This window comes from Citrus sinensis, chromosome 4, assembly GCF_022201045.2.
Source record: "Citrus sinensis cultivar Valencia sweet orange chromosome 4, DVS_A1.0, whole genome shotgun sequence".
NCBI classification, from domain to species: domain Eukaryota; kingdom Viridiplantae; phylum Streptophyta; class Magnoliopsida; order Sapindales; family Rutaceae; genus Citrus; species Citrus sinensis.
The window spans coordinates 10,238,794-10,382,972 of NC_068559.1; the positions used below are offsets into that span (position 1 = coordinate 10,238,794).

At 33.8% G+C, this 144,179-nt stretch overlaps 7 protein-coding genes, 1 long non-coding RNA gene and 2 other non-coding genes across 14 annotated transcripts; 6 read left to right on the plus strand and 4 right to left on the minus strand.

The window, feature by feature from the left end:
- The first annotated feature begins 10,616 nt into the window (after nucleotides 1–10,616).
- LOC102608359 (laccase-4-like) lies at nucleotides 10,617–13,433 on the plus strand. Its single transcript, XM_006485420.3, has 6 exons — nucleotides 10,617–10,792; nucleotides 10,885–11,036; nucleotides 11,142–11,386; nucleotides 11,474–11,602; nucleotides 12,046–13,008; nucleotides 13,182–13,433. Exons 1-6 carry the CDS (start codon nucleotides 10,664–10,666, stop codon nucleotides 13,310–13,312), a joined length of 1,749 nt encoding a protein of 582 aa, XP_006485483.1. The 5' UTR covers nucleotides 10,617–10,663; the 3' UTR covers nucleotides 13,313–13,433.
- Nucleotides 13,434–36,799: 23,366 nt separating this feature from the next.
- On the plus strand, nucleotides 36,800–36,903 carry LOC112499073 (small nucleolar RNA R71). The gene has a single exon (XR_003066600.1). It is a non-coding gene; the product is annotated as a small nucleolar RNA R71 (small nucleolar RNA).
- A 4,683-nt stretch (nucleotides 36,904–41,586) lies between these two features.
- LOC112495905 (small nucleolar RNA R71) lies at nucleotides 41,587–41,695 on the minus strand. The gene has a single exon (XR_003062312.2). It is a non-coding gene; the product is annotated as a small nucleolar RNA R71 (small nucleolar RNA).
- Nucleotides 41,696–57,393: 15,698 nt separating this feature from the next.
- Nucleotides 57,394–60,530, plus strand: LOC102608938 (dnaJ protein homolog). Its single transcript, XM_006485422.4, has 7 exons — nucleotides 57,394–57,559; nucleotides 57,677–57,843; nucleotides 58,165–58,330; nucleotides 58,429–58,567; nucleotides 58,684–58,960; nucleotides 59,099–59,297; nucleotides 59,993–60,530. The coding sequence occupies exons 2-7, from the start codon at nucleotides 57,694–57,696 to the stop codon at nucleotides 60,310–60,312; spliced, it is 1,251 nt and encodes a 416-aa protein (XP_006485485.1). The 5' UTR covers nucleotides 57,394–57,559; nucleotides 57,677–57,693; the 3' UTR covers nucleotides 60,313–60,530.
- A 98-nt stretch (nucleotides 60,531–60,628) lies between these two features.
- LOC102608654 (umecyanin-like) lies at nucleotides 60,629–61,363 on the minus strand. 2 transcript variants are annotated; one of them, XM_052440039.1, is made up of 3 exons: nucleotides 61,183–61,363; nucleotides 60,970–61,098; nucleotides 60,629–60,858 (listed from the first exon to the last, which is right to left on the minus strand). In XM_052440039.1, the coding sequence occupies exons 1-3, from the start codon at nucleotides 61,361–61,363 to the stop codon at nucleotides 60,629–60,631; spliced, it is 540 nt and encodes a 179-aa protein (XP_052295999.1). The 2 variants fall into 2 exon arrangements, with proteins under 2 accessions (XP_052295999.1, XP_006485484.1); XM_006485421.4 differs by having other exon boundaries at nucleotides 60,629–61,098.
- Nucleotides 61,364–61,961: 598 nt separating this feature from the next.
- LOC102630568 (uncharacterized) lies at nucleotides 61,962–63,361 on the plus strand. The gene has a single exon (XM_006485496.4). The coding sequence runs from the start codon at nucleotides 62,008–62,010 to the stop codon at nucleotides 63,190–63,192; it is 1,185 nt and encodes a 394-aa protein (XP_006485559.2). The 5' UTR covers nucleotides 61,962–62,007; the 3' UTR covers nucleotides 63,193–63,361.
- A 66-nt stretch (nucleotides 63,362–63,427) lies between these two features.
- Nucleotides 63,428–69,320, minus strand: LOC102609222 (uncharacterized). 3 transcript variants are annotated; one of them, XM_006485425.4, is made up of 8 exons: nucleotides 69,156–69,320; nucleotides 66,965–68,647; nucleotides 66,664–66,814; nucleotides 66,419–66,566; nucleotides 66,282–66,309; nucleotides 66,064–66,170; nucleotides 65,409–65,715; nucleotides 64,411–64,808 (listed from the first exon to the last, which is right to left on the minus strand). In XM_006485425.4, the coding sequence occupies exons 2-7, from the start codon at nucleotides 68,631–68,633 to the stop codon at nucleotides 65,446–65,448; spliced, it is 2,373 nt and encodes a 790-aa protein (XP_006485488.2). In that variant the 5' UTR covers nucleotides 68,634–68,647; nucleotides 69,156–69,320; the 3' UTR covers nucleotides 64,411–64,808; nucleotides 65,409–65,445. The 3 variants fall into 3 exon arrangements, with proteins under 3 accessions (XP_015387955.2, XP_006485488.2, XP_006485486.2); XM_015532469.3 differs by lacking the exon at nucleotides 64,411–64,808 and adding an exon at nucleotides 63,428–64,035 and having other exon boundaries at nucleotides 66,064–66,309; XM_006485423.4 differs by having other exon boundaries at nucleotides 66,064–66,309.
- A 3,265-nt stretch (nucleotides 69,321–72,585) lies between these two features.
- LOC102609888 (uncharacterized) lies at nucleotides 72,586–77,068 on the plus strand. The gene is made up of 10 exons (XM_006485426.4): nucleotides 72,586–72,753; nucleotides 72,879–73,014; nucleotides 73,120–73,180; nucleotides 73,265–73,397; nucleotides 73,533–73,656; nucleotides 74,459–74,515; nucleotides 74,624–74,720; nucleotides 75,300–75,507; nucleotides 76,385–76,445; nucleotides 76,722–77,068. The coding sequence occupies exons 1-10, from the start codon at nucleotides 72,599–72,601 to the stop codon at nucleotides 76,785–76,787; spliced, it is 1,098 nt and encodes a 365-aa protein (XP_006485489.3). The 5' UTR covers nucleotides 72,586–72,598; the 3' UTR covers nucleotides 76,788–77,068.
- A 17-nt stretch (nucleotides 77,069–77,085) lies between these two features.
- Nucleotides 77,086–80,301, minus strand: LOC127901934 (uncharacterized). 2 transcript variants are annotated; one of them, XR_008054287.1, is made up of 3 exons: nucleotides 79,965–80,301; nucleotides 79,232–79,790; nucleotides 77,086–79,158 (listed from the first exon to the last, which is right to left on the minus strand). It is a non-coding gene; the product is annotated as an uncharacterized LOC127901934 (long non-coding RNA). The 2 variants fall into 2 exon arrangements; XR_008054288.1 differs by having other exon boundaries at nucleotides 79,232–79,801.
- A 28,054-nt stretch (nucleotides 80,302–108,355) lies between these two features.
- LOC102610194 (uncharacterized) lies at nucleotides 108,356–118,883 on the plus strand. The gene is made up of 5 exons (XM_025101332.2): nucleotides 108,356–108,531; nucleotides 109,722–109,814; nucleotides 116,064–116,451; nucleotides 116,561–116,727; nucleotides 118,474–118,883. The coding sequence occupies exons 3-5, from the start codon at nucleotides 116,136–116,138 to the stop codon at nucleotides 118,765–118,767; spliced, it is 777 nt and encodes a 258-aa protein (XP_024957100.1). The 5' UTR covers nucleotides 108,356–108,531; nucleotides 109,722–109,814; nucleotides 116,064–116,135; the 3' UTR covers nucleotides 118,768–118,883.
- Nucleotides 118,884–144,179: the final 25,296 nt, after the last annotated feature.

Sequence of the window (144,179 nt, forward strand, 5' to 3'; positions counted from 1 at the left end):
TAGAGAATGCACATGGTGCTTTGAAGCTAGTGAAACCTGAGGGGGATAGTAACCCATTTTCAAACACAGTGATAATGCTTAGCCTCATTTCTTCTTCTTTTTTTTTTAACTTAACTTAACACCCGTTGATTTAGCAATAGTAGAGGCACTTTGTGATGCACTGAGTTAACAAGTCTATGAGATCAACTATGTTTCGAATTGAATTCCAATGACAGTCGGCATCTAAACAGCTGGTGATTGAAGAGCAGAGCAAGTGTGTATTTATCTGGAAGCTTAAAACTGAAGTTGGGTTTTATTATTTTCTTGGATTTTTTTTGAATTTGCTGCTAGTTAGATACTTGACTTTTTGATATAATTAAGAAAAATGTTTAGGATTTTCACAAATTAAAGCAATGACTGAAAATGAACTGATTTTTAAGTTGATAATCATTGGATATGTTATGTAAAGTATGAAAATAGATTAATTCTTGATGATTTTGGACTGTGATCTATGAATGTTTACTGAAATTTGCTTGATATGTTCTTCAAATTGCTTTTTTTTAGAATGCATAGTTGTTGCTGAGAAAAATGCTTATGGTTTGGTTTTCTTAATTATTATTTTACAAATGTGTAGCTCATGTAAAATTCAGCCGCTTACTGGTTTTTTTTTTAATGTTTTATATAGACTGATTCCAACAACTGAATTTTGTGGGTAAATTGTTGCATTATTTGATTATAGAAGTGTAAATGTTTGTACTTCATGGTAAAACTAAGCTCATGGTAAAACTAAGATGCTTGGCTGTAGTTTTTTTAGGTTGTCATTAAGGTATAAGAGAAAGTTGGTTACAGGGCTTGTAGGAAGTGAGTTGAGAGTTAGTAACAATTAGCAATAACAATGAATTTTATTAAGTTGAGAATTTAGGGAAATATCATTAGCTAAGTGTTGTGCAAATTTTATTGAATTCGCAAGTGCACGAATCTATTGTAGAATATATCAACGATGATGAGTGTCAATCCCATGAGATGGTAGATTTTAATTGTGTGTAGAGTTAATTTTCTAAGTGAATGGTTGGATTTGTGATGAAAGTGATTTAGACTATTCTAAAATTTAGGTTAGAATGGCCGGAATAAATTAAAGTGAAAATTATTAAAATGAAGCGTTTGGATCTTTGGATCTGCACTCAACATGCACAATGAGCTTAATATTCTTTATTAGTGCTAATTAAATCATTAGGGGGGTTTCCACTCCTCATGAACCTTACTCTAATAAATATGGTGTTAAGTGTTTATCGTGTTAAATAGTAATAACCTTGCACTAGGGAGACGATTATATCAGTGCAATATCTAGACAAGATTATTACTATCTATCGACGAAAAATCAAAATATCCAAAAAAATTAGAGGAGAAGAGAAAGTAAATTTACTAAATTAAGCCCATAGAACATGTTGAGACTTCACTTTCAACTCAAGCTTGAAAGAAAATTAGCTACTCATAATTGAACTAGGGGTAAAATAAAAATTTATTAAAATACATAGAAAATACAAAATAGAGAAAAAATTACAAAAAATAGACCTAAAAAATGAATTCACGTGTGCCAAGTTAGAGGGGGAATCCCTCTATTTATAGATACAATGAGTAAATCAGGGTCATCATATTAAAACTATTTGGACGCTCAAGATTGCAACACGTGGCAAGTTCTGATTAGATAGAACACATTATCAGGGCTGTCATTCTGTGTATATGCATGTATCGTAGCTCGTTTTTTGGTCCATTAACATATTGCCACGTCACCGGTCAATGGCACATAAGCATTTTAGTCTAATAGGATCGCGACACATCATCGATCAACGCCACATCATCAGTCAACGCCACATAAACAATCAATGCCACATCATTTGTCCAATCGAATGCTGCCATGTCATCAGTTTGTGCCACATCATTGGTCAATGTTACATCATCGTACTATATATGTTAACAGTGTCGTGAACAATACTATGAACAATACCGTATATGTGAACAATGTCGTCTATCATTTTATGCTCCTCTTAAGGTTTTCGACTGTCTTGAGTTCAAAATTACTGTCTGTTTTGCTATCTGATCTCTCGTTCATTGTGAAATGACCATGATGCCCCCTAAAATATATAAAATACTTAATTATAATAAAACACATATAATTAAATCACAAGGGACTTAAATTCATAAAAGTAGGGATGTTAGTGAGACTTTGAGTGTAAAATAATGATTTCTCCTTTATAAATATACACTTTCTAGCACTCTACACGAAGAATTAGTGACAATTAGTTATAGAGCTCGTAGGCAGTAAGCTTATTCTTCAACATCGCTCTTGCAAAGGCTTTCGACATATTTGATTATAGAACCAAATTAAAGTACAAGAATGCAATCCACATTATCTTTAATATTTGTAGCAAAAAATAAATATGTTTTGATTTTAAAGTAGTACTTGTGATGTTTCTGTACAATGAATGCAAAAGAGATAAAGAAAATGCTTAACATTCAGGGTAAGTGGTGTATGTGATTAGAAATCAAAATTTACCCCATCCATACAACACTTATGATTCCAAGCATGCATTAGCTTTGCAGCCAAAATATATATTTCTAGATTCAGTGGTTATCTTTCTTCATGTATAATTTGCAATGTCAGATCTCATGGCATTGCTTATCTAATTTTGTATTGCTACATTTAATATTGTTGGTATAAAAGATGGCATTTATTGAACTGGTTAGGCTAATTATTTATGTTAAAGCTTATATAGCTTAGTGTACTTTGACATTGAGGCAGTATTTGATAGGTAAGTGTTTGTCGTTGGTTTAGCTATTCCAGAGCAATATAGCTTGCACAAGATGTGGACTGATATTAGGAATGCTTGTTGGGGTGACCTTATTAGGGATGCAAATGAGATCAATGTTCAAGTGATGTTTCCATGGCAAACTGAGCAGCAAGTAATACTATCTAATAAAGACTTGCTAAAGGCATTTAATCAACTAAAAGCAAAGGGCTACGGTTGGGCTAGATTTACAATAACTGCTGATGAAGATTTTGTTTCATCTTTCTCATCAGCTGTCCAGCCAAGCAACAAGTCTGTTGATCGGTATGTCACACCTGAAGATCAGTTCCTAGTTCACTTAAATGAAAACATAGAGTGCAATTGGATTGTTGGCAGAACTATAGATACTCTATCTGTTGATGATAAAAATCCAAGTGAGGCAGCAATAAAAGTGTTGTCAAAAGGGGATAATGATGAAAACAATAATGTAGCAACAAAAGTGCTTCCAAATTCGAATAAAAATGAAACCTCAGTAGAAGTTCACACAACAATTGAATAGCAAGGCTGACAATGGAAATGAAGAGCTACATAACAGTTATGAGTGATTTGCAGATGAACTTAATGAATTTAAAGATGATTATGAGTATGAGGCTGCTGTAAATGGTTTAGATCCAGATGATTATTATCCGAGTCATTCATTTGAAATTGAAAGTGACAGTGATAAAGATCTTGATGATTATGAATCTGGGGATGATAGTGGAGATTATTCAAAGGATGATTTTGAAGAACAAGCTTCCGTTCGCTATGAAGAAAATGCAGATGGCTTTGAGTTCAATTCTATTGATGATGAGATAGTGTTGAGGCCTAGACAATTATTTATTAGTGTGTATGAGTTTAGAAAAGTTTTAAAAGTGTTTGCCAATAGGAATTGATTCAGATTGAAGAGGCTAAAAAAGGAGAAAACAAGAGTGACATACATGTGTGCAACAGCAGAATGCACTTGGAGAATCCATGCAAGCTTTAATTGGAATAATAAGTCATTTCAGATTAAGACTCATTTTCCAAACCACACTTGTCCTAGACTTGATAATAATTATGAAGCCTCTTCAAATTTGATAGTAGACATATATATGCATTTGTTCTAAGGCAACCCTAACATTAAGATTTCTATTATTGCGATTGGTTTAATGCAGAAGTGTGGACTTTAATGCAATAATCAAAGGTTGTATAGGGCTAAAAGGAAAGCACTCAGTTACTTAGTCAAGACCATAAGACTAGTTACAGGAAACTATTTAGGTACATGCATGCTTTATTGAATTCTAACATTGGTTCTACTATATCTCTTGAAAGAGATTGGTTTGGTGGTGTTGAGTTTCCAACATTCAAGAGGTTCTTCATTTGTCTCGATAGTAATAGAAGAAGATTTTTTGAAAGGTACAGACCATTGATTGGGGTTGATGGCTATCACTTAAAGGGACCATACAGATGTGTTTTTCTGACAACTATGAGCATTGATGCAAATTATGGCATTTACCCTTTAGCAATGTGTGTGGTTAAGACTAAAAATAATTACCCATGGCAATATTTTATGGATAAACTATATGATCAAATGGGTTATAATGGTGGTGAAGGATTATGCTTTATCAGTGATAAGCATAAGGGGGTGCTCAAAGCCTTGGATAGAGTATTCCTTTATCATCGAAGAGGTATTGCTGTAGGCACATCTACGCGAATTTCAAGCAAAATTTTCCTGGGTTGTTGAGGAAAAAAGTGTTTTAGAGAGCCTGTAGAAGTTCAAATGCTGCTGACTTGAACTCCCACAAGGAAGAACTAAAGACTATAACTCCTAAAGGGTATAAATGGCTCATGAAAATTCCCACCATGTGTTGGGCAAAGCATTTATTCCCTCCACATACTAAATGCAACTATGTTATGAATAATATGACTAAATCTTTTAACAACTGGATCAACAATTTTAGAGGTTTACCAATTGTAAGATGTTTGAGGAGATACAAAGTAAAACTATGCGCTTAAATTATAGGAGGCATGAGATAACCCTTGGATGGAATAGTGAGCTTCCACTAGTTGAGAATGAAGACTATTAAGGGGAGAGAAGAGGTAAGATCACTTTCTGTCATCTTTGGGCATAATAAGACATTTGAGATCCTTGAAGATGTGACCAAGATTGTTGTTGTTGATCTGTTGAAGAAAAGTGTGATTGTGGCGAGTAGGCCATTTCTGGAATGCCTTGCAACATGCCCTCTGTTGCATAGATGCAAAGAGGTATAATGTTGAAGACTACATATGTCCATTTTTAAAAAAAAAAACAACTTATATTGACACTTACAAGCATCAAATCATACCAGTTCTTTATAAGAAGAAGTGACCACTTTTACTTCATGATAATTTACAGCCACCAACAACTATAAGGTATGTTGGCAGACATTAAAACCAAGAGAATGAGAGAATGGGTGAATCTTCAACCTTCAAGCGAAGGCCAAAGCTCAAGCGTTAGGTGCTCTCGATGTGACTAGTGGGGCCACAACAAGAGAACCTGTCTAAAAACAACTTATGATCAGATGAAAAAAAGACAAGGTACATGTTAAAAATACTTAAATGTATTCGTAATTATGATTTAACTTGTAAAATAATGACTTAATTATATGAATTTAATTTAATTTTGCAAGCACCGATTACTGACAGGAGCTCAGAACACATCGACAATCAAATAAGCCAAACACTGTTATCTGCCCAGGATAATGGTATTTCTCAAATCCATAAAATACTACCAACTAATCTAATATCCTTATTTGCATCACTTTGTTTTATTCTGAATATATGTTAAGATAATCAGAATGAAAAACATATGATTGAATCTAATTAGCAGAGTTTGTTGTTGCTGCCTAGTTCAGTTAGCTAACCAGTGCTAAGTTAGTTACATTGTTAGCTTAACAAACCCAACAAGAGTAATATGTAGAAGATTCAAAATCATTATATATAACTTGTGTAACTAAAACCAGTTCACTTAGTTTTAATTCACATGCCTTAATTCATAACTGTATATTTTTCCTTCATTTTTTTAGTTACCAAGTAAACATTCTAGAATTTGAATATAGGGAAATTATCATTTGTATACCCTTAGTTTACTCTATTATCAAAAATATTACAACACTTTGAGGGTGTATCAATCGTCCACCCTAAGTTGACAAAATGTATCAGCTGACTACCAAACCGTTAGTTACCGTTTAAGTATGATGACGTCAGAAGGGTAATTTGGTCTTTTCGTATGATATAAGTGATAATTTAAGGGTATACAAGTGATAAAAAGAGAATTTAAAGGTATACAAGTGATAATTTTTAAGGGTAAAATCGTCAATTCACTGTAACTCCGTTAACTTTCAAACGACAACTAACAGTTTGGTGGTCGGCTGATACATTTTGTCAACTAAAGGTGGACGATTGATACACCCTCAAAGTGTTGTAGTATTTTTTATAACAGAGCAAATATAGGTACATGAATGATAATTTCCCTAAATATATGCAATATGCTTATGGGGCATTTGACTCAGGAATGAAGTTTGATTTGAAGCTTAAAGCATCCATCAATTTGTAGAACATTACGCTTAAAATTCATGACAAGACAAAGCACATAGCCTAACCCCATACACTATTTTTTTGCGGGGATCAGATGTTGCAACACCTTGAAGAATCAGGACATCGATAGATGGTGTATCATCTTTTGCTCACCTAACATACATGTTTTAGTTTTTTTAATTACATTTTGTTCAAAAATATAGGCTAACGCTGTTAATGCCAAAGAATGTGTCATGTATGTTCAAATTTGGCTTAGTTATTGCAAATTGTTTTTATGATAGTTGTCTTTTTGTAAGTATGTTTGTGGTGTGCTTTATGTCTCTTGTAAGGGCTAAGTGTAAGCTAGCCAAATAATGCTTGTTCAAACTCAAATTCTGCTAGAATGCAATTTATTCATATGGTTATGCCTAATTAGTCGCTTTCAATTTATTTTTTTTCTTTGAAATATTTGATAATTTAGTTGTGATTGCCTGTTATTTCAATCCTATGATGATGTTGAGATTGCTTTGAGCTAATTTGGAGTAGAATGGAAGCTTGTCTGCACAATTTCTTTACTAAGCTATAGTTTAACAAGTCTCTGTTGTGCTTGGATCTGATTCCATTGTGATTATTTATTGTATGGTTTTTGTTCATGATTTTGATATATCATTATGATTTTATTCGTACAGTGTTATTATTATTGAAGTGGATTGGTGATACAAGTTAATTTAAAGTATATTGGCTGATGATTGTGAGATTAAGTTTAGTTAATTTTGAGTATAATGGAGGATTGACTGGGCAGTTACTGCATTGATACACAAAAATCTTGCAAAAGAGCATTTTATGCTAATGCATGTTCATTTAGCTACTTTAGGTATTACTACATGCATTTGTTGGCTAGACAGTTACTTAGCAGCTATAACTACACCCATTATTGAAACTACAATAGCACAAATGAAAGAAAAAAAAACATGTTCAGGAACAAGATTACCTTTAAACCATTGCATTTTACTCTATTTTGTTGTGCTTTTTGCATCATTGACTTCAATTCCTACATATGTTTTTGCATATTCATCAGCAGCTTATAATTTGCTTGGCATGTTCCTAAGCCACCAAATAAAGCACCTCTATTGAAATATTTGGAGATGGAATCCAGAATTTAAAACAGCCACAACCATGTTTGCTATCCATACAACAATAATATAGCTTGTTTGGGTTATTATATGATTCTGACACCTTCACAACAGCTCTTTTGTAGCATCTACATATCTTGTTTGAAAATCGTATAAGGTTGCCATTAATCTCATCCCTCCATCCTCTACTTTCTTGCCTGCTTGATCTAATTGATTGTTGTAAACTTGCTGAAGTCATGACAAGTATGAGAGCTGAGATGCTTTGCAAACAAATAATATTGTGCAAACAAAAGATCAAATGATGCCCATTTAAATAGAGTTGAGCAGCACTAATATTACCATTGGTTACCAACAATAATATTAGTGTTGTTTTTATATTAATTATTTTAAAATATTTTTTTATCTATTTGTCTTATTATTATGTAATTGTTACTATTAAATTACTTGTTTTAAAGGGCATTTTGGTCTTTTTAACACTCAATTTAGATTTATTTAATTATATGATTGTGTAATGTCAAAAAAAAATTCATAAGGGTATAATAGCCTTTTCACTACTCTAACACATTTGGCGCCAAATGTAAAGATCATCTACAATATCAAATAATCTTGTCATTCCTTGAAATGTATTGTAAAGGGTCTTTTTGAACATTCCCTCAACTGCCTAACGGGTGCCTAGCTCTTATACACGGCTAGGGAGATATTGTCAATATATGCATACATTCTCTCTAGGTATAGCAAAGGCAAACCGCAAAGGTGTTTTTAAAAACTACCCCTAAATGATAATATAAATTCAATTCAAATTTAATTAATGACTTAAAATTAATTTATAACATAAAATAACACATCATTGATTAACAAAAAAAATTCAATTATATTAAAATATTATTAGATTTAATGTTGTTCAATTCAAATTTAATTTTCAAATAGTATGTAGTAATACAATTCAAATAAAATTCAGTTATAAAACTTGAATCGTGTTTTTTTTTTGTTTTTTTTTTCATGTGCGGAGCTTTGGCCCAACTCAAATCATAATGTGCTTTAAGGTTCACGTGCTTAAAATATAGGTCCAGCTTGGCCCACATGCATGCCGTGACGCGCCACATGCCTTGATGAAGCGCGGTCATCCTGTGTCGTGCTACAAAGACGTGTGTCGTGTCCATGCCGTCCTAACTGTTGGCCATCTCTAATCTCTTCAAAGATTTGAACTGAGGTAGCCAATAGAAAAAATTACTTGAAAACCATTCAATCGAGCTAATGAGGTGACCTATGTTTCATTAATTATTTTTGAACTTATTTGTTTAATTAGATCTTGCAATCTTGGTCAAATCTCTCGTTGGAGGGAAGACCATTAGGTCTTCAATTTTAATAAATATTTTCAAGCCCTCAAAGACATGACTAAATGATTTTCAAGCAACTTTATTTTGCCAATCATCCTAATTCGAATTTTAAAAGAGATAAGAGGCTAAAAATAAATATGGATTTTGTTCACCCCTTACATAAAAAAAAATTAATAATTAATAGTTCCAAATCAACTACTTGCATGCTTTCTCAAATGTTCTAAACGTTTTAGGCCAAAATGAAATAATTAAATGATAAGAAAACGTTGTTGCTGTTTTAGGCATGATAATTATTACTACAAGCAGCCTAATTATCGCTACAAGTACGATTTTCTCCAATGACCAAGCAAGAACAAAAGGTTAACATCAAAATCTGTTAGAGGTACATCTGCACAGTGATTAAAGAACAACCGACAACTAATATATAGAGCTAACAAGGATGGTGTAACCCCTTTCTTTTTGGCTTGATTATGAAGTATCAACGGTAGGAGAAATTGAAGGCTACTACGCAACCACGCCCACTTTTTCCCTAATTACTCTTTAAGTCAATCCCTTTCCATCACTAATATAATTAACTTGTATTAAATACAAATTATTTTTAGTTTGCCACTCCATCAATTGATGTTATTTTTGTTTATATCCAATCAAAGTTTCCCCTTTTCATTGACAATTACATCCTCTCTTTACTACGTACCTTCGTTTTAAGAATGGGATAACAACATCAAATTCCTCCAAGTTTTTTAGAATTAAAACATAGTTAAGGCATAGCTATCAATTTTATGAAGCTGCTCCTTATCATAATCCCCAGGTATAACAATAGAAGATATGCTAAGACCTACCTCAATAGTTTTATTATAGTGTAACCAATCATATGACCGAAAATTTATCACAAAAAAAAAAGACCGGAATGAACTAAATATACTTTCACGTATTTAGAAAAACTCTTTCCCATTAGAAGATTTATGGAGCTTCTTATCTACTTATGTATGTATATTATCGTAATTAGTTAAAGTATACATATACTAGTAAAGAGTAAATGGGAAAAAAACAATACTTTAGAAGCACCCAATAATTTTCTCTTCCTCAAGTATGCACATGAAGGGATTGGAAAAATTTCTTAGACATTACCACTAATGTGTGGTTTTTCTAACAAAATAAGTACTCTGTAGTATTCATTCAGTAGCTTTTTTTTTTTGTTTTGGTTAATTGAATCATACCGAAGCAAGGAAAGCCAGTAAAAAAAAAAAAAATTTTTTTTTAAAGGAAACTAAATCCAAGTCAATTAGATCGATAATTGGGGGTGTCAATTGAATACGTATGTACCTTTGTCTTTTATATATAAAAGTTCAATTAATGATATATGTAAGTTGGTTATTTCGACCGATTAGGGATTTATTTGGTATAAATATGCAAAATATATATTTATTTGTAAAGGCACATAAAACAAAAGGACCTAGATATTATAACCCATATTAATGACAATTGACTGACCCTCACCAAGGGCCACTGTTTGTGTTAATGGCAATCATGTTGATTATTCTCTCGATAAAAATTGATCAAGACAAGATTATCTGGCTTGAATAGCACTCTAAAGTAATACATGACCAGCAGCTAGTATGACCAAATTTGCAATTTGTTGCTGAATCCGTTAGCTGTCAGCAAAATTATCTCAATCTTCTGTCACCTAAATTAATTATTAACTAAACCACCGTTTGTCTCTTACTATATATACACACATCCTCTTGTCTCTTTCTCTTCATCCAATCATCTTTGTGTCGCTTGACCACAATTAATACGCTGGTATTAGTTTCTCTATCAATTGCTTATTATCAGAAAGAATATTAATAAAAGCCAAATGGGTCCTAGCCTTCTTCTGCGTTCTGCCATTTTGAGGGCCATGTTTCTTGGGTTTTTTGCTCTGTGGATTTTGTCAGAGCTGGCTTTAGCAAAGCATGAAGGCATCACTAGGCACTACAAGTTTCATGTAAGCTGTGCGTTAATGTGAAAGCTCATGATGGTGACTAACATTTTTTACTATTGCATGATGTGTTTATCTTTCTTCTTAATCTATTACAGATTAAAATGCAAAATATTACAAGATTGTGCCAAACAAAGAGTATTGTGACCGTCAATGGCCAATTTCCGGGACCTCGAATCATCGCAAGGGAAGGCGACCGCCTCTTAATCAGAGTGATTAACAATGTCAAGTACAATGTCACCATTCACTGGTACAATTATTTTTAAAAAAAAACTTGACCTTCCCTTTTTCTTTTATCAGTGTCAGTTCATTGAGAATTAATTTATCACTAATGTTAATTAGTTATATGTGACAGGCATGGAGTCCGGCAGCTGAGAAGCGGGTGGGCAGATGGACCTGCATATGTCACACAGTGCCCAATCCAGACAGGACAATCCTATGTGTACAATTTCACTGTTACTGGCCAAAGAGGGACATTGTTTTGGCATGCCCACATCTCATGGCTTAGGGCAACTCTCTATGGACCAATTATTATCCTTCCCAAGCAGCAGGCCTCTTATCCATTTCCCCAGCCCTTCGAAGAAGTTCCCATCATTTTTGGTACATATATAACAAATTGAAATCAGATTATTCATTTTTTTCGTTCTTGTTTAGCAATATCAATGAGCTTTTTGCCTCGAATTATAGGAGAATGGTGGAAAGCAGACATGGAAACAATCATCAACGAAGCTATGCAAACAGGAGGAGCACCGAATATTTCTGATGCTTTCACCATCAATGGTCTCCCTGGTCCCTTTTATAATTGCGCAGCCAAAGGTACAACATTATTATCGAACTGATTTTTGTGCTGGCTTTTAAAAATGTTGTGATTAATTACTTGGTGGTTTTTTCTATAGGAATATATCGGTAATTAAATTTCAGCAGTCCAAGAAGCATAAATACACGCGCATATAATAGAAAATTATTAAAAGATAAACACAAAAAAAAAAAAATTACTTAATCCAAGAGTAAGTTTCAAATTAAAAATTCCTGGCGATTTTAAAATCAAAATTAAGCTTAAAAAAATATTATAGGATAAAATATTTTGAATTGGAGTATGTGACTTTTGTTTTTTTAACTCATTCGTGACTTTAATATTTTCAGAAATTCTTGATTAGATAATTTTCCTGAATCCACATTTTTAATTTATAACAGAAACCCTAATAAACACTTGCAAGTTTAATTATATAACTACGTTTGCTTGCATGCATTTCATGCAGACACTTTCAAGTTGAAGGTGACGCCTGGAAAAACCTACCTCCTCCGAATGATCAATGCTGCGCTCAATGATGAGCTTTTCTTCAGCATAGCTAACCACACCTTAACGGTAGTCGAAACCGACGCCGTTTACGTGAAGCCCATAGAAACTAAAGTTGTGCTCATCACCCCAGGCCAAAGCACCAATGTCCTTCTCAAGGCCAAATCTAAGGCTCCTAACGCCAACTTCCTCATCGCTGCTAGGCCTTACGCCACCGGCCCCGCATCCTTCGACAACACCACAACCGCCGGCGTTCTCGAATACGACCAACCTAACGGCATCACAACCAAGAATCTTCCTCTCCTCAAACCGGCGGCACTACTGCCAAAATTCAATGACACAAACTTTGTCATGCAATTTAATAAGAAAATCCGTAGCTTGGCCACGGCCAAGTTCCCGGCTAAGGTCCCAAAGAAAGTTGACAGGCGCTTCTTCTTCACTGTAGGGCTAGGATTAAGCCCCTGCCCACAAAACCAAACTTGCCAAGGACCCAATAACATGAAGCTTGCAGCTTCTGTTAACAATGTCTCTTTTGTGCAGCCAAATGTGGCTTTACTTCAAGCTCACTTCTTTAATAGATCCAAAGGAGTGTACACAACTGATTTTCCCGCCAACCCGCCTTTCAAATTCAATTACACGGGCACACCGCCGAGCAATATTATGGTGGGCAGCGGCACAAAAGTTGTGGTGCTGCCTTTTAACGCGAGCGTTGAGGTGGTGATGCAGGACACGAGCATCATTGTTGCTGAGAGCCACCCTCTTCATCTTCACGGCTTTAACTTCTTTGTTGTTGCTCAAGGGTTTGGCAACTTTGACCCCAACAAGGACCCTGCCAAATTCAACCTCGTTGACCCTGCTGAGAGGAACACTGTGGGCGTGCCATCTGGCGGGTGGGTTGCCATTCGCTTTCTCGCTGACAATCCAGGTGAGTAATTAAGGTTTGACTAATTATATATATTATGATGAAATTATTACACAACCTGTTAGTTGGTAATTAGATGCATCGTTATGATCAAAATCATATTCCAATACAGGATCTTAGACTTTATCAAGGTCTGGAAAAGCATTATGTGACTGATTTGTGTGAATGACGAGCAGGTGTTTGGTTCATGCATTGCCATTTGGAAGTACACACTAGCTGGGGCTTGAAGATGGCTTGGATTGTGAATGATGGAAAGGGGCCCAAGCAAAAGCTGCCACCTCCACCGTCTGATCTTCCAAAATGCTAAAACTTGATTTTTGCCCTTTATATTTTCAAGTTTCCTTATTCTTTCAATTCGTTGATTCTTTCAACATACATTTAGTTGTTGTCCATTTAAAAACAATATTCATCATATATGTTTTCGATTTTCTAGCCTATTGTCTCTTTGGACTTACCAAATGGATGAACATGTATGGACTAATTGTCTTAACACCATGCTTTAGAAGAAAAAAATTATGATCATCTTATCTGTTTGATAAGACTGAATACATTTACTTTTATTATGTCTAATCTTTTAGAAAATTCTGAGTTATTAGTTTAATTCATGGTGTGGCGATATAATGTAAATTGATCGGTAAGGGGGACGAGTGATGTGGTAGTGACGATGGCAACACTGATTTTCTTCTTTTTAATCATCTTAACTTCATTAATTACCACAATTTAAAGTGGTAATGGTTGATGTTGATACCAAAATCGCAGCTTACACTTGGAAGCTTTGGTCAACAATCACGATTTGTATTGTAACGAAATCACACCTAAGATTGGACAAAGGACTAAGAATTCAACTCACCAATTATTAAGAAAAGGCATATGAAATACTTTTAAAAACCAGAAGAATGAAACACTAAAGAAAAAAATGGCGCCAAGAATCTCATCCTCGCCTCTCTCAAACTTCCGCTTTAGAACTCAATGACATGATCTACAAAAATAAAAATAAGAATCAGGACGTCGTTGGATGCACTATTGAAAATCCTGCGACACCTAATTAGAGAAAGGGAGAGTGTTTTTCTTTTTTTTTTGAAGAAGAAGAAGAACAACAACAACGAAACAGTGAGTTTTTATGCTATATCTTATAAAGAGAACAATTGAGAGATGGAAAAATGGACACATACACTTTTTATTCGATGAGATGAGAGTATTTATATACAGTCATTGGAGCTACTTACAGCAAGTATAAATTTATGCCTAGACTGTTGGAGAAACAATTATAATAATTGATACAATCACAATCCTAAATTGATGGCATTGCATTTGACTTGGCTTAAACCGTGGGATGAGAATCTGGAGAATCATTTGATTTGGCTTGATTTTCGGGATGAGAATCTGGAGAAGAATTTGCTGGTCTATTATATCTATCTCAAAATCCCCTCTTTACTTTTAGGTAGTGTTTACATTTTGGATTGGAGTGAGAATCCTGAGGAGTGTAAATATTGGAATTAAAAGTATGGAGTGAGAGTAGGAGTAGGTTGATTACTTACACTAGAATGAGAGTATAAAACTTATGTGTTTACATAGCCTTAAATGGGAGTAAATGGTTTCAAATTATAGTTTTATCCTTATTTAAAGAATTATAGTTTTTAATTACAAATTAATAAAAAATATATTTGAAAGATAAAATATTTATTTTATTAAATTTGTAAATTAATAATAATTATTAATATTCTTAATTATGTAAATCATAATTTTTTATTAATTTTAATTATGTAAATAAAAAATTATTAATAAGTGCAACACAAATGAAACATTATTATTAATAATATAGTACAAAATTAATATTTTCTTAGAATAAAATATTTATTTTTATTAATTACTAATGTTAAATAAATATAATACTATTATTTTAAATCAATATAATAATATTATATTTTCAAATAAATATAGTATATAGTAATGTTATTAATTCTCTATGAGTATAATAATATTATTTTTAAGTAATTTTAACTTAGAATCAATATAAATTATTATTTTTAACTAAATATAATAATATTATATTTAAATATATTTCGTATTATTATTTTTAATGAATGTAATTTATAAAATAAATAATAACATTATTTTAAATAAATATGATATTATTTATTTTATTTTATTAAATATAAGAGTAAAAATGGAAGAGGGGGGAGTGGATTCCCACTTCCACCTCCCCCATGGGAGTGGGAATCCCACTCCCCACTCCAAAATTAAATGGGGCCCACAGAGTGGGATTCCCACTCTCCCCTTAAAATTTGCAAGTAAATACTAGAATGGGAGGAATCTATACTCCTCACTCTCACTGCAAAAAGTAAATAGAACATTAGTTCTTCATCTATTTATAGGCAAGGGGAAGGAAAACCAAATGTACCTTCTATATGCGTCAATTAGGCATTGGTCTCATAATCCTTGTACACGCGTCATTTAGCTATTGGTCTCGTAATCCTCGTACATGCTTTTTGTTTAGTCACTTGACACCCATTCCTCAAACCTTGGTCTCACGCCAACTAATGTTGTGCCTATTGAATTCTCATCTGAGATTACGTCTGATACCTCGATCTTACATCAATTAATATTGCACCTATTGCTTTGTCATCTGATGCCACATCCATCGTCTTGATTATTAAGCCGACTAATGTTGCACCTGACTTCCCATGTTTAGCCTTAGATTAAGCATCGATATGCATTGAATGTGAGCGATGATCTTTATTGTCTCATTGAATTCAAACAAATTTCAAGATGACACCTTTCTTAATGACATTTTCAAGGGTGCATCTTGTTGATGCCGAGATCATATAAATCTTAGAGTATTCTTTTTTTTTTATTATTGGAAAGTAAGACTTTCATTAATTCAACAATGTGAATACATGTCTGATCTCTGGTGGGAAATTTTCCAACCAAACAAAAGATTCAGTCTTCTCCAATGCTATCTTAGCTAAAGAATGGGCACAAACATTACAGGCTCTAGAAACATACTTAACTTCAAAAATTTTGAAGTTCGTCTTTAAGTCTTGAATTTCCAAAATAATCTAGCATATCTCTATTAACTCCCTCCTCTGTTATTTATCAAACTACTAGGTCTTGAGAGTCTGTCTCCAAGATTATCGATTGTAGGCCTGCCTACTGTGCAATTTGAATTCCCCATTCAGCTGCTTTTACTTTTGCGAGAGATACATCTCCCCTGAACTTTATAGATTTAATGTCTGCAGCTATGCATTTTCCTAGGGAATCTCTAATTATTGCTCTTAATCTAAAGAATTGCCTTTTTATATCAGTAACTGCATCAACATTGATCTTTAGCCATCCTTTGGGTGGAGGAGTCCATATTGCTTGTTTCTTTTTAAGCACTTTTTTCTCGTTCAAAACCTCTGGAAATTGAGTTCTCCCGTAAGCCTAATTAATTGCTTAAGCTTTCGCCATTGATAAACTTGGATCTAACTTCAGTCCTTCAAAAACAAATTTGTTTCTAGCATGCCATATCACCCAAAAGATAGTCATCAGGAGCTTAATATCAGCTCTATTTAGTTTCTTCTACAACATCATTAAGTCTCATAGTAGATCTGGATTGCCCATTTCTTAAATTACACTTACCAAAGTTGAGAGTTGCCAGACTTTCTTTGCTGCTTTGCAAATAACCAGAGCATGTAGGGTATTTTCCACTCAAATTCCACAATGCTTACAATAAGCTTCTTAGACATTTCTACACTTCCACAAGTTTTTAGCTGAAGATTTTGAGTTTTGTAAAGAGGGTAAGCTTCCAAATAATGCTCCAGTTGCTGCTCCTACTGTTAAAGCATTTAGACGAATCTAGAAATTTAATATTTTAAGCCACTTGATATCCACTTTTAACTGAATATCTCTTTTTTTGTCATAGTTCCAGATTACTCGATCCTCACTTCGTCTCTTTAATAGAGGAATGCTTAGAATATCATCTGCATCTTCCTTCGAAAAATTTTACTAGATTAAATTTATCTTTCATTTATTATCATTGTCTAACATCATTTATACAGTGGCATCAAGGGGCATTTTTGGTCTGGAGAGAGGCTTGAAAGTGGATGGTCTTAGGATCCAATTGCCTCTGTACACTGAAATATTCTCCCTATTACCAATTCTCCATCTGTAGCCATTGAGAATCACTTGCCACATAATGTTCCTCTAAATATAAGATGGATTTGAGCCTATTAAAGAATTAAAGAAGTCAGTCTTTTGAAAGTACCTTGCCTTCAAGACCTTAACTGCTAAGGAATATGGATTTTGAATCAATCTCCATTTTTATTTCGCAACTAAAGTTTAGTTGAAGCTTGATATATCTCTGAACCCCATCTCTCCTCGAATCTTAGCTTGACTCATCTCCTCTCATCTTGCCCAGGAAATGCCTCTCTTTTCTTTTTTTTGATCCACTAAAATCCCGTAATACTTCGTTGAATGTCATCACATGGTCCAACGGGTATCTTAAATACACTTATAGCATGGCTGAAACGGCTTGTGCTACTGCATTGATTAAAACTTCTTTCCCTTTGTTCAAGAAAAGTTTTTACTACCAACTAGATATCTTGCTCTGAATTTTTAACTTGATCTCATTGAAAAAGTCTTTTTCTTTTTTCCAATCATAAACGGAAGCCCTAAATATTTCTCTTGCTTTGACACCATATTGAGCTGGAAAATTCTTTTAATGTTTGAAATCTTATTTGCTTGAGCATTGCCACTAAAAACATGCACGACTTGTCAAAATTGAAGATTTGACCAGAAATTATAGCATAGCGATAAAAAATATCCTTCAAGTGTTGGTAGTCTTTAGATGAGGCTCGAGAGAAGATCAAGTTATCATTTGTAAATAAAATATCAGAGATGAATATTTGTTGTCCAAATCTCAGCCCCTGAATTTTTTTTTCTCTCAGCCTGTATCAACAATTTTGAAAAAGCTTATGTACATATTATAAAACAATATAGAGATAATGGACATCCTTGCCTCAAACCCCTTTAAGGGGTAATCATCCCCTTAGGAATAAATGAAAAGAATGGAGATATGGAGATAACAGACATCCTCTTAGGGGTAGTCTCCTTCTTGAATGCTCTATTTCTCTATAAAAGAGAACAAAAGAATGGAGTAAGTTAGGAGCTTTAATGGCTCCATATCTCACTCATTAGACTGAGTGTTTTGTTTTAACCTTTATCAGGGGTTTTAAATCGGGGAGTCCATTTATAACAATGGAAAAGGGGATAAACATATTATGGTAGCAAACACAGGGTAGTCAGTAGGTGGAGGTTTAGTTTATGTCAAACATCTATGGACAAAGGAGTTAATACACAAATGTAAATCTATCTCTATATGAGAAGGCAGTGAACGCAAGCTATCGCTTAGAAGTGGAACTCAAGGGAAATGAGAATGTATGATGGCAAACTCTTTGGTGAGGAAAATATTGTTGGCATGGAGCATACACATGGAAGGAATCAAAACTACGCTAGCACAAGCATGGAAAACAATAAAAGAGGTGAAAGTTGAAAGCTTGGGCAACAATATCTTTCTCTTTAAATTTGGCCTGGAAACAGATAAACAAAAAGTGATCGTAGGAGGACCATGGTATTTCGACAGGGCATTGATTGTGCTAAAGGAACACAGTGGGATTGGAAACATGAGGAAAGAAAAATTCACACATGTAGCCTTTTGGGTGTAGATCCACAATATACCTATAGTATACATAGAACGGGACAATGTTCAAAAGTTGGGGGAGTTGCTAGAAGTGCTCCTAGAAGTGGAAACAGATGATGATGGGGAATATATTGGTGCATATGCAAGAGTTAGAATTGCCATTGACATTACAAAACCATTAGAAAAAATGGTCTTACATGAAGGCTTTGTCCAAATTATAAAACGCTAGGGTGAATCGAGGAAGAGATAAATGGAACAGAAGGTTGGAGCGCCCCAACAATGGCTCCACGAAACTAGAACGCCATGGAAGAAGTCAGTTACAACAAATTGACTTGAATCCATATGACAATGAACCTGGGTCAAACCAACCTAATTCAGGTCATAAAGAAGGCCAAACTACTAAGACCGGTGAGCAATTAATGCAAATGACTCTGGAACCAAGGAAATAGCAAGACAAAATTCAAAAGCAACCTAGCACAACTGCTGTTGAAAACATAGCTAATAACCTAAATGGTTATAGAAAACAGAAAGAAGAAGTAAGAATAGAAAATAAAGAGGAAATGAATTTTAGAGTGGCGCCAAATTTAGAGCCAGTTTTAATCTCCAATAAAAGCCCCAGTATAGACAAAGGCAGCTTAAGTCCAGATGAAGTAGTGTATAATGGGCTGGACATAAAAACTATTAGGCCCAAAAGAAGAAAATAGAAGCTTCAGGCCATAAATATAAATACAAAAGGGCATATAAGATATGCGTCAATTGGAGAAAAAAGGCCAGGAGGTGAATCACCAAAGGCAAGCCCAAACCATAAAAAAAAAATTGAATTTAAAGCCCTCATAAAGCTATTGTAGCTAAAGCAAACTCTGGCAGCTGGTTTCCACACAGACATAAACTATACTGGGATGGCTTGGGAACAATGGAAAATGCTGAAACCAATCATGTTGCAACTCAATCGGCGGAGGCTGAGGAGCAGCCCTACCAACAACCATGAAAATATTAAGTTGGAACGTCCGAAGGATGGGGAATGACCGGACGTTCATCGGCCTAAAAAAGTTCCTCTAATTGTACAGGCCTCAGTTGAATTTCCTATGCGAAACTAAACTGAAGATTGTACATATGAATAATGTTCGCAAGAATTTAAAGATTGACAATTGTTTTGCTGTGAGTAGTAAAGGAAAGAGTAGGGGTTTAACTATATTATAAAATTCTAAAACTTCAGCAACCACCACATTGATGCAGAGATAGAAGCTGAAAATGGAAATCAGATGAGATGCATTGGGTTTACGGCCACCCAAAGACGAGTAAGAAAAAATACACATGGACTCTCTTAAGAAGATTAGTAAGTTTGTCTTCATCTTTATGGCTATGCTTTGTTGGATTTAATGAAATTCTGTATTTGGATAAGAAAAATTGAGGAGATGACAGGGAGGCTAGTATGATTAATGAATTTAAAGATGTTGTCCAGAATTGTAACTTGAGGGATTTGGGCTGTAGGGTTACCTCTTCACATGGTCTAATAGGAGGTTTGATAGCCAAATCATTAAAGAATGATTGGATAGATTTTTGCGCAGCAAAAACTAGACCAATTTCTTCTACGACCAAGCTGTAACCAACTTGGTCACGTGGTGTTTAAATCATAACCCAGTCTTGATGGTTGTAACGGACAGAGGTGGAGAAAGATATTATAATAGGAGAACTTTCTTAAGAACGCATTACGAAGAACATGTGGAGCTCATACAACAAGTGTCAAGATATTGTCAAGAAAGAATGGTCCAAATACGGAGATTAAGTGGGGAATGATGTAGTCCAGCTTTTTAAGCAAGTCAGCAAAGCCTTACTAGTAGAACTAATACAATGGAATAAGAAGACTTTTATGGGCAATAAGAAGAAGCTCAAGAAACTGATGCATAGAATTAAGAAGCTCCAGCAACATAAATGAAAGTATGAAAGTACTAAAGAACTGAAGAGCATTGAAAGATAGATCCACCATCTCGTGTTGGATGAGGAGATTAATCGGAAGTAGAGGTCCGTGGTAGATTGGCTTAGAGAGGGAGATAAAAACACAAAGTTCTTTCACTCAAAAGCCTCATTTAAAAAGAGAAAAAAAAATCAGGGGCATAGAAGATGCACATGGAAAATGGATTGAAGAGATTGAAGAAGTTACAAAACAATTCTATGAGTACTTTGCATATTTATTCTCAACCTCCAACCCCTCTCGTGACTAGACAGAAAATGCATTGAGAGGAATAATCCTTAAAGTGTCACCATAAATGAATGCATACATGAGTCAACTTTATACAGAAGAGGAGATTATAAAAGCTCTGGCTCAAATGTGTCCAACTAAGGCTCTCAGGCCTGACAGTTTACCTGCTGCCTTCTATTAGAAGCATTGGAAATTATCAAAGAATGAGTCATCTCTACATGCCTTCATATCATCAATGAAACATGTTCTATTGCCTCTTTGAACCACACTTATATTGCCTTAATTCCAAAGAGTATGCAAAGCCCAGAAAAGTGACTAAATTTAGACCAATAAGCCTTTGTAATGTGATATACCGAATTGTTGCAAAAACAATTGCTAATAGATTGAAAACTATTTTACATGGTGTCATTGATTCATCTCAGAGTGCATTTATCCTTAACAGATTGATAACCGACAATATCATTGTTGGGTATGAATGCCTTCATAAGATTAGACATAACAAATGAAAAAAAAAATGGTTTGGTGGCTTTGAACCTAGACATAAGTAGAGCTTATGATAGAGTAGAGTGATAGTTTTTAAGGCTGACAATGAGTAGACTAGGCTTTAAGGAGAATGTAGTGAATTTAATAATGAACTGTATTACTACTTCAACATTCTCTGAAATCTTAGAGTATTCAGACCGGGCAAATAGCAGTGATTTATCATTTTTAGCATTTCATAGAGAGAAGACATCTTATGTGGGTGCAGAGCTTGAAGACGTCCCATTGCCAAATTCACTACAAAAGAAAGTGTCTTTCGCGACAGCTCTTGCGACTACAAAATAAGCCGTCGCAATTGTCACTTACACAGCCCACTTAAAACTTTGTTGGGTTAAACAAAACTCAACCCAAATTCAAAAGGCTTATTAAATAAAAGTCAGTACATTTTACCTTTGTTCTTTGTTATACCAAAAACTGAGCCCACTTATAAGTTTGTTCTTTGTTTGAAAAACACATTTTACCTTATTTCTCAAAACAAATAAAATCAAATTCTAGTTTATTTTACGAAGATAAAGCGTGTTGTTACGAAGATCAATTGATGTTTATCTCCAAAGTGAGCTCCAAATAAGATGAATTGATACTTTCTCCCTAGAGCGGGCTCTCGTGGCTTGTGCTTTCTTTGGTTCTTGCCTTTTTTTTGTAAGTTTTTTCAATTCAAATTTATTCCTCCTTCTTTCTAGATTTAGTTTTTATTTTTGAAATGTGAAAATGCTTATTGTTGGAATTGATTCTTACAATTTAATAGAGAAAACAAATTGGTGCCTACTTCACCTCCTCTCTTTGTTCTCATTTGCTACAGGATCTATTGCTTTTCATTTAAAAAACTTAACTAATATATATTTTTAATTTATCCTCGTTTTTTTCCTATGCTTTCTAATTACTGCTCTATTTTAAGTTCATGCAATGATGATATTTAGGCTAGATCTAGTTTTATTTTCATCGATGATTATTAGCTTATCTAGAGTAAATATTATATTTAAGTAATTTCTGTGAATGATTTTATTTGTCTACAATTAGATTGCTGAGTTGTAGTATATTTAAAGTGAATTTTGGTTGTTTAATTCTATTTGAGTAGCTTTTGTGATTGTATATTTATGTAGCTTCTGTGACAAATTCTACTTGCCCACCAAATTTTAAATTAGATGAGTTGTTTTATTGAGTTGTTGTTTATCTAGTGTGATGTTCATAGTTGAATTTTGTATTAGCAACTTTTGTGACTGATCCTATTTACTTACTGAATTCTGAATTGGATATATTGGATTGACTAAATTGAAGATTATCAAAAGAAAAAAATGTTGTGCATTGAAGAAAAAAAGAAGAAAAAATATCTTGACTTAATGTATGTGAAGAATTAATGTAAATTGACTTATTTTCTTGTGCATTGAAGGTTGGTAGAAATGGACAAGAGTTGGATTGATTTGCCAGATAGGACATCCAAACCATTTATTGACGGGGGTAAGATACTCTTAGATTTTGCATTTAAGAATGTTGTTAATGACACTAGGATTTATTGTCCATATAAGAAATGTCGTAAGCAGTTTTTTGTTGTGAAAGAGGCAGAAGAGCATATTATAGTACATGGCTTTTGGTCGAAGTATAAAAAATGGAAAATGCATGGTGAACCTAGTACTTCTATGGAATCTAACCAAGAAATGAAAGTTAGCTATGATTCAAGTGCTGATGATGATATGATTGGGATGATACATAATACAACGTGTTTTCCAAATTTAGGTTGTTTACCTAATAATCCTTCTCTAGAGAACGAACATAATAAGGGTCCAAATGATAAAACTAAAGCATTTCTTAAATTACTTAAAGAGGTAGAATCTCCTTTATATCCAGGCTGTGAGAATTTCACATCATTGTCATTCATTGTTCGAATTTTGCATATAAAAGTATTAAGTGGATGAACAAACAAATCAGTGACAATGTTGTTAAAATTACTAAAGGAGGCATTTCCTAAAGAAACTAAACTTCCAGATTCATATTATGAGGCTAAAAAGATAACTGCCGACTAGGGTTTTAGCTATAAAACATGGTATGCTTGTCCAAATAATTGTATGTTTTTTAGATATGAATATGAGGAGCTCAACAAATGTAATACATGTGAAGCATCTAGATATAAGCAGTTTAGTGGTGATCCTAGTGGCCTTGAAAATCAGGAAAAAAAATACGAACCAAACAAGTTCAGTATTTTCCACTAACACCTAGATTACATAGATTATTCATGTCTTTAGAAACTGCTCTCTTTCATAAGATGACATGCTGAATCACGTACTAAGGATGGTGTTTTGAGGCATCCTGCTAACAACCCTGCATGGAAAAAGTTTGATGAAAAAAACCTTGATTTTGTTGTTGATAGTCGCAATGTTAGGCTTGGATTAGCTACTGATGGTTTTAACCCATTTAGGACAATGTTTGTGGCACATAGTACATAGCATGTTGTTCTAATACCATATAATTTTCCACCATGGTTGTGCATGAAACAACAATTCTTTATTTTATCTATGCTCATAGATGGACCTAAAGGACCTAGTGATAAGATTGATTTTTTTCTCCAACATTTAATTGAAGAACTAAAAGAATTGTGGTCACAAGGAGAAGTTACTTATGATTCATCACGTGATCAAATGTTTAAATTGCATGTAACATTATTTTGGACTATTAGCGACTTTCCAACATATGCTAACTTTTCATGATGGGGTACTAAATGTGAGAAACCTTTTCCTATTTGTCGTTTAAATACTAGATCTTGTTGGTTGAGACATAATAGAAAATATTCTTATATACGGCATCGTAGATTTTTACCTTCTAATCATCGATTTCAAAAAGATAGAGTGTCATTTGATAGCCACAATAGAAAATGGGGTCAAGCAACTACTTGATTATCTTAGACAAAAATGAGAAGACAATTGGATGATATACTTATTGAATATAAGGTTGAAAACCTTATAAAGAGAAGAATGGAGAAAAGGGAAAAAAAAGAAGAGAAAAGATTAAAGTGGGCAAAAAAGTGAAGAGGAGATTACTTGGAAGAAGAAAAGCATTTTTTTTTAATTACCATATTGGGTTCAACTTAATTCATCATAATCTCGATGTCATGCATATTGAGAAAAATATTTGTGATAATATACTTTGGACTTTATTAGGTGATACTAAAGAGTCTAAAGATAACTTGAAAGCTCGACATGATTTAGAAGAAATGAACATCCAGAAGCCATTGCATCCCAAACTAGAAGATAGAAATAAATTAACGTTACCTCTTGCATGTTTTTCAATGAGCAATGAAAAGAAAGATGTGTTTTTCAAAGTGTTGAAGGAGGTAAAAGTTCTAAATGGGTATGCATTAAATATTTCTCGATGGATACACACAAAAGAACGTAGTGTTTGGGGTCTGAAAAGTCATGACAGTCATATACTGTTGCAACAATTACTTCACATTATTGCCCGTAGGGCATTACCTAAGAAGGTTGTTGAGGTAATAATTGAGTTAAATAATTTATTTAAGCAATTGTGCTCTAAAGTGAACAAACCTAATGATTTGCTCATATACCAAAAAGAACCTCAGTTACACTTTGCCATCTTGAGAAGATATTTCCTTTGTCATTTTTTGATATAATAGAGCATTTGCCAATTCATCTTGTTGAAGAGGCATTAATTGTTGGACTTGTACATTTTTTATGGATGTATCCTATTGAAAGGTATATTATCTATGTTATTATTTATATTTTTCTTATTTAATATATCTTAACTGTAGCTAATTTCTTTTGGTTATAGGGAACTACTAGATTTGAAAAAATATGTGTGAAATCGAGCACATCTTAAGGCTTCAATAGCCAATGGATACTTAATGGCTGAGTGCATGAACTTTTGTGCAAGATACCTTAATAAGGTCGAAACCAAAAGTAATCGACCAATTCGTAATGATGATAGTGGTGGCAATAAGTTTGGTCGTCCTTTTGGAAAAGGAGTTCGAGTTCGTCTTAATGATGTTTCATGGGTTCAAGCACATAGGTATGTGCTAGTCAACACCGAAGTTGTCACTCAGTTTCGAGAGTAAGTCATAACAAATATCTCACTTTAAGTTTTTTCTCACTTGAATGACTTACTGATTTCTTCTCCCAAATTCTCATAGGCAACATTTTGTTGAACTAGTAAAAGAAATGCCTCGTAGTGCAATTCATCATATTCAAAAAGTTCACAATGAAACATTTCACATATGGTTTATGAATCATGTAAGTATCATAACTTTCTGATTTATAAATCATATTGCATAACTTTCTAGTTTATAATTTTTTGGTATATATAGGTTCAAACTTTGCAACGAACATCAAATATAGCATTGCCTGAGTAAATAAAAATTTGGGTAATTATCAGAAACCTCCCATGAGGTTTAGCGTATTCTCAGTTTGATAGATTGTATCAATGTATTCTCAACCACCTTCCCTGACGTTTGTAGGCCATTTTGTATAAGTTGATTTGGTGAGGGCAAAATGGTAATAGAACTCTTTAATATAAAAAAGTTCAAACAAAAGTGAAAATATCACATTGGAATGAGGGCAATCTAGTAATGGAATTCTTTAATGATAAGAAAATTCAAACAAAAGTGAAGATATCACGTTGGTTTCTGGAATTGATGTGAAATTTTTTAATATCCATTGAGTAAAATTGGAAGCAAGAGTTTAACCAACGGACATTATCACTAAAAATTAAAAAAAAATGAAAAATGGACACCTTCTTTCTCCAACCAAAGCTGCGAAAAGCAAATCCTCTTTCGTCTTTGCTGCAATGCTTAAACAGAAAAATTGTGCCTTGATTTGGAGATAACGATGATGAAGCCGAAGATGCCAACATCTGAGACAGCTGAATCACGACCGTCAGGTGTAAGGATGCTGACCAGTAGTGAGTTTCGACGTCGACCCACTTACAAACTCAATTTGCTCGAGCCGCGAATGAGGTATGAAAATGGCTTATTACGATGCATGTTAGTTTTATTAGATGGATAATGGGTCAGTCAATTTGGTAAAATATGAATAATGAGTCTCGAAATTTTTTTGGGAGTGTTTTTGTTGCTTTGATTTTTTTTTCTATCGATTGGTGTTAGCTGTAGATAATGGTTGCTGTCAATGTATGTTTACTTCATTTTGATTGAATATGGCTCGTGATTTTTTATGCTACCTTGTGTATGAATGAAAATGGGTATGAAAAATTTGTTAATTGTTGAAGCTACTGCCACTAATTGTTGAACAGGGATTTATGGTAATTTTTGTTAAATTACAGATGTAATTGAATATTGGAGACAACTTGTTGGGATAATTGATTTTGGTTTTTATCTTAATCATGGTATGGGCATGGCTTGGGTTGAAAAAATGTCATGGATTGTTGCATTCTCTCACACTGAAGCAGTGAGCTTAGACAATAGGGTTTGGAGTCATTGTTTTGTTGTAGTTGTTTATCTTTATAATTCAAGCAAAATAAGCTTCAACAATGAAGATGCTTTAAATTAAGGCTGTAATGGTTATCGAATGCAAAGAAGTAGTTTGATTAGTGGCATAGAAATTGTTTTGAGCTCATTTTTATTGTAGTTATATTAAAGATGGAATTACATGTTGAGGATAGCTTGAAGTGTATAGTTTGTTTGCTGTCAAAGTGGCCAAATGTGATTTTTTTTTTTTTGTTACAATTTGGAGCTTATATTAATTAATCCGTTCAGAACCTAATCTTACATGTTTTGAACATTTACCAATTCCTTCTCATTGAACCATTTTTCAGCCTTATTTACATGGACATTGAGGCTGTGGTTGACGGAGAAATGCTTAAAGTTGGTATGTAATCTCTGAGCAGTACACTTTAAAGAAGTTGTGAGAGGACATTAAAGATATTTTCAATGTAATCACTTTGATTTGGTGCCAAAACAGACCCAGAATTACTTACCAACAATTCTTTAATATGTGTAAACAAAGTAATTTTTTTGTCCGCCTAGGGGTATTTTGGTCATTTTATTAAGCAACAAACGAGCAAACAAACGGTCTACAGACGTCAGGGGAGGTGGTTGAGAATACGTTGATAGAATCTATCAAACTGAGAATACTCTAAACCTCAGGGGAGGTTTCTGATAATTACCCATAAAAATTTTAGCTAATGGACCTGACCAATCTGCACGAAGATTCAAAGGATGCATAATTAATGGCTTTCGATTTCGCACGAAATCTAATGACAAAAGTAAAGTTACTCCAAACTCTAGCATTGTTTTAAAGGCTAACACTGTAAGCTATGCAAGTGCAAGGGACAATAATCCTCGATCAGGCAATGTAACGTTTTATGGGGTGTTGACGGATATACTTGAAATCTATTATACCAAAGATATGAAATATGTCCTTTTCAAAGGTGATTGGATTGATAATCAAGTAGGTAAATAGCAAGATGAGTTTAAATTCACTTTAGTGAATTTTAATCATTTATTATATAAAAATAATCAATTAGGTGATGAACCTTTTATTTTACCTGAACAGGCTGAACAATTTTGTTATGTGCAAGATCCTTTAGACATGAATTGGCACGTTGTTCTCAAAATGATAGTTAGAGATGTATATGATATATATTCAAAAGATTTGTGGTCCAATGCTTCCTCAAGTTGAGCTATATGCTCAACAACAATTAAATGATAATATACATATGCGTGATGAGGAAGTTGGTTGGATTAGAGACAGAGTTGATGCACTTATAGTAGATAAAAATGTTGTTGATGATGATGTTGACATGGAAATTGTCGATGATGATGATGATGTTGACAAGTGAGATCACCGAATGAATTTTTTTTTAAAATCAAATTTCTTTTGTAATAGTTTGTATTTGAAGGGTAAGGCTTAATATGTCCCCCCCTGTCTAGGTGTTATTATTGTCCTTTCTTATTAATGGAATCTCACCTCACATTTTTTTACATTTATATAAAGAATAATGTTTTTACATTTATATCATTAAGTTTTATTGTAGGATTTGATTGCAGTAAGTTATGGCACCAAAAATACCAAGAGGTACATCCATGGATAGTGTTGTGCAAATTTTATTGAACTCGCAAGTGTACGAATCTATTGTAGTATAGATCAATGGTGACGAGTGTCGATCCCACGAGGAGGTGGATTTTAATTGTGTGTAGAATTAATTTTCTAAATGGGTGGTTGGATTTGTGGTGAAAATGATTTGGATTATTCTAAAATTCGAATTAAGATGGTAAGAATAAATTGAAGTGAAAATCTATTAAATTGACGTACTTGGGTATCTGGATCCGCATCAACATGCACCATGGGCTAAATATTCCTTATTAATGCCAATTAAATCACGAGGGGGGAATCCACACCTCATGAACCACACTCTATTCAATATGGTGCTAAGGGCTTATCATGCCAAATAATAATAACCTTGTACTAGGGAGCAGGTGAAACCAGGGTGGTATCTAGACAAGATTATTATTCTTTGTCGATGAGAAATCAAAGCATCCACAAAAACTAGAGGGGAACAGAAAATAAATTTACCAAATAAAGTCCATGACACATGTTGAGACTTCACCTTTAACCCAAGCCTGAAAGAAAATTAGCTACTCATAATTGAACTAGGGGCAAAATGGAAATTTATTAAAATACGTAGAAAATACAAGATGGAAAAGGAATTACAGAAAATGGAGTCCAAAAATGGATTCAGAGATATCAAATTTGGGGGGGGGGGGGGGGGGGGCCCCATTTTTATAGATACATCGAGTAAATCATGGCCATCGGATCAAAAACATTTTGGACGCTCAGGATTGCGCCACGTCATCAGTCAACAGTACGCGGTTTAATCACACGGTTTGAACAGTAACACGGTTTGACCCAGTTTGAACAGTGACGCGGTTTGGTTGAAAATAATCTTGTGTAATGTATGTACCGTACGCGAGATTTTTGGTCCACTGATATGCTGCCACGTCATCGATCAATAGTGCATAAGAATTTTAGTCTAATAGGATCGTGACACCTCATCAGTCAATGCCACATCATCGGTCAATGCCACGTCATCGATCCGTCTATGTGAACAGTGTCATGAACAGTAACGTAGACAATACCGTATCTGTGAATAGTACCATACATATGAACAGTGTCATTTTTCCTTTTATGCTCCTCCTAAGGTTTTCGACCGTCCTGAATTCAAAAGTGATGTCCGTTTTGCCGTCTGATCTCTCGTTCATTGTGAAATGACTATGATGCCTCTAAAATACATAAAATACTTAATTATAATATAACACACATAATTAAATGACAAGAAGTTTAAGTACATAAAAGTAAGGGTGTTAATAAAACTTGAAGTGTAAAATGACGATTTTCTCCTTTATAAATATATATTTTCTAACACTCAACACACCCTCCAACCAGCTTATTGCTAGTCCCTAGCAAATAAAGCGAAAACAAAATTCAAATCCAAAATGATTTTTTTTTTTAACATCATGTTTATTTAATCAGACTAATGATAGTAATCAAATAAAAGTATAAGTATTATCTTCAGTCTAAAGAAACATCACACCCACATCAACCATCCACATGAATCAGCCCAGTAGACTTTGTCATAGCTACTTTCAAGAATGACATGTCAAACCCCAAAATCTCACTGGAAGTAGTGACACTCTCACAAAGAAATTAAACCCAATAAAAATAGTCACTCCAATAAATGATAATTGAGAGAAAATAATATAGAAGTGATATCACATGCTCTCACCAAGATGAAAGAAATATGCCCTCAGTTTAGAAATAATACGATCTCAAGTCAAATAAAAATGCTAGTCAACCCAATTTATTTTATTTTTTTATGCACTACTACATCTTTTTAGCCCATATAACTAGTTTCTACTTCATACTATAGTTCCCTAAAATCAAGAAGGACTTTTCTTAGAATGTAACGTAGGCTAGGGACATGGCTAACAAATGAGGGGAAATAAGGAAAATAAAGTGTATGTTTGAGAAAAATGCAGAGATTTTTATTTTGTTTTGTTTTTGTTTTTGATTTTTTTGGAAGTTGCAAGGTGGATTTAACCTATTATTGTTACTTTTTTTCTTTTTTTTTTAAACAAAAATTTTTATTTTTTTTATTTTTTTACTTTTGTTTGGCACAACGTCACTGAACAAAATAATTATTTACATTTTGCTCAAACATAAATAAGTGATGGAACTTATAAGACATCGGGTAATACTCCAAATCGGAGTGGGTCAAGATGATAAGTCGACAAAGAAAAGGATTTTTTTGTTTTAAGGCTCAAAAGGGTTAACTATGGATATTTCACAAAAGGGATGGCTAGAAAGGCTCAAACGAATCAAAGATTGTCTTTCCATTATTTTTTAGGGCTCTAAAGAATCTTCCATATCTACTAGTTAGATGAGCTTCCAGATATAGCAACACACATTTTTTTTGTTTTTTTTCTTTTTTTTTTTTAATTTTACAACAATTTTTTTTAAGGGTTAACTCAAAAGAAATCTATAGATCATGTATAAAATAATAAACTGCTAAGCTGTATAAAGAATGGGCAAAAGAGTTACTCTCCAAGAAAAATGATAGGATCAAAAACTCACTTGGTACTTATTATGACATGTTCATTCCTTCAAGTAACTCATATTTGTCTCTGACATCAACATGTAAAGTAGCAAATATAGCGTAACATCACTTAAGACAAAAAATAATACAAATACTAAAATTTAAAATTAATCATGTCATCCAATGTTAAAATAAATCACACAATTATTTTTCTTTTTTTAAAAACAACATTCTACCCCCAACCTATTCTAAACATAAAAGGAAAATATGCATGTAAAAATGTGAAAATGATTCAGAAATACTAATTAGAAAAGTTACACTTAAAATGATAGAAAAAGAAATATTTTTTTTAACTAAGAAGATGCATTTCTAAAGGCACTACACTCCATATTCAGCCATCTTCGACTCGAAAAATTTGAAAGTGTATATTTATAAAGGAGAGATTAGAAAGAAGAAGAAAAATGATTGTAAAAAAATTAATAAAGAAAAAGAAAATATCTGGAAATTTTTTGTTGTTTTTTTTTATTAAGAAGATGCGTTTCTAGAGTAACTACACTCCATATTCAGTCATCTTCAACACAAAAAGTTAGCAACAATTAGTTTCTATAATAAAAAATTAGTAAAAACTTAACCAAGATTCCACAATTGTCGACTATTTCCTCCCCCCAACCAGAACGAAACATTGTCCTCAATGTTTTAAAGGAAAGAAGTAGAGTTTAAAAGACATCACCTGGGTGATACAACACAGAAGAAAATATTTACAGGCGGAGAGTTAAATCTAATTTGTACTTCTTACTGCGGCTACTGTTACCGTCATTATTAGGACGCTCCAACACAAAGGTCTAGGGGTCTGGCTCCGGTTTATAAGCTTGTAACAGATCAAGTAGCTCATTAGCAGTGTGAGCACAAATATAAATTTTTTTTGCATTGAAAGGAATGAAATAGTTTTTTATTGCATGGTTAAGAAATGCGAGGAAGTCATCATAAAAGTTATTAACATTTAACAAACCGATGAGTTTCTGGTGAATGTGCAGATGGGCCCAAGATGCTAGTGTGATAAGTACCTCTAGTGTTGCAAGATCTCCTGGAAGGAAAATAAAAGCATCAGCATAATTAAGCATTTCAGTTATTCTTTCTTGCATACCTGAGACGACTAACTCTTCTCCAGTCGGTGAGTCAGACAAACTACCCAAAGGTTTTAGGGCTCTTGGGATGATGCCTAACACTTGGCTTCCTCTGACAAAAGCAGCTTCTGAGACCAATTTCAATAACCCTCGGTTACCTCCTCCATACACCAAGTGTAGTTGTCTCTCTACTATGCTTCGACCAAGATCTATGGCTACCTCAACGAACTCTTTATGTTTGCCATAGTTAAATCTAGAAAGCACACAAATATTCTTGAATTGTCTATTGGGAATAGTTGCCATTGGAATATTTCTCAAAAATAATTTGTGAGTGCTTAACAAAAAGTCATATTTAAGAATCTTGGTGATAGTGGGTCACAACTGTGTATGAGGTGACATGTCAGTGTCAAATAACGCGTAAAGCACATGGCTCGCGAGTAAAAAAGGAAACAGTAAAAAGAAAAAAAATGATAAAATAAAATTATTAAAGAAAATAATGGAAAAGATAAAATAAAATAACAATGAAGTAAAATGATATTTACAGGTAGTTGCGACTGTGGCTCACATCCTCCTCTGGTTTTACGTCCAAAAACGGCTTGAACGCCATCTATAGGTCGAGGATAGGCTTCCCATCCAGTTTTCTTATAAACTGGCAAACAGGATCGTTTATAGTCAGATTCCCGAGACTATATCGTGCATGCTCTTTCTGGAATAGTGGCCATAACTGGAGAATCGCTCCTTGCACATATCTACTAGGATGCGTTTCAAGAGACAGAAGGATATCATCCAATGACTCTTTATTCAAGCCATCCCTAATGAATTGAATCTTATCTTCCCTGTTATCAGACACCATTCCTAAAGAACATGGTTTTTTATTGCAACTCATTCTGGCACACTTATGACAAGCAACAGAAATTCTTCGAGCTCTTCGTTTTCTTGCATAATTTCTTTTACCACAACCAGGCATGTATGCAATAAATTTTGGAGGTAACTCACCTGCCAATCATACTTTAGCCTCGATTAACCAACGGATGTCAGCAGGTATGTTATTCCTCATGAGCAATCGCATGCGTTCGGACCGAGCTTTGTAGATTGTAAAGAGGGCATTCTGAGGAAGTGAAGGGAATCAATTGTGAAGTTTTGCTAGAATCTCGCTTCTGTCCATACCTTCGCCTCAGAATATCAGTTATTATGGGAAACTGAAGTAACTGACTTAATTGTCACGGAGTACCGTTATCTACCACTTCACCGGGGTAACAAACTAAAGCACACACATAGAAAAATAAATTAAAACACACAAAGAAAATTAAAATTGTCCTCTTATTGAATTTACCTCAAGCTCCAACTGGATGTTGTAGACACTTCTCTCAATGTCTCTAAGTTGGCTTTCTAAATCCTCAACATAGGATACTAACTCTGGTGGTTGCAGAGCCCAAATACGATGTGTTTTACAAAATCGAATCTGCCTTTTGAGATGAGATTTTACACGTTGAAGTGGTTTTAAAGTGTTCAGTATGAACTGTTTAGCTATGGTACTCATGATTAACAATAATAAAAGAAAATTTAATGGTTAAACAAACACACTTATGCAACAATAATTTCAATTAGCAAAAGAATAATAAAAAGAAAGAAAAAAAAATCAAATCACCGAAAAGAAAGAAAAAAACTTAATTCAAATCCGGTGGGTCACTCAAATTTATTTCGATGTCTTCTCCATGTGGTTGGTACTTTAGATATGGCTTTAATCTTTGACCATTAACTTTGGGTGGAGGAAGATTAGAAATGAGATCCACTTTGGCTTTGTCAACCTCAACACCTTTGCTCGAAATGATGTGACCGAGAACAATACATTGTTTTACCATAAAATGGCACTTCTCCCAATTTAAACTAAGTTCTTCTTGATACATCTCTGCAGAACTAATGTTAGATGATGTAAATATTGATCAAATGAATCACCAAAGACAGAAAAGTCATCCATAAAGACTTCAAGGAATCGTTCAACCATATCAGAAAAAATGCTCAACATGCATCGTTGAAATGTAGTAGGTGTATTGCATAGTCCAAATGGCATCCTCATATATGTAAAATTGTCAAAAGGGCAAGTGAAAGTGGTCTTCTCTTGATCTTTTAGTGCTATGGGGATCTGATTGTATCCTGAGTAGCCATCTAGAAAGTAATAAAATTCATGGCCTGCTGATCTATTAAGCATTTAATCGATAAATGGTAAATGAAAATAGTCTTTACGTGTGACAGAATTCAACTTTCTATAATCAATGCATACACGTCATCTTGTAGTTACTCTAGTTGGTATCAATTCATTATCAGCATTGGTAACTACTATGACTTCTGACTTTTTTAGGACAACTTGCACAGGACTAACCCATGAACTATCATAAATTAGGTAAATGATACCTGCGTCTAATAGCTTAATGACTTTAGTTCTCACAAATTGGGTAAATGATATCTGCGTCTAATAGCTTAATGACTTCAGTTCTAACAACTTCTTTCATATTAGGATTTAACTGACGTTGCATTTCCCTAGTAGATTTAGCATTTTTGTCAAGGTGAATGTAATGCATGCAGTCTACTGGATTTATACCTTTTATGTCTGCTATGGTCCATCCTAATGCTCCTTTGTGCTCTTTTAAAACATCCAACAACTTACCTTTTTGTTCGTCATTTAAGGATGATGAGATGATTACCGGTAGAGTGCTTTCTTCTCCCAAAAATGCATATTCCAATGTGTTGGGTAATGGTTTGAACTCAAGTTTCGGTGGTGATTCTGATGATGGGATGAGTTTCTTCTCTGATAGTGCTAGTTGTTCAACTCTTGACTTCCATTTATTAGTGTCCATGAATGGTGCTGAGTCAAGTAGAGCATTGACCTCATCGACTGATCTGTCAATATCAAAATCCAAACCAAAATGAGTTAAACATGTTTGTAAAGGATCATTACTAAGATTTGAAACAAAAGTATTATCAACTAATGTTTCTATTAAATCCACATCAACAATTCCATCATCTGCATTGTGAGGTAGTTTGGCAATGTTAAAAATGTTCAGCTCCATAGTTATGTTGCCGAAGGACAACTGCATATTTCTAGTTCTGCATTGAATGTGAGCATCGACAGTTGCCAAGAAAGGTCGGCCTATGATAATGGGGATGTGCTTCCTTGAATCTTGTATAGGTTGAGTGTCAATTACAATGAAATCAACAGGAAAATAAAACTTGTCTACCTGGATAAGTACGTCCTCCACAATACCACGAGGTATTTTTGTGGACCGATCTGCAAGCTGCAACACCACTGGAGTTGGGTGTAATTCTCCCAGTTCAAGTTTCACAAATACTGAATAAGGCAACAGATTTACACTAGCTCCTAAATTCAATAAAGCATTCTCAATTGTGTGGTTCCCTATACTACATGAGATAGTGGGGGAGTATGAGTCTTTGCATTTTAGAGGAATTTTGTGTTGGAGTATAGAACTAACGTTTTCTGTTAAAAATGCCTTCTTTTGAACGTGAATGTTTCTCTTTTTAGTACAAAGGTCTTTAAGAAACTTAGCATAAGATGGAACTTATTTTATAGTATCAAGTAAAGGGATGTTAACACTTACCTGTTTAAAGATTTCAAGAATCTCACATGTGGATTTTTCCTTCTTTCCTTTAGCTAACCTCTGAGGAAATGGAGCTTTGGAAACATATTCTCGTGGGTTGGTTTCTTCTTTCTCTTCCGATGGTGAGTCCTCAACATTCATATGCACAATTTGATTTTCTTTTGTCACCGGCATCTCCACTTTGTTGTCGACTTCTTTTCCTTTTCGCAAGGTTATGACTGCTTTGACCTCTCCATACTGCTGTGGTAAACTGGTACTTGTTTCATGTACTCCTTTAGGATTAGGCACTGGTTGACTTAGAAATTTACCTTTCTCAACAGTCATTGCCAAGGTCTGAACTGAAGAAGCAAGTTATCCCACCATCTTCTCGAGGCTTGAAACTGATTGAGTTTGTGAGTTGAAGCATGCTCTCATCTCATTTCGTAGTCCATCAATGGTGTGGTTCTGTTGCTCAATCGTAGAGTAATGAACATTCTTGAAATTTTGGAATGCATCCTCCCATGGTCTGGGTTGAAAGTAGTTCTGCTTCTGATTGTATGGTCTAAATGGTGGCTGAGAGGGTTAAGGAACTAGTTCTGATTGGGGGGAGGGAATTTGAGAAATTGGTTGCATTAGTGAAGCTGGAGCTGCTAGTCCATTCTGTTGGAATCCTTGAGACTATGAAAAATTGGGGTGGTCTCTCCATCCAGGATTATATGTGTTGTAGTATGGGTTGTAATTCGATGGTTTTCTCATTACACCTATGGCATTGACTTGATCTGAGTATAATTCATGGTCATGTTGTTCTGTTAATTTAGCAGTCGTTAACAATGCTATTTGTTGAGGGAGACCTTCAATTATCTCCTTGACTTCTTTAATTTCTGAACTTGACTCGCCAATGTGAACCTCATTTACTCCCTTAATTCTTCTAATATTCCTAAGCGATCGACTCCGTTGTTGGGAATTATCCACTTGTCACTGGAAGAATTCTCAAATCTCTGATGCACTTTTTGACATTAGCTTTCCTTCACTTGTTGCCATTAGTCATTCTTGCACATTCGACAATAATCCCTCCAAAAAGTATTGGCATTAGTGTCATTTATCGTACCCATGATATGGACACTTCAAGAGTAGCCCATTGAATCGCTCCCATGTTTCGAAAAACTACTCGTCTTCTGTCTGGGTAAACTCTGAAATTTCCCTGCGAATAGCATTGGTTTTATGCACTGGAAAATATTTATTCAAAAATTTTGTTACCATTTGTTCTCATGATGAAATGCTATTAGCGGACAATGTATTGAGCCATGAACGAGCTCTATCCTTTAAAGGAAATGGGAATAGTCTAAGTTTAACATCATCATCAGAAAAATTCTCATATCTAAATGTTTAACAAACAACATGAAAATCATTCAAATGATTATATGGGTCCTCATTTTCTAGGCCATAGAATGTTGGGAGACAATTTAGCATACTAAGTTTTAGTTCAAAACTCCTAGCAGCTACATTTGGGTATCTTATACATGATGTGCTCAAATTAGCTAAGGGGCTAAAATAGTCCTTAAATGGCCTCTCTTGTGGTACTTGTTGTTGTTGCAAATCCATTTTATTTTTAACGTGTTTGTGTGTGCGCAGTGTTGTTTTCTAGTTCAAGGTCTATAGGTTCAAGATTAGGTAATAATGACCTACGATCATGCATGCAAAGAACAAAAAATAAATGGGAACAAAACGAATAAAAATAAAAAATGAGAAATTACGATACTAACCTTATCACACTATTACAACCTTACTATAAAAATACACAAAAAAATACGTGAAATAAATTAACTAAAAAAAATTAGTAAGATAAACAAAAATTACAAAGAAGAAAAAAAGTACAAGAAAACAAATAAAAGAAATTATTCACAAAAATTAATTCTACAAATTAAAATAACTGATTAGTATTAAAAATTGTTTAATTATCAAGCGATAATATGTTATTTTATACTTATGTTATAATTTATATTTGTGTTTATGTAATTTATTATGAATTATTAATTATGTTTTAAATATATTTAATTTTTTGTATTTTTATGTGTTTATTAGAAAAAATATTAATTTCACGTACTTCGAGGCTCCAAACAGATAAACGGAGGTCAAATTTGGATTCCGAAGGTCCGAAAACCTTAAGATCAATCAAGATCGACTTAAAATTGGGCTTGTGTAAAAAAATTTGACTTTTCCTGTTGACCTAGCACTGATTGGATGATGAAATGAGCTTACAATATATATGAGTGCATGGGATAGCTGGCAGTCTTGACCAAATCTCAACTGTTCATGATTCAATGGCCATGATTGTGTCACGTGGCAATGGTTGGTGAAGCAAGTTGGAGGATCCGAATCTTTGTACTCGGATCAACCCGATCCACCCATTAACCCGCCGAATCTCAACCGTTCTTTGGGTAAATCGGACGAGTCAAATGATGCCATGTGTGATGTTGACTTTTGAAGTTTGACCAGCCACTGGATCTTGATCTAAGGGTTGTGAGGAGTACATGCATGAAGCCTATGATGGACCGCAAAGCACCGGAGTATCATTTTTATGTTTTAATCATCTCTCTACAACTCTCTTCTTCTCAAATTCTCTCCATTTCCTTGTAATCTTGATTTCCAGGTGTGTTTTTAATATTTTGTATAATTATTTTCATTAATAAAATTAGTTTTATTTATACTTTTAGTTGTTTTATTTCTTTTAATTATAAGTAATTCAATTATACTACTTCTTTTTATTTTAATTATGCTTAACTAAATAATATTAGTTAGGGGAAGGTAAAACTCTTATGAAATAAATATGATTTAATCAAATTCTATTTTTAATTTTATAAATTAAATTATTTTCTATTTAATTTTATACATGTTTTATATTTTAAATTTTGATTTATTGTAGACAAACAAATGAATTTGGCACAATAAATTCTTAAGATCTTAATATAAGGCATGGTAAAATGGTATTTTGACTTATTGTAGACAAATTAAATTTTGGCACAATAAATACTTAATCCATCATAAAATTAAAGGGAAAATAATAATAATTTGTATAATTAATCTTTTGGGTAATAAATCTAAAAAAATTAGCAAAAAGAATTTATTAAGTTTTATTTACTTCTAAGAGTGGATCTATAACTCTAGCTAGTTCAATTTCATAGTTTCATTTAAATTAAGTTGTTTATATTTAAGTTTTAATTTCAATTTTTAGTTAAAATAAAATAAAGTAATTAAATCTTTTCTCTGTGGATCGACCTCGGACTCACCGAGTTATAATACAACAAGACACTCTTATACTTGGGAGTTAAAAATTATTTTTAAGTTGTGTCAAGTTTTTGGCGCCGATGCTGGAAAAAAGTTTTTTTTTTATTTGGTTTGTTTTTCCGTTGTTTATTTTTCTCTTATATGTAAAATTTTGTTGCCCCCTTTTCTTTTCTTAAATTCTCTTTTATCCCCAAATCTTCTTGTAATTACGTTCGGCCCCCGACATCTTTCAACTGTTTCACTTTCATCCCAAAAGGCTCAATTCTGAACTTCTACAAATTACAGTTTGGCCATGAAATTAAAAATAATTTACAATAGAATCCCTAGACAAAACTCCTCAAAATAATCAAGACTTGGACATACTTTGGACATACTTTGGACATATTTTGGACATACTTTGAACATATTTGGATTTATTTTGGACCAAACTAACTTTAACTACTAACTCTAATTACTAACTCTTAACTTTTATTTTTAGTTATTTAATTTTCAGTATTTATTTAATTTTGTATTTTTTTTTAATTGGTGGGTTCAACCACCATTTTTTTTTATTTTGCATATAGTTTATACTTAATTTATTGTTAATTGGTGGGTTCAACTACCAAAATTGTTATTTAATTTTCTTTTGTACACTTATATTATTTTTGTTTTTTTTATTTTGTTATCAATTTGTGTAAATATTATCTTTATAACATAACCATTGCATGAGACGTTGGTCTCGATCTTTAAGTGGCAGGTTAATTCGTAGATCTCAATCTCCACCACCAATCATGGATGAGAATCAAGGCGAAAACGTTTTGGGCGAACTTAACCCTCAAATTGATCAGGGAGACAACCAATCTCAACATGGGCATGATCAGAATCAACCAAGAACTCTGAGAGACTACATGAATCCAACCCTAACCGGAGCACCGTGTTGAGTGTTAGAAAATGCATGTTTATAAAGGAGAAAACCGTCATTTTACATTTCAAGTCTTACTAACAACCCTTACTTTTATGTATTTAACCTTCTTGTGATTTAATTACATGTGTTTTATTTTAATTAAGTATTTTATGTATTTTAGGGGCATTATAGTCATTTCACAATAAAGGAGAAATCAGACGGCAAAACGGACATCACTTTTGAACTCAGGACGGTCAAAAACCTTAGGAGGAGCATAAAAGGAAAAATTGCACTATTCATATGTACGGTACTATTCACGTGTACGGTACTGTATACGTTACTGTTCACGACACTGTTCACATAGACGGATGATGACGTGGCATTGACCGATGATGTGGCATTGACTGATGAGGTGTCACGATCCTGTTGGACTAAAATTCTTATGTACTGTTGATGGTGACGTGGCAGCATATCAGTGGACGAAAAATCTCGCGTACGGTGCATGCATCACACAGGATTATTTTCAACCAAACCGCGTTACTGTTCATCCAGGTCAAACTGCGTTACTGTTCATCTGGGTCAAACCGTGTTACTGTTCATCCGCGTGGTCAAGCCGTGGACTGTTGACTGATGACGTGGCGCAATCCTGAGCGTCCAAACTGTTTTTAATCCGATGGCCATGATTTACTCCATATATCTATAAAAAGGGGGCCTCTCCCCCCTAATTTGATATCTCTAAATCCATTTTTGGGATTCATTTTCTGTAATTCCTTCTCCATCTTGTATGTTCTTCGTATTTTAATAAATTTCCATTTTGCCCCTAATTCAATTATGAGTAGCTAATTTCTTTTCAAGCTTGGGTTGAAGGTGAAGTCTCAACATGTGTCATGGGCTTTATTTGGTAAATTTAGTTTCTCTTCCCCTCTAGTTTTTGTGGATGTTTTGACTTTTCGTCGACAAATAATACTAATCTTGTCTAGTACCGCCTTGGTTTCACTGGCCCTCTAGTACAAGGTTATTATTATTTGGCACGATAAGCCCTTAGCACCATTTTGATTAGAGCGTGGTTCATGAGGTGTGGATTTCCCCCTCATGATTTAATTGGCATTAATACGGATTATTTAGCCCATGATGCATGTTGATACGGATCCAGATACCCAAGTACGTCATTTCAATAGATTTCTCTTCAATTTATTCTCACCATTTCAATTCCAATTTTAGAATTTATTCTCACCAATTCAATTTAAGATTTAGCATATTTCAAATCATTTCCACCACAAATCCAATCACCCATTTACAAAATTAATTCTACACAATTAAAATCCACCTCCTCGCGGGATCGACACTCGTCACCATTAGTCTATACTACAATAGATTCGTGCACTTGTGAGTACATTAAAATTTGCACAACACACCGTCGTGTATAGTATTTCCTTCAGAAGCATATCGATTCAACTTTAAACCAGGTATTATCCAACTTTTACCAACATTTTATGGTTTAAAATCTGATAATCCGTACTTGCATCTAAGAGATTTTGAGGAAGTTTGTAATACATACACAGACCAAAATTGTAGCATGAACATAATTAGATTAAAGCTTTTTCTTTTTTCATTAAAAGATAAAGCTAAAACTTGGCTACAAAACCTTAGATCTGGATCAGTAAGAACTTAGAATAACATGCAAGAATAGTTTTTGAAAAAATTCTTTCCACCGCATAGAACAAATTCTTTTAAAAGGCAAATCACTTCTTTCACTCAAAAAAATGGAGAAACATTATATCAATGTTGGGATAGGTTTAAAGAGTTGCTTAACATATGCCCACATCATGGTTTTGAAACTTGGCGATTGGTCACTTAGTTCTACGAGGGCTTAATACCCCAAAGTAGACAGGTTGTTGAAATGATGTGTAATGGTGAATTTAGGGATAAAAATCCTGAAGATGACCAATTAACTGAAAATGCACAACATTGGGATATTGTTGGAACTTTTAAATTGACAAATAAGTAACAATCATCTCCATCTAGTCGAGGAATCCATAACCTTAGGGAAGATCATGATTTACAAGCAAAATTTGCATTCCTAGTTAGGAAAGTTGAAGCTTTGGAGCATAAAAAGAGTGATCAAGTAAAATTTGTTCAAGAAATTGCATGTAACATATGTAATTCGAATAATCATTTCACTCAAGAGTGTCCCACTTTGCCTGCACTTAAAGAATGTCTAAATGATCAAGCTAATGTGATTAACACTTTCAATAAACCAAACCCATATTAACATACTTATAATCCTGGTTGGAGAAATCATCCAAATTTCAGTTGGAGGAAGAATAATAATGCACAATCTTCACAAGCACCACCTCCACAAAATTTTCAAAATCCTCAGCCTTATGCACCATATGTTCCACTACCCTGGAAAAATCTAGAAGACACAATGCATTAATTCACCATAAAGCAAGATGTTATTAACAATCAAAATGCACAAACTTTTTCTGATTTGAAAGATACTCTTGCTAAAATTGCTTCTGCACTCACCATTCAAGAAAAAGGAAAATTTCCAGCCCAACCACAACCAAATCCTAAAATTCAACAAAATCCACCCACAGACCAAGTCAAGTCAGTTATAACTCTTCGTAGTGGTAAGGTTGTTGATAGACTTATGCCTGAACCTTATGAAAATGATGAAAATTCAAAGGGTAAGGAAGGACTAAATGAACTTACACCTAGTGAAGAAATAACTAGTGTTCCATATGAACCACCATTTCCGCATGCATTGATAAACCAAAGAAATCAAACCACTCTTCTGAAATTTATGAAATCTTTAAGCAAGTGAAAGTTAACATTCCTCTATTAGATGCAATCAAGCAGGTTCCTTCATATGCCAAATTTTTAAAGGACTTGTGCACTGTTAAAAGGAAATTGAAGGTAAGAAAGAGTGCTTTCATGGCCGAACAGGTAAGTACAATTCTGTCTACTAATAATAAGTTGAAATATAAAGATCCTGGTTGTCCTACCATTTCTTGTATTATTGGTAACCACAGAATTGAGCATGCTTTACTAGATCTTGGTGCTAGTGTTAATTTGCTTCCATATTCAGTTTATCTTCAACTTAATCTGGGTGAGTTAAAATCAACTTCAACTACACTTTTGCTTGCCGATAGATCAGTTAAAGTACCAAAAGGAATAGTGGAAGATGTTTTAGTACAAGTTGATAAATTTATTTATCTTGTGGATTTTATTGTCTTGGAAACTGAATCTGTTGTGAATAATTACAAACCAATTCCTGTAATTTTAGGTCGACCATTTTTAGCAACTGCTAATGCTTTGATTAATTGTAGGAATGGTTTAATGAATTTATCCTTTGGAAATATGACTTTGGAATTGAATGTTTTCAACATGTACAGGCAACCTAATGAAGAAAATGAGATTGAAGATGATACTGATGAACAAAAGGAATTGTTTGAATCTTGTATCGAGGAAAATATTCAACAAGGGGATTTTTCTTAACTTTCTAATGTTTATTTAGTTAATTCAATTGAGTCAAATAAGCAACTTGAACTTGATATTTCTAATATAAATTCGTTGCTTGATTCTGTGCAGACTTCGCAAAATTATGATGACGAGCCAAAATTTGAGGAGCTTGGAAGTATTGAAAAGACAGAACAACAAAAAGCACCTAAAATGGAATTGAAACCTTTGCCTGAAGGATTGAAGTATGCTTTTCTTGGAGAAGAACAAACTTATCATGTTGTGATTTCTTCTACTTTAACAAGCGACCAAGATGGTAAGTTACTTACTGTTCTTAAAAAGCATAAAAATGCAATAGGATGGACTTTAAATGATATTAAAGGCATTAATCCCTTAATCTGCACGCATAGAATTAATTAGGAAGAAAATGCTAAAACATGTAAACAACCTCAAAGAAGATTAAACCCACACATGAAAGAGGTAGTCAAAACAGAAGTCCTTAAATTGCTTGATATGGGAATTATCTACCCTATTTCTGATAGTAAGTGGGTAAGTCCTACACAAGTAGTGCCTAAAAAATCTGGAATCACTGTTGTTGAAAATAAAAAAGGTGAATTAATTCCAACACGAATTATATCTAGTTGGCGCATGTGCATTGATTATAGAAAATTAAATGAAGCCACTAGAAAAGATCATTTTCCATTACCATTCCTTGACCAAATCTTAGAAAGAGTAGCAAGACATCCCTACTATTGTTTTTTATATGGATATTCAGGTTATTATCAAATTCATATAGCACTTGAGGACCAAGAAAATACCACATTCACATGTCCTTTTGGAACATTTGCATTTAAAAGAATGCCATTCGGGCTTTGTAATGCTCCTGCAACATTTCAAATATATATGTTAAGCATTTTTTGTGATATGGTTGAACATTGTTTAGAGGTCTTTATGGATGATTTGACTGTGTTTGGGATTTCTTTTGATGATTGCCTTGATAATTTGGAGAAAGTTTTAAAAAGATGTGTTAAAAAAGAACTCGTGTTGAATTGGAAAAAATGTCACTACATGGTTACTTCTGGAATTGTTTTGGGTCATGTTGTTTCTATTAAAGGAATTGAAGTTGACAAAGCAAAAATTGAAGTCATATCTAAATTGCCACAACCAAAAACAATTAGAGATGTGCGATCCTTTTTAGGACATGCAGGATTTTATAGGAGGTTTATAAAAAACTTTAGTGCCATATCTAAACCACTTTGTAACCTCTTATTAAAAGATGCACCGTTTGAATGGAATGATGATTGCCAAAAATCTTTTGAGAAAATAATTTGTCTTTTAACATCTGCACCTATTATGCAATCTCCTGATTGGTCTTTGCCCTTTGAATTAATGTGTGATGCAAGTGATTTTGCTGTTGGTGCTGTTTTAGGACAAAGAAAGGATGGTAAACCTTTTGTGATTTATTATGCGAGTAAGACTTTGGATAGTGCTCAAATGAATTATTCTACAACTGAAAAAGAATTACTTGCTCTTGTATTTGCATTAAACAAATTCCGTTCATATTTGCTTGGCTCTAAATCTGTTGTGTTTACTGACCACGCTGCTGTGAGATATTTGATGAGTAAACAGGATGCCAAACCAAGACTAATTCGTTGGATTTTATTACTACAAGAATTTGACCTTACCATCAAAGATAAAAAGGGTGTTGAAAATGTTGTTGCTGATCATCTATCAAGACTCACATCCGAATTCTGCAATGATATAACACCCATAAATGATTCTTTCCCTGATGAATTTTTATTTTCTGTTACTTCAATGCCATGGTATGCTAATATTGTTAATTTTCTTGTTACAGGTAACATGCCTTTGCAATGGAATGCTCAAGAGAAGAAGAAATTTTTTGTTGAAGTAAAGAAATTTTATTGGGATGACCCTTATTTGTTCAAATATTACCCAGATCAAATTTTTCGGCGATGTATTCCTGATAATAAGGTAAGTAGTGTCATTAATTTTTGTCATTCTGAAGCATGTGGTGGTCACTTTTCTTCAAGAAAAACTACCGCTAAAATTTTACAGTGTGGATTTTATTGGCCTACCATGTTTAAAGACACATATGAATTCTGCAAAAGTTGTGAAAAATGTCAAAAATTGGGATCAATTACAAAAAGAAACATAATGCCCTTAAATCCCATACTTGAAATTGAAATATTTGACTGTTGGAGAATTGATTTCATGGGTCTATTTCCATCATCTTTTGGATTTGTGTATATATTAGTTGCAGTTGATTATGTCTCAAAATGGATTGAAGCAATTTCTTATCGAAATAATGATAGTAAAACTGTGATTAAATTTTTAAGAAAAAACATTTTAAGTCGATTTGGAATCCCTCGAGCTATTATCAGTGATGGAGGTAAGCATTTTTGTAATAAGTCATTTGAGTCTTTAATGAAGAAATATGGAATTACACATAAAATTGCTACCCTTTATCGTCCTCAAACAAATGATCAAGTTGAATTAGCAAATAGGGAGATAAAACAAATTTTGGAAAAAACGGTTAACCCAAACCGAAAAGATTGGTCTCTTAGACTAAATGATGCACTTTGGGCTTGCCGTACTGCATTTAAAACGTCATTAAGAATGTCACCCTATCGGTTAATTTATGGTAAACCTTGTCATTTATCTGTTGAACTTGAACATAAATCACTTTGGGCTATTAAAGCTTTTAATTCAAATTTGGATGATGCTGGTAATGTGCGAAAATTGCAATTGAATGAACTTGAGGAATTAAGGAATGATGCATATGAAAATTCAAGAATTATTAAGGCAAGAACAAAAGCATTTCATGATAAAAGAATTTTTCGAATTAAATTATTTTCTATTTAATTTTATACATGTTTTATATTTTGAAATTTTGATTTATTGTAGACAAACAAATGAATTTGGCACAATAAATTCTTAAGATCTTAATATAAGGCATGGTGAAATGGTATTTTGACTTATTGTAGACAAATTAAATTTTGGCACAATAAATACTTAATCCATCATAAAATTAAAGGGAAAATAATAATAATTTGTATAATTAATCTTTTGGGTAATAAATCTAAAAAAATTAGCAAAAAGAATTTATTAAGTTTATTTACTTCTAAGAGTGGATCCATAACCCTAACTAGTTCAATTTCATAGTTTCATTTAAATTAAGTTGTTTATATTTAAGTTTTAATTTCAATTTTTAGTTAAAATAAAATAAACTAATTAAATCTTTTCTCTGTGGATCGACCTCGGACTCACCGAGTTATAATACAACAAGACACTGTTATACTTGGGAGTTAAAAATTACTTTTAAGTTGTGTCAATAACTTACATCCCTGGCAACGGCGCCAAAAACTTGTTGTGTAAATTTTATTGAACTCACAAATGCACGAATCTATTGTAGTATAGATCAATAGTGACGAGTGTCGATCCCACAAGGAGGTGGATTTTAATTGTGTAGAATTAATTTTCTAAATGGGTGGTGGATTTGTGGTGAAAATGATTTGGATTATCTTAAAATTTGAATTAAGATGGCAAGAATAAATTGAAGTGAAAATCTATTAAATTGATGTACTTGGGTATCTGGATTCACATCAACATGCACCATGGGCTAAATATTCCTTATTAATGCCAATTAAATCATGAGGGGGAATCCACACCTCATGAACCACACCTCATGAACCACACTCTAATCAATATGGTGTTAAGGGCTTATCGTGCCAAATAATAATAACTTTGTACTAGAGAGCCGGTGAAACCAGGGCGGTATCTAGACAATATTATTATTATTTATCGACAAGAAGTCAAAACATCCACAAAAACTAGAGGGGAGTAGAAAATAAATTTACCAAATAAAGCCCATGACGCATGTTGAGACTTCACCTTCAACCTAAGCTTGAAAGAAAATTAGCTACTCATAATTAAACTAGGGGCAAAATGAAAATTTATTAAAATACGTAGAAAATACAAGATGGAGAAGGAATTATAGAAAATGGATTCAGAGATATCAAATTAGGGGGAGGAGAGCCCCATTTTTATAAATACATTGAGTAAATTATGGCCATCGGATCAAAAATATTTCGGACGCTCAGGATTGCGCCACATCATCAGTCAGCAATATGCTGTTTGACCACGCGGTTTGAACAGTAACACGGTTTGACCCGGCTTGAACAGTGACGTGGTTTGGTTGAAAATAGTCCTGTGTAATGCATGTACCGTACGCGAGATTTTTGGCTCACTGATATGTTGTCACGTCATCGATCAACAGTGCATAAGAATTTTAGTCCAACAGGATCGTGACACCTCATCAGTCAATGCCACATCATCGGTCAATGCCACATCATCAATCTGTCTATGTGAACAATGTCATGAACAGTAACGTAGACAGTACCGTACATGTGAACAGTGCCATTTTTCCTTTTATGCTCCTCCTAAGGTTTTCAACCGTCCTGAGTTCAAAAGTGATGTCTGTTTTGCCATCTGATCTCTCGTTCATTGTGAAATGACTATAATGCCCCTAAAATACATAAAATACTTAATTATAATACAACACGCATAATTAAATGACAAAAAGTTTAAGTACATAAAAATAAGGGTGTTAGTAAAATTTGAAGTGTAAAATGACGATTTTCTCCTTTATAAATATATATTTTCTAACACTCAACAGATAGTATACTTCAGCAGTGAGCAACATCAAAACAACGACAAGCATCATCTTCAAGCTCCCATAGACATGGAGATGGAGGAAGTACTAAATTTTAGATTTAATATTTTTAAAATGCAACAAATATGTTTAAAAAGTTATTGTTATATATTTAATTTTTTTTGTTTTGTTGGTATTTGAAAAGCAACATTATGAATAGGTTTAAAAAGCTATATTCTACAAATTCTAGTAGGCATAATGTTGGATCAATGTTGTTTAATTGTTGTCCTTATCTAGATACTTAATAAGCTAGAAATATTGTGAACTTATGTTTATTGTCTTGTCTTTTACACCTTTCCTTATTTTTTAGGTGAGCCTACACAAGTAAGGCAAGCTCGTGGACTTGCTATTGGTGTTGGGGAGTGGGGCACAGGAGAAATTATGCATTTACAGTTCAATTCTGAATGGCAAGTGATCGGTTCAAATTCATCTAAGTTTAAGTCTCACCTTGGGATTATAGTAAAAAATGGACTAAAGGCTCCTCTTACATATGCTGAATGAACTCACATGCTTAATGATGTCCTGGAATTTATTTGGAAAGAAGTGAAGGTATCAAACAATTTGTATCTCTCTATTAAATATAAAAAAAAAGATTCAATATTTTCTTTCAAAATATGTGATTTATAATCCTGTATCCTAAGGGCAACATGCTTTAGACTCTTGGTCATATATAGATCAAGCTAAAATTCCATCTGATAAATAAATTTACAGCTTTGTTGTTGCTCTCAATTATTTGCTATTTTTAATAGAGTTATGATACAACTTTTTTTTAAAATGCAAGTTATGCAACCCAAGGGGGGGTGAATTGAGATTTTAAAACTTATGCTAAATAATTTGCACAATAATTTAATCTATTGCCTTAATCAAATACAAAAACAATAAATTCAGTAAAGCACAATAATAAAAGTGTAAGGGAAGAGAAAACAAACACAATAATTTTTACGTGGTTCGGCAATCCCCGCCTACGTCAACGCCTCCAAGCTAACCAAGTTCAAGGATTTCACTATCCAAACCTCCCAAAGCTTCAAATTCTAATAATTGACTTCCAATGTGTTAATGAACTTTTACAATCAAGAGATTATCTCCCCAATATCTTCACCCCAAGTGTTTCTCTCACTTATACACTCACAATTTGATGAGAAATGAAAATTACAATAAAAACTCTCTTTAAGAGTGGATATGCAAATAAAAGCACAATAATGATTCAATAAATGATGATTTACGAAATGAAAGCTCAATATGTGTTATATGATCTTGTTTATACTTGTATTAGTCTTTAAAATGAAGTTGGAGTTGAGTTTTTATAGCTAAAGCCCAAAAACTTGCCGTTATAGGCAAATTCCAAAGCTCAAGCGGTTAGCCGCTTGATTTATCCGACTAGCCGCTCTAGAATAGTACCACTGTTCATGAAATTCCATTTGTGCCCAAAACGTTTTATAATTATACTATAGCTTAAAACGTCATAAAACTTTGCAAAAAGGTCCAATCTCAAAATTTCTAAATAATGTTTGTCATTCCCAAAATTTTTTAAAATTATGTTATGGCCCAACATTAATAATATTGCTCAAAGACATCCTTTTCATAATTTAATAAAATATTCATAAATATCAAAGTTCTCAAATCCTTTCAATTTAATCCAAAATTTAAAAATATGAGACTTTCCTTAGGCAGCTAGCTGCTAGCCCTCAGGCGATTAGCCACTCACTCTCTATCCAATTTCGGATTTCAAATGTTTGGATTACATTCGGGTCCTCAAACTTTTATAAATTATAGTATGGCCCAAGACGTTTCAAATGTTTGCAAATATGTCCAACTTTAGAATTCAAAATAATACTTATTAAATTCAAAGATTACAAGACTTTTTATTTTAGTCCAAATTACTCAAACCCACAAAATACTGTATCTTATAAATATAAAACATTTTGGTTTTTGAAAAATAATGATTTAAATAAAATCTTGAGTTTCTCAAATGCTAAACCATGCATCAATTAAATCATACTGGTTTTACAAGAATTTATCGCAATAATTTGTCCTTTGAGTTGTAAACTTTATTCTTGATTACGTTGTTGTCCGTTGAGTGTCTTAAACTTGATTTCACTTGATTCATTTACATAATATTATCCTTCAAAAATTAGTGAAAATGTGAAATACAATATTTGTTAAATCACTTAAGACACATGTTTGTTATCATCAAAATTACATTATGTGTAGCCCTTTAAGCTAACATTTTTTTTAAAATTGAGATCCATAGGAAAATACAGATGCTCCAGATGCCTACAAACCTTATTGCCTAAATAATGCAGGAAAACTTTGGAAGCAATAGAAATATCGAGTAAAAAGTGAGCATTATAATGGCAAGATAGATGCAGAACGCCTTGCATCCATTCCTCCTAGGGTTGTTGAAGAGCAGTGGAAGACATTGGTAGCTTATGTGATCAATTTAAAGTATGTGATCAATTTCCATAATTGTTAACTATTTCCATGGTTTCATTTTTAGCATCCACCAAAACAAAAGATAAAATTGAATATTTTTTGAGTTATAAGCTGCTGCAGAAAAAAATAAAATGAATCGTTCACAAGTGTATTCACTTCCTAGAACTGGTCAAACTTCATTGGCCATTAAAAAAGAGCAGGTTAGTATTATGTTTTTCAATTAAATATGTAGACACGAGTTTTTTGTTTATATTTGATAGTGTTTTTACAATTTAATCTGACATCCTATGTTTAAATTATCATGATTTTCATTACATCTAAAATGTGCTTGATTTTGATTTTTCATTCTTCTAATACTTTGAATGCATTATCTCTTTTCAGATGAAGAAACAAGGGAAAAAGATAGATCAAATAAGCGTTTTTATTGAAACTTGATCAAAACGTAACGGTACTATAAGCGATCTAGAGAGTGAAGAAATAATTGTAAGGAAGAAAAAAATCAAGTATTTTCATATTATTTCATATTGAGATAACAAACAAACATTTTATGTTCTAATCAAGTTTAAATGTTTGTAGAGTCAACTTCATGAACATCTGTCTCACTTACCAGAGGAACAACAAACAGAAGCTGTGAGAGATCGGGTTTTTACTCAAGTGATGGGACTTGATGGTCACGGATATGCTCGAACTTATGGGCATGGTCCAACACCATCAGATGTGATGCGCACAAAGTCAAATGAAGCTAACGAAATACTGCAACAAGAGGTAAATCGTCTTAAATCCAATTATGCTGACCTTCAATGCAAATATAGTGATCTGCAGACTAAGTATGTTGAGATACATTCATTTATGAAAATCCATTTTGATGATTTTGCTACCAAGATTCAATCATCCACAAATGAGCAAGTATGATTTTAATATAGTAGTCTATTTTGAGCTATTTTTTATGCTCACTTATTCATAAGTTCATTCCTTGGGTTTTGCTTCAAAGATTAAGACTTCATTGGCATGGGATTGAGGTTGCATTCTATTAGTAATTTTAATGTGGGTTGAAATTATTCATGACTTAAATTTTATCAGTGTGAAATAGGATTTCAAGTAATATTGTTGGGTTGGTAAAAGGACCAAAGTGTGAAAAAGAAGTAGAGAGAATGAAGTGGTAGATTAAGTACTTTTTGAGAATTAATAATTTGAAGAGAAGTGGACTAATTTGCTTCCTGGAAAATCTACATTTGTTGGCAATGATTGATTTTGGTAACTTCAATTATTTAACTGTAAATAAGTTCTTAAGAATGACCTGTTAAATGAGTATATATTTTTCATTTAATATCAAGCACTTATCTTTGGAATTAAGCAGCTTATAGTGTAGAGACAAGTACTCAAATTCATTGTTGATTTTATTTGCTTCTCATTTGCAGATTCCGGATCCATCAAGTTCTCACCATAACAAGCAAAATGCAAACCTTGATTTTGAGAGTAACAACTAGCATGCTTGCTTACGTAGTGAATTTTATAATTGATTTGTAGATTTTAATGGATAATGATGTTGGATAATTGGTTCATTGTATTGATTTTAAAACTTGTTATTTTAGGTTTGTAATTGTTACTTTTCATTCACATTGTATATTGAATTGAAAATTATCAATGATTTATTTCATATTTTGAAATTATATGAATGTTATTCAGAATGTGAATGATGTTATTAATATATATTTTGGGTAGAAAATGAAAAAAATAAAACAAGATTTGGGAAGAAAATTGATGAATAATAACAATTGATTACTTATTTGTGTCGCCTAAATTCTAGCGAGAGTCATGTAATTTACGATGACTAGTTTGTCGTCGCAAAAAATGTCATACGACGAGAATTCCCTCATCGCAAATAGGAAACGATGCGATTAATTGCGTCAACCATTTGTCGTCATATTGCCGACGTAAAGGGCCTTTCACGATGGTAAATAGCCGTCGTAAAAAGCCCTTTTTCTTGTAGTAACCTACTAATGAATTGAAAAGGAGTAGGTACGAATGTGAAATACATGTGTTTTCTTATTTTATTAATATTTTAATAATAGTCAAAATAACTAGAATGGTGTGCTTTTAATTTTTTTTAAGGAATCAATCACTTTCGTTCTATATGGAACTTTTTTTTCCACTTAAAAGTTGTGGCCCGATATGTTAAAATTTAAAGCCCATGTGCGGTTAATTTTATTGGCTCATGGGGGTTGGTACAACTTTTTACATTGAACTTATTCAATCCGAGTTTTGATTATTAGAGCTTTTATAATAGTAAAACTTTTACTAAAATAAATTTTAATTATTTGGTTATTAATAAAAAATTTATTAAAAATTGTAAAATTATTTTAACAAATAAATTTTTAAAATTATTTTATTAAGTGAATGAAATAAGCATATAAAGTAAATATAGTCATTTTAGAACATTTAACTTTTTAAAAAGCTCCAGCCTCTTCTTTGAAAAAAATAAAAATGTGAACTTTTAATAAAAAGTGCACGTTTGATATGGCTTATTGTATGACCATACGTTCTTATTTTAACTCATAAGCTCTTTTAAATTTTTTGTTATTTTTTGTTTGTCTCTCTCTATTTTTTTTTTTAATAGAGTTTTTGAAAATTAAATGAGTTATTTAGTCTCTACTAATAAAAAGTTCAAGTTTTTGCCTTTTGGGAATTGTGATTGTAAAGGTTTTTTTAAATATTAAAATATCTAAAATAGTATTTACTTATTTGATAATCTAATTTCATTCTTTTTATAACAACACTTTAAATTAATTGCATATTAAAATAATTTTATAATTTTTAATATAAATTTTTATTAATAATCAAATAACTAAATTATTTTTTACTAAAAACTGTACTAAAAAAGTTCTACTTAAATGATTTCTATTTGAAAAGATATACGAAATAAAAATTAAAGACAAAATAATTTATTTAATTCCACAAACTCTACTTAAAATACAATTGAACAACACCATAGAAATTTTGAAAAGTAATTTTTGAAATTAAATAAGATACTTAATGTATAAGAAAAGGGAAATCAAGGACGCAATTAATGATGGCTGATTATAAGCACGAGACATTTTTTCTTCGCTCTTAAGAATTCTTTTCTCATTGGTTGTTCAACCTCCACCTCAGTGGCATGAGCTTGGGTTCGCCCCTATTTAATATGGCGTTAGAGATGGCAAAATTCCGGGCCGGGTCCGGGTATTGCCATGACCGGACCCTGCCCGGATGCAATCGGTTTAGGTTTGGGTCCGGATTTTAATCCGAGTATCCGAATTTTATATTTTTTAATATTTTATGTGTATATATTTTTTATTTTTTAGTAATTTTATAAGTTTTAAATTTATTTCAATAAAATTTGACATGAAAATATAAATTTTAAGTGTTTAAAATTTTATATATGTATAATAAATAAGTCAAATAAATATAAAATATTTAAAATAATATATATTTTATAATTTTTTTTAATAAAATTCGGATTCCGGGTTTATCAAGTGATGCCCAAGACCGACCCGGCTTCATACCCGGGCCGGGTATTACGCCCGGGTACGGTCCGGGTCCAGACCGGACGGGTATTTTTGCCACCTCTATATAGCGTGTACATATGTATGATGTGTAAGAAAAATAATGGAGCAGATTTTTCTTTTTATATTTACTTATTTGCTTACTTTGGAAAAAAAAAAAAAAAAAGTGGGGTAAAGCTTAAAACAATTTTTTACTCTCTCGCTTCCCTCGTATTTGAATTCAATGGCCGGATAAGAAAGCTGATTGAAAACTACACGACCAAATCCTTGAGAGCAAATTATTTATTTGTTTTAATTTAGTTTGGTCAGAAAAATTCATAATAAAATTTAGAACGTATAGAAAATAATTTATACAAATACATTGACCTACTAGATTCAATTATCAAAATTATTTTCGGAGAAAAAGTCCAAAAAAATTGAAATGTCCAATTAAATATAACTGAACCTTTCATCAATGTGTTTGTATATTATTAATTTCATGTATTTAGTAAAAAAAAGTTATAATAATAATCTGATCTAGTGAGATTAGAATTAGAAGGGGCAATATGGGACATGACATGAATGCAATAATATCAAACTCGTGTTGATATAAATTGACGTGTTTGATAAATGGATTGACACGACATGAGTAATAATCATGCTATACCTGTATTGGACCATCTCAATATATTTTTTGTTTATTACACGAATATAAATGAATATGTGATAATATTATTTTAAAAATAACTACTAAGTTAACTATTTCTGTCATTTCCATATTGTGTCATCAATTTATTAATGTCATAATTAGTTTCATGTTAACTTATTTATGAGCTATTTAAAAAAATTTGACATATTTGTTATATTTTACATTAATTTTTAATTTTTAATAAATGTGTTAACAACAAGAATAGCATGATTAACAAATTGGTCTTATCCGTGTGTTTTGATGTTTTGACATGATACAAAAGACAACACAAGAGTACAAATTTCCACCCCTAGTTAAAATACTAGTATTTTGATACATTATATCATATTTTATTATATCAAATTATAATGCAATATTATGATTGGTATAGTATATGCTGCATTATATGAAATAATATTTTTATTTTAATAGTTATATTAAATTAATAATTTAAGATTCATTAATATCTTTTATTATTTTATTCAATTGACAATTTAAATTTTTATAAGTAAAATAAATAATCTTTACTGCTGACCAACACACCGCGCAATGTTGTACTTTGATGTCATTTGAACTTTATTTTGATACCATTTGAATTATAGATTCTAGTCATTGAAACTACAAAACAGTACTGTAAATTTACAATAATTGAAAGCTGCTAGGTTAATAATAGTTACACCATTTTATAGTTCGGAGAATAAGGATTCTAATAATAGTAATTTTAGTACAAAATATGATGTAATACGGAAGCCACTGGTGGCTAGCCGTTGTCAAATTGTCGAAGGCAGTTCACCATCTTCATTTTTGGTTTTTATTATTTTAATTAAAGAAATTAAAAAAACTAATGTGAATAGCGCTGATTTTAAAAAAAAAAATTGGAGCTCACTCAAGACCACTTGTTCAGAAAAAAAAAAAAAAACCAAGCTCATCCTCGAAGTTAGCGGAATAACGCAACAACTGCATTGCAACCTTAAAGTTTTACCAAATATAAGATTGGTGGATTTCATTAAAGTCTGATAATACAATATAATCCCGAGTAATGCTACACATCTTAAATTTTTTATCTTAAAAAATTATCTCAAATAATGTGTCATTTATTAATTAATTAGTGAGATAATACAATTAATTCACTTAAATCTTATAAAAATTATTAACTACTTAATTAATGACATAATATTTAAAATAATTTTTTAAAATAAAAAATTTAAAATGTGTCCACATAAAGTAGGTGCCAGACACGCCCCTATTAAATATAAGTGTGGGAAGTAATTAGGGGTTCAAATAAGGCCCCACGCTTTTGCTTTGTGTCTTTTCAAATAATAATAGTCACAAGAAGCTCAAGCTCTGCGACGTCGTTTCTTAAAGTCAATATGAGACGATGGCATTATACAGCTTGCTAACGACTCCTTCCAGCACTTTGCCCGGAAACTCGCACTGCATACACACAATTTCTTGTGCTTTACCTTTTTTCTTTTTCTTTTTTTTTTAAATATTTTTTTAAGTAAAAGAATTCAAACGTTATAGACCACAAGTATTGACCAGAATCAACGGTGCAGATCCCTTCCCCACAGTAAGAAAATTTGATAATAACGTACGAGCCCCACTTTTGCGTTTTCCCATATAAGGATCTAGTTTGGGCATTTATAACCAAAAAGTCTGCAATTGCTATTGAAATGATCTAGCTAGTTAGTAATCACCCTTGTAATGTTACAGTAAACATGAAAGCGTATCGAATCTTAGGACTTGAATAGATCTAAATGTAACTCAAATATAATACCTCTGAATGTATGTATTATTTCTTTTTTTATGCTTTAACAAAATATCCTAAAAACATTATTTTTCCATACTTATAATTTTATTACTGAAAATGGATATAGTTTTAGTGTGGTAAAAGAAATAATGGTTTGCCATAAAAGTAACGCTTACATAATTTATGCTAATAGTTGTTTTGTGTTGTGCTCTATAATACTCAAGGAATCTATTCATTGTAAGCAATAAGTCATTTGACATGAAGCCCTCCACTTGAAGAATGGTTTAAAGTTAATTTAAATGCAGCTATTAAAGCAGATCAGCAGCTTGTAGTTTTGGAGATGGCCATTAAAGATTCAAATGGGAATTTTGTGGAAGGAGAAAACTAAAAGATCAAGTTAATATGATAATGCTATTATGTAGAAGTCGAAGGAGCAGAGCTGAGAATTCAAGTTATTGAAAATACAGTGTGCCTGTTATTGATTATACAATTAGAAATGGTGGATCTTTTCTTAAATAAGGAGACTGCAAAATTGAGATTGTTAGGAAAAATTAAAGTATTTGAACAATGCAAAAATTTAGAACACTACGAGAGTTTATAATATTATTGTCCATTATTTATCTAAATTAACTTTAGAAAATGAACAACTTATTGTATGGTTGGATGTAATGCTAGTACAGATCATGTCTCTTTTTGCAATTGAATTAATAAAAATTTTACTTTCCCTTTTTTTAAAAAAAAAAATAAGAAAAGCTCTTCGTTTAGATTAAATGGTAAGTCAAATTTTTTGTGTTAAGATGTTGTGAGTGATGATGGACTTATCCCCTAAAAATAGAAAATATGTCAATATATTATAAAACCTAAACAGTTAGGGACTCAGACGTCATTACACATCACGAAAATTCATAGAGAGTTTCTAGATCCTTCCATCTCCTCATTTTACTCGTCAAACACTCAACATCAAAAACCAAACCAAACCACACACAGCTAACTCTCTCATCAACAAATCCTCACCGTCCATTCTGTCTGTTATAACTCGAGATCCAACGTTTCTTCTTCCTCTCTCTTTCTGTTCGCTCGCTCGCCGTCTCGCGTCTACTCTGAAGATCTGGTTGGCTCTCTGCCTCTCTCTCTCTTGTCTTCTCTTTGATCGATCTTAAATTTAACAATACGATTATAATTATAATTATAATTATAATTTCTTGTTTTAATTTATGTTATTATTCAGAAATTTTTTAGTACAAGATGTTCGGAAGAGCGCCAAAGAAAAGCGATAACACAAAGTACTATGAGATTCTCGGAGTCTCAAAAAACGCTTCGCAAGATGATCTGAAGAAGGCTTATAGGAAAGCCGCCATCAAAAACCATCCTGACAAGGGCGGTGATCCTGAGAAGGTTTATTTTTATTTTTTAAAATTACGATTTTGTGTTGTTATTTGTTTTGGTTTTTAATAACTCAGCATGCTTGTTTCGATTTACAGTTTAAATTGTTTGCATATGTGGATCAAATTGTTTAGATCTATTTTTCTTTTAAAGTTTGGATATTTACTGGATTGCCACTCGAGGATTAATTGAAACTGTGTTGTTAAGCTGAACTGCTGGAGCTGGGAACTTTGTTTTATTGGTCAAAATTGAATTTTTGTTTTTTTGTGCCATATTTGGTAATTTAATTGATAGGGTGATTACTGAACATCTGAAATTTTACTTGTTATTCAGTTTAAAGAGTTGGCACAAGCGTATGAGGTTCTGAGTGACCCAGAGAAGCGTGAAATATATGATCAATACGGCGAGGATGCGCTTAAAGAGGGAATGGGTGGTGGTGGTGGTGCCCATGACCCATTCGACATATTCCAATCCTTCTTCGGTGGCAGCCCATTTGGTGGTAAGCTTCCCCCCCCCCCAACCTCTTTCAGATTCATAGTCCTTTAAGAGTGAAAGTGATGGTAGTTATACTGAACTGAAAATACTTGTGGGCGGTAGGTGGGAGCAGCAGAGGAAGAAGGCAAAGGAGGGGAGAGGATGTAATCCATCCCCTCAAGGTTTCTTTGGAGGATCTCTACAATGGGACATCTAAGAAGCTCTCGCTCTCCCGCAATGTAATCTGCACCAAGTGCAAAGGGTTAGTTTCAAAATATCTGCTTTGATGAATTATTTATGATGCAACAAGTCTTTTGTTGGGTTTGCTTTTCTACTTTCCTGTACTTACGAACAGTAATTTGGTGTGGTTATTTGCAGGAAGGGGTCTAAGTCAGGTGCATCAATGAAATGTTCTGGCTGCCAGGGATCTGGAATGAAAGTTTCAATAAGACACCTTGGCCCCTCTATGATTCAACAAATGCAGCATCCTTGCAATGAGTGCAAGGGTACTGGAGAAACAATCAATGACAAGGATCGCTGCCCACAATGTAAGGGTGAGAAGGTCATTCAGGAGAAAAAAGTCTTGGAGGTTATTGTTGAGAAGGGGATGCAAAATGGACAGAAGATTACGTTCCCTGGAGAAGCTGATGAAGCGGTAAGGCAACGGATTTTGTTGTTATTTTTTCTTTTTAATGCTCTCTGAGTTATATTTTCGAGTACATTGAGTACTGTTTCAAGGTGTAGTTGTCTTAGTTGCTGACTGTACATTTTGTCATTTTTTAAATTTGTGCAGCCCGACACTGTCACAGGTGACATTGTATTTGTTCTACAACAGAAAGAGCACCCGAAATTTAAGCGAAAGGGTGATGACCTATTTGTTGAGCACACCCTGTCACTGACAGAAGCTCTCTGTGGCTTTCAATTTGTAATAACTCATTTGGATGGCCGGCAACTCCTCATCAAATCCCAGCCTGGGGAAGTAGTCAAGCCGGGTAAGTACAACTGGATGGATGTTAGTCTGAATTTGTCAGCCTTTGTTGTTCAAAACTGAGTTTGTTGAATAATTTCTAGTTTCTATAAATTGTTCAACTTCACCATTGGCAATATTCTTTCAGATTTGTGAGCTGATAGGATTTTCCATTTTTCTTGAGTCTTGACAGTGATGCCTTGGTAGTGATGCCTTGTGCATGAACTTTTATTCCTAGTACCAGTGTGACTGTCTAATTTTTGGGCATCTTGTTGTTTTCTGTTCAAAGTTCAGTTATTTTTTGCTATTTGAGTAGTGATATCTTGTTTTTGTACAGTGTTCTTTAACATATTGTTGTTTCTTTTCACCCCAGGAAACACTTTTAAGCAATATGTGCAAGTGATCGTGGAAATAATATCTGTGAACAGGCCTTTAATAGCCTTGTTAATGCAACTAGCTAGTTTCTTTAGACATGTTTTTGGAGGCTTCCTTAGATAGCTTTATTGATGCAATTTAGCTAGTTTCTTAAGACTCTTGTCGAAGGCATCATACATGTTGAATTATGTGATGATATGATCTATTCTAGATTCAGATGGAACTACTATTAGAGATTTATTGGATGTGATGCATTGCCCTTGGTTCCTTTATGCTGAATAATTTCTTGTGTTTGTTTCATGTTATCATCTTATTCATACATGCTACTTGTTTCTCTGCAAACAGACCAATTCAAGGCCATAAATGATGAAGGAATGCCTATGTATCAGAGGCCATTTATGAGGGGCAAACTGTACATTCATTTCACTGTTGACTTCCCTGAGTCACTGAGCCCAGACCAGTGCAAGATGCTGGAGACCGTACTACCTCCAAGGACCTCAGTCCAGCTCACCGATATGGAACTGGATGAGTGTGAAGAAACAACCCTGCATGATGTGAACATTGAGGAGGAAATGCGAAGGAAGCAACAAGCAGCTCAGGAGGCATACGATGAAGATGACGATATGCAAGGTGGTGCCCAGAGAGTGCAGTGTGCTCAGCAGTGATGATGTAGAAGAAAAGGGGTGGCCTGATTTAGTATTTTCATTGTTTGGGAGAAAAAGATTCTCAACATATTTATTTTCTGTTATAGGCTTTAGAGGTTCTAGTTTTGGTTTGTCTGTCTTTATTCTTATGTTTTTCTGATAACTGACTATGTAATGGAATTCTAGCGTTGCACCTTCAGACTCAATGCTCATAATTAATATTTTTAGTGTTTACAATATTTCAGGGTGGTGTTAATCAGAAGTCCATATGCGAATGCTAAAATTATTTTTTATTTCTAAATTACACTTCTATGTGCAGTGAAAACCAATTTCTAATTCACCCAGAAAAAAAAATGAAGAAAAAAGAGCAGCAGGTGATAACACAGAAAGGCCGAACTCCTAAGCTTTGGAGTCTATAAGACGAGCTCTTTGTATGCTCCAAGTATGCAGGTGCTTGGCTACTAACAGGAGCGGGCAGGGGCGAGTCGGGCACATTCCAGCCATCGGTTGAGGGTTCTGGCGACGAAGATGGTGCGAACAACGGAGTCAACAGTGGCTCCACGGGAGCTGCAGCAGGGGAAGGAGCTGGTGGGAAACTGTTCTTACCATGAACAATAATGGAAATCTTTTGGCCTAAATCACAGTAATTTGAGAGGTTGCAGAGATAATAGAAAACACCTTGCTCATTCAATGCAATTGTTGCAGGACCAGAATTCAGAACTTTGATGGGATTGTTGGCTTTGCAAGTTTGGTAGTCTAGTGCTGTAACTTGCATCAAGTTGTACAATTCTGTCTCAAAATCAAAAACTGCAAAGAGAGAAAATATCAAATCAATAAACAAAAAAAGAGAATTTGAATTGCGTGTGAGACACAAGACATCAAGTTAATTACCAATAGAGTCGCCAATGCGGAAGAGATGAGATGAGGACCAGTCATTGTAGAAATTTGGGGTCGGTGGAATGGACCACACTGAATCCCCCACCCAATACCTTAAGCCATATGAGCTACCAAAGCATATTACTGCAGCCACCACAACAATTGAGATTGCAAGTGAGTAGTGTGAGTTTATCATTATTGTTTGTTTAGCCAGCCTCAGGACACAGCAGAGTTTTCATCTCGGTTAATGGAGTTTCAGAGGAAAGAAAATGAAGAGTCTTCTATCCGTAAAATAAAAATAAACTCCATGCATGGAAATGTAACTGTTCGTGTACAAGTGGAAAGACCGCACGGTTCACACTTTTCACAAATCAATCAAGATTTAAGTACCATTATTTACGCGCATGCTTGAGTGAATAGACATATCATGGGGCCGGCCCTCAAAGAAAAGAAATTATGACCGTTGCCTGCTTTTAGTAAAGACAGTCTCTCAGTCGTACACGTGTCCTTTCATGGCTAGGATTGACTAGATGTTATCATACTTGATTATATCGTAGGATTCCTCCCGATTCCCCACCCTACCATTTTCGAAATTTAAAATTGTGAGGAAAAATAATAATAATAATAATAACTTTTCTAGCCGTTGAACTTGAAAAATCCGTCTTTCTCAAACCGAAAAGAAGAAACTCGTCTCAGCCAAAGCCTCAGCCTCGGCCTCCCTCGGCTTCACTTTAGCTTAAAGATTCTGTTGCCGTCTTTGAATCTTCGTGAAAAATCTCTTGCTACCACATCAGATTTTTTCCTTTCAACACCCCAATCAGAAGAAAAAGGAAAAAAAATATGAAGGGAATGAAAGGAAAGTTGCTAAAGAAACTCAAGACCATTAAACCAATTGGGTATCTAAAGCCTGATAGAATTCTTCAGGTCAATGCGGCAGATGGATTTTTCGAAACGTTTTCAAAGATTTCAAATGGGAAGTTTCAACAAACCCAGATGGAAAGCAAACGATCTGAGCAAGAGAAGAAGATCAGTGAAAGGATTGAAGAAATTGAAGAGCCTGATATCATTGATGTTGAGGAGCTTATGAAAGACCTTGAAGATGAAGAAGAAGAAGAAGAAGAAGAAGAAGCAGAAGAAATGGAGCTTGATGATGGAATAAATGACAAAGAGAATATTGGGCCACCTACGAAGCCTAAAGATTCAGTTTCTTGCAATTCCAAGGAAAATGTAGAATTATCCAAGAAAGTAGAGCCTTTAGCTGAGATTGATGTATCTTCTTTTAGGCGGCCGGACATGAATTCCGGCACCCTCTTTGATCCAAATTTACTCGCCGCCTTCGAGGAAGCAGTGAACCAGCATATTAGATTGAGTCAAGAAGAGAGAAAAGCAAGAATTGATCAAGAAAAGAACACAGAAGAAACAGAGAGAGATGCAACAATTGAGCAAGTTGATGTTGAAAAGCTTGAAGAAGAAGAAGAGCCTGAGCCACCATACAAATCTCGCCGCATCCAAAAGGAAGAAGAAGAAGAAGGAGAAGAAAGCAACCCTTTATTGAATTTTGAACTCAAGTGTCCACCAGGAGGAGATGAATCAGTGATTTTTTACACAACAACTCTTAGAGGAATAAGAAAAACATTTGAGGATTGTAGCAGTGTTCGGTTTCTGTTAGAGAGTTTTAAGGTGATATTTTTCGAGAGAGATGTGTCAATGCACATTGAGTTCAGGGAAGAATTGTGGAAAGTTTTGGATTGTAAAGCAGTTCCTCCAAGGCTTTTCATTAAAGGAAGATACATTGGTGGAGCTGCTGAGGTTTTAACTTTGCATGAGCAAGGAAAGCTTAGGCCACTCTTCGATGGGATGCCGATTGACCGATCTGACGGGCCGTGCGATGGCTGTGCCGGAGTCCGGTTTGTGCTTTGTTTCCGGTGCTGCGGCAGCCATAAGGTGGTTGCCGGTGATGGGTTGGCCAGTCAATGCCAAGAGTGCAATGAAAATGGCTTGATTATATGCCCCTATTGCTGTTGAAAGTTATTGGTGTAATTGTTCAGTTGTATCACTTGATAGCGGATTCTTATTTGTATCTTGATTTGGGATGCTGGTGTTGTACTCTGCCAATTCTTCTGTATGTAGAGCATATTGGGATAATTGATTGTCATGGTTTCTGGAATAATGGAAATAGAGCTTTCCATTTTCACCATCTGATTTTACATATATCTATAATAGAGCCTGCCCTCGACATTGAAAAAGATGTGACCAACAATGAACTTGTTTCAAACAAGTATTCCAATATCAAATTTTAATTCATGGAAATCAGTCTGCACATTACTTTACATTGACAATAGTACGCACGGTGAACTAGATATACATGTATTTCACTAATCCGTGGGGCTGATCAAGTCAGCAATTGGAATAGCGTGGAGGGGCAGAATCCACAAGGCAACTCCCGAATTGTCTTCATTATTCATGCTCCTAGATTAAGAAAGGGATGAACCAAGAGAACATTTATCAACTTGGCAGAAAGAAACCAGAATTCACCCAGATGCTATATCTTTCCAGCATTAAATGCACTCCAAAGAAATAGTGTATCCTCCTCTATATGAGGAGTCCAGGATTAGCATCGGTTACTTCAACTTTTCTGGATTACCACAGACGGCTTCAACTTTTCTCGATTAAGTCATGATACAAAGCTGCAAGAGACATGAAATGTGCTGAGCTTGGTTACCTTCTCTGATGTCTTGATCACTTTCTCGAGCTTTTGATAGAATTGGTAGGTTGGGGTACCAATGCCTTCAACCATTCTGAGGTGTTGGAAAACATATAAATTTCCACCGCAGATAAGTCGTGTAGATGAGCTCGTTGACGAAAATCCTGAGCAATTACAACATAGTGAGAAAATGAAAGAATTGCACAATGAATGTGTTGTTACTGCTTTTAGCGTAAAAAAATTGCAGTTTGTAAAGTCCGCGTCCCACGCACGCTATTAGAGTCCATAGTTCTTAACCATGGTGAAATACAGGTTGGAGAATGCTGTATCTCTATGCAAATTTCGGATTGAGATATGTGAGCTAGCGGAAATAAAAACAGAAGTCTTGGTTACTGGAATTTGACCTACTTTCAGTTCAATCGTAACAGAGGAGTGATACTCATGACGATATTGGTTAAGAAAAAAATGTGAGAGATCAAATCAGTGGGTAAGTGTTGTTTACTTTAGGCAATTGTTATCTTTGCTGGTGTTAATAAGTCCGTCAACAAACTGCTTACTTAATATGTGATTTACGCTTGCCTCAAGTCTATGTAGTATGTTGTGATCATACAATCAAACGGCCTAAAAATCATTTCAAAAGGATTACACCAGGCATTTAAATCCTGTTATCCATCCTCCTAAGCATAGAAATCCAAAAGTTCACCTTCATACTCCTTCAAGGAGAACCAAGCACCGAAATCAATGAGGAATATCAGAAATAAGATTATAAAGTTGAGGCTTGATACAAATGGGAAGACTCTTCAATTACTGCTGTATCGGAGTCATCCTAAAAACTGTCCGTGGGCATGATATTGAGAAGCCTCCGAAACATCATTTCTGAACCAAGGATCTGTAACTATTTCTGAATGCAATGGCTAGTGCTAGCTTATGTACTCATCTGTTGTTAGCAAAGAGCAAGTCAGCGTGATGAAGGTTGAAAGGACCTCCCATGAAGTCCCATCCTAATTCAAACTATTAATTAAGAAATTCAGATACAGAATGTTGACCTCCACTACTTCAGAGATGTAGTGGACAATGAACCTAAGTTTCTGGTTCTGAATTATGTGATCACACAGCTAGCAATACATTTTATAATGTAGTAGGAAACAAGATGCTCAAAATAGCTGCCCAGCCAAATTTTGAAATAGCACACCAGCACAAGCAGAAGTTCAAAGACATGTTGAAACAACTATCAATGAAGATGATGCACATTTGCTTTGATCTTCACTCTAAAATTATTAAAAACCAGCATGCTAACCTTCTTCTATTATAGGAGACAAAACATGAAGCCAATCACAAAAGTGATCTAAACATTTTTTTTTTTTGCCCCCACAAATATTGATTTCCAGATTTTTGTGATATACAAGAGAAATAAATTTTCTACGTATGGTATTATTGAGAAACATATACATATGTAGTTATCATTCCTCAAAATTTCAAGAAAAATTATTAATCAACAGAATACCAACTGTTAAAAGTAATTAGCAAAACTTTTTACCGTTAGCGATGATAATCTAGATTTGCATCTCAATGTCTTAGAGTCGTGCATGTAAGTCTGATGAGTTGGTAGCCTGGGCAGAAACAGAGTTTCTGTCACCTCCCACCTCAGTGGAGTTTGCAACTCTACTGGTATCCTGAGAACATAGGTAAGACAATGACTGCAGCCACGAAACTAAAGTGGGCTTGCGTGTAACATCATCAGATTCAGCAACCAATGAGAATAACTCATTAAGGACCAAATTCTGTCCATCTTTTGGCAACTTCATGATCAGCTGTGCCAACAACTTCATCAAGTTTGATAGTACCTAAAAAAGCAAGTAAATGCTAATTTTAGAAAAATCATAAAATGGTTTAAGTAATTAGTGCATTAATTTTAACATTTGTATATTTAAATGGACATGGAGAGAAATTTACTCATTTATTTTTTCTTTGATATTTTTTCTTGATTCCAAGAAAACCAACTTCTACATCCAAAACATTGTGGCAAGCAATGGAACAAACTATGTAAGCAAGCAAACATTCCACATGGAGAATGAAATGTAGGTAGGAGTGGTGGGGGAGGGGGTGCAGCATGGGGTGGGTAGGAAAAGGAGGGCACTATTTAACAAGATACATTAAAGTGTGTAAAGTGAAATTATTAGATAATTACTTGCCTGTATATCAACTAGAGAAATGAGCCGTAAAAGCAACTCTATGATTTCCTTACAAGGTTCTGACTCTCCTTGCCAGTTCTTCCATATATCAGCCTTGTAAGCAAACACTTCACCACAGAGCCTATCAGCTTTTACAACAAGACTGTTGATACAATAAAATATGGCTGGACTTCCAGCAGGAAGATGTCGAACCAAGGCCACAACCCCAGAAGCCATACCTTTAAACGGAGTAGTGCCAGGATATTCCTGTATTCAAATCCACACAAAAAAAAAGAGAAAAAAAAGGTGTTAATACCTATAATGTGATTATAAAACCTCAGATTTCACCGATACAGTTTTCAGCTACTTCAAATACCACTAAAGATCTCTCCATGTAATAGAAAACAAGTTGCTCCTTCAATGAGACTCTTTCATCTTGGTCAGAATCCTTCCCTGAAGAGATGAATCCCACAAACATAGAATGTGAAGCTCGAGCTACCTTTTTATTTGGATGTCCCATATACCTGATTTCACATTGTAAGGAACCAAAACTTTCATACATGCATACATGATTTTACATAAATATTAGCTTCCTGATAAACTTAGTCTGCCAGAGGATACAAGAACATAGTAGGCGCTAACACCCGTCTGAACATAGGAGCAGTTACACGTTCAATGCAAGTTGGAATAACCCGTAAATAAAACAAGATGCGAGCAGTTTGTACCTCATCCTTGTACCAAATGTATTCCATCTTCTGCAGGACAGAAAAGTCTACAAGAAAATAATTTCAGTATAATAAAAAATAACAATCTAATGAGTGAAATCAACCAAAAAAAGGGAACTCATTTTACATGCATAATCAGCACTTGATAGAATATCAAGCATAACAAGAAGATGATAACCAAATACTCAATCGATTACCTTGCCAATTTGTCAAGTCAGCATAAGAGGGCATGGATTCTACAAAAGAGACACACGCAGATTCGTTCTCCTGAACACTCACAACAACTCCTCGAATCGTGTCCATGTATTCTGAAAGACGCATCCGACGGAAGTACTCTACACAAGAAAATGAAACTAATATTCGCACTGATGTTTCAATTTGAGTTTCATGGGGGAATTTTGAATTCAGCCTGTGCTTTGTAACACTCAATGAAAAAAGTACGACCATAAGGAAAGCAGATTCAGCAATTTTCTCCAAGTCCCCAAGTAACTCGTCATCTCTACCACGGAGTAGCAAAGCCACCCGCCGGTGTCCCAAGTAAATATCTTGACAGTAATCCCATATAACATCCTCCACTATACACTTGCTCTCTTCATCCACTAAGGCATATTGATTGCAGAAAACACCAGCTATAACCCCAGCTTCCTTAAAAAGAACACTGTCTAAATGTTCTCTGACTTCATTACGCTTTAGTTGACTAGAATTGCTATGTAAGTATTTGTGAACCCTCATATACAAATTCTGTAAAGGAAATATTTCTTTTAACAATGCCGAAGCTAGGCACAGAAACAGAGGCCTATTGGAAGACAAGGAACCACTTCGAGCCAAGGCCAACGAAATACACTGCAGCAAAAGACTGCTAGCGATATCATCATCTGAAGTAGAAACCCCTCCAGCTTTTGAAATAAGATCTTGTGCTACAGATTCTATCAAATTTTCTGCAGAAATCCTCAGTCTGGATAGGATTCCCTGTCCCATACCACTTGTTGCAGATTTAGTGGAAGCTCTCAGAGCCCCTGCTGCACCCATTAGAAGAGCAAATGGAACATAGTTTTCTTTTGGTTTTTCTAAAATCTCGTGGGAAATAACTTCAATCTTTTGTGTATAATTTGATTTGATAAAACTGGATATAACCCATTCAATCAAGTGCAAAATCATTAGCCCATGACAAACAGTAGCATGAGGCCCATCTTCTTTCCCCCAAATTTCAAACAAAGAATTCAAGATTCTAACAAAATGAACATCCACAGTAGAAGATAGAGCATATCCTATCCCTGCCAGCATATCTGGAAGAATTCCTTCAAATGAGCTAACCAATCGATACTCTCCTTCTAGTAGTCCACAAAGCAACTGCAGGCAGGCCATTTTTGATTTTTCAGGCACATAAGGAGCAAAGGAAAAGGCCCCCAGAAGTAGAAGACCTTCGGCATAAAAGAAAGGGCTCTTCTTTACACTAAATTCAGCATCGAAAACATTAGTGAGGACCTCCACGGCTAAATCAATTAGTGCTGGTGAAGGTTTGAAGGATTTCCTAACCCAGATATAAAGAAGTCTGAGCAGGAGAGGATATGATTCAGAAGGTAGATCAAGGTTTCGAGAAGAGATAATGGAGAGGAGAAGCTTTGCTTGGGGGTCAGCAACATGAAGGGAGGTTTGCGAGTTCAGGAGGACTTTCAAAGACTGAAGATGATGGGGTTGGAATCTGTGGTTTTGTAGGGAGTCTCTAAGGTCAGTCCATGCTTGTATAATGGCTCGGGCAGATGATGACGAAGAAGCTGAAGATTGTCTGGAGGTAATGTTTGCACTAACGCCACTGCTGTTTCTCAGCCATTCTTCGAGGAAAATGGAATTAGCCTGTCTTGCCATTTTAGTACTAGAAACTACAATTCCACCATTAAGCTTTTAATCAGATGGGCTATCTCAAGTTTCAACTACTACCTACTACTTTCTATCAATTTATGATACAAAGCAATTGATTGATTGTGTTCACATAATTGAACCCCAGTTAGAATTTCACAAATTCAATGGCTTTTGACATAAATTTAAAAATACGAACATTCTAAGTTTCACCTCAAATCAGAATTCATTTTTTATTTGGAAAAAAAAAAAGAAAACAGAAACTTCGATTTTCTCATACTTTTTTCTTTCACTTAACTGTTATTAACTCCATGCCTGTAACTTCTATTTTCACAAATTGTGTGATTAATCAACAAAACCGTAGCATAAAGATATCTTGACAGAAAATAAAAATAAAGGATAACAAAAACTTAGACAGCTCATTGACTCTTATGATTTTAGTATTAACAATTCTCGCTGTAAGCAAAGGAAACAAATGAAACGAAATACACTCCAAAAATTTGAACTGAAAAAAGAATAATAAAAAATTACCAGATAGCTCATCAATTATTATTATTAATCAAAGCCATGGGTTGCTTCCGCCACTGGTAACCAGCTATTATCAAGTAAGCTGCTTAAGTTTTGCTTGGGGTTTCTCAGCTCTTTTGTGCACAAAATAGAAGGCCATTTTTTCCACGGGAGATCGTTAGTTGTGGCCAATTTAGTTTTGGAGAATAATATCTGGGTCCCTAGTTTGTTGGAGAAATAACAAATAAGTCTATAGTTTTTATGTAATTTTCAACCGGATCCCTACGGTACAGGGCTGTTGGCTGCTGGCTACGGTCAAGACTTCAAGTGATGTCATTTAGTTTTCTATTTTTCCTATTATGCCCACCATTTTTCTCATTTACATCAGTCAATCAGATCCTTAGTCACCATGCAAAGGTTCTTCGGGGGCAGCTACAGTAAATGCATGTATCTCATACATGCATAAAAAATAACCGTTGGATTAAATGGAGTGGATCTAACGGCCAAGATTCATCTTAGTGTTAAATAATAAAAATATTTATAAGAAATAATAACCTGTAGAATTGGTAACCTGAAATTTTGGACCAATAAATGTGAAACACATACCATTAAACTTAAAATCAAAATAACTTAAAACTTTGAGCAACGAATATGAAACTTGAGATCATAAACTTGCAATCCTAATAATCATACAAATCATGGACCAATAAATATGCAATAGATACCATTAATCTTTATATTATGATCATTAAACTTAAAACCAAAGTAACTTGAAACTTAAAGCAATGAACATGAAACCTGAGATTATCAACTTGCAATCCTAAAAATCTTGCAAATCATTGACCAATAAATATAAAACACCTACCATTATTCTTGACACAGAGACCATAAAACTTGAATCCAAATTAACTTGAAACATTGGGCATGAAATTTGGGATTATTAACTTGTAATCTTGAAAAATATGCAACTTATGGATCAATAAATATAAAACATATGCCATTAACTTGATATTGGGACCATTAAATTTGAAGTCAAAGCAACTTGACACTTAAGGTAATGAATATAAAACTTGAAATCATTAACTTGCAATCTGGAAAATCATGGAATTTATGAACCAACAAACATGAAACACCAACCATTAACTTGATTGATATTGAAACCATTAAACTTGAAACCAAAACAACTTGAAACTTAGGGCAATGAACATAAAACTTGAGACCATTAACTTGTAATCTTGAAAATCATAGAATTTATGAACCAATAAACATGAAACACCTATCATTAACTTGATATTGGGACCATTAAACTTGAAACAAGAGCAACTTAAAACTTAGGGTAATGAACATGAAACTTGGGATCATTAACTTGCAATCTTGAAAATCATCGAATTTATGAACTAATAAATATGAAACAACTGCCATTAACTATTTTATATCCATTGCCACGAAGTTTATGGCATTAGTTGACTTTATTATTAATTAAATAGCATAAAATTTTTATAGCCTGATCAATGACTATTATTGAGAAATTATTTGTCATATGCCTTTAAATTATCATATTATCAAAATTACTACAATATTTTTAAGTTGTATCATTCATCCATCTTAAATTTAGAATATGTATCATTTATCTACCAAGTCAATAGATTCCATTAGAAAATTAATGGAAGGAAAATTATCAGCCATATACCTTTAAATGACGCCCGTATCAAGCTTGTGTGAACACTGTTCAAGTGTATTACTCGTACAACCTAAGTTGACAAAACACTTATGTCGTCCACCAATCCGTTAACTTCCGTTAGAAAGTTAACAGAATTATGGCAAATTGACTATTTCACTCTTAAAACTCAAAATAAGATAAAAAGAAAAATTTACCAAAAAAATTAACGTAAATTTTCAATACACAATTTTTTTATTTTGTTATTAACAATACATTTTTTTGATTAAAAAATGAATTATTAATAGTACATATTATTAACAATTATCCATCAAAATATCCATATTATACCATAAAAATTTATTAACAATATATTATTTGCAATTATACATATTATACCATAAAAAAATTCCAGTTGGAGCTTGGAGGAGTAAATCTTAAAAAATTTAGGTTAAATTTTGGAGGAGTAGATTCAGGTGTAAAGTAGTTTTTTAGCAATTATTAACAATTATCCAATAAATGGGATGACATGTCATTTTTATCAATATATATCATATGACATGTCATTTTTTACTAAGTAAATGGGATGACATGCCATTTGTTTTATCAAAGTTTCGTCTATCTTAAAAGACTAAATTACCCTTATGATGTCAGCGCTTGCAAACGACAGTTAACGGATTGGTGGACGGCTGAGGTATTTTGTCAACTTAGGGTATACGAGTGATATGCCTTAAAAGTGTTCACACACGTTTGATACAGATGTCATTTAAGGGTATATAGCTGATAATTTCCCTTAATGGAATTGTAGGAAATTAGACATTTTGCCCTTAAAAACTCAATTTAACATAAAAAAGACTTAGGGAAACTATTAATTATATACCGTACGTTTATTCTGTTATAAAAAATACTACGAAAATTTAAATTTGTTTGATTTTCTACTTTAAGTTTATAATTTGTGTCAATCGTCCACAAAAACATTAATACCATTAGAGCATTTAACAAAATTTATATAAAATAACTATTTTACCCTTAGACACAAGGGTATTTTTGACTTTGCATCATAAATAATAAAACAAAATTTAGCCTTTTCCATAATTATGAAATTGAATTTAATGATTGAATTGATAGAGTGTTTATGAATTAGTGTTTATGGTAATTCATGGATTTAGTTTGATTATGTAAATTTGTGAAGAAAAAGTGAGAAGACAAATTACAATTAAGAAGAAAGAATAATGTTTTAAGTATATTTAATTGAATATTAGTTATAGAAAATATATATTTTTTTTATTTATACTATTTTTTATTTTATATTTAGCATATTAAAATATCTAAATTACCAGCCGCTTGATATAAATTACAAACTTAGAGTAAAAAATCAAACAGACTCCAATTTTTGTAATATTTTTTAATAAAAAAGATAAATTTAAAGTGGATGACTAATAATTTCTCTTTTATTTTTTGTTTAGCTTGTTAAATGTTTAAATTATCCTTGTGACATCATTACTTTCTAATAGAAGATAACGATTTGGTGGATGGATCAACGATATAGATCGTAAATTTGGGTAAATGAACAATACAAATTAAAAATATTGTAATAACTTTTATAACATGATAAATTAAGAGTACATGACTCTGTAATTTCCCTAATTTATAAAACGCCACAGCAGTTTACCTTTTTTTTTTTTTTAACGCAATCGAGTAATGAGTGAGTTGAAAGCATGATATTGCTATTTTTTTTTAATTCGAACTTTTATTTTATTTTTAATAAAATAATAATAATTATTATTATAATTTAAATTTAAAATGTAAAATGATTATGATTTTGAAGCGATTACTTAGTACAATGAATAGCCATCGGGTTCAGGGCAGCACCATCGTCAGTATCCCACTTCATCTGGCTAACGCCATTTCCCAACAACTACATCATTTTCTTCCCTCTAAATACTGTTGCACTTCTAGTCCCAGGTTCCCATTTTTCTTCTTCTCTCTCATTTCTCTTTCTTTTTCTCCATTGCTTTGTAATGTCTTTTGCTGCATCTTTCTTTTTTCTGTTGGTACAATTCTTTTATGTGTGTATATGTATATTGCAGGGTTTGGAATAGGTGCTGCAGTGCTCAAAACAAAATGGAAAATCAAGACCTCTCAAAATTTACAATAAAGGGTGATCCACAATCGTTGCAGAACAAAATTTCTCAAATTCGCATGGCGGGTCCCTCTAAACTCCAGGTTCTATTCCTGCTTTAACTTTTAATTTTACACAAACAAAAGTATATATGGTATTTTTAAGTGTAGAAAGATATATATTTTTGGTTTAATTATCGTGAATATCAGGTGATTGCAGATTTTGATGGAACCTTGACGCGATATTTCATCAATGGCAGTCGAGGGCAGAGTATGTTTTTCGTAGCTTATGTGGGCTAATAGTAATTTTTTCAAATAAAGTAAAATTTTCAGCTTCTTATTAGAAAATGCACAGGCAGTCATGGTCTTTTGCAGCAAGGAAATCCAGAGTATGATGCCAAGAGGCAGGCATTATATGAGTACTATCACCCATTAGAGTTCTCGCCTACTGTTCCACTCGAAGAGAAAACAAAGCTCATGGAGGAGTGGTATGTCACCAACTCCATGATATGAGAGATATGAGAGACTCTTATGTGATACGGCGTTGCAAATTGCAACTGTAGTAGCCTGTATGATGACTCTCAAGTCTAAATTAACTGAAACTACTAACTTTTGCTATGTAGGTGGGGGAAAACTCATGGTCTTCTTATTGAGGGAGGCCTCACATACGATGCAATAAAGAAGTCTGTCTCTAATGCCTTGATTGCTTTTAGGGATGGTGTTGTTAAACTGTTTGAGTTTCTTGAGGTAAATCTCATCTATTTATGACAACCGTTTTCATGACAAAGATCAAGGAAGCTAGAAAAATTGTTGACTGAGGTAATGGAGGAGGCAATGGGAACCAAAACAACATGCTATCTAACCTCTATCATAACCCATCATCTAACCTCTATCATAACCCATCACTTGACCCGTCACCTTAAAATACAATTAACATCTTAGCTCTCCAGCTGTTGAATTCTGTAAAGGCAAATGATCAATTAATATTTTCTCCTTGGTATAACCTTTTGGCCACTAGTATACATCTCACACCTGTCCAAGCAAAAGACATAAAAAATTAAAAAAAAAACACAAAAAAAGACCACATGCCTTATGTCCTACTCTTAATCAGCATTTGCTAGATTATTTAACCCCAACCAATCTTAGTTATCAGTTTGAGCTGTTAGCTGGTATTTCTTTAGTCATTTAGATAGTAACTGGCACTTTTTTTAGCTATGCACAGCGATCCTCAATTGGGTCTAGATTTTAACAGAATAACATTTTATGATTTAGGTTGAAGGGGTCTGCTCTCAACATGTGTTAGTTCTTTATATAAGTTGTAGCTTGATCTTCCTATCCTTTTTGTTTTTAAATCTATTCTTGGTTACCTACTGACCCATCCTTTCCAAAGTCTCTACCATATAGAATAACAGAGAGCATTCATTGACTCAGGCTTCCAACCATGTTGGTATAGAAAAATCATTGTTAGTTATCACACTATGTCAACTTTCCAACGATCAAATTCATTTTGAATTTCATATCATTTTTGTTATGGGTCTATAATGTGCAGGAAAGAGACATTCCAGTTCTTATATTTTCAGCAGGGCTTGCAGACATCATTGAGGAGGTTAGGTTTAAAAATTTTTCTCTCCAGTGGCTTCATTTCATGGCATATACAGTTTGCTGGGTCTAATTTGTATTGCTCTGCTCATCGATCCCTTCTCAATTGTATCAGGTTCTGAGGCAAAAAGTTCACAAATCTTTTAAAAATATTAAGATTGTATCAAATCGGATGGTTTTCGATAAAGATGGTCACCTTGTATCCTTTAAAGGTATCCTTTAATTTTGTCACCCTAAAGGAGAAGTTTTGATGAGATGTTACACTTTCTAAACATTTGTTGTCACTGATTGAGCATGAAGTTGCATTAATTGGCTTTGAATGTTACCCTGGGTTTGTTTACTTTCTGCACTGTGGTGTTTTTGTTCTCCTTTGGTTTAATTACTTTTATAATCCAGGCTTCACAACCTAGTGTGTGGTCTCACTAACAAGTTTGTTGGGGAAAACAAAAAAAATGTTTGATTGAACTAGCATTCCTTCTTTTGTGGCTTTAATGATGTGAAGAGTCGTTTATGGAGATATGATTATTGTAAATGGTTTTCACTTTTCAATTTGGATAAGCTCTCTTTGGGAAGAGTTGATGGGTTACTGGATATATGCGTAATTGGGATCTGAAGTTCTCCTTCCTATTATGACATAATCATGTTAGTAATTCAATTATATTATTTCTTGTGATAAAATTAAAATCAAATGCAAATAAATTTGAGATGACTTTTGTCTTTCAGTGATTGTGCATAGCTGTGCAACAATTATCTTTGTTCTAAATTTTGCATCTTAACTAATTTGTACGCAGGGAAGACTATTCATAGTCTAAACAAAAATGAGCATGCTCTAGATATGGCAGCTCCTCTTCACGAACATTTTGGTGATACTGATGGGCCAAATTATGACAATGCCTCAGTGAAGAATAGGACCAATGTGTTGCTTCTTGGTGATCATATTGGAGATCTGGGAATGTCTGATGGCTTGAAATATGAAACTCGAATATCTGTGGGGTTTCTGTAAGTTTTATTAAATTTACTTAATTTTCGTACTTCATATCTTATATCCCACTGGAAATGAGTTGTCAAACTACATAGGTTTTAATTCAGATTCTGGGAAAAAAAAATGGTTTCTTCTGTCCGATTTCAGCATCAAGCTTGTGTGCTAATTAATTCCATCAACTTTTTTCCACTGCTTTTGGATGTTTGTGCAATACTGGATTTGTTTTTCAATATTGGTTTGGGATAACGCTGCTTGTCTGTCAAGCCCGAATAGATTGGATACTCCTTCTAGTCATGGAATAGTATCAGCTTTGGACTTTGTTTGTCTTCAGAGATCTTAAGAAAACTTATCCCAAACGAAGTTTGAACAAGATTATCCAAGCCCATCCTTTGCCTCACCAATAAGAAAACTTATGAAACGCTCACTGCTCCAACTTATCTTCTCTTTATACATATCCAACATTTGAAAACCCTGCTTCTAACTTGAGAACGGTAGAGTAGCTTGGATAAAAGAAGAGAAGGAAGCAAACCAATTTCCATTCCTTATTGCACTTCTATTTGTCTTGCATTGGCTCTTATTCATTTCTTCCTGCACTAAAAATTTATGTGCTTTGAAGCTCTTCCTTTTAACTCCATGTTGCAAAATAAAGAAACAGAGACACTATTGTAATCATGTTTCCAGAGGGATGCCCAGTTTGAAATAATACATTGATGCAAAACATTTGTTTTCCCTTCATTTCCTGCATTGGAAGAGATCTTTGTTGTGTTTTGCATCTGCCTTGATATCCTTGTTGTGATAGATCATGTCTTCTGCTTACTTCCCACATAAGTTTAATGCTAGAATGTGATCCATTTTAGTTGACCTAGTTACTTATCCTTTAAAGTGTTGTTTCAGGAATGACAACATTGAAAACAATCTTGATAACTACCGCAATGCCTTTGATATTGTTTATTTGGTAAGTGGAACACAAACATGACTTCTTTCTTCCCCTCGTCTGATTCATTTGGAGATCCCTTAAGGGGCTTCCTTATGTATACGTATATTACCTGCTAGACTGGATCGATCGTTAATATTATGGAATGAGTAAAGAAAGGATGATTTTGTCAAAGTACATTAACATTTTACGAGAAAAATCAACTGAATTGATTGTTTGAGATTCCTGGAAGAAACTAAACCATGTTATTATCAAGATTTGAATGCTGATTTCTTATGTAATGTATAATGGTTACAGAATGATGCACCCATGTGGGAAGTAGTTGAGCTTGTCTCGCAGCTGTGTTCTAATGAAGCTCAATAAGTGCCACCTCGATATATTGCTTTGCTTTTCGCTCAGCTTAATGGAGAAATGTCATATATTGCTCTATTTTGCTCTGCAAATAGTGCGCCTTCATATTATTTGAACAAAATAGCCAATTCAAGCTGATAAGCTTAATGGAGAAATGTCATATATTGCTCTATTTTGTGTTCTTTCTTTGGATATTTACTGGAGTAGTTAAACCCCCCTTTTGTAATTTGCATATGGCCTTTAGGCACAAGGGCTTTTGCTTTTTATACATTTTCTACAAAATTCCCAAATCACTTAAGATATCCAAATTTGTAGAATAATTGTTGGATTACAACACATTATTGCATACATTAATGGTTATACCTTAGGATGCATCCATGCATAGCTGTATCTCACTGCAAAAAGTTTCTATTTAGATTGCTGTTATTGTGGCCGGCAGCCCAATTTGTAATCTTCCAAACTCTATAAGATAAATAGATAAATGGAAACAAAAAGAAATAAAATGTCTCTACTAATTTACTAACTATTAAGTTCATCTTCCCTAGGGAAAATGATGTGAATGATTGATACTGTTAAATCCATTTTAGTATTCTTATACCCTATCAATTTTTTGGTACAAGTCAACAAAATTTTCATTAGTCCAATGGGAGAACTCTCCTATTAATGGGTATAGGAATTTTTTTTTTTTAAAGTCTCAAAATTTTCATTGGATTTTCCAAATTCTACATTTCTCTAAAAACGAAAAAAAAAAATGCAGAATACATTGGCAAAGCAAAGGAGCTAAAACCTAGGGGTGGAACCATACCAAACCGCACCGAAATATGTTGGTTCGATTCAATTTGGTCTCGCAAGTGGGAACTGAATGGTTCAACAAATGTGAATTGATCGATTTTTGGTTTTGGATAAAATTAGAAAAAAAAAAGAAAAAATTCCAATTTATATATACAATAATATTTGTTATTATTATTTTTGCATAAAACATGAATGATTAGTGATTATAATTGAATTGAATTAAAAAAATCACATACAGAAGAGTACAAAAATTTAGTTAATATAAAAGAAAAAATATTACATTAAATTTTATGAAGTGAACCAAAACGAGCTTAGAATCCAAACCGAAATAAGATTCGGTTTGGTTCCTAAGCTTGATTCGTATTCGATTTATAATTTTTTGAACTGATCTAATCTACTGTAGTTTGGTTTTTGGACAAAATCGAACCAAACCAATTTATGCTCACCCCTACTAAAACCTGTTAGTCCTATATCATAATAAAAACTTGAGTATATTAATTGTCCTACACAGAGAAACGAAAGCATCGCCACATGAACCACTGAAATGAATAGGTTAGAATAATTTCACTTACTGGGTAATTATATAGATCTAAATCTATGCAGCCCCTATGCAACAGCCAACGATGCTTGCATTGCTGGTATATCGTCGTTTGTCACCTCCCCAGCTTCAAATTCAGCCTCTTGAGGCTTCAACAAGCGGGTGTAATGGAATTCTAGTTGTAGCCGATGATGAAGAGGTGTCGACGCCATCAATCCCTTCCTGATATCAGTGTGCAACTCCCGAACAGGAATTGCGGCCAAGAAGCTTTTGATATACTCATTGCACGACACGTTGCCTCTGTACACGGTGCCTTCTTCCACACGGTAAACCACTGAAGTTCCCTCGAATGGATTTGCACCAGGTGCAGCTTTGTCACTAGCCTTACTATTATTTTCTTCTGAGGACTTTGTATCTTTTGGCAGTCGCTTTATTGTTGCGTCATTGTCAAATTTCGGGATGTACGCCTGGTTACATCCCTGGTAAAGCCTCTCCCCTGAAGTGTCGATAAATGTAGTAAGCTTCCTGCTCGATTTTCAGCTCGGAAAAAGGTCATTCCAACTTATAATGTAGATCGAAGGGTCAGTAGTACCACAACGAATGATCTCGTCCCAGCTCTAGGCCTTCTGGATGGAAAAACACAACAAATGACTTCTTTGGAACCACAAATAGAGGACAGTTTTGAGCTTCAAGGACTGTCTCGAGATCAAAGTGCTTGTCAGGAAACCAATGTATATACTCCTCATTCTCACATAGATTTCTCCAATCGAAAGACCCTTTTGTGATGAGATTGTGGAATTCAGACTTAATTGGCATTTCATTTGGATTTCATTGCAACCAATTAGCGATGACAGCAGCAAGAGCTGTGCATGCACTTTCACCTGCTGTGCGCACGCCCCTTTGATCAATAAAAGCAAGGAAAGTTGAGCCGGAAGCTTCATGTTTCCATCACGGCTTATTACTTCCTAGCTTTTCCCGGCTGCCCGCCGAAAAATTGTCACCCCCAAATTCAAAGAATGATGATCAACTTCTTGTTGAACCTTCTGATCTCCACTGCCAGAAACATCGTTAGAGAAAATGCTAAAATTTTTTTATAGCTACAGGAAAAGAAAAAGTGCATACGTACTGCAAATCCGGAATCATCAGAAGAGCTGAGCTGCCTGCAAACAAAATCAATATCCTCTCCACCCTCTTTTCTGTAATTTTTCTTAAGAAGAGGTTCCTCTTTGGTCTTATGAGATCTGAACCTCAGTTTCCTCTTCCTCCAAGGTAAGATTCTGCGCTTGACAGTGTGCCGCAAAGACTTTGAATTCTGAACAGAATCCAAGTTGCAGTTTCTGTGGTAGATCCAATCCTCATCTTGAGAGTTAACTTCTGCGGAGGCCAATGTTTCATAACTGAATGAGTGCTAAAGAAGAGCCTTCTCCTTGTTCCTGTCTAAATTTCTCCTGGCATCATCATGAGGTGAGTTTGTTTTGGACATAGCATCCTAGTCCTTGTTATCACAGCACTATTGTTCGGTGTAAGTCTTTTTTTTTTTGCTCGTCTTCGCCTTGACCCAAAGTATTCGAATGTTTTCACCTTAAGCAAGCCTGCTTTTACAGCAGAAGCTCGTCTTTTTCCATCGAAATTGCTTCTCCAGAGCTTGGTGATGTTGTAAGAGGCATTATTGATCTTTGCCCAGCCTGCGAGGATTCTTGAGCAAATCTTGATTTTATTAACCAGAAAGACAATTGGAATGTAGTTCAATTTGTGATCACAAACATAAATTCTGCAGGGACTACCAAATTAAAACTCATATTGGAAAAATAAAATCGATGTAACAAAGATCAAATGCTAAAAGTTCCAAGGGGGCTTACACAAAGATAAGGAGCACCCTCAATGGTGTCGCCAGTAACCGTCAGAGGGATGTTAAACTGAAGCTCTTTCTCCTTAATTAGTTGAGTTCACATATTTTGCAAGGTTTAATGTTGCAGGAAGTTTTGCATTACATTTTTGCAAGCTTCAATGATGAACTTTGTATTAAACATTAAACACAAACCCTCGCCAAAATGGTATTAAAAAAAAAAAAAACTGTACTGTTTGAATTCAGTAGATTAGACCATTAAAGAATTCTGGATTTACCTCCCAATCAAGATTTAGGTCTTAATCGGATAAGAAATAGCCAAAAATGACATAATTTCACAAGATTTTAAAGGAATCTGTATGCGATTTAATTTGTACCAGTAAAATGATTCACAAACACCACATATACATCCCCCGCCCCCACCCCCCCCCCCCCCAAAAAAAAATGTAACCTGCGTAAGGCTGATAAATATTAGTATATCATCAAGAAAGAAGCAGAGTCTTGACCTTAAATGTTCAAAAATAACAATGAATCCCAGCAACTGTAGTGAAAAATAAGAAAAAAGAAAATCCTGAACAGATTTTAATTCTTAAAAATATCCATTTTTCCAAAGTGTGTGTGTATATATATATAGATCATTTTTCTATTGAACCAAACAGAATCTAAATGTTAAGTACTGGACCAATGCTTCAAGCTTCTTTTGGGAATCAAAGCATAAAAACTAAAGATCAAAACTAAGCAACTACAATCATCAAGAACGTAAAAGATAATGGCAAGAAGATATAACGTGGTTCGGCCACAAGAAGCCTACATCCACGGTTGAAACAGCACTGCTCTAAGCTTTTATTTAGAATGAAAGTTGATTACAACAGATGACGAGATTACAGAGATATTAACTCCTCATATAAGCTCTATATCTCCCTCCAAGAATCTCTTATACACTCATGTGTCTAATGTAACCTTTTGCTGCCCTTTTATAACACCTCAGCTACGAAAGAAGAGTGCCAACTGTTATTCTTTAACTAACAGATTTAACAGCCAAAAAAGAACTCATGCCAACTCAGCATGCCACCTCATTCAGTTTAACGGAATATAACTATTTGCTGGCTTCACAAATCTCCACCTAGTTTTATTCTGTTAAAGCTTCTTTCAGTCACTGAATCATCTATTGCAATTTGATCTATTGATTAACCATACCAATCAAATTCAAAGCAGCTTTGAACTTGACTGATGGCAGAGGCTTCGTAAGCATGTCTGCAGGGTTACATTTTGATGCAATCTTAATTACATTTACAACTTCTTGAGCAATCTCATCTCTGATGAAGTGTAACCTTATATCCACATGTTTTGTCCTCTCATGGTATTTTGGGTTCTTGCTTAACTGAATGGCACTAGAGCTATCACAGCCGATATTGACTGATCCTTGCTCCAGTCCTAATTTTGTAACTAGCCCTTTTAACCATATTGCTTCTTTCACTGCTTCTGAGAGTGCTATATACTCTGCCTCAGTAATTGACAAAGCAACTATTGACTGTAAAGAAGCCTTCCAGCTGACTGCTCCACCACACAAAGTGTAAACATATCCAGTGATTGACCTCATTTTATCTAGATCACCTGCAAATTCTGAATCAACATATCCTTGAACTTGATCTGAGCTCTTGTCAACCCTTCCATATACTATACCATGACCACCTGTACCCTTTAGATACCTCAACATCCACTTAGCTGCATGCCAATGATGTTTTCCAGGATTTGACATGAATCTGCTCAGTACTCCAATTCCATAAGCCAAATCAGGTTTGGTGCAGACCATGGCATATATAATACAGCCAACCACACTTGAGTATGGTATATTCTTCATGTGTTCAACCTCTTCATATTCTTTTGGCTCTTCCTGTTTTGAGAGTCTGAACTGAGCACCCAGAGGAGTTAAGACTGGTTTGGATTCTTTCATTCCAAATCTACTGAGAACCTTCTCCACATATCCTGTCTGAGACAAGAAAAGAGTTTTAGAAACTCTATCTCTGATTATGTCCATTCCCAATATTTTGGTGGCTGGACCTAGATCCTTCATTTCGAACTCAGAGCTCAATTCATCTTTAAGGCACTCCAGCTCTTCTCTTTGTTTACATGCCAGGAGCATGTCATCCACATAGAGTAGAAGGTAGATAAAATTTCCAGATGGTAGAGTTTTGAAATACACACAACTATCATATTTACTTCTGCTGTAGCCATGTGTGATCATAAATTCATCAAATTTCAAATACCATTGCCTAGGTGACTACTTCAATCCATATAGACTTTTATTTAGTAAACAGGCCATGTCCTCTGATCTATCCTTAACAAAACCCTCTAGCTGTTCCATTAGTATCTTCTCACTGAGATCTCCATGTAAAAAGGCAATCTTCACTTCCATTTGATCCAACTCCAAGTCATTGTAAGCTGTAATTGACAACAAGATTCTTATTGAGCTATGTTTGACCACAGGGAAGAACACTTCATTAAAATCCACTCATTCTCTTTGGGTGAACCCCTTTGCTACAAGTCTGGCCTTGTACCTGGCTGGTTCAACTTCTGAGACTCCTTCCTTTATCTTATATATCCATTTACAGCCTACTAGCTTCTGGTCAACTGGTTTCTTTACTAAAGTCCACGTCTTATTCTTTTTAAGTGAGGCCATTTCTTCTTCCATGGCAGCTACCCACTTCCTTTTATCCTTGGTTCTCATAGCTTGCTTGTAGGTTGCTGGTTCCTCACTTGTTTCAGCTTCAGCTACTGCCAAAGCATAGGATATAAGATCTGCAACTCCATATCTTTTAGGCATTTTAATGGTTCTTCTTACTCTATCCATTGCTAGCTGATATCCTTCCAGTTCAGAATGTGTTTGCTTTTGATGCTGTTTTGCTTCTTTTGGTGACTCCACCTCCAGCTCAACAACTCCCTTTTCTTCAGAGCTTGTATTAGTTATTTTAGTCTCAACTCTTGACTATGTCAGGGCTTCTTCATAAAAAAATAACATCCCTGCTAATAAAGGTTCTGGTGGGTTTCCCATTTATGCTCCATATTTTGTACCCTTTAATGCCCTCTGGGTACCCAATAAAATAACCTTTCACAGCCCTTGGTTTCAGCTTGCCCTGGTTAATGTGCGCATAAGCAGGGCAACCAAAGACTTTTAGATTGCTGAGATCAGGTGGCTTCCCAGACCAGACTTCCTAAGGTGTTTTGAACTCCAGAGCTGATGATGGACTTCTGTTAATGAGATATGCAGCTGTAACAGCAGCTTCAGCCCAAAAATGTTTGGAGAGATTTGAGCTCAACAACATGCATCTGACCTTTTCAATCAAGGTCATATTCATCCTTTCAGCAAGTCCATTTTGCTGAGGTGTATGCCTTACTGTCTTGTGCCTTGCAATGCCCAGCCTTTTACAGAACTCATCAAATTCATTACTGCAGTATTCTAGCCTATTATCAGTTCTGAGCCTTTTCACTTTCCTCCCTATTTGATTCTCCATTAGAGCTATCCATTCCTTGAACTTATCTAGGGCTTCACTTTTATGCTTCAAAATGTAAACCCAAAGCTTTCTTGAGTAGTCATCTATGAAGGTGATAAAATATCTAGCTCCACTATGAGATGGAACTTGGGAGGGTCCCCAAATGTCATAATGGATGTAGTCTAGGGTCTGTTTAGTTTCATGCTTGCCTGTGTTAAAGTTAAGTCTGGTGGCTTTACCAAACACACATTTTTCACAGAATTCCAACTGAGAAATCTGATCATGACCAAACAAACCTTGTTTCTCCTGCTCTTTCATACCCTTCTGACTCATATGTCCAAGTCTCATGTGCCAGAGCTTGGTTTTATCACTACTTCTGTTGGCATTTACTCCAAGCTAAGGCACTGACCCAACTAACACATACAAACCATTTCTTCTAACACCCTTCATTATGACTTCACCTTTATTTAAGACCTCAATTTTCCCATTTTCAGCCTTAATGCTACAACCCATTTTATCCATCATCCCAAGAGAAATCAGGTTCCTTTTTAGTTCAGGGACATACCTTACTTGTTTAAGCTCTCTGGTTTCTTCATCAAACATTTGAATGTTGATAGTTCCCATTCTAGTGACTTTGCAAGCAAGGTTGTTTCCCAGCAGAACTTTTCCACCATCTATGTTCTCGAAGGTCTTGAAGAATTCTTTATTTGGGCACATGTGAAAGGAACATCCAAAATCAAGAATCCATTCAGCTGTGGGTTGTTTTTCTGCAGCAATGAGGACATCTGCACCTTCAGCATCCTCTTCATCTTCAGATGCAACTGCTGTTTTTCCATTTGTCTCCTTTTGCAGCTTTTCAAGTTTCTTCTTCTCGAAACAGTCCTTGATGTAATGTCCTTCCCTTTGACAGAAGTAGCATTTCCTTTTCTTCTTTTTCTTGTTATTTTTTTCTTTCTGATTTTTGTTCTTCTTGTCTTTGTTTACTTTCTTTTCTGATTTTGCTTTGACAAATCCATCTCCTGTAGCTTGATCCTTGAAATCTAATATTTTCTTTAGGTCTTTAGATTCGAGAGCATTCTTGACATCCTTCAATGTGAGGGTCTGTCTTCCATAGAGCAAGGTGTCCACGAAATGCTCATAGGAGTCAGGCAGTGAGCTCAACAAAATAAGAGCTCTATCTTCATCTTCAAGCATGACATTAACGTTTTCAAGATCGAGTATCAATTTATTGAACTCATCAAGGTGGTCTTTCATGGCTGTCCCTTCTTTCATTGAAAACATGTAGAGCTTCCTCTTCATTTACAATCTTTTAGACAAAGATTTCTTCAAGAAGAGTTCTTCCAGTTTAGCCCACAAACTAGAGGCTGTCCTCTCTTTGGCTACTTCTCTCAGCACTTCATCAGACAAGTGTAGAATGATAGTCCTGTGAGCTTTGTTGTTTATAGTTCTTGAGTCTCCACCCAAACTTGAAGATCCTCCTTCTTTTTCCCTTTTGGACTTTGACTATTCCTCATCATCGAGGGCACTATCCAAGCCCTGTTGAATCAGAATGGCTCTCATCTTAAGACTCCACAAGTAGAAGTCATTCTCTCCATTGAATTTTTCAAGATCGAATCTTGTGCTGCCCATTATGCCAGATCAAGAACAGAGTGTCCTTCTGGCTCTGATACCAACTTGTTAAGTACTGGACTAATGCTTCAAGCTTCTTTTGGGAATCAAAGCATAAAAACTAAAGATCAAAACTAAGCAGCTACAATCATCAAGAACATAAAAGATAATGGCAAGAAGATGTAACATGGTTCGGCCACAAGAAGCCTACATCCACGGTTGAAACAGCACTGCTCTAAACTTTTATTTAGAATGAAAGTTGATTACAACAGATGACGAGATTACAGAGATATTAACTCCTTATATAAGCTCTATATCTCCCTCCAAGAATCTCTTATACACTCATGTGTCTAATGTATCCTTTTGCTGCCCTTTTATAACACCTCATCTACGAAAGAAGAGTGCCAACTGTTATTCTTTAACTAACAGATTTAACAACCAAAAAAGAACTCATGCCAACTCAGCATGCCACCTCATTCAGTTTAACGGAATATAACTACTTGCTGGCTTCACACTAAAGAGTGAAAAATAGAAGTGTAAAATCTTTTGAGTATTGAACACTAAAGATTAATTCATACTTAAAACAAAAGTCAATCAAATCAAATTCAATAAATATTATAGAATCAAAGAAAAGAAAACAAGACAGAAAAAAAAAACAAGACTGACATTGAAAATTGTGAAGTGAAGCTCCCATGGAAAAGAGTGACCACAATAATGGGAGTCCTGATTGTTCCATTGAACAACTCCATCTCCAACTTCATCTCCTTCTCTGTTAAATTTATCATCAAAATCTTTCTCCTTAAACTTAAAAAACTCAACAGTCTTTTCCATTAAGTCTCAACCATTGATCTTCGCTTTGCTTCATCATCAGATTTCTTGATGTTGAATCCTTCAAGTCTTTGAACTACAATCAATGCTTAATAATTTCTTGATGCATAACCAATCGACACCTCATGTCTTCCTGAGTTAAAGTTTTATATTCTGTTTGTTCTGTTTGTTTGATGAGAAAGTGAAAGGAAAATTTATTGACTTAGATAGGAAAATCAAGAATTGAATTCATTATGATGCAAATTGAAATGGACTGAGATTATTGTTGGGATTATATGCTATTTTAAAGCATGTTAATTTATTTTCTGATTAATAAAATATTAGAGATATTTTCAATTGCATAAATATTTTGAATAAGGTTCGTTTAATCATATTATATGTATTTATGTGATCATCATATGGATTCATAGAAGACATAAATATAAGTTATCTTATGATTAAATAAATTAAGTTCGCAGTTGATAAATAGAGTTGGACGCTCTATTTATGTTTAGACTGTAGTAAATTCATTGAATGATTTGTCTTAATCATATATGAATTTACTGATGTAGTTTGACTACATTGAGGTGGATCACATATGAGATTTAATTAACCTTGAAATGACTGTCAGACTTATTAAATCTCATAGGCATTGATTTTACTGTAATCTTAATCTTGAGTTAATTATGATTTCATGATTGTAATTGTTATTCCATTTGAGTTACTAATGGACACGACACATACTTGTACTCAAGATTACCCGGTATCTTGGTGGGAGCAATTATGAATATTGGAGTTATAGATTGACAATATAGAATTTGTACAACACATCTCTTGATGAGTTTTTAGCACTTGATCATAAAATTCTCTGGCAAGAGTGTGTCAACATATTTAGTATGTTGAAAATTATCATTAGAGAAAACCAGTAAGAATCAAGGAATAAGATGTAATTAAATTAATTAGACAATTGAGATATCGATTTAATTAATGATGTGGTACAAAAGATTGTGCAGTAAAGAAATTAATGTGGTTTGGGACGAATTATTATTTTGAGCATACTATTATGGAGGTTAGTTCCAATTTTTTAGTGGAGTAGATTTGGAATTAAATAATTTGGCTAGTTTAATTACATGCCTAATTATTGTAGCCACTATTGTATGTTCCCAAATGATCCACGAGTTAGCTCATTTAATTGACTGCGCCACTACTGGATTAATAAGCAAGATAACTAGCTATTTGGGTTAAAAGCCTAAATATATTATTTAGTGGGAGGCTCCATGTAATGTACTTGTGTCTAAGGGGCCTTGTGTTATTTTACAAGGTGGGCTCCTATGACAAGAAAGAAGTAAAGTAACTTTTGGTTTATTATTTTTAATTTAAATCAAAATTGATTTAACAGAATAAAATAATATAAAAAAATAGAGCATAGGGTTTCCACTAGAGAGAAATATAAAAGGGCTTATTTTCTCCCAAAAGAAAGAGGGCAGCCACTTTATACAGATCAAAGAAAAAGATTTTTCTCTCTGTTGTTGAGAGAAAAATTTTCTCATGCTAGTTGCTTTGGTAGTGATAAAAGCGCCCGCACGTCAAGTGCATATCAAACCTGAGTCATAACCTGGAAGATCATTGATGACAGTTCGTGATCTAATAAGCATGGTGGTGACGGATCGTGATCTAATAGGCATGGTGGTGACGGGTCGTGATTTGTGAGCCTAAATTACTTCAGCGGAAAAAGCCAAATCGGATTTTCAAGGTACGATTTGTAGATTACAAATTCTTATATATTATATGAGAGCAGTCCTAAAAAGTTTTATAAAAATTTAAAAACTGAATTTTCTCCAACAATTACAACACTATACATAGTAGCGTATGGAACTTTCTATTAGTAACGAAATCATGTGCACACTCTCAGCTATTCACAACTACATTGTTGTGGGAAATAACAAACTTTCAACAGCTTGCATAATAGCTTTCCAGTAGCTTCCGGTAGCTTTTCCAGTGTGGCATCTGACTAATCGCTTCACTTAACAAATTGCTAACATCACGGCTGACTCTATTTATTCTTAACATGCCCTTGTGAGCTCAAGATCCTGGACAGACATTGAGCTTAGTTCTCATATAAGCAAAATAATCAAAGCCAAGCGGTTTAGTGAGCACATCTACTAACTGATCAAAGCTTGAAACATGTTCAATAGCAATTTCCTTATTGGTAATGTGTTCCCGATAGAATGAAAATCTAACTCAATATATTTTGTTCTCGGATGGTATTTAGGATTGTTGGCCAAGGCTTCTCCACTCTTATTGTCACAATGAAGAATATGAGACTTACATAGTTGTATCTTAAGCTCCTTCGAGAGATAGATAATCCATAAATCTTCAAAGGTAGTCAAAGCTAGGGCCCTGTATTTTAACTTAGCTATAGATTTAGAAACAATGCTCTGTTTCTAGGACCAGGACACAAGATTGTTGCTTAGATAAACATAATACCCTCCAATGGACTTTCTGTCATCTGGATCAAGACCCGAATTTGCATCTGAATAGGCTGTTAAGGTGAGTGACCTTGAATTGAAGAGCTGAAGACCATAATGAGCTGTGCTTTGGAGATATTTCAACACCCTTTTACATGCCTGCTAGTGTTGAGTTGTAAGGGCTGCCAAAAATTGACTTAGTTTATTAACAATGAGGGCAATATCTGGTCGGGTTAAGGTGATATACTGAAGAGATCCTACAATACTTCTACAAATAGAAGAATTCTCAAACACCGTTCCTTGATTTTTTTTAAAGTTTTGCAAATATACCAATAGGTGTATTGCAACCTTTGCTTTCACATATGTAAGCTTTCTTCAAGATATATCCAATAGACTTAGTTTTTCAGAGATGTAAGCCATCACTAGATGGAGTCACCTCCAAACTAAAGAAGTAATTAAAGTCTCTCAAGTCTTTGAGAGCAAATTCTTTGCCAAGATGATCAATAACCTCTTATATCTATACATTACTAGAACCACTAACTATGATGTCATCGACATAGATAAAAACGACTATAATATCACTGTCAATGTGTTTAAGAAACAAAGAGGTATCTGATTTTGAAGATTAAAAACCTTGTTGCAGCAAGGAACCTTTTAATCTATCATATACCAAGCTCTAGGTGCTTGCTTAAGACCATAGAGAGCTTTATTTAATTATAGAAATAAGAAGGATATTTTAAACTGATAAAGCCTTCTAGTTGGTGCATAAACACCTCTTTTGTAAGCACACTATTGAGAAAAGCATTATTTATAAATAGCTATCGTATTGGCCAATTATTCATGACTGCTAGGCTCAGCATAATTCTAACTATACAAGGCTTTACTACAGGGCTAAAAATTTTAAAGAAATCCACTCCATAGATTTGATGAAACCTCTTTGTAACTAACCTGGCCTTATATTTTGAAATGCTCTCATCAGAATTATATTTAACCCGAAACACCCATTTATTATAAACAACGTTGTTGGCTGATTCAGCTGGTATCAAGGTCCAGGTGCCATTTCTTTCCTATCAATCCTTTAGCAATCCCCTGAGCCACCAGCATTCTCCCGAGTCACCAGCGTGCCCTTCACCTTGTCCTTTAGAAACAAAAAGTAAATTCAACAATAATATTATTATCAGAAAGAAGTTTAGAAATACCAATAAGGTTTTTGGTAATGTTAGGAACATTTAATATATCTGAAGATGTACACAAGAGCCAAAAAAAGTACGAAGAATGACTTTAGTTCATCACTTCGCTTAACAACTTGCTAACACCATGGCTGACTCAATTTATTCTTATCATCTTAATCCTATAACTTCTAATTGAATTCTAAGGGCAATATCAAGATTTTGGAGACATAGGGTATTAGAGAATTTGTCAAAACAAGTCTTTATCTTAGTTTATTATAAGAAAGAAAGAAAAGGAAGACTTTGGTTTTGTGTATTATTAAGAAGTTGGAAAATGGAAGATTTTGTGGGGATTTTTGTAACAAAAATAACAAAGATTAGAGGAGAAAGGAATATGTGGTTTATGGCTGAATGCATATACAAAAATTTTCTTCCCTTTTTAAAGAGAAAAATAAAGCCGGCACTTCAATTCAATATGCAACCCTAATAACTAACGTCTCTTTTGTTCTCACTTTCCTTTTTTCATGTTGTTTCCATTATTACTATATTGATGAGCAAGAGAAAAATCTTTATAGAGGCATGCATGTGCGTGCTGATATATATTTACATTTATGAAAATAAATATTTTGGGTAAATGCTTATTCTTTAGTAGTTTAAGAAAATTATTCAATTAGTTCTTGTATTTTCAAAATTCATGTATAAGGATACTATCATTCAGTGGTAGCAATTTAGGTCACGACATGGATATGACAATATTTTTTTTATGTTCCATTTTAAATAAAATTGGCATAATTAATAATCTTGTCATGTAATGTCAATGAATTTATCCATTTATGACTTGTTTATCAATTTTTGTATCATAATCTTTTAATCATATCATAATCATGTTATCAGGGGTGGCTTTAGGTATAGGCGAATAAAGCAATCGCCTAAAACCTCATATTTTAAAAATGCTTCATTTTTTGAGTATTTCCTTAATAATTTTCTAATTAATAAAAAAAATTTAATACGTATTTTAAGAAATCAAAAAGTTTATTAGATATCTCTCTATTCTTAATTATCCTACAATTAAGAATTATTTTTTATAAAAAATCTATATTTGGGAACCTTAATTTTAAAGAAATATAATTAATAATATTCTTTAACCATTAGTTCATTCCTTTTCAATTATTCAATGTTAGAATATTTGACTTTTAATATTTCTTTTAATTTCTATTAAAAACCTTATAATCTCAAGAATTAGTAAATGAAAAAAAATTTATTGTTCTCTTCTCTACAAAGAAAATTATTATATTCATTGGTTCATTTTAAATAATTAGTTTCTTAAAATAGAAAGTCCATTTTTATTTTTGAACATCAATTCATCATTTTAAATTTTTATATTCTATCATTTTAAATATTCTATTTGAAAATAATATTTTTTTTATTTTTTGTTTGTTTTTTAATGGTTTTAGTGGAATAAAAAAAATCTATCTTCTTGACTATTTTTAGGTTTTATTTTTTAAAATTTTTTATTTTTTTATTATTGTTGAAATTCAAGAATTAAAGATGGAATAAATTTTGATCATTTTTATATGTCTTTGAGTATTGAAATTACAAAATAAATAGAGACCTCATAAAAAAATTTCGCCTAAGGCCCTCAAGTTCTAAGGCCGGCCCTGCATGTCATATCTTGTTAATCATGTCATTATGTTACTTGTATTGCAATGTTAATTAGGTAATCATATTGTAATTGTATGAAACACAAAATTGACTCGTTTATTAATTGTGTCAATGTGTCGTGCTATGATGACATGTTTGGTTAACAATCATGTTTGTGTCTAAAGATTTTGATATGATTATTAAGTGGATTATATCTGACATCTTTACTATCACTACTTCAATAGTTTTTGGATTTATCTTTTGAAAACAAAAATAGTAGTTTTGTCTGATACAACTTATAATTCTAAAAGTTAGATATGATCTAGTTGAAAAACACATAATAATGAGATAGATTTTAATGAAAAATAGATATACAATAGACTTTTTAAATATAAGAACTAATAGGTAATTGATTCAAAGTATAGATATTAATTTATGCGCATGTACCTAAATATTTTTGAGTGATGATTGAGGGATAATTTTTCAACTAAAGTGTATGGACACATGATAATACTTGATGACAAGAAGTGACTTATTTTTTAAGCATAATGTAGCCATTTAAAAGAAGAAATTTTCACTAAATTGTGATGCTTCTTAATTAGTATAGCAAATGATGTATCACTATTTGATTGGCTAAATGATAGTTAATTATTAATCCTTATAATTTCTTATTCAAATGATGAAATTTTATTGGTGGTATATTAAGTATCCCAATTGAATAAGTACAACATCGTTTTTTTTTCCTATTCATGATGAACCTAAAAAAATAAATATTTCTTTAGATAGAGATAGAAATAGAGACACTCCAACTTAAGGAATAAGTTATTAGTAATATGTAATTCTTTTATTTAATTAATCATTATCTACTAGGTGGCTTTTTTATTTCTTTATTTGGTTTAATAAACCAACAAGCAATGTCTCCTAGATTTCAATTACTTGTATAATTTCCAAATTAGTATTCTGACAATCATGTTATCTGAAATTCATTGTTACAATATGCAACTGTAACCCTAAGATTACACATTTCAATGAATTTCATATATAATTTCAAAATGTTAAACAACATGTAAAATTAAATAATTCAAGTGAAATTTACTGAAATTTGAAATCATATGTCTGATAAAACTTTGTTGAATAGAATAATATTAATTTCTTTCATTTTAATTAGGTTTGTCTTCAAGAATACTCATTTCACTCTGGCTTCACTTAGCTAGCTAGAGCGGTCAGGGAGCAATTATTTATTTACGATTAACTGAAGAAAAAAGGACAGCTACATCCCAAAGTTTGAAAAAATGGTCATAAAAACCCTCAAGTTTTTAATCATGAACACCAAACCCCTTTTAACCATAATACCCTTTGACTCTATAAAAAAAAATGATCCTAATATTTTATAATGCATTGAAATATAACATTAAAATAAATGTAATAGTATAACATTTTAAAATAATTTTAATTTTTTTAAAAATATTTTTTTATATTTTATAATCTATTAGACATATTTTATTATATAAAAGTAATATTTAATAATAAATAGAAATATAACATTCAAAATAATTTAAAATAAATAAATTTAAACTTAAATTTTTTTAATATTATGTAAAAATTAATTTTGATATTATTAGTAGTGAGATTTTTTTGTTATCCTATATTATTAATGTTTGTTGCCGCATAAAGTATTTGTCACTATTTAATAGTAAATTTGGTACATGTTGGTTTTGAGATATATAATAAGTTAAAAATTTAGAGGTCTTTGATTTAATTAATTGACTCATATATGTATAATGTATATATGTAATTTGAGGATAATTGTACATGTCCAATATCAATTTGGCGGACAAAGTTATGCTAATTAAGGTTCATATTAACAAAAACAATGATAATATGTTTGTATTTGGAGTATAAGATGGGGATTATCATTAGTTATAAAGTAGCTTCTTGTAATCTCTAGGATGAGTAAAAATAACATGAACCCTCTAGTAATCTTGTCTCCTCATGAACTCTCCGGTGCGGCCAGAGGCTAGTAGTATGGGAGTTTAGGGTGAGGCTTCTTTTTGGTGCTCTTTTTTCGTTTTCTTATTGAGGTTTTCAGTTCTCTTTCTTCTATTTTTGTTTTTTCGTCTATTGTCATGGACACATCGAAATTAATTTGTATTTGTGGGAAGTTTCTATTGGATCTTTAATCTAGCATATTGGATCCTTAATCAAATATTGGGTTTATATATCAATAATTATGTGTTGCAAATTTTCATATAAGGTTAACTCCAATTAAAAGTAATCTATTAAGATTTTCAGTAATTTGGGCTATAATATATCAAATAGGGTCTGGGCCTTCAATGCGTAGGATTTAAGAGTAATTTCTATTTCTATGATGTTGAAATATGAATACCTAAAGATAACAGGAAAAGATGTCTATATAAGTGGTTATGATTCTCAGGTCACACGTATCGTTGTATTCTCTACTAACATCCCATCATCCGAGAGACCGTAGAGAGAAGTTTAAAGAATTCTTTAGGAGAACGTGTTGATCTGGAAGACAAATTACATGACTCTAGAAAGCAATTAAGCATTATTGATTCATGTATGCTTCTGCATATTCGTTCATTGATTCTTGGTGATATAACATGAATCTTCCTGAATTATAGATGATGGTTTTTACCAAACGAATATTGCTCTAACAATTGGTGTTAGAGTCTTTTCATGTTGAATCATTGAGAATCGAATATTATTTTCGATTAATAGTTAAAGTTTTGTTCTTTTTTTAAGGATTGAAAAAAAATATATTCAGTTTTTAAAGATTTGGAAAATTCCATTTTTTATTAAGAATTTAGGTCAATGGCAGCCACTACCACCATTGGCGCTCGAGCAAGGCATGGCCCAAGTAAGGAGATCAAGTAAAAGTAGTGGCCATTAAGGGGGAATAAAAAAAAAAAGGAAAGGGGATGGCTTTCAACCGAGCAGGGCATGACCATGGGTGGAGCCAGCAAGCCAACCATAGTCTAGCTTGGTTAAAGCAGTGGCCATGAAGAAACCCAAAAAAAAAAATTAGGGTTAAGGTTGGTTTAGGATCCGAGTCGGCTTGACCCGACTCAGTCCAACCCAATTAAGGAAATGGGACTGGTTTAGGATTTTGGTCGACTTGACCCAACATATATCTAACATGATTAAGGAAATGGGGCTGGTTTAGAATTCGGTTCTGGTCAACTTGAATCGGTCCAGCCCTGAATTGGTCAATGATTGATCGGTCAATCTTTGACTATTGACTAGACTTTGACCTAATTTTTTATTTTTCTTGAAGGGTAATTTCTTGTATAATTTTAAATTCAAATATTCGTTTGTTTACATATGTTTTGAGATGAATTAATGAAAGCAATATATCACCTAAATAACTTTATCCTGTGGAAATTAATTTATTTTGAAATATAAATGGTTGTGTGTATGTAATTTTTGTGAATACCGATTGGTCCAAAGGAAGATCCATATTTGAAAACGTTGCATGTGCACCTGTATAATAAACACTTGATGATTATTTGGTTTTACATATGAATAATAAATCAGCCCTATGAAGAATTTATTATTTCACATGTTCTTATTATCAATGTTTGATTATTACACTAAGACATCACTTACAAGTTAATATTTTGTCAAAGATAGAATATTAATGGAGCATCCCACATCTTGAGATGGCGCCTACCTTTATTTGAATTTATTTTTATTTTGAGACTTATATTAGCTTGTTTTGTTTGTTTGTTGTTCTCTATTCAATTATGACTCTTATTAACATTACTGCCAACATCAATTTTATTTCTTTTCTAAATGACTCTAATGTCAAGTCACGGCAAGAGAACTTCTTAATAGTTCTTGCAGTCATAGATCTCAACCTTACATTTAGGGTTGATTCTCCTCCACCTCTTATAGATGAAAGTACTTCTGATGATAAAAGGGAAATAGAATATGGGAAAAATCATATTGCATGCGTATGATGGTTATAAAGAAGGCCATTTAGAAGCATTTAGGGGCTCAATGTCGGAAAAGGTAATTACGAATAAGAAGTTCCTTGAAAAAATTAAACAGAGGTTTGTTAAGAATAGAAAGGCTGAAACATGTATGCTTTTGATAAACCTAATTTTGATGAGGTGTATGGGTAAAGATAATATCAGGGATTATATCATGAAAATGTCTCATCTTTCTTCTAAACTGAGAGCACTCAAGCTTGAACTCTCTAGACTTGCTAGTGCATCTAATTTTGATATCTTTATCAACACAATTTAACTAGTCCAAGGTGAGCCACAATGGTAAAAAACAGACTTGGTCAATGAATGAGCTCATATCACATTTGTTAAACATAAATATTTCTTTATTATTGATTTTGATGATAACAAACTTGATTAAGATTGATTAATCTTTTAAAAGCTCAAAATAATTTTGATAATAGCAAATATTGTTTCAAATCCTGTAAATGGATATATTTTGACAAGTTTTATAAAATGTTTTCATAAAGATTTGGAAACAAACTGTTCTGTTGCAAAATAGTTCACAGCAGCAGTAAAAGTGAAAAACGGCGATCCGACAACCTTGATAACAGCTTGCCGATATCGAACAGAACTGAAGATTAGCCTCTGGACCTAAACGGCGATCCAACAATTTTGATAAACGACTCGCCGATATCGAACAAAACTGAAGATTAGCCTTTAGACCTAAACGGTGATCCGAAATCTAGATAACGGTGATCCGAAATCTAGATAACGGCAATCCGAAAATTTAAAAATCAGCCTAATGGTCATATTGACCAGTCAAACGACGATCCGACATCTAGTTAACGGCGATCCGACAGTGTGCAGAAAGTCAATAACGACTAGTTTTCAGCTCCATCTATAAATAAGCTCATTCAAATTCAAACAAGAGTTGATCACAACACGACCATTGAGCTTATATTCGAGAATACAATTTTCATAGAGCTTTAAACACATTCTTGCTTTATCTATTCACACATTGAGCATTGATTTGTAATCTTAAATATTGTGTGAGAGAAAAACAATTTGTAATCTTTTACTTTGAGTGATTGTAAGTGTTGGGATACACTTGGGTTAAGAGATTGGGGATAATCTCTTGTTGTTAAGGTTCATTGACACCTTGAAAGTCAAGTGTAAGCATTTGAAGCCTTAGAGGCTTGCTTAGTGAAATCCTCAAGCCCGAAAAGCTTGGAGGTGTGGACGTAGGCGAGGTTGGCAAAACCACGTAAAAATCTTCGTGTTTGAATCTCTGTTCCCTTATCTTTTTATATTGTGATTGATTTAATTGTTATTGCTTTAAATTCATTTTAGATTTGCATGACATTTTGTTTTAGAATTGAATAATTTTTTTAGGATCCCAATTCACCCCCTTCTTGGGTTGCATAACTAGAATTTCATTTGGTATCAGAGCTTGGTTCTTTTGTTAGGACTTAACCGTCTAGAGTAAAAGATCAATGGCAACCCAAAATGACTTAAACTTTAGGGAAGGACAGTCCACAACTAGAAAGTTGTATGTGATGGTCCGTTTTTGCCCCTAACTAAAAATGAATTCGGGGAAGATATTCCAAAACCTTTAAGGGAATGGAATGAATTGGAAAAGAGAAAAGCTTCTCTAAATTCCAAAGTTATGAATACTTTATTTTGTGCACTTGATAAGAAAGAATTTCATCGAGTATCTAGTTGTGAAAGTGCCAATGAAATTTGGCACAAACTTGAAGTAGTTTATGAAGGCACAAATCAAGTGAAAGAGTCGAAAATTAGTAGGCACACTTGACAATATGAGTTGTTCCAAATGAAACAAAATGAGAGTGTGTACTCTATGTATACGAGATTTAAGGACATAGTAAACACCCTAGGAGCCCTAGGAAAGACCTTCTCAAATAGCGAAAAAGTTAAGAAAATCATTAGGTCACTTCCAAAAGAATGGAGACCTAAAAGAACCGCTATTGAAGAGGCCAAATATTTAAATACTTTACCTCTTGATGATTTAATTGGTTCTCTCATTTCATATGAAGAAGATTTGGCAACAGAAAAAGGGCATGAGGAAAAGAAGAAAAGTATTGCTCTCAAATCTTCAAAATATGAGAGTGATGGGGAGAGTGAATCGGATGATGAAGAGTTGGCCATGCTAACAAGGAGGTTCAGAAAATTCTTCAAGAAAATCGGAGAGCGAAGAAATTTCAAAAACTTCAAGAACCAAAGGGAGAAGAAATAGGTAATCACATGCTATGAAAGCAAGAAGCCTGGCCATATAGGATCAGAGTGCCCACTTATCAACAAACTCAAGAAGAAAGCCATGGTTGCAACTTGGGATGATAGCGAGGAAGATACATGATATGAATGCAAGAAGCCTGGCCATATAAGATCGGAGTGCCCACTTATCAACAAACTCAAGAAGAAAGCCATGGTTGTAACTTGGGATGATAGCGAGGAAGATTCAAGTGATAAAGAAGGATCGCAAGAAGTATCAAACCTAGCGCTTATGGCAATAAGAGGGGATAATGATCTCAATGAGGTAAGTGATCCCACCTATGATGAATTGTATGATGCTTTTAAAGAATTGCATAATGAGTTGATGAAGATTGGTAAAAAGAATGTATGTCTTAAAAAGGAAATGGCAAAGCTTAAAAATGAAAATCAATCTCTAAATGCAAGAATTGCATGCCTAGAAGTAAAGAATAAAACATTGCATGATGAAATTGCATTATCAAATGAGAAACCTAGTATCTCACATGAGCATTTAGAATTACACATAGATGATTTGAAAAATGAAAACCAAATGCTTAAGAAAAAGAACAATGAGTTGAATGAGATTGTTTTGAAATTTACAAATGGGCAAAAGATATTGGATAATATGCTTAACTCACAAAAATGTGTTTTTGATAAAGGAGGACTTGGGTATAAGCCTAACTTGAAGCACAAGTATTATAAGAATTATTTTGTTAAAGCTACCTCCACAAGTGATCATAAGATTGTATGTCATTTTTGTAATCAAAATGGTCATATGAAAAATAGATGTCTAGTAAAAAGAAATGCATATTATGTCACTACTAACTCTCAAGGACCCAAAAGCTTTGGGTACCTAAAACTTGAGATTTTCTTTGTAGGGCTTGAAGAAGAAGAAAAATAAATGGTACTTGGACAATGGTTGTTCAAGGCATATGACCGGAAACTATGCATGGTTCTCAAGCTTCACAAAAATTGAAAATAGTGGAGACGTATCTTTTGGAGACAACTCAAAAGAAAAAAATTCTTGGAATTGGAAATGTTGGTAAAGTTTCCTCAACTCTAATTGAGAATGTATGTTTGGTTGAGAACTTGAAACACAACTTAATTAGTATTAGTCAATTATGCGACAAAGGTTATAAAGTTATCTTTGATAAATTTAGTTGTGTTATTGAGAATTCATGTGATGGCAAGATCTTATTTGTTGGGAATAGATGTGGTAATGTTTATATCATTGACATAGAATGTGCATCTACTCTTGAAAAATGCTTTTCCGCATTACATGATGATAGTTGGTTATGGCATAGAAGGTTAGAACATACTAGTATGGATTTGATTTCAAAAATTTCAAAAAATGATTTAGTTAAAGGTCTTCCAAAAATTACTTTTCAAAAAGATAAAATTTGTGAAGCTTGTCAATTTAGAAAACAAATCAAAACATCTTTCAAAAATAAAAATCATATTTCTACTTCAAAACCACTTCAACTCCTTCACATAGATTTATTTGAGCCATCTAGATATGCTAGTCTAAATGGCAAATATTATGCATTTGTGATAGTGGATGATTATTCTAGATATACATGGGTATTATTCTTAGTCAATAAGGATGATGCTCTTGATGCCTTTAAAGTGCTTTGTAAGAAAATACAAAATGAAAAAAGGCATGGTATTGCACGCATTATGAGTGATCATGGAGGAGAGTTTGAAAATCATGCATTTGAGTTTTTTTGCAATAATCTTGGTATTGAGCATCAATTTTCATCACCAAGAACTCCACAACAAAATAGAGTTGTTGAGAGAAAGAATAGATTCATTCAAGAAATGGCTAGGACCATGTTGAATGAAAACTCTTTGCCTAAGTATTTTTGGGCCGAGGCCATCAACACCGCTTGTTATGTTTTAAATCGTGTGTTGATTAGACCTAATCTTAACAAAACTCTATATAAGCTTTGGAAAGATAGAAAACCCAATATTTGTTATTTCAAAGTCTTTGGATGTAAATGTTTTATTTTGAACACAAAAGATAATCTTAGCAAATTTGATCCAAAATCCGATGTTGGTATTTTTCTTGAATATTCAAACTCAAGCAAAGCTTATAGAGTTTATAATAAAAGAACTCTAGTTGTAAAAGAATCTATGCATGTTATATTTGATGAGTCTAATCCCTTCTTTGCGGAGAAATGAATTATTTATGATGATGCAGATGGAGAATTACAAGAAGAATCATCAAAGAATAAACAAGAAAATGCACCACAAAGAAATCAAGAGGATGGACAAGAAGAGTAAACAAATATGGAGCAACATGAAGGTACTTCTCAAGCACCCCCCAAGGAGTAGAGGTATGTTTCTTCTCATCCTAAGGATGTAATTTTAGGAGATCCCTCACGAGTGTTACAACTAGATCATTGCTTAAGTATACTTGTGAGCATAATGCATTTATTTCTCAAATTGAACCCAAATCCTTTGCGAATGCGGAAAATGATGAATCTTGGATTATGGCAATGCAAGAGGAGTATGATCAATTTGAAAGAAACAATGAGTGGAAATTAGTTCATAAACTGGAACATCAGTCATAGGTACTAAATGGGTATTTAGAAATAAGATGGATGAATCCGGTGTGGTTGTAAGAAATAAAGCTAGATTAGTGACTCAAGGTTACAACCAAGAAGAAGGAATTGATTTTGATGAAACTTTTGCACCCGTAGCTAGACTAGAATCAATTAGAATGCTGTTGGCATTTGCTTGTCATAAAGATTTCATTTTATTTCAAATGGATGTGAAAAGTGCTTTTGTAAATGGTTATATTATGGAAGAAGTGTATGTAAAACAAGCTCCTGGTTTTGAAAATGAAAAATTTTCAAATCATGTTTATAAGTTGTTTAAAGCTTTATATGGATTAAAACAAGCACCTAGAGCATGGTATGATAGGCTTAAAAATTTCTTGTTAGAAAATGATTTTTCCATGGGTAAAGTGGATACTACTCTCTTTGTTAAGCATAAGAACCAAGATATACTTATTGTTCAAATTTATGTTGATGATATTATTTTTGGTTCTACTAATGAGTTGTTGTGTAAAGAATTTTTATCCTGTACAAGCAAAGAATTTGAGATGAGTATGATGGGAGAGTTGAAATACTTCCTTGGACTCCAAATCAAACAAAACGAGGAAGGAATTTTCATAAATCAAGCCAAGTACGTAAGAGATCTACTCAAACGATTCGGCATTGATGACTCAAAGACCAAAAATACACCAATGAGCACAACAACCAAGCTCGACAAAGATGAAAAAGGCAAAGAAGTGGATATCAAAATGTATCCAGGTATGATTGGATCTTTACTTTATTTGACTGCAAGTAGACCCGATATCATGTTTAGTGTATGTTTGTGTGCAAGATTTCAATCATGTCTCAAGGAATCCCATTTGCTTGCTGTTAAAAGAATTTTCCACTATTTAAGTGGAACTATAGATCTTGGCCTTTGGTATCCTAGGGGAACTCATATAGATTTAACATGTTATTCGGATGCGGACTTTGCCGGTTATAAAGTTGATAGGAAAAGCACTAGTGGAACTTGCTATATTCTAGGTCACTCACTTATTTTATGATTTAGCAAGAAACAAAATTCTGTTGCACTTTCAACTACCGAGGCTGAATATATAGCTGCCGGGAGTTGTTGTGCACAATCACTTTGGATGAAACAAACACTTAGAGATTATGGCATTAATCTTGAACAAATTCCTATTAAGTGTGATAATACTAGTGCTATAAATCTTTCAAAGAATTCCATTCAAGACTCTAGAACCAAGCATATAGAAATTATACATCATTTTTTGAGAGATCATATTCAAAAGGGAGATATTGCATTAGAGTTTATTTCTGCGGAAAAATAAATTGCCGATATTTTTACAAAACCACTTTGCAAAGAACAATTTTCAAAAATTCGGCATGAACTTGCGATGATGAAATTTTCGCATTAACATCTTGCTTCATGTTATTGAGTCTATTAAAATTGATTGATTTATGATTTGATGTTTTAATATGGAATGCTCAATATACATGTGAAGTGTGTGTATTTTTTAAAAATGTATGAATTAATTGTTGAAATATATACATGTTCATGAATTATGCATTGAATTGGCACTTAAGTCATTTTGGATCAATGAAATGATCTTGAAATGTATTAATTGTTGGCCAAATACTAAAATAAATGTGCGAAATCATACGTTGTAGAAAACAGATTGCCGTTATTGCAATAATCGGCTAACCGTTTTAGGATAGAAACAATGGGAAGCATTCTGGAAGCTATCGGTTCGCCGATAACACATTAACGGCTCGCCGTCCTGATGAAAAACTTTTGGGTAGCTCTCTGGACGTTGTCGGCTCGCCGATATCTCTATAGCGGCTCGCCGTCATCATGCGATAAGTGAACAGTCCTTCGTCTCCTTCTTCATTTCGTTCTTGCTCTCTCATTCTCTCTCTCAAACCCGCGACTGGCACTTCGTCTCTCTCTCAAATCCACCATTTTTCTTGCTCTCTCTCACCAAATTGAACCATTTGAAACCTTTCTCATTTTGTTTAGAACCTTTTTAACCGATCAAAACTCGTTTTTGATTCAAAATTTGAAAAATCCCAAATTTCAAACCCTAAAACCAGCAGCACTTCTCTTGCCAAAATTGAACCAAATGTCTTCCATTTTCAATCACATTTCAACTTGCCATTACTCTCTCATCACTCAAACTTTATTTCTACCGATTCATTTTTCTCCAAACTCATCAATGGCAGAACAACCACAGAGGCGTGCTCGAACCAAGCACATTGCTCCGCGTCGTTCCAGTCCCTCCAGGCCTCCCTCTCAGGACTTCAAGAGCTTCCATTTTTCCAATGATACCGCTGCTCAGTGATTCCATGAAAAATTCATAGGGAAACTCGTAACTCCCTCGTTTTCTCTTAACATTACGGGGTTTTCGGATATTACCATTTGTGGTCATACTATTACTCAATTGCTTAGCCATTGGAATGAAGCCTTAAGTATAGAAAAGCCCATCTATGAAAATCTAGTCCATGTCTTTTATTCTAATATGGAACTCTCCTCTTCCCGTCGAGTTGAACTTTTTACTTACGTAGGAGGAATTCGTATTGCGTTTGATGAGCCAGAATTATATAGTATTCTTGGAATTTCTTATGGAGGCTTAGATATTTACACCGCTAGGAAAGAACTTGATTTTAGTGATTTCCGTCATGTGGATGGTGTACAGAACATTTGTACGCGTCAGGATCTTTCCGATGACGTCTGTTCTTTGTCCTTTAGGTCTCAACTCCTCCCTTTCCAAGTTCGAATACTTCATATCATTCTCCAACACATGGTCACCCCTAGACAGGGTCACACTGATGAGGTAACTCGACTTGATACTAGTTTATTAGATTCCCTCATCCGTTGACGGCATGTGAGTTTATCCTACACTATTCTTTGTCATATGTTGTCCATACCTAGAGTCTCCAACCGATCCCTTCCATATGGCAGCATCATTACTAGGATCTTGAAATTCTTTCGAGTACCTATCACTGAGCATGTTTATCTTGAGGCCCGTAAGCTCAGTCGAGAGATTATTTCTGCGATCGGATTTTTTAAGAAGCGTGGGAAGTGGGAAAAGACAACATCCTCTAAGAATGAAGATACTCTGCTTGCACCAGCAAATGATCGTATGTTAAATGACGTCTATTCCGAGGATGAGTTACCTGATTTCCGCCTTGGGGCTAGACCACGTGTCCCTTACAGAGCAGCAGCAGCAGCATCGGCAGTAGCTTCCTCTCAGGATGACGAGCCTGCCGCCCCTCCTACAGCATCGACCATCCCTGCGGATCGCTTTCAGCAATTATTTGACAAAGTGGATGTTCTGTCCCAGCAGTAGCAGCAGCTTCAATATGATTTTGCGACCTTTCGGCAGTAAATTTCAGATCAGCAGATGGAGTTACTTGCTAGCCAGCGCCACATTCTCAGTTACTTTGGATATGACCCAAGCAGCTCTTCTTCACAGCCCCCGTCTTAGTTTTCTACCCCTCTGTTTTTCGCACAAACATTACTCATTTCATGTAGTTTGTTGTGACACTTATTTTTTATTATGTTTGTGATATTTTTATGATGTTTTCTGTTGGATATGTGGACTTTATTTATAGTTGAGTTGATTTTGATGATATCTTGATTATATTGCTGATCTGTTTGATTGTTGGAATGGAATTTGGTTGATAAGTTGGCATATACATATAAGGAAGTGTTTTTAACTATTTGTATTGTTGAGGATATGCTCATTTTTAAGGGGAGATTCTGCCGAAATTTTTCCAACATGGTTAATCTCTGAACTTCGTTTTTAATTTTTTCACGCTCATTTTTTTTTATGATGAAGGGGGAGATAATTTATCAAGTCAATCTATTCTGTTTTAAATTGTTTTATGAGATTAAAAATTGATGGGCACATATTTAGGGGAAGTTAAATTCCTTAAAATTTTTACTTAAGGGGAACACATATTTAGGAGGAGCAAAATTGCACAAATATATTCTTGAACAGATTGTCATCATGAAAAACGGGGAGATTGTTAAACATAAATATTTATTTATTATTGATTTTGATGATAACAAACTTGATTAAGATTGATTAATCTTTTAAAAGCTCAAAATAATTTTGATAATAACAAATATTGTTTCAAATCCTGTAAATGAATCTATTTTGACAAGTTTTATAAAATGTTTTTATAAAGATTTGGAAACAAACTGTTTTGTTGCAAAATAGTTCACTGCAGCAGTAAAAATGGAAAACGGCGATTCGACAACCTTGATAACGGCTTACCGATATCGAACAGAACTGAAGATTAGCCTCTGGACCTAAACGGCGATCCGACAATTTTGATAAACGGCTCGCCGATATCAAACAGAACTGAAGATTAGCCTCTGGACCTAAATGGTGATCCGACATCTAGATAACGGCGATCCGACAATTTGAAAATCAGCCCAAGGGTCATATTGACCAGTCAAACGGTGATCCGACATCTAGTTAACGACAATCCGACAGTGTGCAGAAAGTCAATAACGACTAGTTTTCAGCTCCATCTATAAATAAGCTCATTCAAATTCAAACAAGAGTTTATCACAACACGACCATTGAGCTTATATTCGAGAATACAATTTTCATAGAGCTTTAAACACATTCTTGCTTCATCTATTCACACATTGAGCATTGATTTGTAATCTTAAATATTGTGTGAGAGAAAAATAATTTGTAATCTTTTACTTTGAGTGATTGTAAGTGTTGTGATACACTTGGGTTAAGAGATTGAGGATAATCTCTTGTTGTAAAGGTTCATTGACACCTTGGAAGTCAAGTGTAAGCATTTGAAGCCTTGGAGGCTTGCTTAGTGAAATCCTCAAGCCCGGAAAGCTTGGAGGCATGGACGTAGGCGAGGTTGGCTGAACCACATAAAAATCTTCGTGTTTGAATCTCTCTTCCCTTATCTTTTTATATTGTGATTGATTTAATTGTTATTACTTTAAATTCGTTTTAGATTTGCATGACATTTTGTTTTAGAATTGAATAATTTTTTTAGAATCCCAATTCACCCCCCCTCTTGGGTTGCATAACTAGAATTTCATTTGCATAACTAGTCCAAGGTGAGCCACAATGGTAAAAAATAGACTTGGTCAATGAATGAGCTCATATCACATTGTGCTTAAGAAGAGCATAGGCTAAAGAAAGATAAGGCAGCAAATGCTCACACGACCTCTACCTTTAAGGGCAAGGATGAGGGCAAGAAAAAAAGAAGGATAAGGAATCTACAAATACAACACCTCAAAAGAACCAACAAAAGAAAACGACTAATCCAGAGGGTGCTAGTTATTTCTTTTACGGAGCTGAAGAGCATAGTTTGGTTTGTTCTGAAGTTAATTTAACCTCGGTATCTAGAGACATGTGATGAATAGATTCTGTTGCAACCACTCATATTAATGTATCTATACAAGACTGTCTGAATTGCTAAAAGCCTAATGGTAGTGAAAGATACATCTATAATACCCAAACTAATTTTTAAATTTTCTCAAACTGAACCAAATTAAAAATTTTCTAAGTGAACCAAACCAAATCGAATAGGTGCCTACCCCTACTCTCAGCTTAGTAAGTGATTATGATCATTCATGTTTTCAATCATTTGTGTACACATAAGTGATATATTAAAGAATATATGGCAACATGAGTAGCTTATGCAACATTAATGCTGAAAATACTTCTCATCTTATACCACTACAAGAAAAATGACCTACGATGACAGGTGCTTGCGTGACAATTCTTGGGCTTAATCTATTATGTAACAAAAAAATGACAAACTCATCATAAAAATTTGTTATATCATGATAATATGATAGATTTATGATATTTTCTGTTTTTTACTCTCAAGAATTAATCGCTACTTTGTGATAAAGATTTTGACTATCAGTTTGTGGGGCAAAACTATGTTGCAACTGTGGTATGGTACCATAGTTTGCAACCAGTCATTGGATTCACAGTTGCACACTTGCATTGGATGAATTCAATGGCTGAAAGCAACTGTGGTACCTTATCACAGTTGCAACATAGCTAGACCCAGTTTGTGATACAATTTTTATTTTGACTTTATTTTATGCAAATTAGACTGAAAAATTTTAAAATGAGTTTATTAAACAAAAATTAACCAAAAATTAAATAAAAAAGTAAAAACAACAGTGTTCAGATTAAAAGTAAACACAAAAATAATCTAAATTTTTTTAGCTTATATCGTTTTTTTTTCTTTTTTTTGACTGTTTAACTAAACACATTTCACTCTCGCTCTCACTCTCACAAGTCAGAGCATCCCTTCGCCTGAAACCCTTGCACCAGCACTGAACCATGTTATCTCATCTCTTGCCAGCAAATTGTTCTTGTCCCCCACTGTCGACTCTGTCCCTCACTAAGAAACACACGGAAAATCCACCGAACGTGTGTTGCTTTAATTGAATTTTAAAACTATAACTTTGGGTGGGCAAGCCTCAAAAAATTGGTTTGGTATGGATTTTTAGGCCCCGTTTGGTACCGTTTTGCAAGCCATGTTTTCGTTTTCATTTTTATAATACACACATAAAACATGTTTGGTGGTTTTGTTTCACAAAACAAATTGCAAAACACAAAATCCAGATTTATTATTATAACTATACAACTAAAAACAAGTTAAACATGTTCTCCAAATTTTACAAACTAAACCTAAAAATGAATTAAAAAACAATAAAAAAATCGTGACCCTCTGCAGCCCTCACTCAAAATCCAGTTCACTGCAGCTCCCTCTTTCCCCTCAATTTTCTCAATCCAGTTGCAGCAAATCTCTCTCTTGGTCGCTCTTGGTGTGCTAGCCACTGCCGCTGCTCTTTCTCCGCCGTAACCGTTGCTGCTCCGACTCCGTCCAGCTGCTGCTACTCCGACTCCGTCCAGCTGCTGCTACTTCGTCTTTGCTCTCTCGGATCTGCACTTGCTCTCTCGGATCTTTGCTCTCTCGCTACTTCGTTGTTGCTCACTCGGATCTGCACTTGCCCAACCATTTCGAGACAGTTTTGACGCATATAAAGATGATGCAGGACACGAATTGGGTGGTCCGATAAGTCCATCTCTGCTTCAGTTGAAAGATTTGAAATACTTAGACTTAAGCATGAATAATTTTAAAGGCTTCAAAGTTCCAGAATTCATTGGATCACTAAAGGAACTGAGATACCTCAATCTGTCAGGCTCATTTTTCAGTGGGACTATTCCACAAAGTCTTGGAAACCTCACGAATTTGCTTTATCTTGATCTCAATAATTTTCTTGATCAATCCAATCAAATAGGCCTTGGATGGCTTTCTGGTCTTCCTTCCTTGAAATATCTTAACTTGGGAGGGGCAGATCTTAGCAAGGATGCAGCATATTGGCTTGAAAGTATTCGTATGCTTCGTTCTCTTGTTGAGTTGCGCTTGCCCAATTGTAATTGAGCGATGCTTTGGTGTTTTAAAAGCGCGATTTTTAATTTTGAGGGACATGCATAATTATAGTTTACGTAACAACGTCTAATTTCAATTATATATTACGCTTTGTATAATTTTATTCGATGAGAAAATGCAAGTGATAGGTTATTTGGGGACTTTGATGTGCAAGATTTGGTTACCAACGATGAATGAGACACTAGTAGGCCACTTACTAATATTGATTTATCTCCAGCAAGTGTCGCAGAGATGAATGCTACAAGAGATGGAATTGCAGCTTTTATGTGGCATGATTACATACGTAACGCATAATGTGTATCATGTAATTTTTTTATAATTATTTTGTTTAAATCATGTGTTGTAATATATATCTTAATTATATGGTGTAAAAACAATGACAATGTCAATTTTTTTTAATTAATGTTAATTCTTAAACTTTATTATCATGTAATTTTTTAATATTAAATTTGGTTAAATTATTTTGTTGTATTTGTGTGTATTAGCTAAATAATTATTTTTTGACTATAAATATAATGTAAATGATTAGTAAAAACTGTTTTTGAAAAAAATATTACCAAATGTATATTCTCTGTTTTTATCATTTTCAACTGTGTTTACCAAACGCATATTACTATTTTTAATTTTAAAATATAGGATACAGAAAATGATACCAGACGCATATTTAAATTCAAAATACAGCAACTGCAAAACACCATTTTCATTTTCGTTTTTATTCTCTGAAAATACAGATTCAAAAATAATATCAAACAGGCCCTTATGTTCCAGTTTAATATATTCTAATTAAAAAAACGGAATAATTTAATTTGAAACCGAGCCGAAAAGTTTGGTTCGGTTTTTGGTTCAAAAATGGTACTTTTGTAATTTTAAATACACACAGAGGTTTACACAAAACACATTTTCAAATCCTAATTTCTAGTTCTTACCCAACAATCTGCCGAATTGCTGCCCCTGTCAATGACAAAGCCTGTGTTCGCTGCCGCTTCCTTCTGTGTTCGCTGCCGCTGCCGATTCCTTCTGTCTTTGCTTCCTTCTGGCTTCACGATCTAGCAGCCATCGTTGCTGCCGCTGGCGATTCCTTCTGTCTTTGCTTCTTTCTGGCTCTGTTGTGGTCACTGCTGCTGCCGCTTCCTTCAAGGTTGTTGACTCTGTTGTGGTCACTGGTCACTGGTCCAGAGTTCTCTTAGCCCCTCACTGCTTTTTGCAGCTTGCGGGTACTTTAATTTGGTTTCATTTCGTTATTTTAATTTGAATGCATTCTATTAATAGATCAAAATCACCCTGCAATATGATTTTTTTATTTTTGTTTTTATACACACTCATTTTTGCCCATAACTGTTTGCAACGTAATTATGCATGGAATTTATATATATATACTGAAAATTTTTTATGTTTAGTTTTTCTTCACAGGTAACTGAGTGTGTGTGATTGTGTTCTGTGTTCTGTGTTCTGTGCATTTAATAAAAATGGTGAAATATATGTATTTGTTGTTGCAGAGAGCAGATTGCCCAGCTTTAATTGCTGAACCGTGACTCCGATTGGTTACTGTACCATTCTGTACCATTAAGCAGATCCGTTGCCATGCCATTAAGCAGAACCGTTACTGAACCGAAATCGTGGGTTCCAGTTCCATTATTATTTCCTTTTAAGTGTTACTCGGTTTTAAAAATTTTCAAACTGAACTGAACCGCAAACTTCTGTACATACTGAACTGAGCCGACACCCACCCCTGGAGGTGTAGTTCTCAAATTTGTTTACTGTGTTGATTAAGTCCGATTGTTTGGTGGATATGGGTAATCATCTTTTGCATGCCAATTTTGAGTAAAACTTATTGTCAAATTCGAACCCTACAGCTGTAGTTCTCAAATTTGTTCACTGTGTTGATTTTTTTTTTTCAATTTCTCTATTTAAATTTACTGATTTGATAATCACATGCATGTTGCCATATTGCTCACTGTCTTCAAATTGGAGATTTCTCATGGCTTTGCAAAAGATTGCTTCTTTGTATCTGGGGTTTTCTTAGCTTCAAGTTATTGTTGATTGCTGTTGCAGTTAGCATTTAAAAGATGGATCTTTATCTTGGCAATGCATTAACCATAATCCAGGTCGTCTTGATTTTATTTTCAAGGCAGTGGAGTTGTTAATTTTAATTTTTATGTCTTGACTGGAAAGATGGCAATGGCTGAAAGCTGACCGCTTATGGAATAGCGTAGTGGGTTTTAAACTATTTTGAATTCAATCTATAAATGAAATTATTAATTTTCACTTTTATGTTCTCATTTCTAATTGAAGGAATGACGTGAATTCCTTTACATGTTCTAAATGTAGGGTATTAAAAACCTTTGTTGCGAGCTGTTGGATCTGAAGAATGCTGTGGAAAACTTTTGTGGTGATGTGCACAGAGTATTTGGCTTTCTTCAGGTAATAAACTATTAGTCTCACCCTCAAAGTTTTAGTTTTACTTTAAAGTTTTGCTTTTCAAAATCGAGCAATGATATTGAAACCACAAATAACCATCGTCCTTGCTGGAATCCTAGGAGTGGAAAATGGGGTAGGCCAAGTTGGGCCAAGCTAGGCCAAGGTTAGGCCCTTAAAGCTTGGCCCAACTTGGGCAAGCCGTGCTTGAGGCTGCTGTTGGCCTATGTCAGGCCACCAAAGTGTGCCCTAGATTTTTGAAATTTGAGGGAAAACAATCTTTCATTTTTTAGTTGATTATAGACTACCTAATTTTTAATTCCACCATTCCATTTTTTCAAAGCCTTATAAGTTGCTTATTTGAAGATTGAATTCATGAACCTTTTATGTATGCGAGTATTCTTCAATTTAAGGAAATGTAAAGGATCTTGATAACTTGTACTGATTGATCATCAATTAATCATACACAATTCAGAGGAAGGAGGAATAATGCTTTAATCCACTTGTGGATTTAGTACTAACAATCAATACATTTATGGCATGCGAGGCGGTATGGTTCCTTCAGAAAACGAAGCCTCATTTGCAGCAAAACCCCAAGCGAAAAATTTAAAAAAGAAAAAAAGAAAATGTCACAAAGAAAACAAACCCTCTTCGTATTATCTCGTGGGTGCCACGACACCGTTTTTCGCTGCCCTGTTTGCCAATGACGGTTAGTTGCTGGCGCTTAAATTTTTTGTACTAGACTTCAACGGCTACTTTTCCTAGATAAACTTAATTATGACGCAACAAAATAACTAGTTTTCTAAACACTAAATTCAAATTAAAGACATCATCCAACAATTATTTATTTCCCGCGCACGCATCAAACGACTTTATCTATAATTGCCCCAGCATAACATATGATGCTTTCACGCATGCACACACACAATCGCAACACTATTTGATTAGCAAGCAATTGATAGAGTTTCCAAATCCTACGTTTTTCAGTTTCCAAATTATTCTTTCATTCATCAATCAAAACCTACCCACCAAAAATCTTCTTAAACCCATTTGATTCAGTCTCGATTTCTGATTTCGTCGATTGCTTTTTATTTCTTATAATACCAACACAATGCCTCCTCACGTTGGATTAAGATTTTATCCAATAGAACAGGAACTTCTAGAGTTCTATCTCCTTCACAAAATTACTCAAAATCCTAATCTCTACCGAGTCGGCGATGAAATTCTTGTGAAAGACTGCGATCGCTATGGCCCCCAGGAGTTTGACTTTATTTAGGATTTGTACGGAGGAGACCAATTAATGGCGGGTCAAGCACTCTACTTCTTTACTCAATTAAAGAAGGCGTCTCCTAAGGGTTCGAGATTCAACAGAAAGATTGGCATCGGTGCTTGGCAGGGTGAGGACAGAGCCAAGCCTGTTCTCGCTGTTGGCTCTGAAGATCAAATTGTAGGGTTCAAGAAAAGGTTTAGGTATGAAAGTCGAAAAAACCTAGAATAGAATGAGAGGTGGAAGATGCATGAATTAACCATTAATCCAGCCTTGTTGGGTGATCAATACTCGCATAAAGCACTTGATTTTGTTCTCTGCCGCGTCAAAAAGAATGAATCGGAAAATCACTCGGAGAAAGCCAATTTGGGCGGGAAGCCGAGGAAGTCGAAACAAGTCGGCCAGAAGAATGGCTTTGGAAAGAAATCTTCTGGTTCCAAGAGAAAGCCGAAAGTAGTAGTGACCTCCAGCAATCACATTGATAGTTTTGTTAGAACAAAGCCACTCACCATGCTCGAGTAGCAGTCTGAACACAGTGGAGCACCAAGGGGAGATCATACACTCAGTGCCTGAATATTCGACTCTCTTTGACGTTGAAGGATATATGGCCAGTCTTGTCCAAATCTTGGAAGAGGATCAGCATGATGAGGGCAATTAAAATGGTCAATAGAGGGTTGAAGTAGAGGCAGTTTGTATTCAACAGAACCGAGCAAATGACATCCAATGCTCTAGTAACAACAATGTGCAGATTGTGGAATTTGAAAGGGAGATGTTGTACTTATTGTGTGAAGTTTCTGAAACATTTGATGTGGAAAGGTGTTTGTCCAGTTTGGATCAGATCGTAGAGAGTGAGTGGACTGAGGGTCATGGTGTTGCGATAGTTCAGAACAAGCAGCAAGAGGCTGTTGATGAAGAGGCACTTTTGGCTCAACAAAACGATCTAATTGAGTTGTCGTGCCTCGATAATATCTTGGAAATTGTGGAATCCAAAGTGGAGATTGATTCTTTACCTGACAGACTTGTTTTTGATGTGCAAAAGTTTTTGTCTGAACTCGATCAAACTGCTGACCTTGGGATGAAGGTGGAAAACTGCAAGCTGTGGCATGGGAAGAGGAGATGGGGCTGCTGCTTGTAGAGTTTCTAGCGAGGGTCAATTAAGTGCTTAATTGAGTAATGTAATTGCAAGCAACGCACTAGAAATGAGTGGAAAATTCTGATCTCTCTCTTGCTCTCTCTGCTTTGTCTTATGATTTTATGAAAACAATACTTGGATTGCTTGTCTATGTAATGTAAATAGTTCGTTTCTTTTTCAACGCACCAGAAGAAGTAGAGTGCTTGACCTGCCATTAATTGGTCTTCTCCTTACAAATCCCAAATCAAGTTCGGCTCCTGTGGGCCATAGAGATCGCAATCTTTAATAGGAATATCATCACCGGCTTAGTAGAGATTAGTGTTTTGAGTAATTTTGTGAAGGAAATAGAACTCCAACAGTTCCTGTTCTGTTGGATAAAATCTTAATCCAATGTGAGAAGGCATTGTGTTGGTGTTCTGGGGAGCAAAAAACGATTGACGAAATCAGAAATCGAGACTAAATTGTATGGGTTTAAGAAGATTTTTTGTGGGTAGGTTTTGATTGATGAATGAGGGAAGAATTTGGAAATTCTCTCTGTTGCTTGCTAATCAAGTAGTGTTGCGATTGTGTTGTGTACGTGAAAGCGCCGTATGTTATGTTAGGGCAATTATTTATATAGTCGTTTGATGCATGCACAAGAAATAAATAGCCGTTGTACGATGTCTCTAATTTGAATTTAGTATTTAGGAAACAGGGTATTTTGTTGCATCATAATTAAACTTATCCGGGAAAAGTAGTCGTTGAAGTCTGGTGCGTAAAATCTAAGCGTTAGCAATTAACTGTCATTGGCAAATAGGGCAGCGAGAAACGGCGTCGTGACACCCACGAGATAATATGAAGAGGGTTTGTTTTCTTTGGGACATTTTCTTTTTAAATTTTTCACTGTAAATGGGGCTTCATTTTCTGTATACCGCCTCTCATTTTATCTTAATATAAGAAAGGAATTTTAAAAAATATATCCTCTCTGATGCTACTAGAAAAAGTCATGGACATGTATCACTGTAGCAAGAAATAAAATTAAAAAGAAAATGCAGAAACTTAAGAACTAAAATTAAAAAAAAAGAAAAGAAAAAAATTAACCATGATCACATAGGGTAACATGTTAACACCAACACGAATAGGTATATGACCAAACATTTTAAGCAACCATTGAATGAAGAAAGAAAGCATAGGAACTTACCAGAACAGTAACTGGTGGTGAAGATTAGAGACAGCGACGTGATAGAGTAGTGATTGTCGCGAAACAACAGCAAGTGAGCATTGAACCAAAAGTGGTCATCATTCGCATGTGCAGTATGCGGGTTAGGGTTTCAAATTTCGAGGGGTTTTGCCATATAGGGTTGGGAAGACGGGTACCTGCGCGAGTTGAAGTGCTGGAGAGAAAGAGAGATAAGAATGATTTTATGATATCTAATTTTAATGATTTTTTAAATATATTTTTCTGTACTTTTAAAATATAAAAGTCAATATTGTTGAAAAATTGAATGGAAAGTATATAGAACATGCAAATGAATAAAGTAAAAAAATTAATACTAAAGGAGCTAAGGGCTATTTAAGATTACTTTTGAGAGGTTTAAAATGATTTTGAAAAGTTAAAAATTAATTTTGATACTTGATAAATTTATTATTACCAATTATATTAAAATAGCATACACTGCTCAAAAAGTTTTCAGACACGAAAATTAACTTTTAATTTTTTAAAATTATTTTGCAAGCTTATCAAAAGTAATATCAAATGGCCCTTGGCTCTTTTAGTGTTAATTTTTATATTATTCACTTGCTTGTTTTATATACTTTCCATTCAATTTCTTAACAATGTTCACTTTTATATTTTAAAAGTACGGAAAAAATATATAAAAAATCATTAAAATTAAACACCTTAAATTATTCTCACCTCTCTTTCTCTCTAGCACTCCAACCTGCGCAGGTCTCGCTTTCCTCAACCCAAAATGGCAAACCCCCCAAAATTTGAAACCCTAACTCACTTATCGCACACCAGAATGGCGATTGCTTTTGTTTCTGTGCTCGTTTGTTGTTGTTTCGTGGCAACCACTGCTCCGTAACGCTGCTGTCTCTACTCTCCACTGCTTGTTGCTATTTCGGTAAGTTTCTGTGCTCTATTTCTTTATTTAATGGATACCTAAAATGTTTAATCATATGCTTATTTGTGTTGGTGTTAATAAGTTACCATATATGATCATTTTTTTTTCCCTTTTGGATTTTAGTTCTTAGTTTCTATTTTTTTAATTTTTTTTTTTTATAGTTGTACATGTCCATGATTTTTTCAAGAAGGATTGGAGAGGATTTATTTTTAAAAATTCATTTTCTTATTTTTTATTTTCTTGTTTTAGGGTTAAAATTCCTTTTTTTATTTACGTATCAATTGAATCTTAAGATAAGCAACTTGAAAGACTTGAAAAAAATGGAATTATGGAATTAAAAATTAGGTAGTCTATAATCAATTTAAAAAATGAAAGATTTTTCCCCTCAAATTAAAAAAATCCAGGGCGTGCTTTAGTGGCTTGACACAGGCTAATGGTGGCCTCAAACATGATTTGCCCAAGCTGGGTTAGGGTTTGAGGGCTTGGCTTGGGCCCAACCCATTTTCCACTCCTCAGATTCAAGTAAGGACGATGGATATTTGCAATCTCAATATCATTGCCCTGTTTGGTGTAACTTTTCAACTTTTTTTTTGAATATGTAATTTTTCAATTAATACTTCATTTCTCAATCATTTTCTTTGTTATCTCTATCGGCTCGATCTTAAGTATTAAGTCTTCTATTACAACAAAATATTTATTCAAGTTTTAATCAATTTTTGTTTTCTATATCAGATATTGTATGGAATCTCAACATGTTCGACTTTGTATTTATTATAAAGTGGCAATCTTGTTGATGTTCTTTTCTGCCATTGGCGTTCAGGTTGGTTTGGGTTGTTATATTCTTTAATTTGACGAATTCATAAACTAATTACTTTTGTTCCAGTGGAGAGATTCTAGAATACCTCTGTTGTATTACACTTACTTAAGTTGTCTTAAAGTATGTATGACATGTGCATTTGTTTTAAAAACTCATCATGTAATTGATATTTAATACAATAGAGGTATTTTAGAATCTTTCTTGCCAGTGGATGTGTGTGCTAATGTTGTTAAGTTATTGCGTTTTTCTTTCTCTTCCACCAACCAAGAAAACCCTTCTTTGGGGTTTGCTTTGTACTTGAGTTGCTCTTATTTTGCCCGCTTTTATTTTTTGTACTTATTAAAACAATTGGGAATAGAGATTTCTCTTTGTTTCTGTAGTGACGGTATGATATCCAGAAGTGTTGGTTGATCATTGGTTGGTATGGAGAGAGGATGTTGGTGGTATTCACTGAGCCAAGCTAATTTTCAGTGGTCAATAATGGTCCCTGACAGCCACATATTACTTGCATGGTTGTGGACATCTAGGAAGTTGTCCTGTTACTATAATTGCTATTGCTTGATGACATACTGGCTAAAAAAACAAGTTTGCTGTTCTTGAGATTGAGACTATTAATATGTGGAGTATCTTTTTGCACCTCCTTCAGTATGTGCTCAGTGTAATATGGACAACTTTGTTGATTATGTTCTTCTAAAAAACATGTTATTGTTGTAATGTTATCGTATTTGTTAAGATGATTGCTATTACAGTATTGAAGAAATTGTAGATGCCCCTTATGTTAAATGTGTATAGATCACCATCACTCTGTCAAGGGTTGCCCCCCAAAAAAAAAAAAAAAATACTGATTACAGAAATAAGGACATAGCATAAAAATATTACAAGATCCCAGATCAGGATAATTTGGTCAGTTTTCTGACTTAATCTCTTATATTTTCAGGTGGGAAGATGCGAGGCAAATTCTGATGTCAACTACAATATCAAGGCTTTTTCAAGTTCCAAGAAATATCTGATGACTTCGTATTTTGGAAAATATGAAAAATTGCGTGATTCAAATTTCGAAGAATTCATTGCAAATGAATTGCGTACTAGCTTCTGCGAAGTTCTACCAGATAATACAAGTTCTGTTATAAGACGATCAGTTCTGCTGCGCCATTTGATTGGTGAAGGTTCTCATCGGAATCTATTATCATCTATGAGATTTTATGTTGACCCAAAGTCCTTATCTCGACCGCCCTTTCACAAGTGTGAGCTCATAGTCATTGAAAGACTGCCCTCAGGAATCTTTGCCGATCCATTTGAGCTGCAACATCTTCACCAGCGTGGTGGTAAACTACATTGATATTTTGTGATAAAATTTTTGAAACTGCTCAAAAGCATGCTTATTGTTTTGCTTACCTTTGTGATGTTAATCATTCCATGCCTGTTTTTCTGTAGTTTTAACAGATGTAGCTGTTTTCGGAGATACAAACTTGGAATTACCTTCATTTCGTTCCAACCGGTCTGCTGTTGAAATTCACATGAATGTTGGTTCCAATAGACTTTTGAGTCAAAAGGATGGACTGGAAATTAAAGTACAGCTTCCACTACATGCACGTTATCAGGTGAGCAAAAAGGAGATCAGGAAATGGATAACAGAATTTGGAACTGTTCACTTTAATTGCAATGTCTCTTTCTTGTGGACTTCAAAAAAAAATATATAAAAAGATATAAAATAATACATCAGGCATTCTTTTAAAAAAGTTTGCGTTGAAAGTTTTAGTTCTTACTATTAATTCTTTCAGCTCTCTTTCTAGACTAGATATAATTGTATTTGATGCATGTTCAAATTAGTTTTCAACTGTTGTTAGTTATTGCGTCGTCCATTTAGAAATTATAGTTGTTATTATTTCTTTTTTTTGTGCAGAATTGTTTTCATTATTTTTAGGTGTTTTAATTTGAGGTTTATGCTTTGGTTGGATTTGAGGGATTAAATTGTATGTTGAAGTAAAGAGATTCAGTTGCTGAAAATCCATGAACAAAATTAATTCGCATTTCAAAAAGTAAATGAATGTGATCAAGTATTTTCAAGATTGTACTTTTAATTTGCATGTTTAGATTGCAGTTTATACTTAATTTTGTCCTCTTGTTATGCTTTTATATTAATAATATATCTTCAATTGTAGTTATTATGTTCCTCATTAGATGCTTCACGTTTACTAACAAAATTCTCGGAATTGTTGAAATGACTTTAAAGGATTTATACTGAAAAGTTGTAGGTAAATGATCTATGGAACACTAATATAATTTTTGACTTAGGTCTGTTGTAAATTTCTGGTTTTGCTCCTGGACATTACTATAACATAAACGTGCTGCAGAGAAATGTAATAATCACAATAATAGTCTGTTGCACTATGAAAAGTGAAAAACTAAGTTTGAATTGTTAGCAGTTTTCACCATCTTCTAATATAATCTTTATGAATGTAAAATTTTAAGTGTTTGCTGGTGTTTTACATTTTTTGTTTCTTTTCTTTCTTTTTCTCATTTTCCTTTTCTGTCTCAATTTACACATCTTCCTAAATATATCTACATTGACTCTGGCAGTAGTTGCCCTGCTCCTGTATTCCTCTTTCATACGTTGGCATGTCTCTCTCTCTTTTTTTTTTTTCCTCTCTTAACATTTCCATGTTCTTACCTTTATAATGTTCGAGTGAACTAGTTACCTAAGAATGGCTGAATTAGTACAATAGATAAAATAAGAAAATAAAAATGAATGGTCTATATGAGAGGCCTACAATTTCACCTAGAATGTCCAGCTTTTGTACCAGTTTGTTGTATATTTCGAAATATTTTTCCATTCTTGATTATTGACTAGTTGCCAAGTCCAGAAACAAAGCAAACTACAAATATTTTTATGAACTCTTCAACATCTATAAAGATATGCGGCAGTTTGATACTTGTGTGCCCCTCTTGTTTTCTTCCACACGTGAGACCTGATGTCTGATTCGACCCGTAGCTTTATCCTCATTAGTTTTGGCTTCTCTTAGATTAGTTTTAGCATTTCTTGGTGCTTCTCCTAGTTTCAGTTACCAGAACTCTTTCTTAGATTTCTTAAGAATGTCCTAGTCTGCGAGTGTAAAATAAAACAGGATAGTCATACATGCATAATGCGTTGTCAAGATTTAAGGAATTGATGCACTGATATGTGCAATAAGATGGTTGCTTTTATTGGAAATTGAAATAATCTAGATCACATTAAGGTAATCATCTGTTGTGTACTTGTGTTTATCATTAATGTGGAATGTTATTGACAACTTGAAAATAGTGGAGGATATATCAGAATTTCTGACCGAAATTTCACTATCATGCAGCCCTTGGATGAATCTGGCTATTCACAAGTAGAATTAGGTGATCCAGATTTATTCTTACGCTGCTGCATCGAAGGAAAGCTGCAGAATCAGAGCTGTTTATTCATCTCAACTTCTGAAAATGCGGAACGTAAAACTGGTCGTGCAGTGTGGAGAATACCTTCTGGGATTAAGAGTCATGGAGGGTTTGTTTCTGTTGTTACTTTTGTTTCAGCCTTCATATCAACCATTTTAATTGTCTTGACATCTTTTTTTTGTTCAGACTTCAAAACATGCAACAAATTAAAATGTTCCTAATTACTTACTGTAATAAATGTATTAGACTTTTTAACGTTTGTTAGATTATATCCATCCAGAAAACCAAGAGTTCCAGCTCCACCGTTGTATTTCGGTAAAAAATTTGGTTTCAGATCGGTTTGAGTTTTGCTTGCTTGCGTTCGGTATGAATCTTGTCTAACCAAAGAGGACCAAAGCCGGTAACTTGTCTAGTTCCCCAAATAAACAAAGTGCTCACGTGGTGTAACCAATTGGTGACATCTGTTTAGCAATGTTACAAGTTACTACCACAAATTTAGAAAAAACAAATTGTATAATGCTTAAACAGACAAAAATTTGAAAGCAAAAGGCGGATATCAAAAATCAAAATAACGAAAACAGAAAAAAGATTGGGTTTTATTTCATACTCTTGGAAAGTCAATCTGGTTTTATCCTATGATCATTATTTTTAAAACCACAATGATCACTGCAACTCTTTGTATTTTACACTTTAATACTAAATAGGTGCCTTGAATCTCATATCTAACTCTCACTTGTTCTCGGCATCCTTAGTTGCAAAATATAATTAGTAGCCAAATTGTCATATGCAAGTCCAAATGATTCTCAATGAATTATATTTTATATTTTTTCTTCTTTCAATTTATTTATTTTAATGTTATTTTTCAGATTATTATTTTTTTATAACAATTTGAAAAACAGATTTTGATTTTAGAATATAACCAACAATTGATAACACCCAAGAAACTAAAATATTATATAGCTGTACTAGAACGTCTTACACATGCTCCTCGGCAATGATTCTTCATGAAACAACATCGGCAAAGAGATTAGTATGAGATCACCCTTTTGTCGCAAGTGTATCTCATCCTAGCTTGCTCCCAAAGCAACTGAGGCCACAACACATGTAAGACAGCCAGATTTCACCTGATGATGTATCTTTCATATTTTCAAGTGTGTGATTATGTTGGAGGGGCAATTTCATAGAAAAGTGCAAAACAGTTTATTATAGCTGCATCTATGGAAGTTGAGTTTGTAGCATGCTTTGAGATTATTATTCACGAAGCATAGCTGCGAAACTTTATTTTACGCAGGTTTGATTGGAAATTCTAAATTGAGTTTATTAGACAAAAATAAACCAAAGATTAAAAAGTCATTTTTCTAAGTGTTTAGCTAAACATATTTTCAATCTCAATCTTATTCTCACAAGTCACAACAACCCTTCGCCTACCAGCATTGAACCACCAGCGACGTCATCTCGTCTCTTGCAAATAAATTTTTCATGTCTCCTCCCATCGATTTTGTCCCTCATTGAGAATCACGTGGAAAATCCACTGAGACTGTGCTGCCCTCGTTGAATTTCAAAACCCTAATTGAGAACCCTTCATTGGTTAAGCCCAATTGTTTGATTGACACAGGTAACTTTCTTTTGCATATTAGTTTTGAGTATAACTTCTTGTCAAATTCCAACCCTAGAGGTGTATTTCTCAAATTTGTTCATTACGTTGGAAATATTATTTTTTTTAATTTCTCTATTTAAACTTATTGATTTGTTGTAATTACCGAAGCCTATAACTATAACATGGCACACTGTCTTCAAAATTAGAGATTTCTTATGGCGTGAAACAATCAAACTTCAGCTCCAATCATAAGAACTAATTGCTACACAAAATAAAAGCATAAACGTTAGCAAATTATCACTTTAGAAACCATAAATACTCACATAATATGTAGGTAAATACCAGTTCATTGGCACTTTTTCCTTTATTGCCTGCGCAAGGAGAGTGAGTGTTGAGTATAGGAGAATGTGTATTTTTAAAGGGTAAAACTGTCATTTTATACTCCAAGTCTCACAAACATTTCTATTTTTGTGTTTAAATCCTCTAAACTTTTATTATGTGTGTTTTATTATAATAAAGTATTTTAGGTATTTCAGGGATTTTAGGCTTAATTTGGTAAATTTATTTTTTTTCTCTAATTTATGTGGTTGTTTTGACTCATTGTCAACAGACAATGTATCTTATTTAGATTTTGCACAGTATATCAACTCCCTATTGAAATATGTTACTGTCTGATAGAATGAGCACTTAGCACCATGTTTATTAAAGAGAAATTCCCCTCTAGTATTTTGTGGGTTGACTCAGTATCAACAGAAAGCGCATTTAAGTTATTTAGCGGACGATCTTGCCATGTTGTTGACAAAAAGATTATTATCGTCTGGCACAACGTGTACTTGACACCACACTTAGTAGTGAAAGATCATTACTCTCTAGCATACTAAGCGCTTGATAACATATTTATTAGAGTGAGGATTATGAGGAGTGGAAATACCCCCTAATGAATTAATTGGAACTAAAAGGAAATATTTAGCTCATAGTGAAATGTTGAGTACGAATTCAGAGACTTAAGCGCTTCATTGCATAGTTTTCGTCTATGATTCATTCCCGCCTTTTTATTTTAAATCTTAAGATAAAAAAATTCACTTCTAACTAACTCGCATACACATTTAAAAAATTAACCCTATACATAATTAAATTTACTTTCTCATGGGATTGCATTCGTCACCACAAATCTATACTACAATAGATTCATACGCTTGCGAGTACAATAAAATTTTCACAACAGTGAGGTGATACATTTCTATGGGAGTAACCTAAACGTGATCAAATTGATTAAGAGATGTAATATAGGACATATAATGTGACATGAATCAATATTAGAACCTCATATGTTTTCACTTTGATCTATCCCAGCAAAAAGGTCGATGAAGAATGCTGATTTACAAATTCATTATAAATAGAGACAGTGACTTCATTAAAGACAATAAACAATAATTTTGAGTAATAATTCATAAAAATTATTTAAAGCTAATTTAATATGAAAGTAAAAAAATTTAATAGATAATCCCACAAATAAAAAATTTAATAGATAATTCCACAAATACCTTTCCTAAGCATATCGATCTAAAGTATAGAGTAATAGGATCATTAGCTAGAAACAGACTAGCTTTATACTTGAGATTTGTTCCCAAAGACACTTGATCGTATGGTGAAAATTGATACCGTCCTGGCCTACGATTCCTATTTGGTGGAGTTGGCAATACACTTACATTAGAGGATGTTTGAGGCTCTTGCCTAAAGTCAACTAGTTCGACTATATCCTATAGAAAAGAAATTTAAATTTAAAATCCTTTATCATTGAATTATCATAGAAATGAAATTTATAATATGAAATCCACAAACTCTACCTCATCTTGGAGAACATGTTGTTGGATGGGGATATAACCTCCTACAAAGTGGGAAGGGTCTCTAAGAATTTCACCTACTACTTCACTAGTCCCAGTTAGGCCATCGATTTATTAAGATTCAATCTGCGCTCCATAGAACCCTCGTCACTGACCAGAAATGTTTTATATTTCCCATTAGTAGTTGGCTAGGTTTTTTTGAGTGGACATATAGGTTTTATAATTTTGAAGGTTACAAATGGTGATGGATCAAATGGTTGATCTAATGGTGCACTACAGGGATGGCAATTGATCGAATCTTACCCAAAATCCATCTGATTCAAGTCCAATCAGATTCGATTTTGGTTGATTTAAAATGATTTAGATTGGATTTGGATATCGATGTGTGGATTTAAGATGGATTTAGAGTAGGTCCAGATCTATCTTAATATCTAGATCCAGGTCTATAATCACCTATCCTTTTATTTTATTTTAATTTGTTTTAGAAATTTCTTAACAATTGTATAATTATAAATGATAATAAATTTCGTGCATAACATAGTGTTATCTACCATGTATTTAAAAATCTTAAAACTTAAATATTAGTTTTGTAAATTTAAATGATAATGGGACAAAAATAATTAAGGTTAACCAACCTTAAAGCGTGCACATGTAGTATTCAAATTTAGAGATGGCAATAGTACCCGTAAATATGCAAATCCACTCAAACTTGTCCACAAAAACCCATCCCATATGGCCAATTTTGCAAGTTATGCTCGGGTTGGTATGTACCACGTATCCGGGGATTCCCGCTTGGGTATCAATCAACCCACACTTTTTTTCAATTAGTTTTTGAAAAGTTTAATAATTTAATACTTATTATAATTATTATATACAAATTGATTTCTTTATATAGTTGTGGATTATTATATACTTCTTATAATTATTATATAATTATGGATATTATATACTTATTATAATTTTGTTCTTCAGATTAGTGTTTAGAAAGTATTAATGTTAGAAAATATTAATTTTAAATCGTTATTATAGGAATTTTGTTGGATCAGTGCTAATGGTGTGGTGAATGAAATGAAAATCTTTAACTTTTGGAGCTTACGTTGAATAAGAATATTATATGATAATTGTTGTTGGTGCAATGGTGATACTTTTGCATAATTGTGTTGTTACTTTTGGAGACTAGTTTTTATTTTTTATTTTTTTTAATTGAAAGCACCTTTGTAGTTTGATGGACTTATTTATTTCACACTTAAATTTAAGAATTGGTGTTGGATTGAGAATTAGTGCTAGACTTGTGTTTTATTTTTTTCAGGATTGATGTTGAAATTTGAATTTTCATTCAAAATTAATTAAAGGGTTAATTTCAACATAGCTCCTCGCGAAGTGACAATCTTCAAATCATCGCTCCATTACTATTGAAAATATCAAGCTACCCCCCAAAACTCATTATTTTTAAATATTGATCGTCGTTAACTCATAAAAATATGAAAGTACCCCTACCCTAACAGAATAGTCTTGCAACAACATTGTAAGGCTAAAAAAATAGTTGGTGTATGACTAGTCATTGAAAAATAAAAAATAAAAAGTTGATATATGACTAGTCATTGAAAAATGAAAAAGTTAAACTATTACAATAGTAATATGTAAACAGTGAAGAAGAAATTAAAAAATAAATTGTTGAAAAGACTTAATGGACCTAAATAAATTGACAATTTTCCTAAATTAGAGATGTTAGTTAAGCAAATTACAAGACACGCCATCATATTTAAATCACGGTAGTGCCATCAAGATCAAATTTCAAAACTACAAGCCATGCCATCTTCGTCTTTTTCTTTCATTTTTCTTCGTCTTTTTCTTTCATTTTTTTTCCTCGTCCTTACTCCTTCTTCATCTTTTCTTTTCGTTTGTTTTTTTTCTCATCCTTACTCCTTCGTCTTTTTCTTCATTTTTTTCTTTCTTTTCATGTATATGACAACTATGCAACCATTATTGAAACCTAATCTCACATTAAATCAAAACTAAAACTTAATTTCTACAGATTAGAATCCAAAACCCAGAAATCAAAATCTATAAAATCCAAAACCCAGAACAACCGATCATCTTTTGTTCTCTGGTTTTGCTTTTTTTTTAATCTATATTTTCTTTAAAAATGATTAATAATGATAATAACAAAAAATATGAAAAAAGGTCAAATATTATTCTTTTTCCATTTGTAGCTTTTAATTAATTTCTATATTTATTTTTTGAAATAATTTTTTTAATACGAAAAGGTAAAATTTAATCCGTTAAAAAAAATTAGTCATTTAGGCACAAAATAAAAAAATATTTTAACGTATTATGGAGCATAATATAAATATTTCAAATATTTATGTGTGTTTTGAAAAATCTAGAAAGATTTGGACCTACGAAAATTAGTCTACCTAGATTTGACCTTTTTCTGTTAATAGAGAGATAATGAGTTTTGGGGGGTATCTTGATGTTTTCAATAGTAAGGGGACGATTTGAAGATTGTCACTTCACGAGGGGGTAGGCCAAAATTTTCCCTTCACTAAATTTAGAATTGAGTATTTTATGTGAAATTTTAGGTTATTGTTATAAATTTACATATTGATTTATATAATTTAAATTTTTAGATTTTATTAAAAGTATCTTTTAATATTTGTGATTTTAAATTTGGAAACCCATAAAAAATCCGTCAGATACTATTTTGGATTTGGTAATTATCAAAACTTACAACAAGTGGGTTTTCTTAAAAAAGTTAAAACCCATAGCAGTTGTGGTGGTTTGATAATTTAAGTTTTATGTGGGTACGGGATTGGTAATGGCTAACCCGCAGCGGGCGATGCCCATTGCCATCCCTATTCAAGCTGCCAGCCAAGTAATAACACCTAACAATTTATTTTATTATATTGGCCAAATAATTTTTAAGGAATATGGTTATTTCTCCCATAACATATTGTCTTAAAATTAAATTTTATTATGCCACGTGCTCCAAGGTGGCGAGACTTTCCGAAATGTCCTTGAAAAGTTTTATTTCATTATTTGCAAAGGCATATGAAAACGAACGTCTTTTTTTTCAGAGTCGGCACTCTTCAATTTGCCTAATTTCTTTTAATTCTTCATTCTTTAGCTCAATTCAACATTACCCTCTTTCTTTCTTTTCAGTCTACTCTCTCTTCTTTACTCGGTTTGCATGTTTAGATCAGTTCTTTCTTTAATTATTTGCTAGGTAAATCTCTAGATTTGATTTTCTTGTATTATTTTCTCATAACCTTATCCATATTGTATAATCACTAATCAGTGGTGGCTATCTCCGTAATTTAATTAAATGATATTAAATTAAGAATATGGCAATCATCAAATTACGTATTAGTTTTTCATTTGTTAGCCTAAAGGGCTACACATTTGTAATTTTAATTATAACAAACATGTCTTAAGTAAATTGAAAAATATTGTATTTCACATTTCACTAGTTCTTAAAGGATAATATTAATGATGAAGTGAATCACGTGAAATCAAGTTCAAGACACTCAACGGACAACTGCGCGATCAAGAATAAAGTTAGAGCTCAACAAACTCATTTAATGCGACAATTCTTGTAAAGCTGGTATGATTTAATATATGAATGGTTTAGCATTTGAGAAGCTCAATATTTTTTTTTCATAAATCATTATTTTTTCATAAATCAAAGGTTTTACAAGTATAAGATAAGTATTTTATGAAATTAGTTACTTTTAAAGATGTGGACTAAAATAAAAAAATTTTGTAATCTTTGATTTGAATAAGTATTGTTATGAATTCTAGAGTTGGACTTATTTGCAAACATTTAAAACTTTTTGCACCATACTATAATTTATGAAAGTTTGAGTGTCTGAGTGTAAATATCATAAGTGGACAGAGAGTTAGCGGCTAACCGACTGAGGAAAACTTCACATTTTCAAATTTTGAAATAGATTGAAAAAGCTTTGAAAACTTTGAAATTTATAAGTTTTATGTTAAATTTTAAAAAGGACTATTTTGAAAAAGATTATCATGTATTGGACCATATCACAATTTTAGAAAGGTTTGGGAACAACAAGTATTATTTACAATTTCTGAAATTGGACCTGTTTGCAAAGTTCTATGACGTTTTGGTCTATAATATAATTACATAAAGTTTTGGACAAAAATATAATTTTGTGAACAATGTTATTGTAGCAAAATTCAAATTTAACGGTAACTTTACTGTTCTGAAGTGGAGAGCCGGATAAATTAAGGGGTTATCCCCTTGCTTGCTGGAATTTACCGATAACAACTAGTTTTGGGGTTTTAGCCATAAAAACTCAACTCCAACTTCAATTTTAAGACTTTTACAAGCACAAGCAAATTTAAACAACATATTTTGAGCTTACAAATTCAAAAATCATCATAGATTAAATCTTTATTGAGCTATCAATTGTACATCCACTCTTAAGGAGAGTTTCATTGTTGTAATCTTTATTTTTTCATCAAATTTGTGAGTGTATAAGTGTGAGAAACATTTGAGTGAAGAGATTGGGAGATAATCTCTTGGTTGTAAAAGTTTATTGACACCTTGGAAGTCAATTGTAAAGAACTTGAAGTCTTGAAAGGATTGGATAGTGAAATCCTCAAGCTTGATTGGCTTGGAGGCGTAGACCTAAGCGAGGATTGCCAAATCATGTAAAAATTATTGTGTTTGGTCTCTCTTCCCTTACTTTTTTATTATTGTGCTTATTGAATTTATTATTTTTTATTTGATTAATGCAAAAGATTAAATTGTTGTGCGAATTGTTTTGCATAAGTTTTAAAATCCCAATTCACCCCCCTCTTGGGTTGCATAACTTGCATTTCACCATTATCCTTACTTGATTTTGATTGTTAACCAATATTATATACATGTGGGTTAACTTTTATTTGAATATATTTTAAATTCTGAGAGTTGACTTTATTAATTAAGGATCAGTTGTTAGCATATATATATCCATAATATTGATTTTGATGATAACAAATAAAATTAAGAATGATTCAGTTTTTAAAAGCTCAAATTATTTTTATACATTTTAAATAAATCATTATTTTTGCATTTTAAAGGTTTTATATTTAATGGAAAAATGATTTTATGAAATTATTTGTTTTTCAAGTTTATGGTTTAATTGAAAGAGTTTTGAAAACTTTGAAATCAACAAGTATTGCTTGAAATTTTGGAGAATGATTTATTTGAAAAGTATTCATAGCATTTTGGGCTATATCATAATTTCAAAAAGTTTTGGGAATAGTAAGCATTATTTAGAAATTTTGAAATTGGACTTGTTTGCTAAATGTATAACATTTTGGGCCATAGTATAATTATATAAAGTTTTGGGATCAAATTGTTATTTTATAAAACAATTCACTGTAGTAGTCACTGTAGTAGTTACTGTAAAAAATGGCGATCCGACATTTTGATAATCGCTCGCCGACATCTAACAGAATTGAAGATTAGCCTCTGGACACTAACGGCGATCCGACATCTATAAAATAGCGATCCAACAATTTGAACATTCAGCCCAACGGTCATATTGACCAGTTAAACGGCGATCCGACATCTAGTTAGCGGCGATCCGATAGTGAGCAGAAAGTCAATAACGGCTAGTTTTCAGCTCTAACTATAAATAAGTTCAATCCAATTCAAACAAGAAGAATTCTAACGATTGTCACTGAGCAAAATATTGAGAATACAACTTTCATTGAGCTTTAAATCCTTGTATTTATCTCATTCATTCACACATTGAGCTTTCATTTGTGATCAAACACATTGTGTGAGAGAAATTCATTTGTAATATTTTTTTGTAAAATCAAGTTAAAAGATTATAAGTGTCGTGATACACTTGGGTTAAGAGATTGGGGATAATCTCTTGTTGTGAAGGTCCATTGACACCGTAGAAGTCAATTGTAAGCATTTGAAGCATTGGAGGCTTACTTAGTGAAATCCTCAAGCCCGGTGAGCTTGGAGGCGTGGACGTAGGCGGAGATTGCCGAACCGCGTAAAAATCATTGTATTTGCTCTCTCTTCCCTTACTCCTTTATTATTGTGCTTTATTGAATTTATTATTTTTTATTCCATTAAGGTATTAGATTAAATTGTTGTGTGATTTACTTAGCTCAATTTTTAAAATCCCAATTCACCCCCCTCTTGGGTTGCATAACTAGAATTTCATTAGTGTGAATGAAGATTAAATGAGAAGATTTCAATTATTTATTTAATTTATGCTCCTAATTTTATATATTCATTTACAAATAATTTTATTTATTTACTTGTCTAATATTGATGCATATTAATAATTTTTTTCTGACATAGACGATTAATGTTTTTAGTTATTTCTTCATTTAGGTGAAATATGGATTTTAGCCCTAAATTACCATAGTTAGAAAATGATGATGATGGGCATGATGTCGTTGAAGTAATTGCACCATCAAATGGGATAGAGTTGAATTTAACTTCACTCATTCTTGGCGATAAAACTATTGTTGTTGGTAAAAAGTTGAAGTCTATTGTATGGAATCATTTTACGAGGCAAAAGATTAATGGATAGTTGAAAGCAAGTTGTAACCAATGTAATGGAAAGTTAATTGCAGGAGGTGGAACAAACCATTAACTTAAGCACTTGCTTAGACGCCCACGACGTAAGTAACCAACAATCAAGAATGCTATGTTGAATGCTACTGTAAATAAAGGGAAAGTCCAAGTTGGGCATTTTCTTTTAATCATGACACTTCAAAAAGAGAGCTTGCAAATATGATTATCAAGCATAAATACCTTTTTAGTATGGTTGAACATTTTGCATTCAGGAAGTTTATTGGTTTTTTACAACCCATGTTTAAGGTCGTTTCTAGGAACACATTGAAGAAAGATATCTTCAAGCGATATGAGTATGAAAAGTCTAAAATAATGAAATTGTTTGCGAGCAATCAAAGCAGAATTTCTATTACTATTGATTTATGAACTCCTAATCATAATATGAGTTACATAGTTGTCACCACACATTTTATAGATAATTCCTAAAGGTTGCAAAGCTGCCTCATAAGGTACTTTTAATAGCATTATTTATTTATATCTTTGTCATTTCCTTTTCATTATGATTAATAAACATTTAATTCATATAATACCATTTTTATTCTACTGTTTGTCATTTTTATTTAGATTTATACATGTGATGTGTCCACATATTCATGAGGTACTTTTTAATAATTTAATGGAGTGCTTAGTTTTTTATAGCTACTTACTAATGCCTAGTTCGACACCTCTTTGTTCATTTATCATCAAAATGGAATTCAAGCCTATTTTCTAGTTTAAGTGGATGATCTTTTGATCACTACAGTAGTCCAATCCAATTTTTATTAATTAGTTCCTAATATAGATAGTAAGATCCTTTTGAATCCATTTAATTTGAATTGGTATTTTCTCCTACTTAATTATTGTGAGCAAATGTCATTAAAAGTCGCCTCCATACTAAAATCGCTTGGCCTAATATGTTCAGGTTGTTAAGAATGATGGAAATAACTTTAGAGATAAAAAAATTTGCTTCATGCATCCAAACCTAAAATAAATAAGAACAACAATTATACATATTGATAATAGAAACACATGCAATTTGGTTCTTAAAATTGTATACATGTATGCACAAGACAAAGAATAGTACAAACCTCGTTCCTTGTGATGTCACCAAAATTTTTCCGCCATTTTAAGAATCAACGAATCTCTTCCTTAGTCCATGTAGTGATAGGGCATAATGTTCTATCAATAGAGCAACAGTCATAAAAAATAGTAGTAAAGTAGAACAATTATTTGTAAAAAAAATCAATATTTATGTCATATTATTTATCATAGTAAGATGTCAAAATTTAGCAAAATAGTTGCTATATTTAAGATTTGTTAAGCATACCTATAAGAACACAAGATAACCATTAATTGACTTCACTTGTTTCTCTTTTCGCTACCCTATACTGTCCCATAGGAAGTTGAAGCACCATGTAGCCCAGCTTTGTTTCCCAATTGACTTCACAACTTTCAACGCATGGAGATATATTAGATTGATATAAGTAGCACTTATTGGACATAAAATGGCTCTTAAAAGAAACAAACAAAACAGATCTTAAAATCATTATCATAGTTCCCAGTGGCCAATAATCTATCACTAACTGTGCATTTCTATTCCTCTTTGTTTGGTTATATACTTAGCATGTAGTAAAAAAATATCACTCGCCCACTTCTTTCCATATGTCTACCCGTACACCTCCATCTCTGGTCCCCATTATGATGTTGAAAGTTGTAGGATCTAAACAATACTCTTTGTCATGCAGAAGTATAGAATGCATATTCGTGTCACGCTGTTGGACTGGGACAAGTGTTTCGCAAAACTCTTGTTTCAAACAATCACATTTTAAGTTAACGATATTTTGAAGCCAATTTCTTTAACTGTATCTTGTTGCTCTGGTGAAAATGAGGAAATAACCTTTGTGAAAGCACTCTTATGACATCGAGACAAAAGAAATTGGCCTTACTTATCCTCATTTATTTGGTTTTCATCAATTTTTACGTTACTGGTTTCGCCAACATCTAAAATATAGTCTTCAGGCATCATCCGAAATTGACGCTTGTCCTTATTTATTAGTTATTTTTTTATTTTTCAACAATTGTGGCTCTCTACACCTTTTAGTCCCCCTCTCTGTCTGAGCCTATTTGCTTCAAATTCACTGTAGCCAACATTCAATGTAATGTCAATAACGCAAACAAAACTAATTGTTAACATAACAACTTGAAAGAAATCAATTAATTTATACTTACAAAAAGTGTATCCATGATCTTTAACTCGGTTATACACTTATATCATTTGTAGTATCCATATTATAACTGGATGATATTGTTAAAATCCTGTAATAGCTAACCTATAAATTAAATTGTCAATTAAATCAATAATAGTAGAAAAATAAAATAAACAGCAAATAAAAAAAAAAGATCGTGAAAAGTTATAATACAAAATTCAGTCCAATTGTTAGAAAATTAGAAAAAATATATGTGCTGTAATTATATATTAGCTGTAACATAGCTATTTAGGTGCAAATCTATGTATTTTAGAAAAATAAATCTACAAATTATTCTTTCCTTAAATCAGTGATTTAGTTTCCTGGTTTAATGGTTTTATGTGTGCTGTAAATCTCTATAAAAGAACAATCTCAATGACCGAATGATTATGTTGTGCAAACCTATTTTTCAAGTTGGTATCAGAGTAGGAAGAATATCTTGCCGGAATTCCTTTTTTCTTCATTTTGATCCCTGCACCCTAAAACCATATTTGACTCTTCGTCCAATTCCAGTATTGTCCCTCAATCCTCCATGAACAATCCTAATAGCACGGATGTTTCAAAAATCAGTGCTACCTCATCAGAATCTCATTCTGTAAAAATCACCACAATTCGTTTGAATGGTGACAATTTTCTGAGATGGTCTCAATCAGTTAGGATGTATATTAGAGGGCGTGGAAAAATAGGCTATTTGACTGGTGAAAAGAAAGCTCCTGTAGTGGATGATCCGGCCTATGTTACATGGGATGCCGAGAATTCCATGATGATGACGTGGCTTGTGAATTCAATGGAAGAAGATATTAACTCTAATTATATGTGCTATCCAACGACACAAGAGCTTTGGGAGAATGTAAATCATATGTATTCTGATCTCGGAAATCAATCACATATTTTTTAAGTGATCCTCAAACTCGGAGAGATGCGACAAGGGGAGCACAACGTCACAAAATATTTTAATTCCTTGAAGCGGATTTGGCAAGACCTTGACCTTTTCAACACCTATGAGTGGAAATCTCCCAAGGATGCTCAACATCACAAAAAGACTGTAGAGGATGGCCGCATTTTTAAGTTTTTGGCTGGACTGAATGTTGAGTTTGATGAGGTGAGGGGGAGAATTATTAGATGACAACCCCTACCTTCAATTGGTGACGTTTTTTCAGAGGTCAGAAGAGAGGAGAGTCGGAGGAATGTGATGCTTGGCAAGAAGGGAACTGGGGTTGCTGAAGGTTCTGCCTTGGTCTTTATGACTGGAAGCAAGGCTCCTATTTTGCAACTCAAATTTGATGAAAAGCAGTAAGTTTGGTGTAATTTTTGTAATAAGCCTCGCCATACCCGTGAGACCTGCTGGAAAATTCATGGGAAACCTGCAAATTGGAAAGGGAAAGCTGGCAGAGCCAACCCTACTGCCAATGAAGTTGAGACCAGCCCCTTCACCAAAGAGCAGATGGAGCATCTTCTTCCACTGTTAAAATTTAATTCGGTACCCAATGTTCCTAGTGTTTCTGTGGCACACACAGGTAATAAACTCTATGCTCTATCTTGTCAAATTAAATTTGGTCCATGGATAATAGATTCAGGATCATCTGACCATATGACCAATTCCTTACATTTGTTTGAGACCTTTTCACCATGTCCCGAAAATAAGAAAGTTAGGATAGCCGATGGTAATTTCTCACCAATTGTAGGAAAAGGCCTTATAAAACTTTCTGAGGGAGTAGATCTTAAATCTGTTCTCTATGTCCCTAAACTTGCTTGTAATCTCTTGGCAGTTAGCAAACTATCTAGAGACTCTAACTGTTCTGTTATTTTCTATGAATCCTATTGTATTTTTCAAGACCGGAACTCAGGGAAGATCATTGGCAGTGCTAGGATGATTAATGGTCTCTATTATTTCGAGGATAATTTTCTTAGTAATAAAATAGTTCAAGGGCTAAGTAGTATCAGTTCTTTATCTGTTCATGATCAAATAATGGTTTGGCATTGTCGTTTAGGCCACCCAAGTTTTCCTTATTTAAAACATTTATTTCCAGTGCTATTTAAAGTGATTGATCCTTCATCATTTCAATGTGAGAGTTGTTAAATGGAAAAATGTCAAAGAAAATTTTATATTCCAAAACCTTATCAGGCTTCAAGACCGTTTTATCTATTCCACAGTGATGTTTGGGGTCCTTCAAAAGTGACCACAATTTCTGAAAAAAAAATGGGTTGTGACTTTTATTGACGATCATACATGTTTATGTTGGGTTTACTTAATGAGAGAAAAATCTGATGTAGAACATATTTTTAAAGAATTTTATAGGATGATTGAAACCCAGTTTCAAACAAAAATTAATATTTTGAGATCTAACAATGGAATAGATTATTTTAATAAAGTTTTGGAAACTTTTTTAAATGAACAAGGAATTTTACACAAATCCTCTTGTTCCGACACACCTGAACAAAATGGCATTGCTGAGCGTAAGAACAAGCACTTGTTAGAAGTAGTTAGAGCCATGATATTTTATATTAATGTTCCAAAGTATCTATAGGGTGATGCTATACTGACAGCTTCGTATCTTATTAACAGGATGTCTACCAAAGTTTTACAATATATCACCCCGTTGGATTGCTTAAAAAAGGTATTCCTAGAATCTATAACCAATTCTGACTTACCTTTGAAAATATTTGGTTGCACAACATATGTGCACACTCTAAAGAGGCTAAGGTCTAAATTAGATCCAAGAGTTGAAAAATGTGTTTTTATAGGGTATGGGTATGCACCCAATAAAAAAGGTTACAAATGCTTTAATCCCCTTACAAAACGTTTTTTTTTTTTGTCACTATGGATGTTTCTTTCATGGAAAATACATCATACTTTACCAAAAATTTGCTTCAAGGGGAGAAGATAGTTGAACAAAATTTTTAGGAAATTACTGAACCCTTACCTAGCACACTACTTGATACCTTTTTTTAAAAACAGAAACCTTGGAAACTAGGCCTAAAGAAACTGAATTTGACATTAGTCTGACAGAAAAAGAAATACTACGAATGGAAAAAAATAGAAAAAATCTTGAGCCTGTGGTTTATTCTAGGAAAGGTATCTTTAGAGGTGGTAGAGACTAGATCATTATCCTAGCACGTGGTCAACCGGAAGCCCTAAGTAATGGTCATCCAAATGCCTTAGGTAATCCTTCTTTGGTTCTTTCCTCTTCCTTTCCTATTACTGACTTAAACTTACCATTACGATCAGATTCTAAGGAAGAGAACTCTGTACTTGAATCTATTTTGGAACCAGCCCCTATTATCCTTGAACAGAATCTTGATCTTGATCTTGACCTCCCCATTGCCCTTAGAAAGGGAAACTGAACCTGTACCAAACATCTTATTGCCAAATATATTTCCTATCAAAACCTTTCTAATAATTATAGAGCTTTCACTACAAATATTTCAAAACTTGTTGTGCCTAGAAATATTCAAGAAGCACTTAGTGATTCGAATTGGAGGTTGGTTGTGTTTGAAGAGATGAATGCCTTGAAGAAGAATGATACTTGGGAGATGGTAGAATTATCGAAAGGAAAAAAAGGTTATGGTGCAAATGGGTGTTTACTATCAAGAGTAAGGCAGACGGGAGTGTCGAGAGATACAAAGCTCGTCTTGTTGCAAAAGGTTTTACTCAAACCTATGGAATAGACTACTAAGAGACCTTTGCTCTGGTAGTTAAAATCAACTCAATTAGGGTCTTGTTGTCTCTTGCTGTTAACTCTAATTGGCCCTTACACCAATTGGACGTTAAAAATACTTTCCTTAATGGAGACCTTGAGGAGGAGGTATATATGAGTTCCCCTCCAGGCTTTGAAGAAAGGTGTGGAAATGGGAGAGTGTGCAGATTGAAGAAGTCCTTGTATGGACTTAAACAGTCACCAAGAGCTTGGTTTGAGCGCTTTGGCAAGGTGATAAAGCGCTATGGATATATTCAAAGTCAAGCTGATCATACAATGTTTTACAAGCATTCAAATGATGGTAAAATAGTTATCTTGATAGTATACGTGGATGATATCGTGTTAACTGGGGATGATTATGATGAGCTAGCAAAGTTAAAAAAGAAACTGGCTGAGGAGTTTGAGATTAAAGATCTCGAGGCATTAAAATACTTTCTTGGGATGGAGTTTGCTAGATCTAGAGAAGGCATTTTTGTAAATCAAAAGAAGTATGTTATTGAATTGTTAACCAAGACAGGTATGCTAGGGTGTAAACCTGCTGAAACCCCTATAGAACCTAATGTGAAACTGCAACCTGCAGAAGCTGAGAATGTGAAGAATAAGGAGCATTATCAGAGACTTGTTAGGAGATTGATTTATCTATCCCATACACGCCCATATATATCCTTCTCTATTAGTATGGTTAGTCAGTTTATGCATGCCCCAAGACCGCCACACTTTGAAGTTGTCTACAGAATTTTAAGGTATCTAAAAGGGACACCGGGCAAAGGACTTATGTTTAGGCCACAAGAACACTTGCAGATTGAAGCCTACACAGATGCAGATTGGGTTGGAAGCATAGTAGATTGAAGATCCACTTCTGGATACTGTTCATTTATAGGTGGCAACTTCGTTACATGGAGAAGCAAGAAACAGAATGTGGTCGCCAGGAGCAGTGCTGAGGCTGAATTTAGAGCTGTAGCCCATGGTATTTGTGAGATCATGTGGATTAGGAGGTTGTTGGAAGAGTTAAAAGCAACAAAATTAGCTCCTATGAAGTTGTACTGTGACAACAAGGCAGCAATCTCAATAGCACACAATCTAGTTGTTGTGCAAATTTTATTGAACTCGCAAGTGCATGAATCTATTGTAATATAGATCAATGGTGACGAGTGTCGATCCCACGAGGAGGTGGATTTTAATTATATGTAGAATTAATTTTGTAAATGGGTGGTTGAAATTGTGGTGGAAGTGATTTAAATTATCCTAAAATTGGAATTGCAATGGCGAGAATAAATTGAAGCGAAATCTATTGAAATGACGTACTTGGGTATCTGGATCCGTATCAACATGCATCATGGGCTAAATAATTCGTATCAATGCCAATTAAATCATGAGGGGGAATCCACACCTCATGAACCACGCTCTAATCAATATGGTGCTATGGGCTTATCGTGCCAAATAATAATAACCTTGTACTAGAGGGCCGGTGAAACCAAGGCGGTACTAGACAAGATTAGTATTATTTGTTGACGAGAAGTCTAAACATCCACAAAAACTAGAGGGAAGAGAAAATAAATTTACCAAATAAAGTCCATGACACATGTTGAGACTTCGCCTTCAACCCAAGCTTGAAAGAAAATTAGCCACTCATAATTAAACTAGGGGCAAAATGAGAATTTATTAAAATATGAAGAAAATACAAGATGGAGAGGAAATTATAGAAAATGGAGTCCAAAAATGAATTCAGAGATATCAAATTAGGGGGGAGAGGCCCCCTTTTTATAGATACATGAAGTAAATCATGGCCATCGGATTAAAAACAGTTTGGACGCTCAGGATTGGGCCACGTCATCAGTCAACAGTACGCGGTTTGACCACGCGGATGAACAGTAACACGGTTTGACCCGGATGAACAGTAACGTGGTTTGGTTGAACATAATCCTATGTGATGCATGTACCATACGCGAGATTTTTCGTCTATTGATATGCTGCCACGTCACCATCAACAGTACATAAGAATTTTAGCCCAACAGGATCGTGACACCTCATCAGTCAATGCCACATCATCGATCAATGCCACGTCATCGTCCGTCTATATGAACAGTGTCGTGAACAGTAACGTATATAGTACCGTACACGTGAATAGTACCGTACATGTGAACAATACTATTTTTCTTTTTATGCTCCTCCTAAGGTTTTCGATCGTCCTGAGTTCAAAAGTGATGTCCGTTTTGCCATCTGATCTCTCGTTTATTATGAAATGACTATGATGCCCCTAAAATACATAAAATACTTAATTAAAATAAAACAAACGGAGTTAAATCAAAAGAAGGTTAAATTCATAAAAGTAAAGGTGTTAGTAAGACTTGAAATGTAAAATGACGGTTTTCTCCTTTATAAATATGCATTTTCTAACACTCAACACACCCCCCAACCAGCTTATTGCTAGTCCCTAGCAAATGAAGCGAAAATAAAATTCAAATTCAAAATGATTTTTTTGAAAAAATTTTTATAAACACTCGTGTTTATTCAATCAGATTAATGATAGCAATCAAATAAAAGTATATGCATTATCTCCAGTCTAAAGCAACATCACACTCACATCAACCATCCACATGAATTAGCCCAGTAGACTTTGTTATATCTACTTTCAAGAATGACATGTCAAACCCCAAAATCTCACTGGAAGTAGTGACACTCTCACAAATAAATTAAACCCACTAAAAATAGTCACTCTAATGAATGGTAATTGAGAGAGAAAATAATAAAGAAGTGATATCACATGCTCTCACCAAGATGAAATAAATATGCCCTCAGCTTAGAAATAATACGATCTCAAGTCAAACAAAAATGCTAGTCAACCCACTTTATTTATCTTTTTTTTTATTATGCATCACTACATCTTTTTAGCCCATATAACTAACTTCTACTTCAAACTATAGTTCCCTAAAATCAAGGACTTTTATTAGGACGTAGCGTAGGCTAGGGACATGGCTAACAAAGAAGGGAAATAAGGAAAACAAAGTGTATGTTTAAGAAAAATGCAGAGAATTTTTTTTTTTTTGGAAGTTGCAAGGTGGATTTCACCTATTATTTTTATTTTTATTCTTTTGAAACAACTTTTGTTTTTTTATTCTTTTTTTTGGCATAACTTCACTGAAAAAAATAATTATTTACATTTTTCTCAAACATAAATAGGTGATGGAATTTATAAGACATCGGGTAATACTCCAAATCGGAGTGGGTCAAGATGATAAGTTGACAAAGAAAAGTTTTTTTTTTTTTAAAGGCTCAAAAGGGTTAACTATGGATATTTAATAAAAGGGATGGCTAGAAAGGATCAAACGGATCAAAGATAGCCTTTCCATCTTCTTTTAGGGCTCTAAATAATCATCCATATCTACTAGTTAGATGGGCCTCCCAATGTAACAACACACATTTTTTTCTTTTTTTCTTTTTTTATTTTACAATTTTTTTTAAGGGTTAACTCAAAAGCAATTTAGAGATCGTGTGTAAAATAATAAACTGCTAAGCTGTATAAAGAGTGGGCAAAAGGGTTATTCTCCAAGAAAAATAATAGGCTTAAAAACTCACTTGGTACTTATTATGACATGTTCATTCCTTCAAGCAACTCACATTTGTCTCCGACATCAACATGTAGAGTAGCAAACATAACGTAACATCACTTAAAACCAAAGATAATACAAATACTAAAATTTGAAATTAATCATGTCATCCAATGTTAAAACAAATCACAAATTTTTTTTTTCAAACAACATTCTACCCCCCAACCTATTCTAAGCATGAAAGGAAAATATGCAAGCAGAAATGTGAAAATGATGCATAAAAACTAATTAAAAGAGTTACACGTAAAATGATAGAAAACGAAAATGGTTTTTTTTTTTTTAAGAAGATGCGTTTCTAGAGGAACTACACTCCATATTCAGCCATCTTCGACTCAAAAGTTGGAAAATGTATATTTATAGAGGAGAAATTAAAAAGAAGAAGAAAAATAAACATCAAAACTTAATAAAGAAAAAGATTTTTTTTTAATTTTTTAATTATTTTTTTTAAAATTTTTTTAAACGATGAAGATGCGTTTCTAGAGTCACTACCCTCCATATTTAGCCATCTTCAATACAAAAAGTTAGCAACAGTTAGTTTCTTCAACAAAAAATTAGTAAAAACTTAACCAAAATTTCACAATTGTCGACTATTCCCTCCCCCCAACCAGAACGAAACACTGTCCTCAATGTTTGAAAGGAAAGAAGTAGAGTTTAGAAGACATCACCTGGGTGGTGCAACACAAAAGAAAATATTTACAAGTGGAGAGTTAAATCTAATTTGTACTTCTTACTGCGGCTACTGTTACCATCATTATTTGGGTGCTCCAATACAAAGGTCCAAGGGTCTGGCTCCGGTTTATAAGCTTGTAACAGATCAAGTAGCTCATTAGCAGTGTGAGCACAAATAAAAAGTTTTTTCACATTAGAAGGAATGAAATAGTTTTTTATTGCATAGTTAAGAAATGCGATAAAGCCATCATAAAAGTTATTGACATTTAACAAACCGATGGGTTTCTGGTGGATGTGCAGATGGGCCCAAGATGCTAGTGTGATAAGTGCCTCTAGTGTTGCAAGATCTCCTGGAAGGAAAATAAAAGCATCAGCATGATTAAGCATTTCAGTTATTCTTTCTTGCATACCTGAGACGACTAACTCTTCTCCAGTTGATGAGTCAGACGAACTGCCCAAGGGTTTTAGGGCTCTTGGGATGATGCCTAACACTTGGCTTCCTCTTATAAAAGCTGCTTCTGAGACCATTTTTGATAACCCTCGATTACCTCCTCCATACACCAAGTGTAATTTTCTCGCTGCTATGCTTCGACCAAGATCTATAGCTGCCTCAACGAACTCTTTATGTTTACCATAGTTAAATCCAGAAAGCACACAAATGTTCTTGAATTGTCTATTGGGAGTGGCTGCCATTGAGATACTTCTCAAAAAATAATTTGTGAGTGCTTGACAAAAAAAATCACATTTAAGAGTCTTGGTGACAGTGGGTCACAGTTGTGTATGAGGTAACATGTCAGTGTCAAATAACGCGTAAAGCACGTGGCTCGCGAGTCAAAAAGGAAACAGTAAAAAGGAAAAAGCAAACAGTAATAAGGAAAAAGCAAACAATAATAAAATTATTAAAGACAATAATGCACACAATAAAACAATAGTGAAATAAAATAACAGTAAAGTAAAAGGATATTTACAGGTAGTTGCGACTGTGGCTCACATCTTCCTCTAGTTTTAAGTCCAGAAACGGCTTGAACGCCCTCTATGGGTCGAGGATAGGCTTTCTATCCAGTTTTCTTATAAACTGGCAAACAGGGTCGTTTATAGTCAGATTCCCGAGACTATATCGTGCATGCTCTTTCTGGAATAATGGCCATAACTGGAGAATCGCTCCTTGCACATATCCACTGGGATGCGTTTCAAGAGACAAAAGGATATCATCCAATGACTCCTTATTCAAGTCATCCCTAATGAATTGAATCTTATCTTCCCTGTTATCAGACACCATTCCTAAAGAACATGGGTTTTTATTGTAACTCATTCTGGCACACTTATGACAAGCAACAGAAATTCTTCGAGCTCGTCGTTTTCTTGCATAATTTCCTTTACCACAACCAGGCATGTATGCAATAAATTTTGGAGGTAACTCACCTGCCGATCGTACTTTAGCCTTGATTAACCAACAGATGTCAGCAGGTATGTTATTCCTCATGAGTAATTGAATGCGTTCGGACCGAGCTTTATAGATCGTAAGGAGGGCATTCTGAGGAAGTGAAGGGAATCGCTTGTGAAGCTTCGCTAGAATCTCGTTTCTGTCTATATTTTCGCCTCAGAATATCAGTTATTATGGGAAACTGATGTAACCGACTTGATTGTCATGGAGTACCGTTATCCGCCACTTTACCGGGGTAACAAACTAAAGCACACAAACAGAAAAATAAATTAAAACACACAAAGAAAATTAAAATCATCCTCTTATTGAATTTACCTCAAGCTCTAATTGGATGTCATAAACATTTCTCTCAATGTCTCTGAGTTGGCTTTCTAAACCCTCAACATAGGCTACTAACTCTGGTGGTTGTAGAGCCCAAATGCGATGTGTTTTACAAAATTGAATCTGCCTTTTGAGATGAGTTTTGACACGTTGAAGTGGTTTAAGAATGTTCAGGAGGAACGGTCTAAGTAAGGTACTCGTGATTAAAAATGATAAAAGAAAACTTAATAGTTAAACAAACACACTTATGCAAAAATAATTTCAATTAGCAGAAGAATAATATAAAGAAAGAAAAAAAATCAAATCAACGAAAAGAAAAAAAAAATCAATTCAAATCTGGTGGGTCACTCAAATTTATTTCGGTGTCTTCTCCATGTGGTTGGTACTCTAGATATGGCTTTAATCTTTGACCATTAACTTTAAACGTGACACCGTTCTTTGGGTCTTTAATTTCAATTGCCCTATATGGAAAAATAGTATGAACAATAAATGAGCCAGACCAACGAGAGCGTAACTTACCTGGGAATAGGTGCAAGCGAGAATTGAATAAAAGCACTTTCTGACCTGGAGTGAAAGATTTTCTCATAATTTGCTTGTCATGGAAGACTTTCATTCGTTGCTTGTAAATCTTGGCATTTTCGTATGTGTCATTGCGAATTTCTTCAAGTTCTGCCAGTTGTAATCTTCTTTCTGAGCTGGCTTGCTACATGTTAAAGTTGAATTTCTTGATGGCCCAATACGCACGATGCTCGAGTTCCACAGGTAGGTGGCAAGCTTTTCCATACACTAACTTGTAGGGTGACATCCCAATCGGGGTCTTGAAAACCGTTCTATATGCCCATAATGCATCATCAAGTCTTAATGACCAATCTTTTCTGTCTGGCCTCACTGTCTTTTCTAATATGTGCTTTATTTCTCGATTGGAGATCTCAATTTGGCCACTGGTTTGCGGATGATACGGGGTCGCCACTTTGTGAGTGATTGAATACTTTGTCAAAAGAGCTTTGAATGCTTAGTTACAAAAGTGGGCACCACCATCACTGATTATTGCTCGAGGGAATCCAAAGCGTGAGACAATGTTGCTTTTCAAAAATGCTATCACCATCTTGTGATCATTGGTCCTATATGGAATTGCTTCTACCCATTTCGATACGTAGTCAACAGCAACCAATATATATTGATGGCCAAAAGAAGGGAGAAAGGGTCCCATAAAGTCGATACCCCATACATAAAAAATCTCAACCACTAAAATTGGATTTAGTGACATCATATTCCTTCGTGTAATGCTCCCCATTCGTTGACACCTATCACATGAAGAACAAAAAGTGTAAGCGTCTCGAAATATAGTTGCCCAATAGAAACCACATTGTAAAACTTTAGTTGCTGTTTTCTTAGCACTGAAATGGCCTCCACAAGCTTGTTCATGGCAGAATGAAAGAATATTCTGAATTTCATTTTCTGGGACACATCGTCTAACAATTTGATCTACACAATACTTGAACAAATACGGGTCATCCCAAAAGAAATTCTTTATCTCTGCAAAGAATTTAGCCTTATCTTGCTTGGTCCAATGCTCTGGAGGTTTACCTGTAACAAGATAATTAACTATATCAGCATACCAAGGTAATACTTCCACACTCATTAATTGTTCATATGGAAATGATTCATTCAATATTAATGGCTCTGTAATTGTGTCAAAATGGAGACGAGAGAGGTGGTCCGCCATAACATTTTCTGTCCCTTTCTTATCTTTGAATTCCAAGTCAAATTCCTGCAAAAGTAACACCCAACGAATTAGTCTAGCTTTTGCATCTTTCTTTGTGAGAAGATATTTAAGAGCAGCATGATCTGTGAACACGATTATTTTACAACCAATGAGATAAGATCGAAATTTCTCTAATGCAAACACTACTGCTAGCATTTCTTTTTCAATAGTTGAATAGTTTAACTGTGCATCATTCAATATCATACTAGCATAGTAAATAACGTGGGGAATTTGATTAACTCTTTGTCCTAATATTGCTCCTACTGCATAATCAGATGCATCACACATGAGCTCAAATGGTAAGCTCTAATTTGGGGGCTGAATTATGGGTGATGATGTCAACAACTGTTTTAACTTTTCAAATGCCACAAGACATGAATCATTAAAGACAAAAGGTACATCCTTAGCAAGTAAATTGCATAAGGGTCTAGAAACTTTGCTAAAATCTTTAATGAAACGTCTATAGAAACCAGCATGCCCAAGGAAAAATCTTACTTCTCTGACTATTTTGGGTGGAGGAAGATTAGAAATGAGATCCACCTTGGCTTGTCAACCTCAATACCTTTGCTCGAAATGATGTGACCGAGAACAATACCTTGTTTTACCATAAAATGGCACTTCTCCCAATTTAAGACTAAGTTCTTCTCGATACATCTCTGCAGAACTAGTGTTAGATGATGTAAACATTGATCAAACGAGTCACCAAAGACAGAAAAATTATCCATAAAGACTTCAAGGAATCGTTCAACCATATCAGAAAAAATGCTCAACATGCATCGTTGAAATGTAGCAGATGCATTACATAATCCAAATGGCATTCTCCTATATGCAAATGTGCCAAAAGGGCAAGTGAAAGTAGTTTTCTCTTGATCTTTTGGTGCTATGGGAATCTGATTATATCCTGAGTAGCCATCTAGAAAGCAATAAAATTCATGGCCTGCTAATCTATCAAGCATTTGATCAATAAATGGTAAAGGAAAATGGTCTTTACGTGTGACAGAATTCAACTTTCTATAATCAATGCATACACGCCATCCTGTAGTTACTCTAGTGGGTATCAATTCATTATCGGCATTAGTAACTACAGTGACTCCTGACTTTTTAGGGATAACTTGCACGGGACTGACCCATGAACTATCAGAAATGGGGTAAATGATACCTGCGTCTAATAGCTTAAGGACTTCTGTTCTAACAACTTCTTTCATATTAGGATTTAACCGACGTTGCATTTCCCTAGTAGATTTAGCATTTTCATCAAGGTGAATGTAATGCATGCAGTCTACTGGGTTTATACCTTTTATGTCTGCTATGGTCCATCCTAATGCCCCTTTGTACTCTTTCAAAACATCCAACAACTTACCTTTTTGTTCGTCATTTAGGGATGATGAGATGATTACCGGCAGAGTACTTTCTTCTCCCAAAAATACATATTCCAAAGTGTTGGGCAATGGTTTGAGCTCGAGTTTCGGTGGTGATTCTGATGATGGGATGAGTTTCTTCTCTGATGGTGCTAGTTGTTCAACTCTTGACTTCCATTTATTAGTGTCCATGGATGGTGCTGAGTCAAGCAAGGCGTTGACCTCATCGACTGATCTGTCAATATCAAAATCCAAACCAAAGTGAGTTAAACATGTTTGTAAAGGATCATCACTAAGGTTTGAAAGAAAAGTGTTATCAACTATTGTTTCAATTAAATCCACATCAACAATTCCATCATCTGCATTGTGAGGTTGTTTGGCAATGTTGAAGATGTTAAGCTCCATAGTCATGTTGTCGAAGGACAACTGCATATTTCCAGTCCTGCATTGAATGTGAGCATCCGCAGTTGCCAAGAAAGGTCGGCCTAGAA

Coding starts and splice junctions, on each gene's coding strand:
- LOC102610194 (XM_025101332.2), top strand. CDS start 116,136: ATGACTTCGTATTTTGGAAAATATGAAAAATTGCGTGATTCAAATTTC. Junction 116,452..116,560: donor ACATCTTCACCAGCGTGGTG/GTAAACTACATT, acceptor GTTTTTCTGTAG/TTTTAACAGATGTAGCTGTT. Junction 116,728..118,473: donor CACTACATGCACGTTATCAG/GTGAGCAAAAAG, acceptor ACTATCATGCAG/CCCTTGGATGAATCTGGCTA.
- LOC102608654 (XM_006485421.4), bottom strand. CDS start 61,363: ATGATAAACTCACACTACTCACTTGCAATCTCAATTGTTGTGGTGGCT. Junction 61,099..61,182: donor CCGCATTGGCGACTCTATTG/GTAATTAACTTG, acceptor CTCTCTTTGCAG/TTTTTGATTTTGAGACAGAA.
- LOC102630568 (XM_006485496.4), top strand. CDS start 62,008: ATGAAGGGAATGAAAGGAAAGTTGCTAAAGAAACTCAAGACCATTAAA.
- LOC102608938 (XM_006485422.4), top strand. CDS start 57,694: ATGTTCGGAAGAGCGCCAAAGAAAAGCGATAACACAAAGTACTATGAG. Junction 58,568..58,683: donor ATCTGCACCAAGTGCAAAGG/GTTAGTTTCAAA, acceptor GGTTATTTGCAG/GAAGGGGTCTAAGTCAGGTG. Junction 58,961..59,098: donor CTGGAGAAGCTGATGAAGCG/GTAAGGCAACGG, acceptor AAATTTGTGCAG/CCCGACACTGTCACAGGTGA.
- LOC102608359 (XM_006485420.3), top strand. CDS start 10,664: ATGGGTCCTAGCCTTCTTCTGCGTTCTGCCATTTTGAGGGCCATGTTT. Junction 10,793..10,884: donor CTAGGCACTACAAGTTTCAT/GTAAGCTGTGCG, acceptor AATCTATTACAG/ATTAAAATGCAAAATATTAC. Junction 11,037..11,141: donor TACAATGTCACCATTCACTG/GTACAATTATTT, acceptor TATATGTGACAG/GCATGGAGTCCGGCAGCTGA.
- LOC102609222 (XM_015532469.3), bottom strand. CDS start 68,633: ATGGCAAGACAGGCTAATTCCATTTTCCTCGAAGAATGGCTGAGAAAC. Junction 66,310..66,418: donor ACATGGAGAGATCTTTAGTG/GTATTTGAAGTA, acceptor ATTTGAATACAG/GAATATCCTGGCACTACTCC. Junction 65,716..66,063: donor TTTCTCTAGTTGATATACAG/GCAAGTAATTAT, acceptor TTGCTTTTTTAG/GTACTATCAAACTTGATGAA.
- LOC102609888 (XM_006485426.4), top strand. CDS start 72,599: ATGATTATGATTTTGAAGCGATTACTTAGTACAATGAATAGCCATCGG. Junction 73,181..73,264: donor CAATGGCAGTCGAGGGCAGA/GTATGTTTTTCG, acceptor GAAAATGCACAG/GCAGTCATGGTCTTTTGCAG. Junction 74,516..74,623: donor TTGCAGACATCATTGAGGAG/GTTAGGTTTAAA, acceptor CAATTGTATCAG/GTTCTGAGGCAAAAAGTTCA.